At 39.0% G+C, this 144,179-nt stretch overlaps 5 protein-coding genes across 6 annotated transcripts in view; 3 read left to right on the top strand and 2 right to left on the bottom strand.

Moving 5' to 3' along the window:
• Nucleotides 1-2,773, top strand: part of LOC145772288 (uncharacterized) — a 13,909-nt gene extending 11,136 nt beyond the window's left edge. Inside the window, exons 3-4 of the mRNA XM_082584157.1 lie at nt 1,102-1,206; nt 1,591-2,773. Coding sequence (XP_082440283.1) covers nt 1,102-1,206; nt 1,591-1,827 — 342 coding nt within the window. The 3' untranslated portion in view covers nt 1,828-2,773. The remainder of the gene's footprint in view (nt 1-1,101; nt 1,207-1,590) is intronic.
• A 21,321-nt stretch (nt 2,774-24,094) lies between these two features.
• Nucleotides 24,095-34,417, top strand: LOC145772356 (RNA-binding motif, single-stranded-interacting protein 1-like). Its single transcript, XM_082584236.1, has 11 exons — nt 24,095-24,301; nt 24,997-25,134; nt 27,661-27,782; nt 30,776-30,834; nt 31,355-31,446; nt 31,851-32,008; nt 32,083-32,159; nt 32,681-32,819; nt 33,023-33,080; nt 33,190-33,252; nt 33,532-34,417. Exons 1-11 carry the CDS (start codon nt 24,146-24,148, stop codon nt 34,048-34,050), a joined length of 1,581 nt encoding a protein of 526 aa, XP_082440362.1. The 5' UTR covers nt 24,095-24,145; the 3' UTR covers nt 34,051-34,417.
• Nucleotides 34,418-59,415: 24,998 nt separating this feature from the next.
• LOC145771737 (kinesin-like protein KIF23) lies at nt 59,416-82,963 on the top strand. 2 transcript variants are annotated; one of them, XM_082583466.1, is made up of 26 exons: nt 59,416-59,516; nt 69,484-69,553; nt 70,508-70,609; nt 72,296-72,401; nt 72,605-72,741; nt 73,251-73,363; nt 73,887-74,051; nt 74,566-74,678; nt 75,234-75,355; nt 75,532-75,668; nt 76,180-76,345; nt 76,621-76,792; nt 77,177-77,248; nt 77,414-77,587; nt 77,785-77,930; nt 78,365-78,427; nt 78,515-78,625; nt 79,143-79,301; nt 79,586-79,744; nt 79,935-80,129; nt 80,231-80,321; nt 81,017-81,156; nt 81,253-81,353; nt 81,601-81,676; nt 82,072-82,109; nt 82,805-82,963. In XM_082583466.1, the coding sequence occupies exons 1-26, from the start codon at nt 59,506-59,508 to the stop codon at nt 82,815-82,817; spliced, it is 2,952 nt and encodes a 983-aa protein (XP_082439592.1). In that variant the 5' UTR covers nt 59,416-59,505; the 3' UTR covers nt 82,818-82,963. The 2 variants fall into 2 exon arrangements, with proteins under 2 accessions (XP_082439592.1, XP_082439593.1); XM_082583467.1 differs by lacking the exon at nt 79,935-80,129.
• LOC145771687 (uncharacterized) lies at nt 61,490-66,032 on the bottom strand. The gene is made up of 3 exons (XM_082583419.1): nt 65,815-66,032; nt 65,096-65,721; nt 61,490-61,548 (listed from the first exon to the last, which is right to left on the bottom strand). The coding sequence occupies exons 1-3, from the start codon at nt 66,030-66,032 to the stop codon at nt 61,490-61,492; spliced, it is 903 nt and encodes a 300-aa protein (XP_082439545.1).
• A 293-nt stretch (nt 82,964-83,256) lies between the features above and the next one.
• LOC145772163 (cilia- and flagella-associated protein 46-like) lies at nt 83,257-125,716 on the bottom strand. Its single transcript, XM_082584005.1, has 58 exons — nt 125,595-125,716; nt 125,197-125,327; nt 124,340-124,471; nt 123,672-123,901; nt 119,864-119,987; nt 119,648-119,742; nt 116,128-116,286; nt 113,567-113,666; nt 113,360-113,458; nt 112,894-113,016; nt 110,685-110,760; nt 110,129-110,239; nt 109,954-110,063; nt 109,445-109,565; nt 108,938-108,982; nt 108,461-108,590; nt 108,251-108,381; nt 107,956-108,128; nt 107,297-107,477; nt 106,347-106,503; nt 105,723-105,960; nt 104,777-104,926; nt 104,302-104,406; nt 103,386-103,573; nt 102,743-102,868; nt 102,177-102,363; nt 101,654-101,782; nt 101,377-101,523; nt 100,799-100,988; nt 100,375-100,586; nt 100,144-100,285; nt 98,803-98,899; nt 98,327-98,496; nt 97,965-98,122; nt 97,317-97,445; nt 96,921-97,025; nt 96,363-96,446; nt 93,862-93,986; nt 93,365-93,560; nt 93,127-93,274; nt 92,902-93,053; nt 92,236-92,354; nt 91,451-91,605; nt 90,943-91,102; nt 90,118-90,263; nt 89,785-89,896; nt 89,089-89,245; nt 88,830-88,919; nt 88,415-88,528; nt 87,667-87,887; nt 86,936-87,128; nt 86,550-86,657; nt 85,777-85,917; nt 85,316-85,512; nt 84,854-85,073; nt 84,625-84,777; nt 84,150-84,351; nt 83,257-83,757 (listed from the first exon to the last, which is right to left on the bottom strand). Exons 1-58 carry the CDS (start codon nt 125,644-125,646, stop codon nt 83,510-83,512), a joined length of 8,394 nt encoding a protein of 2,797 aa, XP_082440131.1. The 5' UTR covers nt 125,647-125,716; the 3' UTR covers nt 83,257-83,509.
• Between the last annotated feature and the right edge of the window lie 18,463 nt (nt 125,717-144,179).

The raw sequence follows: 144,179 nt of genomic DNA, 5'->3' as shown, positions 1-144,179 counted from the left end.
TAATCATTTGTGATCAAAGTCATGGCAAAACTGTGTGCTATTTGTGCTAATGGGCCTCTAACTAACGTTTGAATTTGTAAATTAAGCATTGCTAAACAATTTGCTGCCTCAAAAGGATTAAGTTGAATAGGCCTATACATAGCCTTATAAAAAGAATTCTCTTGTATCATCATCGGCCTTGCCTAAACAAGGCGTCGGCTACCGCGAGTCTCCACAACGATCGACCGTCCATTGTTCTTACGTAATTTACAAAATCCTAGTTTGTCAACGTTTAATTTTTTTTTTAATTTTCTAAACGCCCCCGGTGTCTGTGACCAGGAAGTCGCCCCATCTTTACCAAATTCTCAATTCCACTTTTTCGTAGATATGCCCGATAAGTGTCATTTGCCCTTTTTACACCCCGAGCGTCTCCACACTTTTTCGTTGGTGATCTTATCAATCCAGTTAATTCCCATCATTCTCCTCATGAACCAAATTTCAGCACTGTTAATCTTCTTATCTATCTGCGGGCATAGCCTATAGTCCAGGATCACAGCCATATAGCAGAACAGACCAAACTAACCGCTCTTGTATATAACATTGTTTTAATTAAAAAATATAACCTTTGTATGACGCTTTTTTGAAATTTCAGAAGCAGCACCAGGGTGTTGCGTCGCACAGTTTACACAATTTGAGAGTGGTAATACACAAACAAAGCACAACCAAATTTTAAATTCCGTAACTTATTGATTATGCTGGAAATTCGGAAAATTTCAAGGGCCTCATGAAAACGTTTCGCAGACCCCTTGGAGGTCCGTGGACCCCCGGTTGAGAACCGCTGAATTTTTATAGCGAACGGCATGAAAGCAACTTCTGGCAACACTGCATCGATCAGAACAGAAGCCAAACAGTTTAAGTGGTAACAATTGGCGGTGTTTGTTGCGCAGTTTCGCTCTAGTAATTTACATATTCGGAATCTTCGAAAATGATATGATATCAAATTGACCGAATTTACTTGCTTTACCGACCTCACACTTACAAACACCAGTAGTCGTTTGATTGAGACATGGGAACATAATAGCTTTTACAAAACTTTTATTGCCTACATTTTACACGTTGCAGGCGATTTTGGAATGTTTCACCTGTGACGAAACAAAAGAATGCGAGCAAGAGCAAAAAGTTGGAAATTCATCAGATAATACTTGTGAGGCGGGCCAACACTGCTGGGTGAGTTCATACCCTCAAGAATCTGGAGTTGTCTGAACAATGTTGTAGCTTGACCAGCTTATATAATAATAAGAGTGTTATCCAGTGACATAGCCGATAAACCTTATTTTACTGGAGTTAAGCTAATTTTTTTAAGCGAAAAATATTTAAAATGTCAAAAATATATCAAGTGAAGCTGAACTAGTATAAAAACTTTTTTCTTTGAAGTGAGATAAAACTTGGAAAATAAGTGTTCGTCGAAATCGTTCAACAGCAAAGAAATCACCAACTGGTTGGCACAAATACAACAATAACAAATTATTGTATTGACAACTGATGTTTTTTTGCTTCTTGCAATGATTTGCTTACTGGCCACTTGCACCAACGTTATGTGTGACGTCACAGACTTGGAAAAACGAAAACAATGGAACCGTGACATACAGACGAGGCTGTTCTTCTTCATGCACTAACGAAGAAGTGTATTGCAAAACGACAAACAATCAAACCGAGTGCTCTCTCTGCTGCACTGAGAGCCACTGCAACGCTGGTGAAGTGAACAGCGCCATCTCGTCAATCATTGGAACATCGATGTGGTTATGTCTCGTCTCAACTGTCGTGTCGGTCTATTTCGCTCACCATTAGAGCTCGCACCACTGCGATTGTTTAGAGACGTGTTGATCATAGCTTCACTACTGTTTCGTATTTGTTTACTCACTTTTAAATGATTTAGCTTACGTTGCAGTGATTAAATCTGATTGCATGGGAGACGATATGTTATGTGGCGAACTGCAAATATTACCGGTGTTGCTGTTAGTTACGGGACTTTCCTCTATTTTGCGCCACATATTGTATATTAGGGTTGTCATACGTCAGGATTTTCCTGACATGTGATTGGCGGTAACGTGCTTTGGAAGTATTCTAAATAAGTATTTTAATAAACGTGTTTGGCAGGCAAAAATTCGCCAACATAACTAAGACAAATTTGTCAGGGATTGTACATAATCAAATATGGTAACCCTTCTATAGTTGTTTCTGATTGCAACACATGGAGAGTTCCAACTTTTGCATATTTATCACGCAACGTCAACCACGCGGGTGTGAGGACAAGTAGATACCTTCGCCCTGCAATATTATCATTGCGAAAGCATAAAATTATTTCGTTTTGTCATCTGGAAAATTGAGCAAGAAATGATAAACTTTCAAGTTGTTTTGAAACTCGAAAATGGTTTTTACAAATCAACAAGCTGCTGGTGTATTCACTACTTTCTAATTATAAAAATATATTTCAATCCCTTCTTTACTTTGATAACTAAACTCAGGCATACTGCGCTCGCAAGAACAATTTGCAACGTTTCAACGTACTCATGTTGCGGTTTAATTTTATGCAACTTAAAAATACAAGGACATAATTATGTTAATTGTAGTAGACCTACAATATATTAGTGAGTAGATCATGTAGCCTACCGTGCTAAACGCAGGCTCTTATATCTGTTACAATATACCGTGGCGTGTATATATGTATCTGTTGTGAAACTAAAATAAGTTTTAACTGGAAAGTTTTGATCTCAAATAAAATCCAGAAAACACTGCGACAAGATAATTGTGAGATGTAACTTTGTTGTTGCAGCCTGTGGTAGCGATTGTAGCACACAAGTAGGCAAACAAGTGCTAGCTTATTGCGCATTGTAATCGGTTAATGCTGCGAACATTTCAGACGGTCAATTTTTTTTGTGGTCACCGCTCACATTGCGTAACAACATTATTTTTAGCGTAATTGTTCTTCCCTTCTGAAAACGAATCTCAATTTTTTTCCTCTCACACGCATTTAAATGGTATCGTTAAGTTTTGCCATTTGAAAACCATTGAATTAGCAGTGTATTTTTGACGAAGCATGGCTTGCCATAGCTTGCTTTTAATGTTTCAAACTGATTCATTTCATTAGAAAGCGGAACATAAATTAATGTGGAAAAGTTTAGCATTTCTTTGACAAAAAATGAATTTTATTCTTTTTGCAGACAACTTTACAAAAATGCAGTGCAAACAGTAACAAGAATCCAAGAGAAAGCTGCCAGTAAGAATAAAAAATGATTCCTTGTGACAAAGTTTATTTTGAAATTTCCGGTTGATTTGTCTTTCATTGTCTGAGTGGGGGCAGAAAAACTATAAAAATTCACCACACTGCAGTTTCGCAGTAAATTTGAGGAAAAGATTTCTCAATATATCAAAGCGCTGCACATTAGGATGGTTCCTTCTTTGTTGTTTCTTGAAATTGTGCGTTCTCCCTGGAACCGACAAGACAAAAACAAGAAAAAAAAACTTTGATTAATGCGAAAGTCATAGCACAGCAACCTAATAATAGTCAGTAGCCCTATTGTTGAAACTATGAAACAAAAATAGCTTTGACTATTTTTCATTCGATAGAGTCATAATTGATGCTATGATGTCCATGAAAGCGATTTGTGGCATCATACCATATTGTTATGACTACAAAGTGAATCCATTCAAAAAGGCAACCGGCACAAAACCGGCTTCAACAATTTGCGGACGCTGTGTCATACGCATCATGCGGAACCTCTAAGCGACAAACATGCAACAAGTAACACATTCTGCAATCAAATGACATTTGTGTAACAACAATTGAAATAAAACAACAACCTTTCAAGCTCAAACAGATCTTGATCCAATACGGTCACAGTTTGTGTTTGGTATTTAAAACAGGTTTGTGGGAACATCTTTGGGCAAGAAAGAATAAAATAATCGAAAAAGCATAAAAAACAAGCATACATCGAATTCGATCAGCGCTACCATGATCCTTTGCACTTACGCTTGTCAGTGGACCATTTTGAAATGAACTTTATACAAATTAAATAGATTCTTTACTAAGACATAGAATTCAGAACAAAGAGTACAGAATTGTGCACTAAAACAAAAGAAGGCTTTGTTTCAAATTGATATCTTTGTTACGAAAACCCTAATAAATAACAATTCTTCAAATGTATTTTGCGCCTTTTGTGTGATCCGCGTGCTTTTTGAGAGCATAAGACGAAGTTGCTTAGGATTCAAAATGAAACCAAAAAGAAAGTTTCGAGGAAATAGAAGTTTGCTTTGATGGATTGTCGAAATTTTTGTTTGTTGTTTTTGTTTGAAATCCTTGTTTTTGTTTGAATTGTTAGTGTTTTTGTTTGAAATCCCTTACTCGTTACCACTTACTTTGCAACACACCATTTTCTACAGAAATATCCTCACTATACATGAAACCAAATGAGTCCATTTTCGATCTCAATAAAATTGCTTCAGTATTGGGCTAAGAATTGTTGTTGACCAGTTTTTAACCAAGTGGCTCATAGGAAAAATGTGTGAAATCCCCATACTACTGCAACTTCTCCAATCCTGGTAAGAACGTTTATGGTTACAATTGAAACAGCAACGAAAACAGAGGTAGCTTATTTAAAAAAATATAAAACCTGCTCCAACATCAGCAAGTGGAAAGTTGAGACAAGCAGATAAGCTTGAGGCAGGAAATAAACTTTATTTTATATACCCACAGATTACCATTTACCGCGGTGGGTCCCTTCGGTCAGAGTATGTCCGTCCCCTTCCTGGTAGGTATTTTCCATGTAAGTATGGTGTGCCTGCTGAGGGTTTGGGTGTGTGGACGGCTCCCGGAGCGGACGCACTAATGATGAGACAGGGAACAATTCTATTTTATATGGAACATTGTAAACCTGTCTTTAACTTTTAGCGTTGCGCAATAAAAAAAAATCTGTATCAAATGCAATTACTCGTCTCTCAGACCCTTTACAGACTGTTTCACCCTTGTTTGGGATCATCAGAAAATTCTTATTCAAATAGAATTCAAATTCGGTCTGCTTGGCATTGAGCACTTTTTTGAAGTTTTAATATTTATATTCATCGTGAGTTGTGACAAATTGGAGGTAGGCTAAGCTACACCCTTCACTACTACGCATGACGTGGTTGGTGATGAAAAGGCAAACCACAATGCAATAACATCATGTACAATATGAAACGCGGCTGCAACGTTTCGGTGCTTGCAAAGTCGATGCTTCCTTGGGTGCTTATTACTTGAATCGACATTATTGTGTGATATAACGTCACTTTACTCGAAACTAAAGTGAGTGTTTTTCTATTTTAATAGTTGATGACATCATTTGGTTGTTTTCAACTTGCTTCCTGCGATTGTGTGAACCCAAACACTGACCACTCCGGCAACGCGTGAAAGGTTTCCAATAAGGAAAATGGGTTCCTTTTACATTAGTCAAACGTTTGTAGTTTAACTGTGTTGCCAGTGTTCTGTTTCAAGGCGATCTGTGTTGATAATATAAAAGTACCAATGATGTCCACGTAGGCTGAAGGTACTATTTCCTAATTATAATACATTATAAATTTATTTCAAACACGCAATGCAAAGGCTTATATAAACAACAAAAAATGCGATTGCGCCATAAACAATTAAGTGCAGCACGCCGTCGATGCGTGAAAAGCCATCTCTTGCAAAGGACACATCACGCAAGCCAGCCAATGAGAAGGGTTTCTATTAATGCGGAACTGAAACCATTGGATCTCAATGCCAACCAGGTACCGCCGCATTGCCAAGCAGGGCAGCGACTTGTAAACAATCACTTTCGTGTCTTTGGCAGTAATGACGTCATCGTGACATGTCATTTGCGATTGACATGAACAACGACATGACACTGGTTGTTTATAAATTTGTCGGAATCTTCTAAGAAGATAGGAAGCCTATTAATGAAACTTCCGTCGTCACCATGGAATGGTCGGTCATAAGTCTGAGTGAGGATTGCAAAGAAATTTGTGGAAGCCGCCTTCCCTTTATAACGTTTGGTGCAATTTGTAAACAATTTAATGCTTTTTATGGAGTTTCTTTTTGTCATCCACTAGTAATTAATTATTTCAACACGATTTGTGGATAATTGGCGACCGCAACTGGCGACCAACCAGCAACACAAGCAACATGGTGATTTGCATTTCACACAGACACATCTATTGTTATTAAATAACCAGGCGGTTTCAACTTTCAAATATTATGTGGACATGTAGAACTGGAAAAGTACAAGTGTCTTTCCTTACTTTTGACGATACGTAAAAGATTTTTACAGGGAATTTTAGAAAAATTATTTTGAAAACAAAAATTTTTGCAATTCCTTTCGTTGTTCTTCAACAAAACTCAACCGAAACGCTGGAAATAGTTACTCGGAATTATCGCGGCAAAATCTTTATTTTATTGCACAATCCATTTTTTGACTAATAGACTGCCCGCGGCAGTGTATAGATGACAATGAGGAAGGCCCTAACGCCTCACACCTACACCATTAAATGACTTCGCTACAGGTAAGCTATTTTTCACACTTTCATGTTTTTTTGCTACAATATTTTATAGATTTTATTTATTCAAAACCTTTTGCATCGTTGTCTTTCACTTTTTGTAATATCCTCAATGAAAAAATGGCCGAAACCTAAAAATAAACATGACGATTTCATGAAGTGAGAAACACTCGATTTCTATCCACACATTACGTCAAGAAGGAAGTTATGACGTGACGTACTGGCCACGCAAACGATTTACCCATGCAGCTAAATCCGCCAATTCCGCAGACCTTAAATCAATGTAAAAATGATGGATTTTACTGTCTGGATAACACCGAAGAATCTCTGCCAATGACATCTTCTCTTCTCGAGTACGCAGACCTAGCAACATCATGGGAATTTGTTACTCCCACATAAGACGCACAGCACAATGCCATCTCGTTTTTATTACTGGTAGGCTAAGGCTACACGCAGATGAGGCAAATACTTTAAAGGAAAACAAAGCTTTATTATTTATTTGTTTATATTTTGTTTCTGATTTAAATTTATTTTCAAATAAAATATGGATAAATAACGCTAGCATTTAAAAATAAAAACATATTTTAACAGCTCAATACCTTATGATGCCAATTGCGCTCATGCCCTTTTTTCCTGACAGGTGTTAATCGTACATTACTAACTTGCGATTCAAATAACTGAACATTTATCAGGATAGCAATCGATTTGCAAAATTATTGCGACACACTTAGCAACAGCACGCATGCTTCAGTATGTTCAGCATGATTGTCCATCGCAGTCAAAACATGACATTTGAGTAATTGAGCGAGAAAGTATGATATGCCATCACAATAAACGAAAAAATTTGTTGTAATTTGTTATCGGTTGTCATCAGTACTCGACCACATGATCACCGGCAATTGTGATGTCACAACTAGGTAAAGGCGACAGCATTTGGAACAGTATTGGGCAATCTCTTACCAATGACATTACAATGCGGAGGATAACTAGTGGTTGGATTACTGCAAGGAACTTGTCAGTTTCATTTAGACGTCATATTCAAGAAATCCGGAAAAAAAGATACCGAAGGGGGGAAGTGGATATAAGAGGCTGAGAAAGTCTTTATATAGAGAAACAAACTGAAAGTCGTTAGTTAAAACAATAATCAAAACCAGGCAGCATATCAAACGAGCAATATTTCCTTTGAAAAATAAAAAGCCTACACAGAAGCCGATTCGAATGCAGTTTTTGAAGGTATTTACGAACATGAATGTTGTTACTATTTTGAGTAGGTTATTTGTTAATGGAACTTTGTTTTTTTGTTTTTTTTTGCTTTTTTATCCGAACCCAGGTTTGCGCCACAACACTGCTTCCCAATTGTCATGTTGTTTGGCAACAGATAGTGACTGGGACAACGTGTTTTAGCGACTAGCTTTTCTGTTGGGTCGTGGAATGAATCTTCAATGACAGTAACAGAGAAAAGGTTTAAAGCGGCAACAAAGGCTATGCCTGGGGCTAGCAACGTTGTTTGTCATTGACATCTTTTTTAACAAAAAAATAAGAGTTGATTAGAGATGATCTTAGGGATGTATGAAACCTATCTTTGCATAACGCGGGTATATCAGGTGTTGCATATCAGATGTCTTGTTACGTAGTTTTCTATTTTGACTATTTTCTTTCCGGTTTTGCATTTTTGTGATTGTCAATTTGGACATTCCGTTACGCTTGTCACCACTTCCGGGTATGTGCTTTTATGCAAATGTTGTGATAACTTTTCATCGAGCAGCATATGTCGAAACTGCACATGCGGCCAGCAAAACCATTTAACAGGGCACGAGAGACAACTTTTGTATCCTATACTTAGACTATAATGCTATATGTTCTACTTTGCGCATTTGTTAACATTAAATGTTTTGTCAAATACAAATTTTTTCACTTTCGAGAGAATGTGATTATTTTCAATAACCGCTGTAAGGCGGCCAACAACACCAACAAAGATAAATCATTCTAAAGAACAAAATAACAATTGTTTCTCTCTTCAAGGTCACAGTTAAACTTTAATTAAAGCCCTACTAAAAATAACATTTCAAAACTAATAATGAGATTTATTAGTAATAGACTTAAACATTTTTCCACTAAAAAGGGGTATGTCTCTTCTCCGACTTCTTGAGGATTTGTTTCTTTTTTCTGTCTCTTGATGTAGCCTATGCGACGGTCTTTGATGGAACGTTGCAACAATGATGGCATTTTGATTGTTTAATTTTTGAAAAACCTGGAGGGCTACTTGTGTGTTGCGCAGGCCAGCCAAAAGCAAATAAGACTTATTCAAACAAATTTTCGATACACAAAGCTTACTTTGCAAATCGCAGGCCATGCATGGCACGCTGCCTACTTCATTTCCAGTTTGTTTGGGGAAAGTAAAATGTTATTGTTTTCCCTATAGTAATGTCACCATATTCAGCAAATGGCTTATCCACAAAGTATGAATGGTGCAATCAGAAAATCGCATCATAATCAGACTGAACATACGTCATGGAGCCAAATGCATGAAATATTTCTTTATCCAACATGGCAGTCTGCGATAGAAAGTAGTTTCGTATGTAAGGCCAGCCACCCGTAAATTACAAACCACTTTTAAATTGACCTTTTATAATAAGCTCAAAGCTAAAGTTTTTAATAATGAATTTACTTTATTTTCAGTACACCCTGGTCATCTTCTTCATGGTTGAAGTCACCAAGTCTTACCGTTTAACACCAATCACGACAGGCCCTCAAAGAGTCCAGCAGACTCAGCCCGTTAGGAGCCGCCCACTTTACAGGTTTGCAAAGTAAGCTGTTAACTCTTTGAGTGACAGCATTTTTTTTTCTACCTAACTTTCATTTTTGAGCAAAATTTTGAGACATTTGTCCGTCGCATACTGATGTTGCAAAAGAAACTAAAATCCTGAATGGTTTGATTTAACCTTTGCGTCGAATGTTAATTTTATTTTCAGTGTCCCTGGGTTTGGAGGAGGGAGTTACTGGCCGTTGTACTTTGGACAAACCATCCAAGTCCCTAGCAGACGTCCGGTAAGAGATTTAAATTGTCACATCTGAGAAGATAACAATATTAACTTTTTTAACGAAAACTAGGTGACGAAAGCAGACGCAAATCTTGTATCAGGCCCTCTGTTCCGATGAGTAAATTTATAATGTTGCACAAGCAAAGACAAATATTAATTAGAGTTTGTTTGCATTAATTATATTGGCTACATTCTCTGGGTAGTAATTTGGTGGATACGTTTTAGAAAGTGAAAAACTTTTTGCAAATAAAAATTTACAAGATGACATGATTTATTTTTGTATTAAATATAAACAACAAAAGCCAAGGCTAGAGCGGGTGAAAATAAAAATCTTAATACCTACTGAACTACGATTTCTTTTTTCTGCGTATTGTTCAAGCAAAAATAGTTTCGTTGCCATATCACCAGAAACTACGTTTTTTTATTCTTAGGTAAATAATGTAAATAGGTTGTGGACATAGTAATGAAAAAAGTATAAAATAATCTTTGTAAAGAAGCGTAATGTAATAAGAAAAACTTTAAAATGCTATTGGTTGCAACACAGCTGGTACATCTTTAGTAGAAACAAAACAACCTACAGCAGTAGGCCTGGAGCACAAAGAAAAGTTTGCTTTCAGCGATATTTCGATTATGTATTTTTTTTTTCAATGGAAGTCATCGATGTTGTTGTTCACAGAAAATTTGTAGCATGCGAAAGAGCAGCCAGACGTGTCCGTACCTCAACAACGATATTTTGTCTAGAATAAACCACAACTCTCTACATGAACGAAGCACTTCGCCTTGGTATTGGGTGTAAGTATCATTTTTGTTGTTTGAGTAACGTACAAGGGTGACATGAGCACCCAAGTTTACAAACCACAGAGAAGTAATTTGGAACAAGGATCTAGCCGCTGCTCAAAATAAAATTAACATCTCTCTTTTTTATTGCAGGAATTTTATTTTGTTAATGTAGCAACTTCTATTCCTGCATAAAAGCGCAACATAGCCTGTGTAGCCTATTTGCATATAGCACATTACAGCATTTCAATCAATTAGTAATTTGTGTGTGACAGCAAATAAGTGACTTTAAGTGGACAATTTCTGAACATAGACAATTTCATTTTTATCGTAGGAATCGCTTTTTTTAATGTAACAACTTTTATTTTTGTACCTTGTGCAAGCATCTGCAATATCATTAAAAGTGTAGCTTCTTCGTAGCTAGTCAATGTGCAGTGGAACCTAACCTAATTAACCTGACCTCCCGCAGAACTTACTTCATCAGATATTGGCCCCACTAGCGATTTTTTTAATAAGGAAAATATTGGATTCGCCTGATGTGGTTGTAATACTGAGGTGGTGGTTTTATTTGAGCACGATAGTCCCATCCATGATTGCACTGTAGTTTTTCCAAACTGCAAGGTTTTTTGATGTTTTCGACTAAACAAGCTCCCTCTCTCTCTCTCTTTGTAGTTCCACATTCGATTCATCGCGGCATCCAGCCACCATCTACCAAGCTTGCTGTTCCTGTCATTCATGTATAAACAACATGACTACGGAGGCTCATGGATTGTTTAGCAAAGAGGTGGTGGTGCAATTTCCAGTAAAGAGAAGGAACGCTGAAGGTCACTTTGGAGAAGGTTATGAAAATGTTTCGGTTGGTTGCACGTGCGCTCCTGCTCTCTTACTTGGATGAACATCGATCTGCTCTAACTGATAGCTTTTTGGCACTGACTGTTTACCTTTTAATCTATGCGAATGACATTTTCGAAACAATTAGAAGCTTTTGTTCATAAAATTGCCATGGCAGCAATAGGCTAATGAAAACGAATATCGTAAGAAGAATGTGACTAATGTGAGTATAACTTAACAAAGAAAAGGATGCTTCCATAACACCACTGTGCTCACCTTTTGTCAAAGATAAAACAAAGAAAGTTATTGCGACTTCCAAATATTTTTGCTCGATGAGATTGGCGTCTTGGGTTTGCGAAATTGTAGGCAAACTGATTGATTGCCTCATCAGTTTTGCAAATGGAGAGAGTGAAAAAATGATCGTATTTATTTTTATCCCTGTCATTTTTCTTTAGTTTCCAACGTTCCAAGTCTGCCCTGTAGCCTACGAAACTATCACATATTCACGAGGTGTCTGACTTACTGTATCACGTATATTTCGTCTTCGTTTCTACACCGTTATGATGGAATTTTATTTATTTTATATATTTTTGCTATATTTATTACTATTTAAAAAAGTAAAAACGGAGGGATGGCGCAACTGATAAGGCGTTTTCTTTCTAATAATACAAACCTGGTACGACTCCCGGCTTAAGCTGGTGTTGATAAACACCGTTCACCTCTACCCAGGGTGTAATAAATTGGAAAGGAGTATAGTTGTTGAAAGAAAAGTGGCCGAAAAAAGGAAACTGGCCACCATTGTGTTGAAGGCCGGTAGTGAAGAGAGCCTTATTTTTTCATTCTCCAAAGCTCAAACAGCTAGCTATGGGACTACCTTTACTTTTGAGAAAATTAAATTACTATTGTTGTAGAAACCTTCATAGCATGTTTTACTCCAAACTCAGATCATCAGAACGTTTATTACAAGAACCTTGTGCCGTACTCAGCACTCCACGTCAAGGGTGAAATAAGTTGTAAAGATTTCTTGAATAATAAGGATTTTACTTAATTTTCCTCTGCTTGGTTTCGTGGTTAACATTGAGCATATTTGGTAGTATTAATAATATTTATTACTTTATTAATTTATACATATTTTATTTAAATGATAGCGTACTGTAAGTATTGTTTGTTGTTTTGTTTTATTTTGCACCACTACGTACTATTTAGCTCTATCTATTTATAGAGTGTACTGTATATAAATACTGCGTTTCATCAAATATAGCCTAGTTATTACTCTCTAAAACTACAGCCTGTTTCACCCTATAAAAGGGGAATCATCAGAAGATCTTTATTCAAATAAAATTTGATTGAATAATGACCTTCTGATCATCCCCCTTTTAGGATGAAACAGGCTGTACAGGTTTTAGAGAGTATAATAACTATATTTGATGTAATTTGCTCTGCATGGCTTTTTGCTTGGCATTGAGCACTTTTTGTAGTATTAATAGTATTTATTATTTAAATATCGTATTCTCTGTACAAGTGTACATGTCAAATTTTTCATAAAAATTAGTAGGCTATAGAAGACTCACAGAGAAACTTATTCACCACCTAATTTTCTTTCTTAAACAATCGTGAGGTGTCAATTCAGGTGCAATTAGGATATTTTATTTAAACATAAGAAATGTTCTGTTTATTGTATTTGAATGAATTTGCGTTTAACGATTGTTTCGGTAAGAAGCCGTAAATAAATTGCATAAAATTTGGCAGTGCATAAATTTTTTTTGTCAGTTTTGCTGATTATGTCGTTGGCTCTGCCACAATACTTTAAGCGCATTTATTTGCAACTGCGGCTGACGCATATTTTCATTATGTACCAAATGTATTTGATTTTATGAGCATATTTTTATCAAAGAATTCTTTTTTTTTAATTCATAAAATATATTGATAAGTCTGTAACCTCTCTTAGTTTTGTAAAGTTTCTACTTTTTATTTCATGTTTTGACATGATGTTTCATCTTCTTTTTTTGAAATGTTATTACTTTAGCGTAGCTACAGAGGCTTGTGCCAAAGAAAGTAAAAGCAGATGAAATGAAGGACATACTTTTTATTTATATATCATAAAAGGTAAAGTATATTGTGCACTTACGTTGAGGAAGAACAATGTTGCATTTTACCACAAGGATGTCTATTAGTTTTTCTCTTGATGAAAATGCATTTCTGTGCTTTGTATTTCAAAACGAAATGTCTTTTTTTTCGTTACAATGTCTTATTAAAAATGTGATTTAATGATCAAAGGATCAATGCGAAAAGCGATTTAGTGCAATATTTCTGCGTGTAGAATTTGAAGAATGACAACTCAATGTTACATAGGCTATAAGCTTGGCAATGTAAAACTTGGAGGAGCAAGACGAAATCAAATTTAAAATGTTGCAAATTTGATGCATCTGCATCACTTAGTAAGCTTCTGCCATTGTTTATTAATTAAGTTTTTTTCCAAATTGAATGTCAAAAGGGAAGCCTACTGTGTTGTTGGTGTTTATAATTAAACCACAAATAACCTATAAAATCTGATTATGTACGGTACAGTATATATAATTGTGGTTTCATAAACAATAGCGACAAAGTAGGCTACAATAAACGACAAAGTGCATAATGTCGTCTCGCGATCAATGTTGGGTTAGAAACAGGCCCGTAACTAGGAGAGGCGCAGGGGAGCCAAGCCCCCCTACAAAAATGTTGGCACCCCCTGGAAAAAAATGATGTTAATTAGCTCTGTTCGCTGACTTTTCAGTTTTATATGCGATTTTCTTGTGTTGTTTAATTGTAAACATTGTGTGTTTAATGGTGTGGTCGAATGTTGTGTTAGACAGACTAGAGATTTAATGTTGGTTAGATCCAGAGTACACCAGTTTCCAACTGAGCAAAGCAGTGTGATAGCCGATAAGTCTCCAGAATACTGTGCAGAAAGTTGACTGCCAACTACACGCCTTACTGATTTGTGATTTCTTGGTGATGGAAGAGTTAGCCTAGCCTACTAGTTGCTGTAGGAATGGAAGAGGAAAGGGATCTGAGAAAGTTACTGATGTATGCTGTGATAGACGCAGTGCCGGATTAAGGGTCTGCTGGCCTGTAAGCACATTTTATAAGTGGCCCGAAAATCAGGGTTGCCAACTAAAAAAATAAAATTATCAGTGTTGCCAAAATCATTGTCACAAAGATCGTTGTTGCAACTATAACACAGGGTATCGTGCAAAAACTTGGTCATATGCCTAACTAAATAACAAGTTTGTGCGTTTTCGCCATTGAAAACGCGTTAACTAGTGTTTAGAGGTCAATCTTACGGAGTAGATCGCTTTCAATACACAAAAGTGCCAGTGTACCAAGATGTTGTTGACACATTGTTGATCGTTTAACGTCTTTAATTCGTTTCAGTTGTGAAAACGAGCGTTCCCGCGAGCAATTCGCAGCCATTAGAGACACGTACATTCTAAGTGCTACTTTAGTGTTCAGAAATGCATTATAAACATCAGTCGTGTGCAGCATTTTAAACATCTTCTGGACCCTTCCTGTTGCTGTTGTTTCATCTCGTCTTTGCTCTTTATAGTCTTTATACCAGCACATAAACTGACGAAATTCTAATGAGAAGTCCGAAGACAGGTCCTTTTACAGACATGGAGTCGTACTCCGTCAAAACCCCAAACCTCTGCAGCACCATGGAATATGCATCGATACGTTTCTGTAGTGCACTCTTCAGTTGGTCGATGATCACATAAAACGTGTTGATTTATCAATTTTTGCTGGCCCGACATTCCTTTCACTGCCCACATCATATGTAGCAGCTCTATCACTGACATGCTTCTGCCGCTTTGGTGCTCGCCGACTTTCAGATTTATGAAGCATAGATTATTTGAAGCATAAAACGTCCGATAAGAAACGGTTCACAAGTCACACTCACAGCTTCAATTGCACTATAAAACTAGTCTATGGAAAATTACAAATAGGATCTGCTATACAGTAGCCTAAATACAGTGTTGTACGCGTCAATGAAATAAATTGACGGCGTCAGCGTCAGCGCAAATTGCCTAAAAACTTTACGGCGTAAAGTACTGCGTCAGCTCTCAAAGAAATTGACGGCGTCAGCGTCAGCGCTAATTTCTAGCGCTATTTTAGCCAGGGTCTCACAAAACGGAAGTATTTCAACCAAGTTTAGGCTAACAATAGCTGTGATTAAAGAGCAGGTAGGCTATTATGTTTTGAGACTGTATTGTAATTAGCTGATTAGCCTATTAGTTATTTCCTTGTAGAAACACAAGCATTTCAAATGTTTGTCTGACAATCTGCTGCGTTTGGGACGCATAATGTCCTTTCCAAGTGAAAACATGTGTTCCACAGCAGCGCTGGATCGTATTGGTGTGTTGTATTTCAAAAACAAGCCTTGAAAACGTTCACTCGGATATGTATCACTGTTCCAAGCGTGCTGTGATGGTTTAGCATATATAGGCTACTGTAAATCTTTTAACGAGGTCCACTGCAACAAAATCGCTCTTTTTAGGGGCATAGAGCTCTTGAAATAAAGTATTTTCAACCTTCGCGATAACATTCATTGATTTTTCGCTTTCTCTCTCTGATCCCTCGTTCTCTATAGCCTAGGCTACTGCTCACAAATTCACGATATGAGTGATCACCATTTGGCGAACTTCTTCCGCTTGTATTCCAGGTAGCTATTCAAACCAACGCGAAAGCGGGTAATTCGGTTGTCGGGCTGGCCAAAATACATTGTGAAACGAGATAACAAAAAATGACGCATAGCGCTTGACGCTTAAAATCGACAAAATAGTTAACGGCGCTATCACTTCCGTCAATTAAAAAAAGAGTGACGGCGCTAGCCTCAGCGCCAACAAAAAGTTGACGCCGTCAACGTACAACACTGCCTTAATACACTCGAGACTCAATCTTGCACTACCTACGTCCAAATACTCAATCTGATCTGATTATCATTTTGCATCTGACTAAAGTTTGTTTCTAATTTCTTTTTTTTTTTTCTTTTTTTTTTAATAATCGTGTTTTTTGTTTTCATTTGCGCCCATTGCGATAACACACAGTACACTGCAATCACAGATGCGATACAACAGACGACAGGAAGCAGTGAAGTGACATAGAGTCTTCGAGTCAGCTGCTCCCCTTATTTTGGCTTGCCATTAAGTGTCTTTGCCGAGACACAGCCACGTGCTTCGGAGCGGTGTCGAACTCGCGTCCTTTTGAACGTCGCGCAGACGCTCTCACCACTCGGCAACGCAGCCGACATTTTTAATTTCTTACACAACAAACGCCACGTTTATTTCGTTGCGTCACCCAACGGAAATGCGAATTTTTAAAAACTTTAAAAAGAAAGTGGCAACATGTTTCAATTCGTCCTTTTATAACAATTTTTGCAACCTATAATTCATCTGGAAAAACAGAGCTATTAAGATAAATACTTATTAATTTAGAAAATAATTATTTTGAAAACATGACTAAGTTTCTACTGATTTTAAAGTGGCCTGGATTTTTGGCTGGCCTGTAGGCACGTGCCTACTTTGCCTAATGGTTAATCCGCACTGGATAGACGACATTGTTTTGGAGATAAAACTCAGATTTGCTGACAATTTATGGTTTTACACATCTGTTCGTGCCCTTTCAAGAAAAAATGAAAACTTCTTGGAGCGTGAATCTCTCATTCCATTAGGCCAGCGTTTCTTAACCAGGGGTGCTAGCACCCCTTGGGGGTGCTGGAATAGACTGTAGGGGGTGCTAAATGCATGTAGCATAATATCAAAAAATGCCATTTTACTTTTCTGCATTTTTTCGTCTTTCTGTCGGTATCAGCAGTTGTCATATTAATGATTGCTGTTTCGAAGTAGCCTACATGATTTGCTGTTATTGTAGTCATCTCCCAGTCAAGTACGCAAATTGATCCTGAGTAGATTGTGCGAACTTACCTGGTGGGTGCTTTGTTGTAATATTGTTGCTCACCTCTCGCTTCTAGAAACCACCATGGCAAAATGCTTTCCCACAAATCACTCATATCCAGAGTGGATAAAGCAGCCCTTCTTGGCAGACATGAGTGATCACAGGCTAATAGACAGACTGAAGGAGGAGCTATGATTGACATGCAGGATTGCAGGTGAATCAGAGTTGTCGGAGAAAATTTCGTCCTTCCGCTTGCTGATTTCTGGTGTGATCAGTTGACAGCATATCCTGCATTAGCACGAGCAGCATTGGAATTGATGGTTCCATTTCCGACTAATGTGTGAAAAGGCGTTCTCCACAATGCTCCAAATAAAAACAATTGGCCGGAAACGCCTTCAACATGGGTTGCTCCACGGTGTGAGAGTGGCTTTGACCAACACGAAGCCTCAAATAGAGAAATTGGTCACACATGAGCATGAACAATAGAACACACATTGATACATGTGTAACTAGTTACCTAGCTGGGTAACTTAAGTTTATCCATGTTCTTTCACTATTCTCGGGTTTTCCTATTTCTTTTATCACCAATGACGACAGTAGTTTTGAAGAATAAACAAAATGATCAATTTGTACTTCGCTTTCCTTTCAATAGTGCAGGCCAAAGTTTAATGGCGGCGCCGAAATTTTGACATGCTATTTGATCACTGGCGGTATATTTTGTATATTTTTGTCGCCCAACAAACGGTGCTGTTATTTTAAGAGAGTTGATTCACTTACATAATTATGGTTATAATTGAATTTCTGTTGGTGGAATGAAAGCCAAGTACCAAATCCTGAATCAACTTCGTTAAAACAACTGCACAGTTTGTGAAACAACAAGAGACTTCATTACAAAATATATCGCCAGCGATATGAAGGCATGTTAAAATTTCGGCCTCTACTAAACTTTTGGTCGACACAGTAGTAGTCGTATGTCAACGATGGTTAGGGGGTGCTAGACTGTTCAGGCCTGTTTACAGGGGTGCTAGAGTCAGAAAATGTTAAGAAACGCTGCATTAGGCCTATATACGCAACTGAAGATAGATATTCCATCAGAGGCGGAATTGTAAGTCGCAAAACAGTTCCTACATGACCATGTAGAAGTTGCAAATTCCAATATATTAGCCTACTGAAAGAACTGTACAATCAACGACTGGCATTCCCGAATGTATATAAACATATTATTATATAAACATCATATTTAATGTTACAAAATTACTGTTTTGTTTCAAACTGTTTTTGTGCTAGTTGTTGTTTTCGCACTTATTTGTGTATGCAAGCGGAAAGCTAATTCTATGTTGTGTCATACATGACGAAAAAGTTGAGATCTATAGAAGATTGCAGAGTGGACGTATAGGGATGAGGGTGCTGATGGTGCTAGTAGCAGGGCCGGATTAAGGGTGTATGGGGCCCTGGGCTGAGCTGAAAGTGGGGGCCCTTATCAAGTGACATTTTTCGCTAAAAATGAATGGTGGCCCAGTTGCATGTATCTGTGGCACCGAGCCCCAAACAGCGGACCAGTGGCGTAGCCAGAAAAAATTTTGGGGGAGCCAAATATTTGATGAATTGAAGAGAACAACAAAGTGTTTGATTTAAAGCCATCGCCACTTGATGTGCAGTGGCGTATCCTGGTGGGTTGAAGCAATAAAAGTGGTAGGGGGGTTAGAGCGTGCCGAAGGCACGCGTATTGTAGGGGGGTCCGGGGGCATGCTCCCCCGGAAAATTTTTGAAAAATTATACTCAAATAATGGATTAAAGTGCTTTCTGAAAACACTTTTAGAGTAATATTTGTATGAAATTTGTTAGCAGATAAACAGCTATTAACTTATTAAAGATAACTCTTACACACGAACGGGCAAAAGCTGCGGCTAAAATTAGAGAACACTAAAAACTCAGCTACACAAAAACTCAATAACTACACAAAAACCCAACAGAGTAAGCCATTCTGAAATTGCTTCCATAAATTAGTTCAAAGAAACGTAAATCGCTTAAATTTTGCGCGATTTACGATTTGCAAAATTTATTGGTGTCTTTCTGTGTGTCTAAAACAAGTCCTTGGTGGTGTTAATAGCCAGATGTCTTGGAAAACGATATAAATTTCTACAAACTTTATTAAATTTTCAACAAAGGGCTCAATTTTGGAATCCAAACTTGGAAAATTTGGTGGGAGGGCATGGCCCCTTTCGCCCTCCCTGGCTACGCCTATGCAAGGGATCACCTTCTTGTTTGCCCTCGGCTTTCAACACGGTGCAGTAGGTGGGACCTGTCAGTGTATAACTCCGTTGCGGAAGAATGTGTCAATCTGTGGTGTATCAACGAACTTGAGAAGACTCGATAGAAGAAGAACTGCATCATATCTAACTGACCATCTTGTATCAGATAATGTTTTCAAAACAGGCAAACCATCTAGGAATTTTCGATGGACTTGCCAACGATGAGTAGACGAGACGAGCCATGAATAAAGGCTTTGCAACAATTCAAAAAGCTCAGCGGCAGAACGGCATGTTTCTACAGGACATTTAAGCTGGCGATTAAATTAAGTGAATGTGCTGTGCAAGGGACATAATGAGCTACACTACATTTCTCGCGCAGAACAGCTTGAAGACCGTTATACTTGCCACTCATATTGGCAGCATTATCATAACTTTGACCCGTAATCCGTACCATTTTCGGATATGAAAGTATCAAATAAATATGTTTTTTGTTAAAAAAAAAAGAAGAAAAATTGAATAACTGGGGTTGGGCAGGGGTGCTGCAGCACCGCAGCACATTTGGGTGAGCCACCCTTGCTTGTTTGAGGTACGAATTAAAGCAGTAATCTCCAGCTGTGCAACTAAAAAAATTAGTATATATTTTTTCTTTGAGGTGGGGGCCCCCAAAAGTGGGGGCCCTAGGCTTCAGCCCAGTCCGCCCCCCCCTTAATCCGGCACTGGCTAGTAGCATGGAGTTCACTAGGCCAACTTCTAATTTGATTGAGAGAACGAATCCTGATGTATCAGCTGGTGGGATGTGGGCGGTGAGTGCATTTAAATATTAATCAAAGGAATGGGCATTGGCCTATTGTCACTGTCACTATTGTCACAAATCACTCGGCCAACATTTCTGAATTAGCCTCCCTCCTTAACTTTTTTTTTGGGTGCGCTACTGATGCACACCCCGAGAGTTGGAAATGTATTGCTGGGAGCATTACAATCACTATTCACGAACACGCAATGCCTACGGTGTTGCACAGATTACATAGATTCCAAAATTCTAAAGCGAAGCAAGAGTGAGTGACATAAGAGAAAGTTCGCAGGAGCTCTACATCTTAAATAATTTTAAGTCCTGTTTTGCGCAATTATTGATTGACTGCTTGAATCTTTATCCTCGGACTGGGAAAGCTTTTTGCAGAGCTTAATCCTGGCAGTTTCGCATAGGCCTACTTGTAGAGGCTTCGGATCACTGACGCAGGCCCGGTCACCGAGATTGACAGAGTGAAGTTTCCGATTGTTGAAGTCTTGTTGCCGGGGAACTATTCCATCCATTAGATGCCGCTGAATGGAGAGCAGTCCTTAACGTGCGTTGCTCAAGCGCACACCCCGAGAGTCGAACCAGCGCCGCTTGATCTTGAAGTTTCTTCGTTTGTTGATTATGTTTGTTTTTTTCTTATCTTTATCCTGCATTGCGGGAAAGCGGACTTGAGCGCTATGCATCGGTGTACACCTTCCGACGTACACCTGACCCACGCTGCAGCCGACGGCAATGTCTGTTTCCGGTTGTCTACTCTACTTGTGACTTCAATTTGGTACTACCCATTACTCGAAATCGATCACTGGATAGAGGCAATTATCGTAAAGTTTCTTGCCCAGAGAAACAACAGCAGGTGCGGGTGGCTGAAGTCGAACATGCAGGCTCTCGACTGCGAGCCTGCATGTTCGACTCCAGCCACCATGTTCGACCCAATGTTTTTAATTATGTTTGTTGTTACGGCATAGCGGCTGATTAGATGACCACTGGTTGCCTCCATCTTCATTGTTCTATGATACAACATTCTATTACTCAAAAGATTATTATGAGAGTTTTATTTATTCTTTTATACAGTGCTATCGAAACAAATAAATTGACTTGAGACTTTTTAACGTAATAGTCCCTGACTTGAATAAAAAGTTTATGCAGCTTTTTGTGTTCGAGTCTGGAAACACTCTGAGTATAAAAACAAAATCATGACGACAATGCACGCACCAAACCAGTTATGTCACAGTGTGATGGTTAGCGGTAGAAATGTAGGCCTAAATACAGGCCCAAAAAGCTTTTACTGAATGAAAATATATTAGGTTCGGCTACCAAATTTAAATTTCAGGCTTAAGACAAAAACATGAAATAGCCTAGTCATGCAATCAATCATTCCTTGCATTACTAAAAATAAATTGAATATTATCCTATTTCAGGAACTTTTTAAGCATTGGTCCAACAAATTGTTAGATTTCATTATGCGGTTTGGTAAAGTTGTGTTGACTACATATCTTTGTGGGCTATACTTCTTTAGCATAGCTTAATCTACAAACCGTCATGTGAGTAACCATGGAGCTTATCCTTCATTTTCCTAAAAAGTTTTTAAATGTGTAATGTACCGTAGTTTGTATTTATTTCTGATCATCATAGCAAAAGTTATAGCCTACAACCTACATGTCAATGTCATAGCAGAAGCTTAAAAAAGGTAGAGACAACAAAACGCATCTAGATGCATTGGCCTACCAATATTGCTTTAATCTGATAACATAATTTTTGGTATTGTTTTTGGTATCTTTTTATCTACTGTACCATATCCCCACTGATATTACATGGACGCAACCAATTTGTACCTTGAAAAGATCGAAAGAAAAAATAAAAAAAGCCGAAGTCGCAGTTTCCGCAAACATTTTAAAATTTTCCGCAAACAAACAAAAACTTTTAGGATCATTACCAGAAATTTTAAAATGTTTGTGGGAACTGCGGGAAAACGGAAACTGCGATCAGCGATGTTCTATTTTTTTCTCTCGATCTTTTCAGTTTGTTTGTTTGCGGAAACACCCTAACCGTTTTAAAATGTTTGCAGAAACTCTGGTCAACCCTAACCCTTTTGAAATGTTTGCGGAAACTGCAATCAGCGACTTCGGAAAACTCTTAGGATCATTACCGCAAGTTTTAAAATATTTGCGGGAACTGCGGAAAAATGGAAACTGCGATCAGCGATGTTCTATTTTTTTCTCGCGGTCTTTTCAGTTTGTTTGTTTGCAGATACCGATAGTCCGATACCTACCTAACCAATACTATAACCCTTTTAAAATATTTGCGGAAACTGCGATTAGCAACTTCGGCTTATTTTTAATTTTTTCTCTCGATCTTTTCAAGGTACGAACTGATAGTACAAATTGTTCAATGTTCATGGTACGAATTAGGTTGCACCCATATTACATAGCTGTTTACTTTTGTGTATGTACTACTGTTGATACCAACTGTTAACATCAATGTAGTTATTGTCTTTATTAGTTTGCTACTGTATATAATTGAAAGATGAGTAAGCACTCTACTTCGCAACATCTCATATGTTATTATTATTATTATTATAAAACTCTACCACACTAAACTGAACAAGATGATTGAATGTTTGTAGTTTAGTATTCATAAACAGATGGGCTACACCTAGTATACTGCGTTAATCAATCATTAGTTTATTTGTCAGGAACAGTACATGTTTGAAATATGCAAGTTGTATTTGCAATGCAAAAGTGGCACATATTCTTATACTGACAGGGAGACAACAAAACAACCACACAATCAACTAGTAACTACCGTAGTCAATTGCCAACCGGCAAAAACGATAATTTTGTTATTTTAAACGCAGAAAATGTAACAAAAAAATACAACCCCACGCTTAAAAATACACACTAAAAGGTAAACAAACATATGTTTAAGACAACGTTACCACGATATTATAGGAAGTAAGCAGGGATCAGGCCTACTCAGATTTCCGACTAAACATTTTTAATTGCATGTTAAACTGACATGTAAATTATCATAATATATAATTTACAATTCTTTATAGCTGCTTGGAACCTTTGACCAGACCATTGGTCCCAGTACATGCTTGGATTTTTTTCCAAATTATGTGTTGACCTATTTATGAAATAGTTGCCACTGGTCTGATATCTTGTATTTGTAATAAAGCAATTTTATGTCTTTTTCTGTGCCTTCAGGTTATTTTAAACTTAATTGAAGTGAAACATTTCAATTTAGGATATCATGCACTTTTTTGATATGTATTGTTTATACTTTGCTACACATGCGGTTTGGACATATAAACTGTAAATAAGATTAATCTAGTGCATGAACACATTTTTTCCAACATTTAAAATAGCAGGCGCAAGCAACAGAGTTTCAGTTATTATGAGCATGTGCACTGTGCGTTTGAGCAGCATATGTCAGTTATTAATTACCACTCATTAATGAATATGGGGTAAATAATTGATATACAACAAGACCTAGCTTATATGATGTGTGGTAACTTCACACTGTCTACCCTTATGATCTGGCCTGTAATAAACTTAGAAATTGTGTGCAGATCATGCAACTATACTATAACCTTTGATGGGATATGCTTGTTGATAAATTGTTAATCTATCTTGTATTAAAAAAATTTACTAATATTAACTAGAATACCAATGCATTGCATCTCTTCTAAAGCATTAGATGTACAGCTTGAATAGATATAAAATAATTCAAAGTTTAGATTTAGCCATGGTGGAGTGAAAAACATTCTATTACATAATTCTTATACTTATGCCCATTTTTTTCACAGTTTTAAATTATGTTGTGTTTAAGTAAATTAGCTTATTTATCTGAACGCAGATGATGTGTTACACCATATAATTCTCCTGTATAACAAATTTCTATTTTGGATTGTAGGCTTGGTCTTTGATTTATTTTATATAACATTGGTTCATCTTATATCTTCTGTAAAAATGCCCATTTTGCAAGCCTTCGGAGCAACAGGAATCGAGTCAACTCAGCCAGAACTCTATGCCTGTAGCAATCAGCCATGTTTGGCAAAACCTCAATACTTCTGTCCTACACCATCCTTGTCTGCACCAAGTTTCATCCATCAATTACCTGCACCTGTAAGTGAAAACAGTTAACTGGAAGCAATCGGCCATTTGAAAATTTAGGTCATAATCATTGACCTTAGTGACGGACGACTTTTGTTCACACTTTTAATTTTTTTAAATAGTAATCATAATTGTTTGTGCTTATTGTCACAATCTACGGTACACTGTGATCAAAATACAGTGCATTACAATCAATAGACAACTAGAAGCAGCAAAGGGTTATGTAGTCAGCTGCTGCTCCCTTGGTTTGACAAGCCAATAGGTGTCATCCAAGACTCAGCCATGTCTTCTGGAGCAGTTAATAAATTGATGTCATTTCAAGTATCAAACAAATGTCTGACAATTTTGACTTTGGAAGAGAACTCGTATGGATGCAAATAGCTCAGTGGTTAAAGCCATAAAACATTTTTTTTTTTAATTTTACGTTAAATAAGTAATTATAAAGAGAGTAGAGTTCCATTTCTTGCTGTACACTTGTATTCTTTGAAGAATTTTCTGAAACCACCAAACAGACATCAAACAGATTTATCCCACTAACTACATAAAGCTGTTTCATTTGAGCAAAGATGGTTGAATGTGCACTTGTAAGCGACATAGCCTACTGATGACAAAATGTATCCATTTGAAAAACTGTACAATAGTGTAGGCCTACATTGTGCACAGTCATAGTTATGAAAGTTGGTTTACTTCCCTTGATGATTTTTTAGGCCTTTGCTCACCCTGCTGCCTGCTCTCCACCTCACTTTAACCAGTCCCCATCTTACACCTCTTGGAGAAACACTCCATCCTGCAGTCCAGCTAGTCGTTCAGAAAGTCCTAACAGCATGATGAGGAATTCTCAGCAGGTTAGCAAACTTTGAAGAAAATAATGTAGTACCGTACTCTTTTGATTTGTTCAGCACCAGGCACTTTGAAATTTTTTTTGGTATTGACATTATTTGATATTGGTATTGGTATTGACTGTTTTTTCCGGAATGGCCCGTTTCGGCGAGTCCGATTCGGAGAGTCCGATTCAGAGAGTCCGATTCGGAGAGTTCCCTATTCGGAGACAGCCTTTTTCGGAGAGTTCCCTATTCGGAGATTTTTTGAATTTTTTTTGAAAATTATTGGGTGACGTAGCCTAATTATCATTGCCGTTTTTACATCGTTTTAACGTCGCTAAACCTTGAAATCGTGCAGAAAAAAATAGAAAATTATCGGGTATCGCAGCCTATTTATCATTGCCGTTTTTACATCGCTTCAACGTCGCTAAACATTGAAATCATGCAGAGAAACTAGAAATAAAATGTTTGAACAATTAAATGAAAATTCGTCATGTCAGTTCAGTTGAGTTGTTTTTATTTGTTACCATCATATTAAAAACAATACACGTCAACATAGCAAAGGTCGAGAAAAAGGTAGAAGCGACAAAACGCGAACGTTAAAACGTGCTTGTGACCGAAGTAAGTGATTGAGTTGAAAGAAATTTGGCACGGCCGCAACACCTTCAGAAAAATTTAAGATATGAAGGGAAAATAAAAAAAAGATGTTACAAAAAAAATCATGTTTATGTCTATAAGTTAGTACTTTTGAATAGTTAAAATGATTACCGGTAGTTTGGATCAACAAATGTGTAGTAACAGATAACCAAATGTGTGGCCTATCATTTTAACGTCGCTAAACGTTGAAATACCGTAGCCTAGTTATCCCGACCAGCAGAAATTGTCGTTTCTACATCGTTTTAACGTCGCTAAACGTTGAAATCGTGTAGAAAAGAGAACTTTAGCTGACTAGAATACGCATACTAGGATATTCCACAATATCGTTTCTTTTATATATAGTTGAAATTATCGAAGCTTTAGATGAGTGGGGTTTAGACCTAACCATTGAGATCTTAAAACTAAAAAGCGAATTAAATTTATTTTTGAACTATTAATGTTTGCTCAGATAAAATTGACATGTATCCTGCGTTGCCTTCTGCATGCAAACTTAGAATATATTAGAATCCTCAACTATTACAAAATTCTAAATCCAACGACGCTTTCTGTTTATTTACAGTAAATAATTTTGTATTTTATTCCACAATATCGTTTCTTTTATAGTTGAAATTCTCGAAGCTTTAGATGAGTGGGGTTCAGACCTAACCACTGAGATCTTAAATCATATTTATGACACCGGAAAGACCCTAGTGATATGGTACGTTCCATACTTCCATATTCATAACTTTACCAAAGAAAACCGGAGCAACAGAATGCTCACTCCACAGAACAATTAGCCTTGTGAATCACCTACGGTAACAAACATCTTACTCCGAATCATGATGATGAGATTGAGACCAAAACTACAACCGGAAATTTCAACAGCACAGTTTTTATTTGTTCCAGACAAAGGGACCACAAAAGGAAGTTTTACATTAAAAATAATAACAGAGAGATGTATGTCCGATTCTTCTGTTTATTTAGAGAATTTTGTATTTTATTCCACAATATCGTTTCTTTTGCATTCTTGCATTTTATCCAGTGTTTGCCTTTGAGTGCCTTCCCAGACGGCAAAATCCGTCATTTTTACATTGATTCAACGTCTGCAGACGTTCGAATCAATGTAAAAATGACGAATTTTGTTGTCTGGGTTCGTTCAAAATATGTGTTTTACATCAAAACAACAGTGTTTACGATTAACAATAGGAGTTAATGAGATAAAGTCTCAGCGAAAACGTGTCAACTAAAAAAAGACAGTTGCCTAATAGCGTTTGCCATAAAAGATGGAGTTAAAACCTAAGTGGCAGTTTAGAGTAAACCTATAATTTTTAAATAATTAATTTTTAAAATTAATAATAATTTAAAAAAAAAAATTCAAAAAATCTCCGAATAGGGAACTCTCCGAAAAAGGCTTTCTCCGAATAGGGAACTCTCCGAATCGAACTCTCCGAATCGGACTCTCCGAATAGTAGCAGACCCGTTTTTTCTTATCAATAACTTGAAGGTTGATCACTAGTTCAACTATCAAACGTTAAAATAGTCAGTAGCACCAATGAAATGCTGTTTTTGAGATGTGCTGATGAAAAACAATTATGGCCATAGACTTTACAGTCACTCACAGTCAGGCATTACCGACTGCAAAAGCACTGATGAAAAATGATGTTAAGATATTTTGTGTACAACCTTATTCAAACGAAACGCTATACTCAGCTTTAAGAAAAACTAATTACAACACAGTGTTATATATTTCACATCACATTGTAATTTTTGGCACTTTACTGCAACTTCAAGCTGATAGCATCTCAATAGTCATTGCATTGTGACCGCAAAATATATTCATTGTGAAGAGTTTTGACTTAACGGTGCACAAACGGAACATTCGTCACACCTTAAAAAATGTCGATTTGTCTTCAGGGTGGACATGAGTTTTCTGGAGCGGATGTGTCTGAGTTCGAGCAGCTGAGCAAAACCAACTTGTACATTCGCGGTTTGTCGGCAACAACGAGTGACGAGGACTTGCATAACCTCTGCAAGCAGTAAGCTATGCTGCTCTCTGATTTGGAATTGAAAACTAAATGGGCACAAATTAATGCGGTCTAACTCAGCTCTAAGCTTCCAACGCTTGCTGTCGAGTTTCAACTGTACAGTATGTGTCAGTTGTGTCACAAGCGATAGTACAAAAATCGAAAAAAAATTCCCGAGGCTAACTAGAAAGGTTCCCAGACAGCATAATACGGGGAGCAAGTCTTTTAGGCGCTGACAGTTAGGCGCTGGTCTGATAGACGCGCACACTGTGGCGTCTGGATATTTAGGTGCGGAGCACTGTGGCGCCCGTTCATTTAGGTGCTATTCCTAGTAAAGTCTGTAGATTGTATCAGCTTGCCAGAAAATTATATCCTGACTTCCGTGAGTGAAGCTGCTTAAACCGGCAATGCTTTTCACACAAAATGTTATATTGAACAAAAAAAGATATTGTTGTTTTATTGATTTATTACTGTTTTATTTGTTGTTAGTCCAGGTTTGCGTTGGTGAAAGCTTTATCAATAAATCATTCAAGCTTCCGAACATTATTGAGTTCATTTTTAGTTAACTCTTTCGCGACCACGGACGTATACACACGTCTTGGGATTTTTGCCATGATGACCAAGGAAGTATCCCTACGTCCAAGGTTGAAAGGTAGCCTATTTCAAGCAAAAAAAAATGTAAATGATGGTAAATGATGGCAGATAAAATTTTTCTCATATGCAGAATTGTTTTGGCATTCGATTAAACTACATATATTTTCATATTACTGTATCATGCTTGGGTAGTAAGGATTATAATGAAGTAGGCTACACTTTTCTGCCAATTTTTAATTTTTTTAGACATTAGAAAAAATACCGTGTGGAAAGTTGCTAGTTGTACATTGAATGTTTTAAATTTTATTGCAAAGATTTGCATCTTCGGATAGCTGAAGATGTATGCTTTCATTTGATGTCAAGATTGTGCGTCTATGTCGATCACATGAGATGTTTTTACGGCGTAAATACAACAGATTTGTGTGAAAAATGTCTGGTACTATTTAGATGAAACGTCTTGACCTCGTTGGTTGCGAAAGAGTCAAATAATAACTACACTAAACATCAATAAAAAAAATATCATACCGTGGCCTATATTGAAGCGGGTGGTTAAAATTTTATTACATGTAAACTAAAACATTACATGTAAACTAATAGGAAAATCTATCTAATAGTTTTTAATGTAGGCTACAGTTTTTCAGGCTATAGCTTAACCGCCTTGGACATCTCAAGTTTGTACACACTATAGCATCAATTAATCAAAGTTGTGCGCTTTTAAACATTTTGAAAGTCATTTAACAAACAAGCACTGGTTTACTATTGACCTAGTCAAGAAAAGCATTTATGTTGAAAAATAGCCTACCTGAATACACTATTACTCAGCGCTGCCACTCAGCAACTTCACTCAATGAAGCCATGACCAACAACGCACACGCATTAACAAAACAATTTTTTTCCTGTTCAATATAATGTTTTGTGTGAAAAGCATTGCCCTACGCCCCTACCTGCCAAGCTGATACAATCTACAGACTTTACTAGGAATAGCACCTAAATGACCGGGCGCCACAGTGCTCCGCACCTAAATATCCAGACGCCACAGTGTGCGCGCCTATTAGAGCAGCGCCTAAAAGACGTGGTCCCATAATACGTCAGGTTTAATACGTCAGTTTTACATAGACGTTGAATCAATGCAAAAAAGACAGATTTTGCTTTCTGGGTTAGCATTGAGCACTCTTTAATGGTTAATCAGGTAGGTTTTTAGGGTTGTAATCTTTTGTTTGTTATGATAAAGAACTATTTTTGCACATGTGCAAAGTAGAAGTTATGGTTTAACATCTGTCAAATCAGATCCAAGTGCAAGATACAGAGGCACTTATATCGGCCATCCATAAGATGCGATTTGTTTCGAATCAGGCAGCTAACTTTTTTGTAACAAATCATAGTGATTACGGATTTTTAGCTTAAATCCATCAAATTCGGTGGGGGAGGGTAAATAAAACGAAACATATTTGTGATATTATCCTGTCTCTCAAGGCTCGATCACAAGGTGATAAGACTCTTATCAATATGGGTAAAGGTTTATTAAATCGGAGAAAAAATACAATGTCACTGGATGTTTTTTGTCGGCGATCTCTGAAGCGGAAGGGAAGTGAGAAGGTTTTCTGAAACAACATACAAATCACAAAACACGTCTTTGCCTTGCATAAACTGACAAGACATTTAAAACAACAATAAGTCGTTAAAATAATTTACACGTTTATACCAGTTTTTTGTAAAGAAAGCTAGATGAATTTTGACAACAGCGTAAATTACTCGGCTTATTGGGTTGTTGGCTGTACTTGCATAGTCAGGCACTGAACAGTGAACACTGATATCAAACTGAAATTCACTTTGTAGGCCAACACAACGGGGAAAACTGTCGCATAATCAAGTATTTATGATAAATGGTTATTAATGTAATTTGACACAGGCACCTGACTGTCTGCACCTAAAAAACTAGGACCAGCAATTAGTACAGTGTCAACATCATACCTAACATTGTTTATATTCACACCTCCGCTTTATAAATTGAATAGCTCTGGGATAAAACACAACCCTGTCTTACCTCCTTCTTGATCGGTATTGGAATATTACTAGCCAATCAATTGTCATAAAGAAAAGTACTTTCCAACCAAAAGCGATTTGCTCTTCGCAAACAAGCAAGCTTCATATAGGGCTTCATAGACACCGATTTTATGGAGAAAGTATCTCACATATTTGAGGGAGTTTTTGAGGGCACTTACGTGACAAACAGCTAACGTGACACAGTTGGAGCGTTAATTCGATTAATGACGTCGATTATTTCCTCAGTCGCTTTGGAAATTTAAGTCATGCTCAGTGAAATACCATGTGTGTGATGTGACCGGTTATTATTTTCCATGAATGGCTGCTCTGCATTCTCCGTTTTTCGATTTAGCGATTACTATTTGCAGGTATGGAAATATCGTTTCAACGAAAGCTATCATCGACCCAACCACCAACTTTTGCAAAGGTTTGCTCGTTCCATCAAAATGTTCGACTGTTAGCTATTGATTAGCTTGCTCATTTCATCAGAAAATATCTTAATATCATCTGTTTTGTGCCATATAAGAAATTGATTAATGAAATCGCAATAAGATGTTCTAAAATCTAAATCGAGCAAGCGAACTTGTGGTGCGTTGGTTGCGCACAGCTGTGACAGTGTCACAGTGACACTGACAGAGCACCAAGAAAAATAGTAATCATTGAAAATTAGTTATTACGTTGTTGGCAGCAATATCACTTTCTGACGATCCCGCAAAGGGTGAAACAGGCTGTAAAGGCTACTTTGATAATAGTGATTCAATTTACTTGAACTAGCTCTGCTTCGCATTGAGCACTCTTTTGATATTAGTACCATTTATCGTAGGATAATGTAGTAGAAATATTTCCATCAAAAAAATGTTTGAATCAGGATTGTCGAGTTTTGGGTACTTTTTTATTTAGTTTTACCAAAACACACAATAAAGAAACAAAACTTTCGCTTTCCCCAGGGTATGGATTTGTTGATTTTGACCGCTGTGATTCTGCCCACATGGCGGCCCAACAGCTCAAACACAAAGGCATTCAGGCGCAGATGGCCAAGGTCAGTGCCTTTCGACTTTCATTTTTATTTATTATTTTCCCTGTATTTTGGCTATTATTGATGGAAATTTTATTGACTACAAAATTATCATTAAATATATGAGTTTGTAAACCGAAGACATTTTAATGAAAAGCTAACATTGCCTGGAAACTACAAAGTGTTGAGACAGGCTGTAGCCTACATTGTGAAACCTGTAAATGTTTACGCGAAAGATGGTAGATCTATGCGTTATGTGCCAGCATGCTTGAAAAGCATGAACAAAAGTTAATGAACTACACCAGTTTTGACTGATTGGAAACTTTAAAGCAAGTAAATTTGACTGCAGAATATTTTACATCGTCATTGATTCGATTTTTCGGAACATTTATGCTTAAAAAACGTCGTTGTACGGTGATTGTTTGCAGCAACAAGAGCAAGACCCGACAAACTTGTACATATCGAACTTGCCCAAGAACATCAACGAGCAAGAATTGGAGAGTTTGCTTTCCCCCTACGGTCAAGTTGTATCAACTCGAATTCTACGTGATGGCGCCGGCCAGAGTAAAGGAGTCGGCTTTGCCAGGTTTAGTGGAGACATTGAATGGTTTGTCATCTTTGTGAGCTTCATAAAAATTGCTAATCAAGTAAAATTTTCAGGATGGAATCGAATGAGAAATGCGAGCAAGTCATTTTGAATTTCAACGGAAAATACCTTCACAATATTGCCGGTGGAAGTAAGTTTGTGTGCATCGTGATTATTGATCGCTGAATCGACGCAACGCATCGCTCGCCTTCAATGGCACGCCGATAACTTTATGCTATCCGTTAAGCTCAGATATTGATGCTACTTTGCAAAAGTTTTCCCCGATAACTAAATTGATAAAAGAGACAAAACGATTCAAGCGACCGTGGTTCAAACACTCTGCGTGTGCGGTTGAGCATTTTAAGGAAAGTTTATTATTTAGCCACACCTTGTGAATAGAATAGTTTACAAGCAACTATACTGCTAGTGTAAACTTCAAACTCTCAACCTTGGTGTCTGCGCCTGTGTCAGTAGTTCAAACCCAATGCAAGTGAACGAAACTGTCAGGATTGCTTCTAGAAGAGGCTTTTAGTTTAAATAAAATATTTTCTTGATCGACTTCGTTACATGCGGTCTTCTCCATTTGGGACTCCATAATTTAATTTCTTGCTGACTTCTGTTACCAAGAAAACATTCGGTTAAATGCCTGATTTTGTTGTTGTTTTTTTTCAGGTCAAGTTATCGAACCTTTGCTGTGTAAGTTGGCCGACGGTGGGGCGAAAAAGAATAAGCAACAGAAGTTTCTAAGCAACGGACAAAACTGGAAGGACGATTTACGATACGCTTATGACCTTCCATCTACACATGGCGGGTAAGCTCCAACCGTTAATCCAATCTGAGTCAATCATTTTTTTCTGCCGAGGGCTACTAAGTTCAAAACACGGCATTGTATATTTTGTCGTGGAAGTGACGTTTATTTTGAAAGTGACTGTAAAGCAGCAATATCATAGCTGGGATTTTTGAGTGAAATGGAAGTGAAAGTAACCATGAGTTTGTTAAACGAACTTTGTTTAGAATTCCATCAAACCGCGTCATGATGCCGTCGCAGTTCATGAGCGCATCGGGATACCCGGTAAGTAGCTGTCAGGTTTCTCTAAGTGTGTTATGATTGCAATGGGACTTTTATCATCTGTCATCCCTAATTGTTATGTTACAACTTGCGATCAATTTCTATTGCGCAGGTGACAGCGCCACCTGTATGGATACAGCCACCTCTGTACGTTGTCAAGTCTCATATGGCACAGGTAGGAGGCGTCTAACATATCAGTGACTGTAACTTTTGAGACTTTTTTCGGTGACTTCATTCTTTGGCTAATGCCACGCTCTTGCCTGGATCAATCTGGATTTAACACAAGTCTGACTTTCAAGACAAACAAAAACTGTTTGTGAAAATGAGTCTGACTTTATTAACTTCGGTGCACAATTATTGTGCTGGTGTGTGTAGGCTGCAGCTCGACATTTTCAAATTGTTGCTTTCGGTTTGAGTTGCTGCATTATTCACCACAGAGAATGTCGTGTTTCAGGGTGGTGGAATGCAAACTTCGTTCGATCCCAATCTCCCTCAAGTTGGCGTCATTTCACAATTGCCCGCTCAAATGAATCAACTACAGCTGGCGCACACCTCTCCGGTAAACATGGCTGACACTTGCAATCAATATTCCGGTCTGCAAGACATGCCAGACCTCCCGCATGGTGGCGTGCTGATGAGAAGCCCCAGCTTGTATGAGCAGATTGAATCTTGCCCTGTAGAGAGAACTGCGAGTCAGGTTATCCAAGAAAGCGTTGACAGTGCGCCATATGGGGTGGTAGACAAGTACTCAGGGGCAGTGATTGCTTACACAGCTTTAGATAACAAGTCATTGTGTTGCTCAGTTTGCAACATGATAGCCACCCCACCCTTTGAGAACAGTGAACCAGGTGTTTACGATGGTCTGCGTTGTTCCAATCTCGTTGCAGCTTACAGGGGAAGTGGTAGCTTAGTTATCAACGCCCCTAACCCCCTGGAGGGCCAGTGCTGTTATACAGGCAGGTCAACTATCTGAAGAGTTCCAGCAATTTTTAAAATGAAATGAAACAGAATGAAATGAAGTTATCAGCAGGGGAGAGTGTTAAAGTTTTTTTTGTTTGTTTACGATAGTTTAGTTTTGTTTTTGTTTATGAAATGAGATCTTCAGTTTAATAGAGTTGTTTATCAAAAGTCAAGAATGGCGGTGTAGAAAATGGAGACTTTGCAGAAAGGTGAACAGAAAGATAAGGCAATATTTAATTTTAACACCCTGTGGGCTATATTTTGCTTGTAGCCTATAACAATTCAGGTACGGTAGGCCTATATGCTACTCCAGAAGCCCCTTGACGTGGAAATTCAGCCACAGGCAATTTTTGGTCTAAAACATTCTAACTTTTTCAATAAACGCATCTGTAATAAACCTTGGTCATTTTCCCTTTTCTATTTTAACCTATTTGTAATGATACTGGGTTATCCTACCTATGCAATTTTGCAATAGCCTATTTTATTTATGGTATTGAGATACAGTAGAATTCGCCTATAACGGCTTCGTTTATAACGTCAATTCGCCTGTTACGTCACATTTCGCTCGGTCCCGGCAGAATTCCTATCTTTTACATACATTGTAGTTCGGCTACAACAGCATCGCCTATAACGTCAATTCGCATGTAACAGCACCCTTTAGTGGTCCCCAGACGTCGTTTGTTCGTTTATAACGTCACTTTAAGCCATCACCTTCAACACGAACGGTCAGTCTTTTAATCCAGTTAGCGCTGCTGCTTGCAAAATGTCTTCCCTTTATTTCGCTACGTCGTTCTCAGCAGGGACTTTAACTGAATTAACTTTTTTCCGCGTGAAAAACTATTACGTGTAAAAAGCAGCTCTACAGCTGACCTTTAAACAGTGGCGTATCCTGGTTGGTTGAGCAAGGGAAGCAATAAAAGTCGTGGGGAATCAGAGGGTGCCGAAGGCACGTGTTTTCTAAGGGTGTCCGGGGCATGCCCCCCCCCGGAAATCTTTTTGCAAAATTACTCTCAAATAATGGATTAATGTGCTTTCTGGAAACACTTTTAGGGTAATGTTTGTATAAAATTTATAAGCAGATAAACAGCTATTAACTTATTAAAGGTAGCTCTTACACACAAACGGGCAAAAAATGCGGCTAAAATTGGAAAACACCAAAAATTCAGCTACAGCTAACTACTGCTGTAGTAGCTTAAGCCAGAATTTATTTCAGTCAAGTTTAGCCTAGACATCACATATCCTGTCTTATGCCAAAGTCTATCCAGCCAGGATAGCAGTGTAAAGCCAACATTTGGCTCAAACTTTTGCTTACAAGGCCGATATTATAACCATAACAGCGCTTTAAATTTTTTAATTTCAACCCACGGGCGCAATATCCAACAAAGCAGAGTTGCCAGATTATGATAAGGTCTAAAAACTAAAATAATACAAAAAAAGACCAAAAGTAAGGAAAACATTAGACAAAAAGGAAAAATGGATATATTTACCTGTTTCTATTAAAAATAATAAAATGCACATAGATTTTATGACTTTTAGTGGATTTCAATAAATTGAAACAAAAATAATTCTGCAAGTATAGCCCGAAACATAGCAAGTATAAAAGGACTGTAGTGGATGAGTTTTAATCCGCCACATTACAAGTATTAAACAAGTATAGAACATATATTGAACAATGGTGAACATGGTTTCATCTGGTAAGGTTACAATATTTGAGAAATATTCATTATTATTATGCATTTTGAAGAATTAATTTAACAAAACAGCCTAATTTGAGGAATTTGGCCAATCTGGTAACCCTGCGCCAGGGAAGCGATTGAAAAATTGCTTCCGTGGATTAGTTAAAAGAAACGTAACTCGCGCAAACTTTGCTCTGCTTTTTTTCCTTAGTCTCTCACTTGTTTCTTAGTATAGCAAAAACGAGAGCAAGAGAAGCGATACGAAACTTTGCTTCCGTAAGCTTCCAACTTTTTTAAAATTAAAACCGAGCTGAAATTACACGGGGACAGGAGTTAGAAACCGTTCTAATTTGTATTCAGGTCACGAAATTACGAAACCGTTTTATTGAAAAATATAATTTTCTCTTTTTTGAATTTTGACAGGGGAAGCAATGCTTCCCTTGCTTCCATTGAGGATACGCCCCTGCCTTTAAACAACTCAAAGCAACAGTTGTACAATGTACGTGCAGTACTGTATAAACTAATTAACTTTTTTTCCCGCGTGAAAAACTATCACATGTAAAAAGCAGCTCTACAGCTGTGTCAAAACCGAAACAGCTCAAGATCAATGCCTTTTTTGCTCATAAACAATGAACTTTTCTACTACTGTATGTAACGAGCTGTATTGCGCAAATTTCCTGTACCTTTCGCTGTAGGTTATTTTTTTTTAAACAATTTCTTTACTGAATTTTTTGCGTGCCTTTTGTCAGTTTGGTGGTACCGGTAGGCTACCCAGTAACCCTGATTGGATTATACACCTCTTTCTTTAATCAAAAGACAGTTGTGGAATAGTTTGCGGTAGTTCGTCTATAACGTCAATTCGGCTATAACGTCAGTTTTTGCAAATCCCCTAGAGGTGCCGTTATAGGCGAATTCTACTGTACCTACGCACAACATGAAAAGGTAGGTACTTTGACATAGGACAGTTTTCCTTGCGAATTAGCTGATTTCAGTCATGCGACTCAGCACGTGATATTCTGACCGATCTACTCGAAAGATTTTTGATATAAAGAAAATTAAGTGAATGTATCGCCACAAGCAGCGTGGCCTAATGGGTTAAGGCAAGGGAATAAACATTTCAATTGTGTGGGTTCGATTCCAACCTTCTGCTAATGTTCTTTTTTCTTTTGCAACTGAACTGAGTGCAAGAAGGATCTTAATGACTGTAATCAATTGAGGGCCTCCCCCAGAAATTTTTTAAAAACACTTCCAATTTGGTGCGCTTTGAGAGCATTTCCAAAACAAATCAAAAATAAAAATCTGTCAAATTGTGCTTCGCCTATGTCGTAATCATACATCCATTTATTGTTTAGAAGTCATGAACAATCTCAATTTTAACGTTGCAGGACCAAAATCCAGTGTTAGACATGGAATAATAGTTGTCTAAATATTTAATTTATCATGAATGTTAATTCTCGGATATTCAGTTAGGCCTACACTACAAAAGCTAACACTTAGGCCTAAACATTACAACCGCAAGCAATTTGTAGAAAAAGCTGGATAAGTTTGCCTCCTGCGTAGGCCTATAGAAGCTTAACGAACTAAATATTGCACCCGCACCTGAACGTTCATTGGCGAAGTAACGTTATATCAACGCTGTAAAAAGGGCAAAGGCATGACTATGAAAGCTAGTACAGTAGGCTAAAGTACATGGCAAGGAGACATTAAAAAATCTTTTCGGCATTGTGATGCTGTGCTGTGCAGTGGCGGCTCGTGCATAGAAACTGCACAACTGCAGCACCCCCTGCACATTTCAGCATTTTCTTTTTTTTTATTAATTTCACGTTTTTTTCTCACTGTCTCTATATATACTACCGACAAGAAGTTTCATAATTTCTGGATTTTAGAAAATATTATGATTTTTCAAGTTTTATATTTGGAAGCTCTGAACTGCAAGCTCTGCAGTTGCGATCTTATAAAAAAAGAACAAGGATAAATTGTGACGTCATTTTTGGCTGAGGTTGCTTTAAAATCCCACAATTCCGAACTGCAAATTTTGCAGTTGCTGGTGAGGCTAGTTACTGTAGCAACTAAGTATTCTTCATCGTTTTCAAGCACGATATTGGGTGGCTGCGACTTATGCTGTTACATGGTTAGACTAATGTGCTTTGCTTTCTGCACAAAAACATAAAGCTTAGACTAGGTTTGGTCGCTGTACAACTTTAAGATAGTGGTAGTTTAGCTAGTACCGGTAGCCTACTGTTTTATCGATGTATATTTTAAACTTTTGGGTTTTGCCATCTTTCCCTTTTGTTGGTGTCAAATTCGTATGTTTACTTTGCCGTTCTGTACATATTTGCGCCAGCAGCAAAAGATAAAATTGAATTAAATTATCGTTATTGTTGTTACACCTAGGTTCATTGCTAACTTACGATAATAAGTTAAGGCCAAAGTTCACATGCTAAAACAGCTTATTTAAACTTGTTGAACATCAGGAGTAACCCTTCAGCTGCCACGAGCTCTTTAAAGGGCCCAAGCCCTAAACATTACGCACTGTTTGCAATCACCATAACTCTGGTTTTTGTTTGCCAAACTACATGGGTCTTACTTTTTTAGAAAGAAGTTCAGTTCAGTTCAGTTGTTTTTATTTCTGACCATCATATCAAAACAATACACGTCAACATAGCAAAGGTCGAGAAAAAGGTAGAAGCGACAAAACGCGAACGTTAAAAACGTGCTTGTGACCGAAGTAAGTTATTGAGTTGAAAAAAAAATTTGGCACGGTCGCAACACCTTCAGAAAAATTTAAGATATAAGAAAATAAAAAAAAGAAAATGTTAATAAACAAAAAAAAACAAATAAATTTAGGCTATAGCTTTATTAGCCCACATAGCTTTAGCTGATATATTTAAGATTTGTATGGACAGTTGCTATGAAGATCGGCCATGGTGCGTTATCAAGAGTGCTGATGGTCTTAAGGGGAACACGTCTTGATGCGTTTAGCTCATAGCAAGAAGAGCAAGGCAGGCAAAGAAAACCCCACAAAGAAATCCTACCACGGGCAAAGCCATTTCAAGCGCAACGCACCATAGGCCTTGCACGACTCACCAAATAGATAGGCTATAACTTGACGACACTAAAAACAATGACGAAAACAAATAAAACAAACTAGCAAAACAACATCATCATCTTTCGGAAATTCAATTATACCCAGGGAAGTTATGTCTTGAAGATATCAAGCGTGCTTTGATAAAAGTTGCGTTGATAAAGCGATAATTTTAAACCCCAGTCAGCTAAACTCGTCACTTCCACACTGATCCAACGTTAGCAAACGTTGAATTAATGCAAAAACGACAGGCATCGCTAGCTGGGAAGTAGTAGTGGCATGTCACAGTAATATGATAAATTTGGGTTACCGTGTATATGTTTTACACGTTAAACCATAACAAAAGTGATAAAGAAATCCAATTTGGCATGTTAGAAAAATAGATAAATAATCAGACAATAGCATGACGATCCAGTCCAAGATATTGATATAAAAAACAACTGGTTGGAGCACATGGCCACCGCTTCACCGAAAGATGGCGATTGGTCGAAGAGGATGGAGAAACTTCTGAAGACTCTGTAGAACTTCTGTGGACAAAAAACACAAGAACCAGAAGGCCAGTAGGAGTACTTACTATTTTGCTAATGAATCTACACACATTGGCCTATCATTTCTGGGCAAAAAAAATAATATTAGTATGTTTGGTGCATGTAATACTTAGATAGGATCATTTTAAGAAAGATTTAGCTTGTTCATTTTTAATTTAAAGAAGTCTTGTATTGTCTAAAAGTTGAAAAAATTATTAGGTTAGTGTTTGAATTTTTTCTGCTGTTTTTAATCATTTATAGAGAATTTTTTTTGTGCAAAGTGAAGTTTATGTGGTTCTTTCTTCGCGTATAAGGTATCGGTAACGCTTAAATATCACCGTGACAACGTAGAAAGCTTAACACTTGCCTGACATCTAGCGGTAACGTTTACCGCAGTTTAAAGGGTTTTTTCAGACATCTAAACCGAAACAAAGAAATAAAAGAAAACACACAACATTTTTGTAGTTTGTCAGAAATTTTAGTCATTTTCACAAAAAAAATACACAAAATTTGTAAACATATTGTAAAAGACTGTTGAAAATGCAACAAATTTCATGTTTTGATTTTTTTTCTGGCAGTTAGGCCTAGCCTACCGTTCGCAAAACACTGCAGTTCAAAATCAAAGCCTTGCTCAAGCTAGTTTCTGAAAAATGCATAAAAAAACGTGGCAGTTTTAACTGCTCAAATAGCCTCAGAATGCACGAAATACCACTAAAATAAGGTCAAATTTTATGGGGCGCATGCCCCATACCCCCTAGCTTGGCATCGCAGATTTTGCGCTCGTTCTTTCACGTATACCTCCGGTTGCAGCACCCCCTGTTATAAATACCACGAGCCGCCACTGGTGCTGTGTACCGTGACGAGAGACCATTCTGACGAGATAGTCTAGCAAATGTACGCATTGACGTCACTGGGAAAGCAAGTCTGACCATAACACATCTGATTGGCTAAGCAGCTGGTGACGTTTTGCAAAACGAGTGAGGATTGGATAAAACGAAGGTGTTTTTTGACATTTTTGAACCTGGGAAAAGTAACTTTGATAATTGCTTCCCTGGAGCGTCAGTGGTTGTTTCTGACAGGAGCGTTTGCGTTAATTGGCATTTATAGGCAAGACATGCGGTTTGGTGAGGACTTAGACTACTCACAAGCGTTACGAGTAATTCTAGTCACGAATACCGTAATTTTCAAGTTAAAATAGACGTGATAGAAATAATAAGTTAAACCTAGAATTCAGTCATTATATTTTGCATAGTTTTCGCTCAGGTAAGCACTGCTTTCCCTCACCGATTGTCACTGAATTAGATATTTATTTGACAGCGCCTATTGAATGAGACTTAATAATATCAAACATTTAAGTTGCATTTCTAAAGTCACATACTTCAATTTTTATTTTCGACCATCAAAACGAACAATATTAGCCTACTTGCCGTAAGGGAACGTTCATATATTACGTAACGCTTTTTTTCCGAATTTTTGACCCCCCCTCCCCCATGTAACGCCAACGTAACGCTTTTTTCAATCCTCCCCTTCCCCATGTAACGCTTTTTCACTACAAATTCAGCACAAAAAACTACCATTCCGTACTCGAAAGCGTTACGTAACGTTTTGCTTGAACCCCCTCCCCCCGATGTGACGCTAACGTAACGCTTTGCATAACCCCCCCCCTCGAAGGCATTAAGTAATATTTGAACGTTCCCTGACACAGCAGGAGTATGAAAAAACGCGAAAGTTAAAGCGTGCTCGAGATGGAAATGATTTACTGCATACAAGGATTAGGCACGGTCGCAACAAACATAGGCAATAATTAATGTGAAACAAACCAGGAGACACAGAAAGCGACTTTGAGTCAGCTGGCACCTGCTATATAATTAAGGTGTTTCAGCAATAAGGTACAATACCAGTAACATACAAACACTCTAATTACAAAACGATTAGATGTGTTGTTTTAGAATGCTGCATCAATGATATTGGCTGTTGCCATAAGCTTTGTTGCAGATTCAGACAAGCTAGTCCTAATTTACTGGCACTTGGTGCATAAAAAACATTTTATCTTATCTTGTTTCCAACTCTGATCACCTCAAACTCTAATCCAACAAGCTAAAACTTGCTATTGCTTGGGATTCCCCCAATGACGCGCCAAGGTGTTCAGATCAGCGAGTGAACAGCCTTGGCTGAACTAAAACCATTGCTGTTTTCGCTGCCTTGTGACGTCATTTTTTTAATTGTTCATTTTAAATAGCACTCGCCAAGCTGTCAGTGCACACCCAGCTTAAAGGTAGCCTAATGACCGAAAAAAATTAAAGGCAATGACCTCAAACGTTGGAGTATCAAAATTAGAAGGGGACGAGTTTTGCAATTGAAAAAAAAGCAATCAGCACACAGCAAGATGTTAGAATATCATGAAAGTAAAGAACATCGACAACCGATGAAAATTTTCTTTTTTTCTGGATTTCTTGGGGTGTTCAGTGAACACCCTGAATATACGCCACTGAATGCAACAAGCAGTGTAGGCTAGAGATGCAGCAAACGCAAAACATTTAGCCGCACACCGCACCGCAACTGAATCACCTATCCGCACAACGCAATAGACCTTTTGCACATTCAAAATCACCAGAGCGTGACGTTTGAGTTACGCGGAGTCTGAGGGTTGAGAATCGCTTGTTTACTACGGTTTATGAAGGCGTTTCTTGTTATTGCAAGCAAGCGTGAGGTCGGTGGCAGGTGAAAGTAAATTTTTTGTGTTTATGAATTGTTGTACATTATCGGCACACTTCAATTCTTGTTCGTTTTAATCATAGTGTTGGCTAACAGACTAGGAAAGGCAATTTAGGACGCCATTGTGAAGCGTGTGCATTTTGACCAGGAATTATGGACCACGATAGTGGCACCTTGTCTTGCAACATTTTATTTTCATTCTGCATAACATAATATGCAACGAACCAACCACATTTCATTGATGATACCAAGCATAGTCACTGGTATTTTCCTGTCGAAGATGTGAAATTGACAAATTTTTTTATGGTCCTCTCTAGCCTACATGAATGCGATGGCGTGCAATACTTCGTTTATTCAACACTTTGTCCTCACTCATTTGAGGCCTTTTGCCTAGGAACGGTGAGATATTCAAATGTAGACCAATACCATGTAGGCTAAGTCTTTTTCTATAAGAAACCCTTTATCGGCCATAACAGCATCATGACGTGCAGTTCATTAGCAGCTATTTTCTGCTTCAAAAGGTGAAAAAATCCACTCCTCTGATATATTTCTTTGTCACTCACATTACCAGTGTACAACTGAAATACAAACATATTACCCCCATTTGGATCAACTCCCACTAATGACTAATGCCTTTGCAGTGTTCGTACTTTTATAGTTCGAGTACGTTTGCGACTGACGGTGAAGTGAGGACAGTGTTTCGAGACGTAGGCCTACTTCAGTGCAGTCGATGATGATCATGGTGCTTGGGTAGTCCTTTTAGAAGTCTGGCTTCATGGTTGCTATGATAACGTCACGATGAGGGAATATGTTCAAACTAATCAACCTTAAATACATGAGGTGCATTCATGAATGAAAAATACGATGTACAGTACAGTACGAATGCAGAACTAATACCAAACCTTGTGCTTTAAGTCTGTATAAAACAAACCCAGGCGAAGCTTCAACACCAGCAAAAATTCAATCTTCCACCGCTAATCTATGTAGATGCAGTGCTCCTGTAGCATTTTGAGGTATTTCGAAAGTAGCCTCGTCATTAAGTTCTGCATCAATATTTTGATTTGCATGCTTAGCTTTTGAAGCTGTATAATACAAGAAATTCTTCCTATCTTTGCCTGGCAAGATCGCTTCCAATACAGCAAAGAACTGGTCGAAGGTTTACGCTTCTGTAGCCTAAGTTTCCAACTTAAAAGAGTTTTATTTTCTGGCAAATTATACTGAAACACTGATACACGCCTGTAAAGACCACAAAACAACAGCTAAAGCAAACGTTAAACAATTTATTCGCCTGCAAACTACGCCACTAACCCTATCGCACAGCATTGTGAACAGCGGCTAGTCGTTCACGACTCCAACGTCACGCTCTGTTGGTTTGTTATGCAAAAGGTCTATTTATCTGGAACTTCGACACAGCACATTGCAAATTACAAAATTTTCAAAAAATGTTATTTTTTAGAAAGTCAATTGTTATTTATTATTTTTTAGAAAGTCAATTGTGGCAAAAAGCAGCCAAGGCATATAACTAGTAACTGGTCACAGCGGTAAACCATAATCTCTTCGTGGGAAAATTGTAACATAAGATATCCAGATCCGTTCGTCTGTATGTAATGACCGAAAAAGAAACACTCCTTTGAAACGTCTATTCAAAATTGTATTTCTGTAAAATTAGCCACCTGGCTGTCGAAAATGGAATGCAACGCCGTACACCACTAAAACTTGTCACTACAGAACAGATTACTTGGATAAAAGACGGAAATTTTCGTCCAACTGACAAGCACTAAGCAAAACAGTTAAATGTGCGACTAACTCTCAAGCAACCATTTCACGAATGACCAGAATAGATGTCAATTAGGGTTGCCAGAGGTTAATATAAAAAAGAGCCCAAGCTTATGCAAAAAGTAGCCCAAAAGTAGCCCAATTTTTTGAGGGGTTCTAAAATAGAGCCTAAAATGGAGCCCAAGCAAAGAGATAGGCTAATATACAAAATTATTCCGGAGCGCTTGATCATCAGTCCCAAATTTTAAGTGTTTTTTCAGTTCTTCACATCTTTTAAACAGATTGGCAACCATGCATTCACCCGATAGCTCAGTTGATACTTGGTTAGCGCATAGCGCGTGACTTCAAGAACGAAGAAGCTTCAAGATCAAGCGGCACTGATTCGACTCTCGAGGTGTGCGCTTGAGCAACTTATTTTCAGGACTGCTCTCCATTCAGTGGCACCTAATGGATGGGATAATTACCCGGCGACAACACTTCAACAATCGACAATTTCACTCTGTCAATCTCGGTAACCGGGCCTGCGTCAGTAATTTAAAGCCTCTACAAGTATGCGAAACTGCCAGGATTAAGCTATTCAAGAAGCTTTCCCAGTCGGAGGATAAAGATTCAATCAATCAATCAATCAACTGTTTGTTAAAATAACTACAAACAGGCACCGGTACCTAAACACAAAAATTGCCTTCACTAGCCTTCTTTTTCTCATCTTTCTACTGTACATTTTGTAAAAACTTTAATAAGGTGTTGCGACCATGCCATAACTGATTGTCCTGCTTTGGCATCATGTACGTTATAGCGTCCGTGTTTTGTCGCTTCTACCTTTTTCTAGACCCCTGCTATGTTTGACATACATTGTTTTTCGTTGCGATGGTCAGAAACAAAAACAAATCTGAACTGATGCCCACTCACTGCATTTTCATGAAAATTGGATCACTTTAAGTTGCCAGGATTGCCAGATATTAAAGCCTAAACATGCACATTTTTGAAAATTGGCATCTGTATAGCCTATCAAATTGGTAACCCTGCCTGACCGAGGCCTCCAAAAATGCTCCTCCTCAATGAAATAACTACGAATTGGGAAAAAATCTTAAACATGACACAATTTTTACATAAAAAGTTATATTATACTTTTAAAAAAAGTAGCCCAATTGAGCGCCATCCAAAAAAACGCGCTCAACGCGAATTTTTGGCGCCTGGAGAAATCAAAAGTAGCCCAATTGGGCGTAAAAGCGCCCAATCTGGCAACCCTAATATCAATATCTCAAACTCACGTACGCAGTACTGTGACGTAATAGTGAAAGACATTGTCACGCAATTCAAACAGGTGTTCAAAGGTGGTGATGCCATGTTTCATGTATAAACAGGTTTGATACAAGTCTTACGAACGATGGTGCAATTTTGGCTCATTTTTAGGAAAAATTCCATGATGTAATACGCTAAAATTCAGTAGACCTGAACGGTTTTTATATGACGTTTGATTAGGTGAACAATTGTCTGGAACAGTAACCTACCGGTAGGCTACGGTTGTGCACTAATTGACTAGGCTACAATTGAACTGAAAAGCTTTATTCGTCACATTTGAAGTTATTAGCCATTAAATATGGACTATAAGGCGGAATCCACCATTAGGCTTTAGCATGATGGATTTTTGTGAGGAGTGATATGCAATGAATTATTCTATGGTTAAACCAGAGCTTACGAAAAAACATAGGCCCTACAATTTTCCATTACCGTAACCTATAACTTAGCCTACTGTATAAACAACAACAATTCTCCATAAAACAGGAAAATTAAATCCAATTGTAGAAATTCAAAAGTTGCCAAATAAATAATTTTTGGAATATTTTATCCTGAATTAGCCTACGGTCCCAAACCAATATTGACATATTGTGAGGAGTGATATGCAATGAATTATTCCATGGTTAAACCAGAGCTTACAAAAAAGCATATAATTTTCCATTAAACTTATACCGGTACTGTATAAACAGCAACAACAAGTCTCCATAAAAGAGGAAAATTAAATCCAATTGTAAAAAATCAAAAGTTGCTAAATCTATAATTTTCGGAATATTTTATCCTGAATTAGCCTACGGTACTCCCAAACCAATATTGACATATTTTTGACATTAAAATACACCACACTGAAAAAATATTGACCAGTAGGCCTAAATTGTAGAAATTGTGTCAACAAAATTTAAAACTCAAGATGCGATTCCGGATCAGAGTTTCCAGGCGATATCTTAAAAGGACCAATAGCAAAGCAGGCGGCGGTGAAGCGAAGTAGGTTGCCTCCAGCTTTTTTCACTCTATGATGAATTACACAAATAAAAAGCGTAAGCAACCTTCAAAGACATTCAAGTCAAAAAAAGCAATAAGAGAAATATATTTTTCTGTAATCAATGTGGAATAGAGATAGGCTAGTCCTATCCCATCACAAGATCACATAGGGTTAGGGTTCTTACGTAGGCTCTTGACAACAATACCGCTTTAACAGAAGGAAAAGATTCGACTACCATTAGTCGTCGGAATTTTGGACTCCATTTGGAAGTTTTATTTCAAAACCGTTAGGTTATTTAGGCCTACTGAGTGGTTTCAATATGAAATTAGGCCTAATTTTGTTTTAAGCATGCTTTTAATTTGATGGCAGCTGGCAACTCAACGTTGAACACTGTCATAAAAGAAGCAGCCTACCCTATCTCTGTTTATTCGATAAGTGAAATTATGTTCGGCTGTCATAGGCCTACAAAAGCATTGCAAGTTTTAAATGCAAAGTATCCGATTTGTCGTAGGAAGGTCTAGTTAGTTGAGCCAGAAATCGATGTTTCTGCAATAAAGATTTAACGACAAACTTTATCAAAAATCCGAATCCATCATGATAAATTTCAGTCTTTAGCAGTTCTTGTGAGTGTGTTTGTGTTTGCGACTGACCCCGATTCATATCATTTATCGGCATTTTGAAATTGGCTCAAATGATAGGCTCAGCCGGCTCAAATGATACCCTAAATTTCACGGTTGAGCCACCCATTGTTCACGATTGATCCACTATTATTTCACTTCCAAAAGATATCCCAAAAGAGAGCTCAATCTGTATCAAACACAATAAACTCTTCGCTTAAACATCTAGCAAATAAACAATCAAAAAATGTTTAAACTATGTATTGTGTCTAGTGTCTTAAAATGAAATAACAATGAAAACTGAACAAACAGAAATTTATACTACTGAAAACACTGAGAATCATTCAATAGGAAACTTTGCATGAAGGTGCTTTTACCTTTCTGAAAGGATTTCGCGAGGTTTGTGAAGAAAACGAACATTAGCAACCAGTGGCGTTGCTATCGAAAAATATAAGGGGGAAGTGCTAAAAAAATTACCCTCAAACTGGCGCATTACAGAAAAAAATTAATTTTATGGAAGTTTAAGGGGGGCAGTGGACCGCCCCTCGGCTACGCCACCAGTTCTACGTATCAATTACAGTACGGTACGGTACAACAAAACTAGGGCAGTACGTAAGGACCATCGGCTCATAAACTACATTCCTTATGACAAAGACATGGCTCAACTGTGAACATTGCAAGTGGCTCAACTGTTAACATCGCCGCCATTTTCAAAATTCATGAAAAGTTGCCAATAACCAACTGGCTAATCAAGCAACAAAAAGTACTAAAACAAAGAGTAGGTTGCCCTTACCTATCCCAGAATTTCGATTAAGACAACGATGAAACATCGTCGGAAAAAATAACACATTTCTTATTTCTATCAAAACTACTTTTACCTACCATTTTACATTTAACCGCTTCACAAATTTTCTGCTTGTAGAAAATCCCTAAAACTACATGTGCTGATGGACTTCAAGTTTTTCCATATTTTCGTTATAAAACGGTTGACTAATCATGCACGACGTTGCGATAAAACCGGATGGATCAACCGTTACCCGGCTCAACTAACCAAACCTTCCCCTATAGTACCGTAACTTATAGCCTAAAATGTTTAGTACCGTATTCCACGTGGACTTCAACTCATGAGAATATTTTCATAGGCGGTAGGCCAGATGTCAAAACGTGTTGTGAGAGGGTTTGTCAAAATACATCATGTAATGGTGCTTCCAATCAAAGCCCATTTCATTTTGAACATTTCAATCATAATTTTTTATCCTTGTAAACTTATTTGAATGGAGAGCAGGTTTCTTCAAAGCGCTAACTCCAAAACTCTCTGATCCACCGCAGTATGTTCGTGCGTACAGCATCCTTTGTACTGAAACAGGATCTTTTTTAAAGATTTAGGCAACTGTATTAACTGCTCTGATTATGCCAACGGGTGGTTATTCTTTATATAGCCAAGGTAAGACAAAAACGTCAAGTAATAAACGAAAATGCTGCGCGAAAAGACTAACATAGCCTATAGGCTTAGTGTAGATTCTAAATGAAATAGTAGCCCACTTTAACCTAGTTGTTAACTGAAATGTTTTGAAATAAAATTTATCAATGCGAGGTCCTTTCGTTCAGTGACCCCGTGCAGATGGCTATAGAGCTGTGCAGGCGGTAGTTAGGCCCATGGGCTACGGCCCTGGAGTAAAGTAAATTTTTTTCTTCTGAAAATAGATAACTTAATTGTAGCCTAATACTCAGTCAAAGAACTAACTTAGGCCTACTTTAAGTACAAAATCTACGACTGAAATGCGCGATTGTTCCATCAAAACAACAACCAAAACGTTCAAAAACTGTAGGCTACATCACTACAACGATTTCAGTTCGTAAAGTGGTTTGTTTTCCACGTCACGATTTATTGGTTGGCTGCGAGAAAGGTCTATAGCAGTGGTTCCCAACCTTTTTTTGTCTGTTACCCTAATCTCCACCCTGAAGTGAGCCAATTACCCCCACGACCAATTTTTAAAAACAAAAGTGTTTATTGCTATGTATTTCAAAGGGCTAACTATGACAATGAAAATGCAATATAGTACTGAATACAAGATAACAATGCGTGGTAAACATTCAATGCGAAGGTTGGGCCTGGATTTCAGCCGCCAGCTTTGTGATCCTGGGCTTTGTGGTACTGAGGGCGATTCTTGTGTCGCTTTCGACATTCAGGCGATTGCGCTTCTTTGTCTTCATTTCCATGATAGGTGAAAATCCTTGTTCACAGCGATACAGTAGGCTACCGAGTACCGGTACGTTGTTGAAAAATATTTCAGAATATTTAATGCCCGTGTCGTTAATGTTGGTGCGTCCTGGATTCTGCCAAACCAAAAGGGTTCCAAGCCTTTCCCCTTGAAATCAAGTTTAAACGCTTTCGTTCATTCGGAGAGTGATAAATTCTTCTTTAGCCGGAAAGTCGTCATCATTCACCTGGCTGCAGTGATGTACGCGCATACAAAAAATATTGACGCCGTCAGCGCAAACGCAAACGTTCGAAAAACTATACGCCGCATGCGTTAACGCAACTTGTAAAAAAAGTTGGCGGCGTCAGCGTTAGCGCATACTGTAGCGCAAACTCATTTTGTTTGCTAGGTGCCAAACATTCACACGGTATAAACCACTCGAAACAACACACTTTTCAAGCCACTTCGCGATTTCTCGTTACAAGAAATTATTTTTTTGGCCGGAAAGCACATCGATCTGGCATTGAAAATATAAGTTTTTGCCTTTCGAAGAAGAGAGCTTAAAATACTTTTCCATGTAAGGCCATGGATTTGTATTATCATGCTCCATTTCACTTGGAGATTAGTATTACCGTAATTTATTCCCTGAATACAATAGTGTAGTGTAAGAAACTGTACCATATGCCTATCAAGAAAATTCTAGTATTATACTGACTGTCGCTCCTAGTAATATACTAACTGTCGCTCCCTAAAAATCCATTATAAAAAACACTATTTTTAAAATGATTCCGTTTGAATAAGACTAATGTTGCTTTTAATGTCATAATTCTCTCAGTAAGCTCTAGGCTATGCTTTTTTTTGATAAGATTTTTAAAAAGTGGGTTAATGGAAGACAAAACTGCCAGACACAAGCAAGTTCAGATTCTGAACTGCACAACTCTTTGTTATTAGCATTCAGGGATAGTTAGCATTACTAGTGTTATTAGCAGTAGGCTACTCAAAAGCCTCTCACAATTGGCCCCTGGATGCATGTTTTGCTAAACTGCTCATCAAGTTACAAAACATATATAATTACATACTTACGCATCAGAATGCATAAATTGTCAAGTAAAAATTACCTTAGCTTGATAGCCTACTGTATGTAGGCCTACACATTACTACGCTACATAGCCTACAACAAGAATAACCGGCAAAGGCAAAGTAATGTACTACACATAACATACAGAGTAGGCTACAACATCATGCAAGCAATCACGGTCGGAGACCAAATATTTGAGTTTGTTTAGATACATAGGCTGCACTGCTCATTGCCTGAGAAGTTTCTGATTTGCCCCAAAATGCAAGACTTAACTAATATAAATTAAAGTGTTCACAATTGCTTACAAACGCCTTCAACACTGCTTGACTAAAAAAACTTCACACTACGAAGCCAAGTCATTGTTTACATTTTACATGGAGCAACATTACCTACCTACTTGCTTGCTTACATTACATTCCTGTTCTGACCCGTAATTTCTCAATAGGCCTAAGTTGTTTTAACTAATTCTTTCTTTTTTTCTGCAAGACTTCAGTCTCCACGTGGGACTCTAGCGTCAAAGGCAGTAATGCGATATACAAACAAACTCCAGCTGACTGAACAATAGATGACACTGTGACACAACACTAGAACAATGGGCAAATGCAAGACGTCAACATTTCGCACTTTGACAAAAAGAAATTGCAAACAACAACTAAGACATTAAAAAGTATGCGTTGACGCTATGCGCTAAAAAACCGCGAAAACTTTACAGCGCATCCTCAAGCGCAAACTATCCAAAAAAGTGTGGCCGCAAGCGTTAGCGCAAACAAAAAGTCTACGCCGCATGTATGCGGCGTAGAATTTGCGGCACATACGTAGGCCTACATCTCTGCCTGGCTGTCATCACATGTGAAGGGCTCAGTGCAACATTAGAGACTAGCCGTGTCCAAATTCGGAAAGTAGTTGTCCATCTTCTCGGCTAGCTGACCTAAGTGGCCAGCTATGTCCTCCTTCAACGACGCTGTCAACTCAAGTCTATTGCCTTGAGGTAGCCTACATGTCAAGCGTCTAAAACTGCGCCACTGTGCCTCTTTCAACTCGCTTGTTCCACAATTTAACCTTCGCGATAAATGCTGCTATGGCTACGTTAGTGTCGATCACAGTTACATTCTTGCCTTGAATTAGAAGATTGCCTTTGTTCAATTCACCAAAGATATCAGCCAGGTAGCACAGCTGGGAAATCCACTGTTGGTTAGGGAAGTATTCAGCCAAGTCCTACTTCTTTTCTATCAGAAAAACATGTAGGCCTACACAGCCTCACGAAGTTCGACCAGGCGGGTTATCACTTTGCCACGAGACAGCCATTGTATAGCCTACTTCTGTGTAGTACAGTAATGCTTCGTATCCTTCTCCCATCTTCTTGCACAGTTCCTTGAAAAGACAGGTCTTCAATTACTTCGCTTTTATAAAGTTCACAACCTTCACTGTTTCCAAATCGGGTATCCTTACCCCCAAAAATAAGCAAATTACCCCCCAGGGGTAATTTACCCCCAGGTTGGGAACCACTGGTCTATAGCCTATACGCTACGAATGACATCCAAACTTCTACCGATACTTGTTCTAAACGTTACCATCTTTTCCTTTTGATGTCCAAATAGCGTCCAATAATGATAAGCTCGGGCATGATGTGACCTTTTGTGGTAGGCTAGTAACTTTTTTTTCAATGTTTGGAAAAATTGCTAGGTTGGCGATTGGCTCTTTTTGACTTTTAATGCGTTTTATTTTTCGGTTTGGCTGGTGGCGATGTTTTAGGCTTCTTTTGAATGTGTTAGGCTATTTCTTTGGCATTGATGTTGCATTTTAATTTTCGGAGACCTATCAAAATCTTCCCTTTTATGTGTTACAAACCATCGTTCCTCAAATGAAACGTCACATAACTTACGTCATCGAAATTGCTAAAAAATGAGCCGAGATTGCAACATACTTCGTAAGACCTCTAAAACATTGCACAATCCTTTTCAACAGCTGTGCGAATTGGTTTAGCCTACAATGTTTATCACTGTTACGTCACAGAAGCTGGTTACGTGCATTGAAATATCTCAAGTCAGTTTCGTCATTTTAGAATCGTCGTTGGAAAGGTTGGTCCGTTTTGCTTGTGCTTACCAACTAGACGAATTTTCCGTCTTTTATCCAAGTAATTTGTATTGTGGTGACAGGTTTTAGTGGTGTAGGCCTATCGCGTTGCACTCCATTTTCGACAGCCTGTTGGCTATTTTTTGCTGAAATACAATTCTTGAAAGACGTTTTCAAAAGAGTATTTTTTCCGTGTCATTGCATACAAACGAAAGGATCCGGGAATTTTATGTTACAACTTCCCCACGAAGATATTATGGTTTACCGCTGTGACCATTATGTCCAAGGTAAAGTCGAGTAAAGTTTAATTTAAATGTGTTTGAATCACTGCTTTTGCCGGTGAAATATTGAGCGCTGAGGATGAATACTGATACAATATACGATAATCAGACTGTGAGGCATTAGTAGTCAATATTTTAGACCACAGCTGGGTGAGTGCAATGATCACTGGTTTTCCGAGCTGTAAACGACAAGTAGGCCTTATTGAATAAAATGTAAGTTTCGCAGGCTACCATGATTTTTGATAAAAATATTACATTTGTTTATGAAAAATTATTGATATTTTATGAACGAAACCTGTTTTGCTTAGCGTTTTAGTTATGTCAAGTGTACTAAAAATTTGGTTTGGTAATGAGCTGGTTTGAAACCTGATTTTGTCTGGAATTGTTTTTAGGGTCTGGCAACCCTGATCAGTGGTCACATGACGCACAGCTGCTTAGTGGCGCGGACAAATCAAAATGCCTTTGATTGATTTTTGTTGGTTGATTGATGGCTCCGACTGAGAAAGCTTCTTTGAGAGCTTGATCCTGGCGGTTCCGCTTACTTGTCGAGGCTTTATTTAAACTACTGACTTTTTTTAACAAATTATTATTTCCAGTAACCTTGTGCTCAATTCATTGTAATTCAGGCAGTGATGAGTTTCAGTTCAAAGATCAAAACGGGGTAGCCTATTATTGCAACCTGCATAGAGTACGGCAGCTTCTTATAAAAGTGATAGAAAAATCTTCTTCACTGGAGCAGCTGCTATAAAAGCAGTGCAGATATAATTTTTTGCATGGATCAACTATCACTGTAAGTCAGAGATGTTGCCGTTTTCGCATCCATTAGCCTCTTCCACGTCCATAGGAGCATCTCAACCATCCAAGATGGTTGAGATGCTCCTTGGTCCAACCAAGACAAACCACCAGCAATTCCACACCTGAGTAACTGCGACATCTAAAAAATCAGAGAAGAAAAGCTCATTATGCCCATGCCACCCATGCCACAATTAAGCTGTGGAGCGCCACATGAAGCTTGTAACCAAAGCTTCATCAGCAGTAGCTGGCTTCAACAGACGTGACAGTCTGTTCAGGCTAAAGATTCGGTCACGAAAACTGATGAAGCAATACAATACGAAAAAGCAATTTCAATCTTAGGTCTTCCTGCCCATACTTCAAGAGCCGAGACTTCAAGGGCCGAGACTTCAAGTTCATTTTCACAGCAAGCGATTCACTGCCGCGACAATTCTCTGTAGAGGTTTCGACTTTCGAAAGCGACATCGAGTCTGTTTGCAAGCTCATTAAGCTAAACGCACGCTGCGTCTACGTAGCAAATTATGTTGTTTTTGGGTGCATTCCACATTAGGGTGGAGTGAAAAAAATAAACATCACTAATTCAAAAAACGTCCCCTCTCAATAGTTGCCTTTGGTCCCAAAACTAAGTTTAAAAGTGTTTTTGGGATGTTGCCTTGAATACTCAGGTGACAACCTTGACGCAAAGGTCATGAGGGGGTCAAATCCCATAAAAATGCCATAACTCTGTGAGCGGTGATGTTAGAGAGCTAATTTTGATGCCAAAAGAAGCAGAATGTGCACTTTCCTATCTGTCCCAAAAGAACGTTTTTTCGAAATTTTGCTAGAAATATGGTTATTTTCACAAAATGTAATTTTCAGGTCAAATATGAATAACATATAGCATTATGCACAGTTAACATCACCATAATGAGTATGATATATCTCTAACCAATGAAACACACATTTGAGTGGTTTTAGAGCAAGCACAAGCACAGGATGGTAACAACAAACAAATATAAAATTGGGTTTCATAATATTACAATAGCCTAGACGACAGACGTTAAATGCCAGTTTTATGCAGGGGGGAATGGTATGGGCAGGAAGACTTAAGATTGAAATTGCTTTTTGGTATTGTATTGCTTCATCAGTTTTCGTGACCAAATCTTTAGCCTGATCAGACCGTCACGTCTGTTGAAGCCAGCTATTACTGATGAAGCTTCGATTACAAGCTTTATGTGGCGCTCCACAGCTTAATTGTGGCATGGGTGGCGAATAATGAGCTTTTCTTCTCTGATTTTTTCGATGTTGCAGTTACTCAGGTGTGGAATTGCTGGTGGTTCGTTGGTTTGGTCAGAATTTAAGTTCACAAGTTTGTAGTAAGATTTAGCATGATTGAATTTTTTCACATGGACAGAAGCTACGGATTCTTCCCCATCGGATGGCTCGTTTTGGACTGGTGCTGCTTCGCTTTCAGGCACTTCATTTTCGATTGAAAATTGTTCGATGGCTCCCCTCAAACTAAGGATTTTGTTCACAGCTAAATGACGAAAATTATGGGTACAGAATCTGTATGGTCGTAATGTTGGGCACTGTTGATGAAGATCTCAAGCTTCACGAAGTTGGAGGACTTTCCCATGCAAGGTGGCTGACCTTGGCCTGTCGCATACCCCGTTTGTATGTTTCTATACAACAACCAACCACAACATTGACAACAATCGCAAAATTTTGCATTAGAGTTTACTTTCCGGCATAGTTTGAAATCAAGCACTACCACACGATCACAGATGGACCGAAAAACTTCTTCAATATGCTACAAAGAGTCGTCAAATTTCCGAACAATAAAGTCAAGAAGATTGCACTGGATGTCCTTACGCGAAATGCATTCTTTGCGCAACAAGAAAACATTTTCTTGGGGATGTTGGCAGATAAAACAGTTCGTCATTTAGGTGTGAACAAAATCCTTAGTTTGAGAGGGGTCATTGAACAATTTTCAATCGAAAATAAAGTGCCTGAAAGCGAAGCAGCACCAGTCCAAAACGAGCCATCCGATGGGGAAGAATCCGTAGCTTCTGTCCATGTGAAAAAATTCAATGTTCCAGCAATCAACGTTCATGCTAAATCTTACTACAAACTTGTGAACTTAAATTCTGACCATACCAACAAACCACCAGCAATTCCACACCTGAGTAACTGCGACATCGAAAAAACCAGAGAAGAAAAGCTCATTATGCGCCGCCCATTAGGGTGGCCAAAAAAAATGGAAATTTTTTATTTTTGTTTGCACACCCTCTCATTTGAGGAGGATTCATGAAAAAATGACACTGTGAAAATTTGAAGTGAATCCGACAAGAGGAAGTGCTCTCCCACCGACCTCTAAATTTGCTTTCTTTGGCATAATTCATCAAAATTCCTTGAATATGTGACGTAATTCTTTTTTGACTTATCTACATTGCAGTTGCAGCATTTTTGTGTTAACCATTGTTTTACTCTGAATTTATGATATAATAAGTGTTTCCACATGCAGAAAAACAGAAATAATGCACAAAATAGATCACATTAACAAGCGTTTGGAATGAAATTACATGCACTGAACTTTAGCGAAAACCGTATAAAAGTACGTTCACCAGTCACAATCGCAACGCTTCAGGTGATAACACATTGCCCAGAAAAAGCAAAAGAAATGTTTGTAAAGAGTCAAGCCATTGATTTTATTTAATGGAGCTGTTGGCATGTTGGCGTTTACTTGCACTTGTTGGAAGCAGCTTTCTGTGGTGCTCGATCACCTGATAGAGGAGCTGGCGCTGTTGTTCATTTTCCGTAAGGACTTCATTGAAGTCAGTAGCTAATTTGACTGCCCAGTGCCCGCTCTGCACAATCATTGACGACTTTGAGATCATGGCATGCAAGAACTAGCAGCCTTCGATTAAATGCCTGCTGCATGACAGTGATAGCTCCAGTGTGGATTCCCGTATTGCTTGATGTCGTGTCAAAACAAAGTGCAGCTAAGTGCTCTGCTACAACTCGTGTATGAATTCCACTACTTTTTGGCCCATTAGTGATCCCGTTCCAACAGGCAGCTTCGGAATGCCAAGCAGTATCTCAACATGCATACCAGAAACTACAATGGCCAAAGATTCGCACTTTGTGCCATTGGCATTAGTCAAATATTTACCATGAAAATGAACAACAAGTGGAACTGTAACTGTTGGTTTAAATTTTTGCAGCACTGCAGCTGCCAGGCTTTCACATGAGGTGTTTCGAGCATTCATGACAGAGGAATGTGACATTGTCAATTCATTTATATCAATTCCAGCTGCAGCAAGAGCAGGAGTGACGATCATCATTGCTTGACGACTTGATGTTATAGTTCTGTTCAGTGCTGCATTAAACAGTGGATTATCGATAATGCAGCGTTTTGGTAATGGCTGCTCCTACTGGGTTTTTTTTTGTTTTGGTGTTATTTGGATTTACGGTGCAAACAGTGGGTCACTGGAAGAATCTTCATCATTTGCTAATCATTTTCAGATGAGAAAGCAGCAGCACTTGATGGTACTGGATCAATGCGATTTCCGTTGCGTCTCTGTTCATCATCTTTGCGCTTTCTATACTTTGCAGCAGCTTGCCGATGCATTGGGTCCTCTGTTGTCATCAGTATCTGTCATGCACCACCTTGGTCTATCAAAAACTGGCAATCTTCTGGTATTGTTATGCGGCATTCCCAGTTAGCATGTGCAATATCAAATAATGCACTTAAGCTCTGGGTGAAGTCAGCTTCTGAGGTCAGCTGGGAAGCTGAATTTCGCCTCCCTTTGTGCTTTGATTCTCTTATATGCTCTTGACGGATGCGTTTTAGTTTGGTAACAACGTGAGTCTTTGCAGTGGTAGCGATATTAGCTTTCACTCACAAGAACTGTACTGCAAGCAAGTGGCAGTGTAACCTTATTGATCTTCATCTCGTAGAACCACACCCCATACAGGCAGCTGACATAGCCCCTCAAGGGAGTCAACACAAGAGAGTGGGTGTCCATTTGTTGACTCTCTTGAGGGCCATGTCAGCTGCCTGTATGGGGTGTGGTTCTTCGCCGTCTACTACGAGATGAAGGTCAATAAGATTACACTGCCACTTGCATGCAGTACAGTTGCAGATGAAGTAATATTAACTACTACCATCTATGCCACTTTTTGGTTTGCAGCACCTTCATCAATATCTGCCCCTACAAATGACCTAGCAATGTTACAGCTCACAGAGGATTAGAAAGAGGTTGACAATGCAATTTCTCAAGTGGCAAAAAAAAGTTGAGGTTGCGCTTGTGGTACATCAGTGAGGATCTTGCTGCACTGCCTTTATTCAGTGATAATAACACAGATGATGAAAAGAAGGCAATCGTTAATGCTCTTAAGAAAGACCCATTTCCCGAAGATGTTCGTCGTGTTGCCCCAAACAAAATTGTCAAGTTTTAACGTCTTTCTTTGGCACAGTTTGTAACATAGCGTTCACTTAACCTTTTCGAGTCACTGCTTCTGTTGACACATGGCGTGATCGTGATGATTATAAAGAAGCATGCAAAGTTTGGCGTCATCTCAAAGCCGTCAATGATTGTGCAGAGCGGGCAGTCAAATTAGCTACTGACTTCAATGAAGTCCATACAAAAAATGAACAACAGCGCCAGCTCCTCTATCAAGTGGTCAAGCACCACAGAAAGCTGCTTCCAACAAGTGCAATAAAGTCAACCAATGGCTTGACTCTTTACAAACATTTCTCTTGCAATTTCTGGGCAATGTGTTGTCACATGAAGTGTTGCGATCGTGACTGGTGAACGTACTTTTATGCGGTTTTAGCTAAAGTTTAGTGCATTTTATTTCATACCAAACGCTTGTTAATGTGATCTATTTTGTGTATTATTTCTGTTTTTCTGCATGTGGAAACACTTATTATATCATAAATTCAGAGTAAAACAATGGTTAACACAAAAATGCTGCAACTGCAATGTAAATAAGTCAAAAAAGAATTACGTCACATATTCAAGGAATTTTGACGAATTATGCCAAAGAAAGCAAACTTTGAGGTCGGTGGGAGAGCACTTCCTCTTGTCGGATTCACTTCAAATTTTCACAGTGTCATTTTTTCATGAATCCTCCTCAAATGAGAGGGTGTGCAAACAAAAATAAAAAATTTCCATTTTTTTTGGCCACCCTACCGCCCATACCACAATTAAGCTGTGGAGCGCCACATAAAGCTTGTAACCGAAGCTTCATCAGCAGTAGCTGGCTTCAACAGACGTGACGGTCTGATCAGGCTAAAGATTCGGTCACGAAAACTGATGAAGCAATACAATACCAAAAAGCAATTTCAATCTTAAGTCTTCCTGCCCATACCATTCCCCCCTGCATAAAACTGACATTTAACGTCTGTCGTCTAGGCTATTGTAATATTATGAAACCCAATTTCATATTTGTTTGTTGTTACCATGCTGTGCTTGTGCTTGCTCTAAGACCACTCAAATGTGTGTTTCATTGGTTAGAGATATATCATACTCATTGTGCTGATTTCTTGTGGAGTGATTATGTTATGGTGATGTTAAACTGTGCATAATGCTATGTGTTATTCATATTTGACCTGAAAATTACATTTTGTGAAAATAACCATATATCTAGCGAAATTTCGAAAAAAAGTTCTTTTGGGACAGATAGGAAAGTGCACATTCTGCTTCTTTTGGCATCAAAATTAGCTCTCTAACATCACCGCTCACAGAGTTATGGCATTTTTATGAGATTTGACCCCCGCATGACCTTTGCGTCAAGGTTGTCACCTGAGTATTCGAGGCAACACCCCAAAACCACTTTTAAACTTAGTTTTGGGACCAAAGGCAACTATTGAGAGGGGACGTTTTTTGAATTAGTGATTTTTATTTTTTTCACTCCACCCTATTCTATATTTACGAAGTCACGCGCTAACCCATTGTGCTATTGAGGTGGACTAAGGTGACTGTACAAATGGTGTAAATAATTTCACTTTCATAAATAACAAGCAAAAGACAAAAGTAATCTTCATGAAAAAGATAGCCTACTGCAATATTTAATTTTACTGATAACTTTAAGATTCAAATCCACCAGCCTTCACCATTCTTTGTTGCTCATGTTCATTTTAATCATTCTAATGCCAATTACATGATTTTAAAAGGTGAATACTTGAGACACATAATAGATTTCGTAATAATATTCTTAAAGTAGCCTACCATATATGCTTATGCAGAATTGTTTTTTTTGTTGTTGTTAATATTGTATACACACGTTACACAGATCTACAGTACTAGTTTTGTTAAGATAAATATCATAATTGTAAATGACCTAATTTTGTTTGAATTTTAGCAGTGATTTGATAGACAAGCCATGCGGCCTCAGTAAGTACGGTATTGATTTTGCTTAATAAAATATGCTGATCCTTGGGTAGACTTAATGGAGCTGGTATATAGAGCTCGACCGATATATCGGTCAGCTGATATGTATCGGCCGATATCAGGTGTAGCCGATATATTGTATCGGCTATTTTTCGCCGATAAACATCGGCCAGCAAAAGCACACTCAAAACCAGCCATACATGCCTTTAGAAGAAACAAAAGTTGCTCAAACGTGCTTGCATAGCACGAACAATTGTTGCGAGAATATAATTTCCCGCCCATTCTAGTGCGCGCATCTAGAAAATGTTAATACTGTATCCCTTAGCTTCCATTCAAGCAGGAAAACGTTTGAGTTTTACATTGCTTCAACGATTGATGACATTGAATCATTGTAACAATGGTAAATTTTTCGCTAAGAATCGATGGGAGTACCAGTACTTCTACACTAGCCAGTAACCACGCGCAACTTATTTCAAGTCTTACGTCACAATGTCTGGCTTTGATCTCCCAGTGATATTGATAAGGCAAGATTCGTTACAAAATTAGATCATACGAGTAGGCTATCACAGCAAGATGCAGCAAAATTTGTCAAGGTTTGGTATTACAGTAAGAAAGAAAAAGCCCAGGAAAAATTAACTTTCGCTCACATGACATGCAAAAATGAACCCAAAGAAAAAAGCCTAGTGAAACTTTGCACAGAAGAAAATAGTAGCGTCATTGTAAAAGTTTTCCGATTCGTGCCCAGAGCATTATGACGCAATGAGCCACATGACCTCGTTCGGTGGAAGTTAATCAGTTATGCGGCATATTAAGCAGCTACACGACTATATATATATAAAATCATATCGGTATCGGCCTAAAAATTTCATAAATATTGTTATCGGCCTGAAAAAGTGATATCGGTTGAGCTCTACTGGTATACAAGTCCCCCCCCCTAGTAACTCATGACAAAGACAGCACTCAACCAACATATAGATAGAGTGAAACTACTTTACCTTTGCTTTACTGTTCACACACTTCAATCCACATGTTTTGGCCAATTCCTCTTTGTCATGAGTTGCCAAGGGGGGGGGGGGAGGTCTTGTATACCAGCTTCGACTTAGTTTCATTTTAAATTGGTGGTATGCTAACTCTAACGGTGAAAGTACATTAAACTGCAATGAAAAACATGAGTTTGGTATATTTCTTCAAACTGCTAGTGGTCTTATCTAGCTTGTTGACTTCATGATGGTGCCTAAATAATATGCATCTGGTGTTATTGGTCATTGGGTGTTTTGTTTTTCAATAAAATTGAATCATTGTTTTGTTTGCAACCTCTCATTGTACTCGTATCAACAGCAAATAACTGTTTGTTAACTAACTATGGTATGAATAAGTGTGGAATTGAAAGCCACAGCTGAGTGTGCATACATGGCCATACCACTGTCATTTTTGTCCTATAAAAGCTATATGTCATATACGGTAGTCCACGGGGTCTGCTACTATTGGGAGAAGCCAATTCAGAGAAATCCCTAAATCGGAGACAGCCTTTTTCGAAGAATTGTAAAATCACAGCGGCATGTGTATGATTCATTGAAAGGAATTTGCTTACAATAGAGAAATGAATGATCACCCAATTTAAAAGTTAGTTTTAACAACAGACCTCGAAATTCGTTTTTGTTGACGGCGGACAAACGTGTCCAGTTTGAGCAGCTATCTCGGCGGACAACAAATTTAGCGTCGATCGTCGTGCTTAATCACTTTATCTGAAGGTGGACATGAAGATTGGCTTCCTTGCCTTCTCGTCCACTTAATCTAAATTTTCAACCACCAGGTGTAAGTCTGGATACGACAAACAAAAACTTTATCTCAATAATTCTTTGCCATTTGAGAACTATAGCTACGGTTTAGAAGGCTTTTATAAAATTTCACTCAAAAGAGTGACTCTGACGAGTGACTGCATAAGAGTGACGAGTGACTGCTTTTTGTCACGTCACTCAAAAGCAGTCACTCGTCACAGTCACTCGAAAAGGCTTCATCAGACCAACGGCGTGCACTTGAAGAGTCAAATTGTCGTGTAGCTGCTTAATTCGCCGTTTAACTGGTTAACTTCCAACAAACGAGGTCACGTGGCTTCTTGCGTCACAATGCTCTGGGCACAAGTCGGAAAAACTTTACACTAACGCCACTATTTTCTATTGTGCATTCCTGTTCTAGATGGTACTTCCTGTGGACATCACATGCTGTGACGGCGGACATGACCGCCGTGAATTTCGAAGCCTGTAACAATCTTGCTTTCTGTTGCTTAAGATTATGGTGTTTTTATAGCCTACCCGATATTAGCATATACGATACGGTGATAGCCGGCCATAGTCCGCCAAGAAAGTTGAAAAAATATAAAGATGCTGATGACTGCATCAAGAAACTTGTCGTTCGCTTTGTTGGGCATAGCAATGTTCTACCTCAGTTTATGTGGGGCTTCCTATGTGGTATCAGCCATAATTTCCAAATGCAGGCCTTAAAACTCGTGCTTTTTTTCCGGCAGCCATCGTGGCCTACCGAGAGCTCCTTCTCGGTGGCCAAATCTGCGTGCTTGGAGGCCAAAATACAATAACAATAGCACAAGTAAATAGCATTAAACTTGCAACAATGTTAAAATGATCACTTAGCGTTGTTAAAGTCTGGGCGACGTCCTGCAATAGAATTGTTGCACCACGCATTAAATGCTTTATTGGAATTATAATCCGGTATTGCGAGACCATCTAACGACCCTAAATTGTTTCAACTGCATACCGCCTTTCATAAAACCTGACCATTTATTCCGTTATGATGTCACCATTGAGGGTGTGAAGTCACTAACCCACCGGTACACGACAACTGGGCGAGACAAAGTGGGCGATGCCACCTTGGGCGAGACCAGGTGGGCGACGAGTCAAGTGGGCGACGGCCAAGGTGGGCGACGAGACAAGTGGGCGACGGCCAAAGTGGGCGACGTGTCAAGTGGACGACGGCCAAAGTGGGCGACGGCAGCGAAAGTTTAGCCGGTCGGAATGGTGGTGACATATATAATTTATGTAGTTGCTTTTCAAACAGCTCCTGTAGACATTGAAATTTGATAATTTGTGGAAGAGAGGGGATGGGAGTTTCACGAAGCATGCTGTAATAGCGCTTGCTGTTTGATGTTAATTTGCATTGTGACATCATCTTGACACATTATTTTGCAACACACAAACTAGTCTCTGAGGAGTTTTTTGTTAGTTGTTCGAGTGTGTTATTGTTCAAAATACTCCCTAACCGTTATCGAAAGATGTAACTAAAAGTCTTTAAAGTCATATTTTTAAGTGGTGAAGAAAGTTGTCAAACCGATAACAGTGAAACAACGACGTTGCTACGGGGTCAATTTAAGAAGTTATAAAGTCATATTTTCTGTTTTAGTTCATAAAATATGACTTCTCATTTTAAATTTAAAATACAATGATTGAACCCTAGTAACTTCGTAAATGTAGTTCAAACAGCTCCTGTAGACATTGAACTTTGATAATTTGAGGGAGGCAATGAGAGTTCTCACGCTGAAGCTGAGTTTCACGAAGCATTGGAAGCAACATTTTCATTATTTTTTGTAGCCTAGTAATAGCGCTTGCTGTTTGATGTTAATTTGCATTGTGACATCATCTTGACACATTATTTTGCAACACACAAACCAGTCTCTGAATATTATAAACACTTGCGTTAGGTCACTAGGTCAGCCAGTGCTGAGATCTTAACTACTAAGTAGCTGGTTACGTGCATTAGACATTTGAATTTTGGCAGTGATTTTCAAACGAAACCGAAGTTTTTAGTTAGTTGTTCGAGTGTGTTATTGTTCAAAATAGGCCTACATGTAAAAACTTACATAAGATTCATTAACTACGGAGATTAGCATAAATTTGATGCTCTAAAAATAAAGTCATATTTTTCAATTTTTAGGTCATAAAAAAATTGCCCTAGTGAATAGTAATGACTTATTAACTTAACAATGACTGTTGACTTAACAAAGCAGACCAACAAACAATTTTTTAAAAGTTGTTTAGATTTTTCACTGCATTATTTTATATTGATTCAACGTCTTTGTTTGCAGTACAACGTTTAAACATAAGATTATGGTCTGGGATTACAGACATTTGTCTTTGTTTTGATCGCATGCGTCTGTCCCACAATCATCTGATTGGTGACCTATATATATGTAGGCCACGACATTCTGAAGAAGGTGCTCACAAATTGAAATACTTCGTATAACACTGGTCTACACAAAATTTCAGGTTTGGGTTTTGACAACTCATTTTAGCTAACTTTGGGGCGCTGAATCCGAAAATGAACTCAGATTTTCTCTATCACATCACGTTTTTGAGATATGAAATATCCCTCATTTTTGAAAAAAATCAATTTTTGCCCCCCCTCTGTTGTCAAAACAAAGAATTCTGATGCAATAAACACTGTTTTACCTGCAATAATCTAGCTTTAATTAGCAACAAGCATTCTATATTATATTCACACAAATTTGTGTTGTCTTTATTAAAATTTCATGCCTTGAAATAAAAAATAGGCATGCAAAAGAGCAACCATAATAACATCAAACGCTATGCTGACGAACATGTCGATAGGACAGTGACAAGGTATTATCTGAATTATAGCCTACAGTTCACACAATATGCACATAGACATTCCAATGGAGTGCAGAAATTCTGAAGACACACACAGAAATAGCAAAGTGCCAAAATAAAGATTGACTCAAAGGGACTTGGGCAGGGCGAGCTCAGAAACAGTCAAAAAAAGAGCTTTCATAAAATATGAACTCTTCACTTATAAGCTTAAAAATGCTCTTTTGAGGGACTTTCTTTTATGAGCAGCATCTGGAATTTCTCTTTTAAAACTCCAGCAATAGTCGGCCATCATATGACAATCCCACCGACCTTGATAACGTTCCTCCATAATTTTAATATCCTGGTGGAAACGTTCACCCTGTTCTTCACTAACTTTCCCAAGGTTTTCTGGAAACTCATCCGCATGGCTCTTCAAATAGTGAACTTTGATGCTCATCCTGCATCCCAAATCTTCAAAACTAAGCAGTAGCTCTCTTGAGAGATCTTTATAATTTTCTGCTTTTCTGTTTCCCAAAAAAGTCTCACAGCAGCACCGAAAGCATTCCAAGCTCTAGCCTCGAATGGCAACATTGATTTTACAAAATTGTCATCCTTTAACAATTGCCTGATTTGTGGTCCATTGAAAATCCCAGCTCTTTTTTTCTCTTCACTGAGACCAGGAAAAGCATAACATATATACTTAAAACACTCTCCTTCATGATCCAAAGCTTTTACATATTGCTTCATGAGACCAAGTTTGATGTGAAGAGGAGGCAAGAGGATCTTTTTGATATCAACTAACTGATCACGTATGATATTTTTGTCTCCAGGTGTCAAGGTGAGCCTTGGAGGCCACTCTTCTTTGTTCCAGTGCTGATCCTTGGCCCTGCTGTCCCAGTAGCATAGGAAACATGGGTATTTGGTGTAGCCACTTTGTTGCCCCAGCAAAAAGTTTACGATTTTTAAATCTACAGATGAGCCAACCATGCTCATGGTACTTTAACTTTTCAAGAACGGTTTTGATGTTCTGATACTCTTCTTTCATTGTCACCGAATGTCCTATCGGAATAGAACCGTACACGTTACCATTGTGAAGTAGAACACACTTCAAACTTCGTTTGGAGCTATCAATGAAAAGTCTCCATTCGTCTGCATCATACTGTGGTAATCCCATTTCTAGAAGAAGCCCTTCTATATTGTTGCAATAAACGAAATTATTGTGGGAAGCAAAATATGGAAGCAGTTCTTCTTCTCGTTTGCGATAAAATGTCACGCTTGTATCAGCTTTGAGAAGTTTCCTTTCCTGTAGCCTTGATGCCAATAACTCCGCAGATTGCTTAGGCAAATACAAATCTCTCACTAAATCATTTAATTCCATCTGATTAAACTGGGAAGGCTTGTCTGACAGATCCTCGGGTGCTGGTTGAAAAATTTCACTTTCTCCTTCACTAAACGATGCTTCTGAAGAAGAAATAACCTCTTCGTGTAGTTCTGGAAGTGATGTAAATACTGGCAGTGGCTTTTCACCACTGTGAGGAACTGGCCGCAATGCCGAATCCAGATTTGGATATTTCAAACGATGTTTACTCTTTTTGTTATACCCTTTCACACTAACAAGACAAAAATAACAATCGTCAACATGATTTTGTTGCTCTCGCCAAATCATGGGTATTCCATATTTCACTTGTGAACTTTTTCCTTGCGACCAACTTCTCAGACATTCAACGCAGGTCTTGCACACTTTATGAGGAGCCCAGCTTTTGTCCTGGTCTCCCAACTTGACTTTAAAGTAAGCAAGATATGCCCTTTTTACAAACGTGGTAATATTGCATTGTTGAGACTTCAACATGAAGCATCCACAAATGTAACAAAATATATCCGGATCATTACAACATTTTCTTCTTTTGCTGGAAGCAGACATAGCTTGAGATCGAATATAACCTTTCTTTGTTAGTAGTTTTCTAAGAGCAAGTTTTTCCACAGAAACACCACTTTACCAAAAACTCTAACCGACTTGAACTCAAACTTATAAAGTATGAAAATACCTTTTCCTTCTACAAACCACTTTTCAGCTTGAACTCTGATTTTAGTCTGTACAATGTACATGTGCTTTATGAAACTTCTAAATAAATCTTCTTTACTAAGCAAGAATTTATTACTAAGTCAAATCTACTCCCACCAGCTGTCTTCCTACGATATTCAATCTGCACAGAGATAGCAGCTGACCCACAGATAACGCCTGAGAAGCCAAGACAGGGAGTTCAAGCCAGCATGGAAAAACTCAACGCTACCAACCTCCACTATGTCCTATTACGATAATCATAACAGGAATTTTTTTTTTAGAGGAAATTTGAACCAATTTATGAATTTAGTGTAAAAATATCTCTAGGTTTGAAAGTTTATAGCTGTCAGAAAATAATAATATTTGACATTTTACTGCACTAAAAAGGGTAAAATTGGTCAATTTCATAAAATAATGGCAACGATATAAAGAAAACTTGATGTGATAGAGAAAATCTGAGTTCATTTTCGGATTCAGCGCCCCAAAATTAGCCATAATCAGTTGTCAAAACCCAAACCTGAAAAAAAAAGTTGAAATTTGTAGACCAGTGTAATACATGCAAGGCAAGTCGTAGTTGTCATCACAATCGAAAGCGTCTTTCGGGTTTCGAACGATACTCAGCTACCGGTTCAAACAAGTCAGAAAAATACTTCGGTACGAACTGTCAACTGATATTTTTTAATCCGAATGTTCTAGTCTAGACGCTGCGTAGCCGCATCAGCAGTTTACGGAACACATTGTGACTGACAGTTCTTACTAGGGCCATTTTTTATGACCTAAAAATTGAAAAATATGACTTTATCTTTAGGGCATCAAATTTATGCTAATCTCCGTAGTTAATGAATCGTATGTAAGTTTTTACATGTAGGCCTATTTTGAACAATAACACACTCGAACAACTAACAAAAAACTTCGGTTTCGCTTGAAAATCACTACAAAAATTGAAATGTCTAATCGATTGTGAATTGTGATGACAACTACGACTTGCCTTGCATGTTTTATACGAAGTATTCAGGTCATTTCAATTTGTGAGCACGCTTCTCCAGAATGTCGTGGCCTACATATATATAGGTCACCAATCGAATGATTGTGGGACAGACGCATGCGATCAAAACAAAGACAAATGTCTGTAATCCCAGACCATAATCTTATGTTTAAACGTTGTACTGCAAACAAAGACGTTGAATCAATATAAAATAATGCAATGAAAAATCTAAACAACTTTTAAAAAATTGTTTGTTGGTCTGCTTTGTTAAGTCAACAGTCATTGTTAAGTTAATAAGTCATTACTATTCACTAGGGCAATTTTTTTATGACCTAAAAATTGAAAAATATGACTTTATTTTTAGAGCATCAAATTTATGCTAATCTCCGTAGTTAATGATTCGTATGTAAGTTTTTACATGTAGGCCTATTTTGAACAATAACACACTCGAACAACTAACAAAAAACTTCGGTTTCGCTTGAAAATCACTGCCAAAATTCAAATGTCTAATGCACGTAACCAGATTAACATCGTGAAACTCCCATCGCCTCTCTTCCACAAATTATCAAATTTCAATGTCTACAGGAGCTGTTTGAACTGCATTTTAAAGTAAAAATAAAAAGTCATATTTTATGATCTAAAACAGAAAATATGACTTTATTCTCTTAAGCTTCACCGTGACGCCACAAAGCAACTACATAAATTATATATGTCACCACCATTCCGACCGGCTAAACTTTCGCTGCCGTCGCCCACTTTGGCCGTCGTCCACTTGACACGTCGCCCACTTTGGCCGTCGCCCACTTGTCTCGTCGCCCACTTGTCTCGTCGCCCACCTTGGCCGTCGCCCACTTGACTCGTCGCCCACCTGGTCTCGCCCAAGGTGGCATCGCCCACTTTGTCTCGCCCAGTTGTCGTGTACCGCTAACCCACAGCGTTCTCAACTATGAAGAAACGTGTTTTAGCCAGGGATGTCAACTAACTTAGTTCTCCTTTTTAACAACAATTCAATGTCCGACAACATTGAATCGATATAAAAACGACAATATTGCCAGCCGATGTAAATTAGCACTTCGGATTAACACTTTGTTAAAATAAACATCGGGAATTGCAAACAAGACTTACAGCGCTGGTGATTGCAGCTGGATATATTCAATACAACAGTAGTGACTATGATGCGCTGACCTAATTCTGCGTCACTCTTTGATACTACATATTTTCGACATTTAATCCACGATCATTGTATTGCGAAATTAAATAATTGGCTAGAAGAAACCGGCGGCCAAACTTGGCCGACGAAGAAGGTAGCACAGGCGGTCATTCAAGCACTACTTAGCGGCCATGGCCGCAGGCTGCTTTAAGGCTTGAAATGGATGCATGAACTGTTATTTTTTGTTTGTTTTGTTATTTGACATCGATTGAATCATCTCCGGCGTTTTTGTATTGACTCGATATACTAGGGATTGGAATTTTCTAATAGTTCAGGATTCAAATATATTCTCAGTTTGCAAACAGACGGCGACGCAGGATGTATGTCAATTTTATGTGAGCAAACATTTTAATTTATTAGTTTAAAAATAAATTTAATTCGCTTTTTATTTTTCGCTAAATTTCAATTCAATTTATTTTTCTTTGTTGGAATGCAAAAAAAATGATATCATATATATTAATTATTATGAAATAAAATACAAGATTCTCTAAATAAACAGAAGGCGTCGTTGAAATTTTCAAAAAATCTCAGAACAGAGTTTTCTCTGAAAAAGGCTGTCCCCAAATCGGGGTTTCTTCGAAACGGGCCATTCCGAGCCCATGTGCTTATTTGCAGTCATATTTTTTAAGCACCTTTGAAAATCGTATTTGTCAACTTAAACAAAACTTACTCTTTTTTATCACAAAGATATTTTCATACTCAAATATGTAATAATTTTGTACCGTAGTATTTTTTGTGTGTATTAAAATTACAACTGTGCATTTTGTTATTGATGTTTTAATTCCAAAATGTGTCTAAACACCACTGTCATTCTGGTAGAATAGTTCAGCGTAATCCGCATAATAAAATAATTTGTGAAAATACATGATAAATAATGTGATGACAGCAACAACATGCGGACCCTATTAAAAGCACTTCTCAATGGCATATTTATTTTTAAGCTGCTTGAAAGTCAGGATGCCATTTTTTGTTTTTCAAAGCACTATGACTCTATTTAGTTTTGACTCTTTTAAATGTGGTTATGCATGATTGAATACTTGTGTAATTCAACATAACTTGACTTGTCTTAGATGCATAAGTTTAAAATTAAATCTTACTTGTGGCATTTTTCACAGACGGACTCCAATGAAACCTCCCAGAAAAGGGTGTCTGCGTAATCCCAATGCCCCCACAGATCCTGTTGAGGTGAGAGTTTTCAGCCTGGTTTAAAAGCAATTTGTTAAGTAAATACATCATAAAAATACGTTTTATAGTATACAAAGATTGATGATAGTCAAAACATCATAGTTCAGTTGATTACCCATGCCACTGGTTTTCAACCTTTTTTAATGTATTCCTTAATCTGCTTATTCTGGAATTTTCCATTCTTCTATTACAGTATATTAAGTAGGCATTACTTCACTAAATGAATTAGTGTATTTTTTTATCATTTCTTGCATAATCAGTGTTAAAGTGCAATTGCAGTCAAGTTGTTGTGTTTGCCACTGTAGTTCTAGCATAATTTTTTTTTACAAAGGTTTTTGAACTGGAGTTGTGAAGCCAAGAATTTTTTTGGAGCCAGAGCTCTGTTTTTTTTTAAATGTTTTTGTAGAGCTGAAGCTGCTCTAGCACCAGTGTTGGGAAGCCTACGGCAAGCCAATAACTTTTTGCTTTGGCTTCAAGTAGCAATACTGATAAGATGATGTCACAAAGCGGTAAATTATTACTTTGGTGTGCTTGTCCCTTTACCAAATTATATATTATAACATTGTTTTGCCCACTAGGTCCTACCTTCTTTTGGCTACTCCACCATGTGCTCTTGAATGATTCATACAGGTCAAAAGCGTGCTAATTAGTTTGCTGAACAACTTTAAAAAAAATTACAGCACTTTAGCCAGTGCCATTTCTTTTAAATGAACATTTTCTCCTATACATCATTTTTTTACATTTTCTGAACTTTGCATCCACTGCTTCCACTTATTTAATAACCTAGATGAAAGAAAGTCTGTCACTGTTTTAATGGCATTAGCAGAAACTTTTGTCGTGACCCACTGACCCTCCTCTATTTTTTTCCTTTATTTTAACTCCCACAAGTAATATATATAGTATTACAATTCCGATTTCATGGTTGTAATCACATTTCTAATATTTTTTATATAGGTTTGTGCACGGATTCGAAATTTAACCAACAAATCTGACTCTGGGTGTATAAAGATCATGAACGACACAACATTGCAGCTTCATTCAAATGAAGGCAGAGTGGTAAGCTTTATTTTTCTATGTACATATATCATATTTTTTTGTGAATCTTATAATGATCTCTCGCAGATGTTTCTTACCTGTGAGAAACTGTTACTGTGCAAGGAATAGTGTACACGGTCCTGCAGCTAAATTGGACTTTTGCATTTTTTTGTAATTTCCCGATTTTAAAATGATGAGAAAGGTGAAGTTATTTTAATTTCATTACTGTAATCCTTACAGTCTTTTTAACACAACTATTCAATATGATTGCTCTTTGCTTCGATAATTTTGGATATTCTCTGGCAAAACCGTGGATAACCTCACTTCAGCGGTATCAAGATTCCGGAATGCTGTTAGAATGGCTGCTTTAAGAGAGTTGAGGTTAGGTTGTGGAATTGCGTTAGACTGTCCTTCAATCATGCTAAATAGCCAATAGTTGCAAACGTTCAGATCTGTAGAGCTACTAGGCCAAATGTCTTTCAGGACAAGCATGGAAAGATTCTCCTTCACATAAGTCTGGATTTTTTGGTGTACTCTGTACAGTGTACACTACAGTCTTGAACAAGCATAACTTTGGTAGCATTGTAGTTTCCATGAATCATTCAGAGTCTTTAAATACTTTGTTGGGTTGATTCTAAGTCCAGCTTTTATGAAATGAGGGAGGCATCACCTTGCCATCGCTTGCCACAGCTACAAGTATCATCATAGAAGCAGGATTTTTGCTTTGCATCAGATGAAGAACTTTTGAAGGGTCACGACTCACCAGCAATAACTCATATGTTCTGACGATTTGTAACCTCGTCCATAACAAACTTTTTCTCATCAACAAAAAAGCAAGCATGTCATCCTTTGTTTTTGAGATGATTGAGAAGCTTTGGACATCTTTCAATTCTGATTGATCTTGAGCTGGCACTTGGCAGCGAGGAAGTCGCAACATGTTTTCACATAAGATTTCAGATGTCCTAAGGTCTTCATTGACTGCTTTATTGATGGTTCTGTGACTGAGATGGCATCTTCTGGCCAGTTTTGAAAAAAGCATTTTGTGTACTGGAGTATGCTAGAACACAGTCGAATAAGACTGTGCAAAGTGCATTTGCACAGAGTTTTGGAAGAAAAGGGCCAGATGGAAAGCAGATTTGGACAATGGACATTGCATCAAAATTTCAAACAATAAGGTTGCTTGTTTGTGCAGAGGAAAAGGATCTGGCCTTTTTCCAAATTGTTGTGCAAATGCACACTGCACAGTCTTATTTGACTGTGTTCTAGCATACTTCAGAACACAAAATGCTTTTTCTACACTATGGCATTTCCCCATCTGAAAAAAAAAAGCCTGAAAATTAAAAAAGTTAAATTTTTATGTTGTATCGGTACATACTGTTAAAATTTGAGATTGTATAAACGACAATTGGCAAAGTTACAGCACTGTACAAGTGTACATTGTAAAATTTGACATCATCATTGTACAATGTACATTATTGTACAGTGTACAACTGTACAATGATGTCAAATTTTTTTTAAACACCCTGTATTACAAAATTGTCGCAATGAAATAGAAAACTTGAATAAACTTTCGCTGCCTGTTGAAAATGCCTTCAACTATTTCAATTTCATGATTCTTGCAGATATTTTCTGTGATTGTGTTTTGGCGTTGTGTCTTTACATGTTGCCTGGGGTAGATGGTAAATAATTAGATTCAACTATTTGCAGACGGAGTGCCAGTTCTATCGATTGTTCAATAAGCATGTTGGTCAGAAGGAACTGTTTTCTCACGTCGCAGAGCCAATGGTTGAGGATCTTGTAAAAGGGAAAAGTGGTAAGGAATTTTCACTGAAAACTGTGTTATCCTCCAGTGATTTTTCCATACATGAATTTGAACATTCTGATAGGAAAGGCAAAACCACAAAAAGATTGCCAATATTTAAATTTTGATTCCTCACATGTTATGGTCATTAACGCTCAGGACTCATCACATTGATGGCCGATCCACATATTTTTCGATGTTGTGTTTTATTTCAGGTTTGTTGTTCACTTATGGCGTGACAAGCTCAGGGAAGACTTACACAATGACTGGTACTGTGGATGAACCAGGATTTTTGCCACGATCTCTAGATATGATCTTTAACTCCATTTCCCACCTGCAAGCTTCTAAATATGTAAGCTTTATAGTTGTCTTTATCGAAAAGATCGTCAAGCTAAAATTACAGTTTATTGTCTTTGTTGGCATACTCAATACAAGTAAGAAGAATTATTGTCGATTTGTTTCTTAACAAATCTGCAAAGATGTTCAAAGTAGGGATCTATCCAAGGTATGATTGCTACAAAGGAAGCCATGTTACATTTTACTTTTGTGCTGCATCTAACGTTTTTGTATCGTTTTTTCTTGTTGTAATATTCCACATCCTACATTTTCTGTAAAAAGAAACTCATTGAACTTGTCGTTTTTAAAAGTGTTTCATTACACTATTTTGTGGTTATCCCGAATCGACAATAAAAAAAATCATGCATAAAATTTTAGCTTTGGGAATACAACTCTAAATTGTTGATGTGCACGGCTGCACGCGCTGAGTCATGACTTTATCGCCAGACGAATTAGCGAATGGCGTCTGAGTGGAGGCGCCGTATAAATGCCACTTGTTGCTTGTTAATCACCTCCTGCTTCCAGGTGTTTGTGCCGGATGGGATGAATGGATTCTCCGTGCAGTCGGAGGCCGATGCTATGCTGGATAAGCAGGAACGTGATTTTTTACCTCAACTCACCCCGCGGACTCCGAGCAAGTAAGCTAAGTAGCTTCCAGTGATTAGTATCAGTTTATGGTCAGTCATGTTATTGTTAAACAAATTTTTAAAAGATGTTCTTTTGATTGTTTTTACTACAAAGTTGTAATCAGCTCCCGTCATATCATGTTCTTTAATCAAATTAAGATAAAGCTTCCCAGCTAAGAAACTTAAATTTCCCCTCAGTCGGTCTTTCTGTAAACAAAGACTGAAAGTGAAATGTTGGGTGGTCTGCTTCAATCTGTCAGATAGGAAATAAAAAAGCAATTTTCGAAATATGGAAATTTTGGAGATCGGAGTATTTTCTTACTATTCTCCAAAACCGTGGACGAAGTAACACCACATGTGCAGGGAGACTTCAATCCGCTTATTTCAGATCGTGACATTTTAACAAAAGCTGATTGCAGTTAATTAGAGAGAGACCAGACCACGCTGTTTTTGATGCAAATAATGTAAATCAATACCACTCTCAGTTTAACTTTTGTATTAACCTTTACAAAGTCGCTGATCAATTTTATTTCAGGCGACAGAAACACACAGAGGTTCGTTATGATGTTGATCACTGCTTGTCCGAGAACGTCAACCCGGACTGTCGCTATGCTGTGTTTGTATCTTACGTTGAAATATACAACGATTACATCTATGACTTGCTTGGAGACACCCAACTGGATATGTTCAACAGGCCAAAGTAAGTGAATTAGGTTTAAATTTGGGCATCTTTCACCGCATCGCTGTTCATAAACTTTTGTATTACTGTCTTTTAACCAAGCGGTACAGTACTACTACTTTAGAGAAATGATGGAGCATATCTGTACTGTTTACTTCAAAAATGTAGATACAAACGATCTGTTTTAGCCTGATGCTACCGGTTCGCTGTGGTAGTAGCGGTTGGCACTAAGCTTTCAGAACACAGTTCCCTAGTCAGTAGTCATGTGCTATGACGAAGAGAAACTCAATCTATTGTACCTGTACTGTATCTGATATGTGGCGCATTCTCAAGCAGCTAAATGTAAATTTTCGAGCAATTTACTGACTAAAAAGTTTGACATGAAGGTTAACTTAAAGTTTATTATTGAACATCGTTCATGAATCATGTGTATAACAATGTAGCCTCTTCGGCCACACAACCACATGACTTGTCTCCAGCTGGTCTACACGTAGCGATATTGCGCGGTGGTTGATTCTTGCTTTATTGGTTGCAGGCCTCCGCAGTCGAAACGTCTACGAGAGGACAGGAACAAAAACATGTTTGTCTATGGAGTGTCCCAAGTGGAAGTCAAGACAACTCAGGAAGCGTTCGCAGCATTTCAACAGGGTCTGTTTCACTCAATTGAGATGTTGAGGGGTTTTCTTCCAGTTTCATGCTGCAGCAATGGTTTTTTTTTTCTCCGATACTTTTCGGTCATTTGTCCGAAATGACTTGAAAAAATTCGGTCATTTTTTATTTATTTCGGTCATTTTTGGTCATATATAGTCAATTGACTATATATTTTTTCGGACATTTTGACCGAATTGACTATATTTTTTTCGGACATTTTGACCGAATTGACTATATTTTTTTCGGACATTTTGCTAAAAAAATCGGTCAATGACCGATAAATGGGCGAAAAAAAAAACAGTCTGCACGGGAATTGATTGCCTATTGTAAAAAAGCAACGGAACTCAAACAGAATCAATATAACAGTGTAAACATTATGAACAGGATTTTGCTTCATCAACATAGTCATAGTGTAACGCAGTTGTAATGACAAAGCAAATGACCCTTCTTTTATACTGACAGTTCGAGGTCGACATTTGCGTGATGCACCAAGGCTACTGCATCTAAACAAAATTTTGATTTTTTTGACTACAACGGTTCTGTGTTGGTCAGGCCAGGAAAGACGACGCATCGCGCACACACAGCTCAATGCCGAGTCCAGTCGATCACACAGCATCTTCAATATCAGACTCGTGCAGGCTCCTCTTGATCCGCTTGGAGAAGATTTGCTGCAGGTGGAAAAATCACTGTTTTTAACTGGCAGTTGACTCGTTGGAGTTGTTTTAATGTTAAAAATGCCAATTCAATGTTGATTCCAACTGAAAGCAGAAAAACGCTAAATGCTGGACTTCTTTTTGTGGAGAAATTTTAAATTGAGTAAGTTATACCAACAATGCGTCTTCGTTTTCAGGAGCGTAGTTTGATCGGTATCAGCCAGTTGTCATTGGTGGATTTGGCAGGGAGCGAACGGATGGGAAGAACAGGGGCCGGGGGGGAGCGGTTGAGAGAGGCCGGAAACATCAACAGCTCTTTGATGACTTTAAGAAGGTTTGTTCCACCATTGTGAGGACCGAACCTTGGTTTCTTAATCATGCTGACTTCATGTCGCAGAAGAATGTTGCGAGGTTTCAAGAGATCTGGTTTCTCTTTTTGTCGGAAAGAAATTTAATAATATTATTTAAAATTCTTTGAGCAGGTGTGTGTGAGCAAGAATGCCATTAAGAGATAATAGTAAATTTGAAACATAAACAAAAGTCCACTTCCCTCGCTTGTATCTGTGTGTGTGATCATGTTTGTTCATTTGTTAAGCAAAAAAAGTTTATATGTCTAATTGTCTATGTTGTTTAAAAATGTTAGGTTTTTAATTTTTTTGATTACCTTTTTAACTCGAACCTTGCAGCGGTTGTGTGCATATTCAACTGATTTGTACAAGTAGGTTTACAATTGTGATGGTCCTTGAGCTAATAGAATGCACTATGACTGTTTTGAAACAAAGTTTTAGGCATATGTTCTAATCATAGCGATGTATTAAGGTCGCCATGATTGTAATATTGCGCAGGTGTCTGGAGCAGCTTCGAGAAAACCAACGCAATGGCACTTGTGAAATGGTCAAGTACAGAAACTCGAAGCTCACTCATCTGTTTAAAAACTATTTTGAGGGTCGAGGAAAGGTCAAGATGGTTGTATGTCTCAATCCAAACTCTCAAGAGTACGAAGAAAACATGGTTCGTTTTCTTCTGCTGACTACATTGTTCTCTTTCAGCATATTATTCAATATTCATGTCCTCACTGGCAAGGGTGGTCAATTCTTTCTTTGCAGCGATTGTCTTTCATCTCTTTCGTCTGATTGTCTTCGAGCATGATTTTTAATTTGCTACGTTCATTTTTAGCTTTTTTTGCATTGAAAACGATGGAAAATATCATACTTGTGATGTGATATTGAGTATCTTCTCTACATTTTTTTACACTTTTAGCCAACTGCTGACTCTCTTTGTTCCAGCATGTGATCCAATTCGCTGAGGTGGCTCAACAGGTCGAGGTCTTCCGCTCGGAAGAATACAAAGTGGATCGCGAAAGCATCCGCAAGAAGGCTGTGGAGATGAAGATGCGACAAGAAGAGGAGCGAAAGAAGCAACAAACAGCCATGCGCCAACTCAACAGCGAGGCCACAGGTCGCTATAACTTCTACTTAGCTTAGACTGACTGATTTGTTGTTGCTGCTGTTTCTAACAACGTCTTTTGCTTCTGTGTCATTTTTTAAATTGGTTCTAATACGTTTCACGATTGCAGTAGCTGCTTCATGTTAAACTCTCATGTGGGCATGTCAAAGCTTGCACACTTTTGCCATGTTTGTTGTGTTCATTTAATTGAGGGATATTTAAACTTTAAATTCTGTTTACCTTTTAATTTCTTGAAGCCACTCGCTACCCTTTACTTTAGTTGATACGTTTACTCGAGTGTTGTCTAGACTCTAGAATATTATGCTAGAATGTTCTAGAATATTATGCAGCTATAATTGTATAAAAACAACATTTCCATCAAAGTTCTTTGACCAGGTCATCGGCTGTTCAAGCGCAGTCGGAGTCGTCAAATTGCTACTTCCAGCGAATCTGAATCTCCTCTTACAGGTTGTTGCATGTTATTTGTCATAATGCTTGTGTTTGTTTCATTGGTTAACACGGTCCAATGGCAAAGGGTAAAACTTGTGTGCTGACTTATTTGGCATTGCTGTTCGTTAAGTTTTTCTTGGGCTTCGTGTCTTTCCAGCTCGATAACAATTTAGTTTGTTGCAGATATGGAAACAGACTATGAGGGCCTGGAGATCAACCTTGGAAATCTTGGAAGTAGCTTTCCAAGCTTAAAGGTTGCCGATGCGATGGATGAAGAGACGCTACCAGCTCTCATCGCATTCCTGGAAAGCCGCATCAGCGCCGTGCATTCCGTAAAGAAGACCACAGAGTCTTTAGGTGAAAATGCAAAATAAACTTCAACGTTGTTTCCTGGGTCACACAGAAGCGTATTACTTGTCATTCATTGATTTAACAGTATAATTTTTTTAATGCTTGTCGTGTTTTGTATAGCGCGTTATTATTTATGAAATGAAATTGAGCCCTTCAAAAAAAAAACACCAACTAACAATCGTGAGACTGCTGTCAATTTTTAGGAACCTTGTTCCGGGGCAACTTGTTGAACCAGACCTCAAGCGATCGAGATCTTCAGAGCCGCATGAAGGAATGTCAAGAGGAACTTTCCAACAAGACCAAGGACTTGGTGAAGATCGAGAGGCAAGTCAAGAAACTCGAATCAAAGGTACGGACAACGTCACTGATTTCTAGAAAACTAGACATGTACCGATACCTATATTTAGATTATTTCTTTTTATATTAACTCATTAAATGTTGTGTAAATAAAGTTTTAGTGCGTGGCACGCCATGCCTAAATCAAAATACGTAGATAAAAAACACTTAATGCAAATGTTTATGCAAATTTAATTTTGATAAACGTTTTTAATCGGTGTTAGTATTTGGCCAGTACCGTTACTCCAAAATTTCCCTATACGGATATATTAGCTCATCTTTATGAAAAAACATTCTCACCGGTGGTTTCAACACAGTTTACCAGTGCGCAAACATATTTAAAAACTGGCTAAAAGACAATAAGCTTCAAGTGTGAAAACGTCAAACGAAACATCTTTCATTCTCATCATCTCTTTTGTTTGTTATCAAAATTTGTTTGTTCTACAGAATCAGGTGCTGACCAGAACAACTCAAGTTTATGAAAAGGACAAGAAGAACTTGCAGGATCAGGTAAGATTACGATGATTGCTATCACCCCTTTGTGACGTCATCACATACCCTGGCAGCATTTTTCTCACTCGGTTTTGCTTTTTTCAGCTGAATGATGCGGAGATGCAGACTAAGAGTTTATCGATGGCCAATCGAAAGATAGAGTCAAAGCTGCGTGGTGCTGTGGAGAATACAAAGGCGCAATTGGAAAGAGAATGTGTATGCTCTTTGTTTATATTGCTTGTTAATAGACAGCATTTGATCAATACTTTATTTTCACAAAAACTTCTCTTGTTGCATTGTTAATATGAGGTTTTTGGGGATTTTTCTTGATCGGAGATTCCCTACTTGTGTGTTTAAATTTGTTTATTCTATCTTCAACTATTTTTATGTCTTTGATTGCATCCATAAATCTTCCCCAATTTCTCTTCTACCCAATGGATGTAATTTAGCAAGTTTGTATTGTTGTAGTGGGTATTTCACTTATTCATATCCCCCCGCCATCTTAATTCACTTTATTTTTTTTCTAAATCTACCCACCATTGTAGTCCCGCATTCATTTTACGCAGTTGTTTCACTGCCAATAGTCTTTCCGCTCTCCTTCATCCCCTGGACCGTTCCCACATCAAGTATCAGACAAAAGACGCTTTCGCACATCTTGTTGGTCAGACGATTTTGAGCTGCCCGTTCTCAACTGATTTGGTTCGTTTTGTCAATTTTAGTTGTCTTCTTCCAGGAGAAACGTGTCCGAAGCGTGCAGACAGAAATGCAGGAGAAGATGTGGGTCAAGGATGAATGCCTCCGACAAGCGAGGAACATTCTAGTCCGTACAGACGGAAGAGAAGGAAGAACCACCACTCGTCAACTTACTCCATCTACGTCATCTTCGACTTCAGTGAGTGACCTGATGTCATGACGCCATAGCACTTGACGTCGTCTTTTCGCGGCTGAAGCTTTAACTCGAAATAATGACATGAGTGCCGAGATATTGAAGGGCGGGTGAGGTGCAAAATTGCTCAGGAATTTCTAAGGATAGCGGTTAATCACGATGCAACCGGAGGTATATTGAGGATGACTTGACCACGTTTAAAATTAAGCCTGATCTTTTGTGATGCGGACCATGTCAGCATCATCAATCATGATTCGCAGCTTCATCAGTGACTGGGATTGTGTTGACAGGTTTCCACTACTCCACACACAAGGCTGAAGCAGCGCCGCTCCAAATCGGCCGAGAACATTCTGAGCGAGCGCAAGTCGCTCAGTAAGAGCCGCAACAAGTCCACATCCGATCACGACTTGCGTTCTAACAAGACGAAGAAGGCGGCCGTTGTCGCTGAAGTAAGTGACCGCTTTTTACTTCGGCTTTATATTCAAACCCGAACTTTTATGATGTCAAACTGCAACCGTTTAAGGTTTAGCTTCGAGTTATTTGAGGTTCTTGGGACAGTTGTGAGCTCATTGACGTGTTGTGTGACGTCATCACTTGAAGGTTAGACCAGTCAGATTTTGAATAGGATGCGTTTGCCAGGAGACAGAGTGTGATGAGGAGAGAAATAGTCAGAAAGATGATGGAGACAGGGGTGTGATGACGAGGAGCAGGAGGAAGAGGTTGTACAGCAACGAGGGTGGTGACAACAATAGCTTACTTGACGATCAGGAGAATGAACGAAATCTCGGATGCAGATACGTGAACAGGAGAGACGAGTTGAAGTTTCGACGGCGGGTAGGTTTTTTATCCATCGCTAGCAAGTCGCTATATTTTTAATGAATAAGCTGCCTTGTTATTATTGTTTTTTCCACTGTGTTAATATTTTACTGTTACAGCCCGTTATCGTTGCACCGAAACATCGTCGATCACAATCTGCAAACACTCGCAATTGGCTGGCACATTACCCCGACTCCACCGTTCAACCAGGTGAGCTCCGTGCACCACCGCTAGCCGACAGAAGACTCTTCTGTGACCTGTTTCATAAAAATACAAACTGTTTTTCAAGATACTTTTAGTGATTTTAACAATGGATCTGTTCTGAGAAATATTACTCGGTTGCTGCGTGTCTTTACATTATTCTAGACCTCGATTAATGGCAAGGTGAGATCAGGGCCTTTTTTAGCGGATGTATACTTAGGAGGCAAATGTTTGTGTGGGTATTCTAACTGGTTGGGGCCTTAGGTGTTTGCCCTCCGGACTCTTGCACATCAACGTTTAATCTATATTATATTTATATCGATACACAACCACAAACGCTATATAATTTTTGATCGAACGTCAATTTGATGAACATCGATTTTGAAGTTGGTTTACAAAAATTTTCTTAAAAGTAATGAAACATTTCTGGTGAAAAATTGTGTGCTCATAAGTGTGATCGGATAACCTTTCATAAGCGAATCGGCACCATTTCTTATATCATGCTGTAGATGCTCAAGTTGGATTCGTCCCGGTTCATTGTACAGCAAATAATAATAAACAGGTTCATCTTGCCAAGTCCTAGCCAAAGGAATGCCAACTGTGTCTTTATCCACAAGTGACCGGTTAGGAACCACTGGTCCTCATATGCTGATTGTTACTACTGATTGGCATGATCACGTGACTCATGAATTGGCTGCTTGCAGAAACCATCCTCCAACCGTGCATCAAGCCAAGCCGGGTGGTGAGCGTGCCCTCTCCGAAGGATGTTGCAGGAGCGAACAAGTACATCCTGACTCATCAACACGAGGACAAGGACGGGGAGATTGAAACTCAACTGGTCAAGGTGGGTTCCTCCGATCTGCTAATGTGATATGGTAAGTCATCTTATTGAGTGCGATAGTGTTAGCGTGAACTAACTGCATCTTTGGTTAATCTTCAGGGTGAGGTGTTTCACACGCGCACTGGAGGGCAGCAGGTGCAGTTCGTCGACATCGAGACGCTGAAGCAGAGCGATCCACAAAAGAAGACGTCGCCCAATAAGTTAGTGATTCTTGGTGTTAGTGTTAAAGTCAGTGCTTGTTATTCATCTGCCAACGCTGGATGTGCGGACCTTTCTGTAAACTTGGTTCAAAGCATACCACATGGAGTATAGACCAGGCTTTCCCATGGAGTATAGACCGGGCAATTTTTATTGCAGGCTTTACAATGCACGCTTTTTGTTGGTAATGTTTGTAATCTCCTCAGAAAGTTGTCATATTACCAGTTTGACAATGATGTCATTTTTCAGGAAGAGAAAGTCAGCTACGTCGATGGATGAGCTGTCATCCGAGGAACAATCAAGCTGGACAGATGTGGAAACGAGGGTGAGTTTATTGAGTGGCGGGTGTTATGTCTAAAATTTTCCATCTCTTGTATTTCGAAGTCAGAAGAACGTCAAGAAATAGCTTGACAAGCACATGCAGTGCATGTCTCACTGATACTTCTGGTGCCGTTATCATAGATGTGGTAAGTTACCAGTTTGTTTCAGGTCAGGTTAAGCAATACACGATTTGTAAAGCCCAATATCCTGCTGGAAAAACCTAAGTTTTATTTTAAAACACTCATAAATATGTGCACGTGAAATGAAAGGCGTATGTACCATGTAGTGTGTTGACAATTTATTGAAATATACTTTTACTTATACCACACACATGCAGTAAGCACTTGCCGACCATATTGTGAACTGTGCTGTGAACTAATTCCTTTTTTGTTCTTTCAGTGCGCGTTTGGTGTCGGTGTGATGAACAGCGCTGCCAAGTGAGTATTAAATATATAGTTTTATATTTGCCGTGTAGGTTGGCAACCATGGTTAATGAACTGTATCACAACAAAATGCACAGCAGATCAAGTTGTGACAGCTATTTTGATCCCGTCAATGTCTGGCTCAGCTGTGCGCACTCATCCTTGCACCTATAAGTGGTGATGTCACATGAACGCGTCACTGTGGTTCCTTTAGCGTAGCGGTTGATTGTTTTCTTTCCACATAAGGCGCAAGTTTGCAACCATGTTGTTAGAGTAAGAGGCATGGAAGAGATCCAATAAGTCGAAGCAGCTGTCGCCACCTCGTTCTTCTTACAGTCGGTTGTCGGCATGCAAACCCAAGCATGTCGTTATTCGTGAATACTCCGCTGTGTGAACAAGTAACTCTCGGCTCTTCGGTCGGTTAGAAAGCGCACGTCATATATCGAACCTCGTCTTGTCAGTCCGGGTAACCAGCCCTGCACCAGTGGTTCAAAGCCTCTACAAGCGGACGAAACTGTCAAGATTATACTTCGAAGAAGCGTTTTTAGTCCAAACACGATTGAATAGTGAATACTCTCTCAGTGCTACTTTGACCAACCAGCTTTCTGATAGAGGAATTCCACATCATTGATGTAACGTTGCTGTTCTTACGTCATCATTTACCCAAATGTATTCGGACTTCCGACTGAACCGAATCTATTTTTGTGCAGGAGGAAGAAGTGAAAGACTACGCTCTGAGGATTTGTTATTGCATAGAGAGTTTTATGACGTCAACGGATGCGCTCTTTCACTTGCTTGATGACGTCATTTCGCTGTATAGTTTTTGTAACTTTAACTTCTGCTAATAAATTTGTTTTGCAATGTCGAAAGCTTTTGTCACAACCACCCATGCATTGTCGGCAGGACTGCATTGAAATTTCCTTGTAGGCCCAACTCTAAGTTTTGTCTAGCAAATGGCGCTGAAGAAAAATAAAGGAAGGAAGTGCTGATGAAGAAGGGTTATGCTGTAAATATAATCGATGAGCATATGACCTTGCGAATATTAAATTCACATTTGCGCGCTATCGTCGTCTGGGAAGCATCGGGGGTCACAATATTAACAAACTCGCTAGCTGGGCGGCGGAATGTTGACTCGATCTTGTAACGCATGCAGAAGCAGAAATAACAAAATATATTTTATTGAATATAATTTGTTTTGAACATAACAATTTTACAACAAAACAACCAACCTGATGTGCAATTTCAAAGAATTCTCCCAGGACGTCGAAGGAGTTTTGTTTAAAATCTTGACAAGTTCCATGGAAACCGCGATGGTCTAGCAACGAGGCGATAAAAAAGAACACCGCTATCCAGTGTGACGATTATGCGACTGACCACAAAAGCTAACACAAAACTTTCGAGAAAAAAATGGAAGTCTAGACGACGGTGAGGTTAGGTAGACCGAACAAGACCATGTTGCATAGCGACGCATCCGGGGTTTTTGCTTCCATCATGTCCGGTTTACTTTCTTTGTGCGATCCGGCGCTGACGGGCCGCCCAATCGCGCTACGCGGAGACGCCAAGTGATCTCTATTCCGACTGGCTGAGCGGCTTTCTCGCTTCTCGGGAGTGACGTCACGGCTTCGGGGCGAGTGTTTGTGTTTCTTGTCCTTCCCTTTCGCGGCTGGAGGAAATACGAAATAAGTTCGGTTTTATCTCCATGCTTAATAATCTCGCGATACTACTATTACACCAGTTACGTAGTTAGCCTATAAGGTACAAATAACAACGCTACAAAAATTTAATAAATTCCTTAGTTATCTATGCTTGTTGATTCCGAAGAAACTAAACTTAGTGGCAATTGGGTTTACAGAGCACTGACTTCAGATAATTTGCAGGGGAATCGAGAGGCGCATCAATGTATTTGGTCAGTTCTCTAGGCTTGAAATACTTTCAAGAAAATATCTAGTTACTGGCAATGAAATAACTTCGCTTTAAATGCCAGCAATAACTGACACGCACCAACAATACAGCCTCCCAGGAGGAGCAAATAAGAAACTAATATATGCAAATCACCTGTCTGGGGGCGGTCAGCTACGAGTGGTTTGATCGTGAGATCCGGAAAAGTTATTTTTCGAATGGCTTGCCCGGTCGCCTTGCCTTCCTCCATCAGGCTGCCCATAAACGATCGCAACTTCGTCGCGTTGTCCTGGCTCGCCGAGTGCCATTGATTTAAACAAACACAGTTCGCCCCACGCAGACTGAGCAACATAGCGGTCTGCAGCAACAAAGCATTTCATTATTGTTGTGTTGGTCACCCGCAATCAACAGGCGCTGGTTCATCTCAATCTCCTTCAAAAGGTTCATTAATTATTGGAATAGTTAGGTTATAAGAAATTACCAATCCAAAAAGGAGTTATATTGTATACGCAAAATGTTTACTTAAGAGAATGATACTTAAAGAGTGGCGGCTCGACTTCGTTAGGTAGATGATAGCTTGCTCGAAGTTGACGTCAGACACAAAAACGTGACGTTTAAAATATATTGCGACCTCCAGCGGCTTCTCGATTGACAGAAGATTGTTGGTCTTGTCCACATCTATCTTGCTCTGGTGACGGAAGCTGTGATGGGTCTGTGCCTTATCCAGAAGAAGAAACAACTCGCATCTATCCAAGTCCAAGGATGACAGCTTCGACGGAGGGAACTGATAAAAAAAAAGAGAAAAAAATGGTGTATGGAAAAAATTAAGTCTGTCAACACACTGCCATCTAGCAACTAACCTGGGCGATAAATCTTTCCATTCCATAATACATGAAAGCTGAGCATCCGTGAGAGGTCTCCTCCCATTGGCCGACACTGGGGAGGGCATCTGGGCCGTAACGGCCAGTCCATCGGGAGGTAAAGTTCGGGTACATTTGCATGACATGCTTGAAGGTTTGGTCGGGACGATGCTCCTCCGTCTCAGAGCAGTCGTTGTGAGGGTCGACTATGAAGTGTACGCTGCACCAAAGTACAAACGTACGTTTGGTTGAATTAACGTAAAAATAACAGATTTAGCTGTCTGGGTAAAAACCAAACACTGTTAAAAGCGTGCAGGAGTCACGGGATTAACGTTTTGATCGAACTCGGAAAGCATCGAGTCAGTCTAGTATTGCAAACAACCGATCAGTAAAACAATTAACTAATCACGACTTGCTAATAAAGTTAAAAGCCAGACATTCGCAGTATATTGAAGCATTTACTTTTGCATGTCCATGACGCGGCAACCATTCGTGGCATTATTGGCCTGGGGAGTCTTCCCTGCTGCGGGGGCGGCTGCCCTCTTTGCGCTCTTCGCGCTATCTCGGCCACCCTTTGGTGTCTTTGAACCAGGTCTTCTATCTTTCTTCTTATCCACTGCAATGTCGTCAGCGTCAGGAATCCAGCGACGATGCAGCATCTGCACCATAAGTTTAAATCAATAACCAGTTTTTGTGGTTATCTCTATGGCTGCAGATGCGATTGCAATCATAGCGTAGGCAATCATAGCTACATGACGCGTTTTTTTATTTATGCACTTGCAGCGGCAATGAGCAGTTAAAAGAACTAAGTTAAAATAAGCTTAGCATCAGCTAGATACCTATGCAGGAAAGCAGCCGCTTTTTACATTGTAGACCAATGTAAAAAAACGGATGATTTGCTGTCTGGAAAAGACTCGCTGTACCTGCAGAGAGAAGTCCCGGCATACCGAGCTCACGTGACATGATTTGAAACAACGCAGCGCCTCCAGCGGCAAGTGCATAAGTGAAGGATCGGCGAGTATGATGACGTGGTCAGGGTTACTCGGGTTCAAGCCACTCTCGTACTGTAGAAATAAAACAATGAAGCAAACACGTGTTGGTGTCCAATCAACCACATAGCTTGAGATCAAAAGTCTGGCTGTTTTCAAGACTTAAAATGTCCCTGTACAATTCCATAACGAAAATACAAGATTAGTGTCCACGTAAAACAAGATCATTAGCAAATTGTCTTGTTCCTCCCCTCTACCACAGCATACCGGTCGCCTAATTCACGACCAAAAAATCGTAAACAGCTAATGAGCTAAATGAGACGATGTGGCTTTGTAGCCTACTTGAGAAGCCAAAAACAAAGCAACTTTTTCGAAAACGATCGACGCACTTCACAGTCGAAGAAATAATAATGGCTTAATGAGCTTTCATCGCCTCGTCTTGGTCAATTTGTAGAAACGGCACAAAAACAAGTATCTTTTGCGCTAAATAAACAATCATCTGGTGTCGACTGGCTGCTGTGCCATTGGTATGACTTCAGTGCATTCGTGCAACCCAAGCTTTCCCATAGCGACACCAACTTCGTGTAAGAAAGTGGGTGAGAAGAAAACGTTCTCAGCAAAATAACCATACCAGAGAAAATCAGATCAAAAACGATGTACAAAATGAAGAGTTTCATACAAAGCTTGCATCCTTCCTTAGTCCTTACCATGGATTCGGCTTGTTCTGCGATCTGTTTCACTAGCTTGTCGCTGATGTGTTGCGTCACTGAACTCAAATAACTTTCCATCCCGTCAAGAATCTCATTGAATTCTTCCTGCACATAAACCAATGACGTTGAGAGTCTGTAGCGGCGAAAGAAACCATTCGTGTAGCTTGAAATCAAGTCGAGGTAATACGAAATGATGCAACATACATTACGCTCGCGGCGACTACAAGATGGCAAGCAGTGAAATCCGTTACAAGCGGTTCGGGCCGTAAGAGGAGCAACCGACAACAACACTGAAGTTCTGCGCATCGTACAAATGCGCAGAACTTGACGAACACAGATTCTTTGCATGGCAAGAGTTCATTATAATTCGCATGGATGATCACCTTCAATTTCATCTCCTCCTGTGCCTGCTCCTCCAGGGTGGTGTCGGAGATGACAGCTTCTGCGGGACTTTTCGACAACTGTTGCAACATCTTTTTCCGCATACCGAGCTGAAAGATTTGATACTCACTCTGGAGGAGAAAGCTCATCAGTCTCAGCTGAAAGTCAGCCGAAACATCCTCGATCTTTTTGAAACTAAAGAAATTTTAGTGAATTCATTAGAGCTTAAACATGTCTTCAATGCACAAATAACCGCGGCATTCCTTGCAGTAGAGAATGAAAAATATTGACTTCAACAAAATGTTGTGAAAAGATACTCGGAATTAAGAAAGTATTTCAACGTTTGTGGGGTTCACGACTGATCCACTGCACCCACCGACATTTGTGGGATTACCAGCAGAGCATTGAAGAAAAAACATTGCTGCGACGTATCTTGTTGCCAGTGCAAGACGATGAGAGGACCAGACACGACTTTTTAAAGTCTTTAGCTTTGAACGTTTTATATGTGCAGCACAGTTTAAGGGTACCGTTGTTTTCGGAATCCACTATGTCATTAATTTTACAAGGATAATAAAAATAATAATTTTGTAGTTGGCAAACAATGGTTGAGAAAAGGGGGGTCACCGATGCTTTAAGGGCGCGTTTAAGATGAGTAGCCTACATTTCTTGAGAAGCGATGTCTTAGTGAGATATATTTTGAGTTGAAATACAAAATACTTGTCAAAACCCTTACAATTCGTTGTTGACTGGTACACGCGCTATGAAGGCACGAGATGGCGGAGGTGGCGCTGCGACTTTGTCCTTTCCTTTCCCCTTCCCGTCCGCGTGAGCTGGCTGTTGCTTGGCTTTGTCGAGCATGGCGCAGTAGAGCAACTCTTGCTCAGGGCAATGTTGGAGGATGATGACGTTGAACGACGAGGGAAGTTCCTTCAGCAGCATGTGGTAGTTCGGCGCCTGTTCATGTAGCCACCATTACAACAAGGCTCACAGCCGAGTCAACACGTCAGTACTTTTTACATCGATTCATCGTCGAAAGACGTGAAAAAGACTAACATACTGCCTGGGCGTACAAGCTCTTTTTGCAGCAATCTGAAGTATGCACGATACGCATTTGTTGTTCGAGAACATCGTAAATCTGGGGTTGTAAAAAGATAGACCCTCAGCCCCAGAGGCTCACACGACGAAGGCGAGGCCTACAAGTCACAACGTTGAGTTTTTTCAAAGAATTATTTGACGTTAAATGACAATTACAATGCTCCCGATGAAAGTTATTCACACAGACTTGTATTTCGTCGGCCAAAAAACTGCGATACATACTCCACCCAATGCTGGGGGAGTGCATATTCATAGTCAATTTCGGTGTTTGGGCATGCGCCAGTGGTTCAAAGCCTTTCACACGAATATGTGTCACTGCGGAATTAGGGTCTCAAAGAAGCTTTCTAGGTCTGAGGGTAAAGATTTTTACAATAAATCACACTGACCAGCTTGAGTCGTCTCCAGGCCATGTAATTTTCTTCCAGTGTCTTGAGTATGTCTCTCCGCACTGTACTGGCGTGCAAACCCGTACTCACATATCCCTTGAAGAGCCATTTCTCCTGTAAAGTAAAGCACTGTATGAGCAAAACAGAAGAGAAGCATGCAAGAATGACGACCTGGCATTGACGGAAAGAAAGAGAAGATTTTAAATTGTCTGTATCTTAAACACTCATTGGCTGTTCCTCCCACTTGACAACAGATCAGAGAACCCATCTCTACATTGATGGCAGCAATCGATGTAAATCTGCAGCAAAGAAAAGATAAGACTGAGAGAAAGTGCTTTTGGGTTAATGAGAGTAATGAGAAGCTTTGAAAATTTCTGAAGTCTCAAAAACTTCTTCACAACAATTGCCCGATTACCTGGTGCAGCAGGGATGCCAGCTGGGATATGTTGGGATCAGGAAGCGATTTCATCAGCAGGTTCTTTAACGCTATCGATGTTTTGGCACTCTGGCAACATAATTAGGTTTAATTACAAAAGTTAAAGCAAAGAACTGGTTTTGGTACAACAAAAGCAACTCTGAATTATCACCAATGAATGAAAAAATCTCCCTATTGATTAAGCGATTAAAAGAAAGATTTGATAACGAACAGCAATTATGACGCGGACCAACATTACCTGGTACAACGCAAGGTGTGTGGACGCTGCTGTTGCATCACATTGCGCTGTGCATTCAACCATGTCCAGAGCTGCTTCGCTGACAACGGACCAGGCTTGGAGTTGTAGGGCCAGGTTGATGGACTGACCGAGGACCTCAGTGGCTTGCATCAACAACCTGTGGAGCATCACGTGACAGTAACTGCTGTTAATTGAGTTACCAAGTGGTAAGAACACATGACTGACGCACTAAAAGTTGTCACTTCGACGCCTATTGAAAAAGTACTGTATGTAATAGTTTCGAAAAAACGCTTGAAATTCGTCTTTTCTAATCCATTTACTCGATAATTATTAATATTAATGAAAATTACTAATAATTAATATAATAACTATTCATCGTCGCTACAACCAGGTATAAAATTAGACTAGTTTTTATAAGAGAATACCATATCACTTCAACTATAAACGAACTGGGATATAGCCGTGGTTCAAAAGCTCCAGTATACATGGGTTAACAGCACGCAAACCTGTAAGCTTCAAAAAGATACCATTCGATTTACGTCGGTCATATGGTTAACAAATCTAGCATACACGAGTAGTAGATCTGCCCAAGATGATTAACATTAGCAGACAAATACTCAGCCTACTTAATTTTTTAAAGTACAAATACTCAGCCATGGAGCAGTCCATGACTCAGCCTACTTAGGTTTCACAAACCTGTGGCTTAATTCAGAATTGTTCAATACTTGAGCTCCTTCTTGTGTCAAGGGTTCGACTTTGGCAGGAGGATCATCCTCTTCGCAGTCCGGACTTGGTTCCACGTCAGGTTCTGCGGTAGAACATGCTTTATCACTAGCTTTAGTCGGTCGTTAGCCAACCATCTAACTTTACGGCAGCACCGGCAGTTCTAGCAAACAAAACCCGCAAATACAGAACAAAGTTCTTTCTTGGAGTATTTGTTAGTTGAGGAAACTAGGTCACAATCGTAACAAGAAAAGAAAGTCAAGAAACATGTGCCAATGCAACAAGCATGAGCCATATTGTTGTAACCTTTCACGTTGATGTCAACACTTTCTCCACGCAGCACGTGATCATCGACGTATTTTGAAATCTCCCATTGGTTGGTTGGAGGGACAGGATATAAGCTTTCAGCAAGAAGACGAAGACAACGACCGATCAGGTGCAGCCAAACCGCACTGTGGGCAAACAAGAAACACGCGTGAAAGACACAAACTGAAGACATGATAACATAACGTGCTTTCATGTCATATTGCACGGTGATGTTTCAAAGAGTGGATTTTGTTGGAATATAATGCGGCACCTAATGGAATAATTCCCCGACAACAACACTTCAAAAAACGGAAACTTCACTCTGTCAATCTCGGTGACCGGGACTGTCAGCGATTCAAAGCCTCTACAAGTATGCGAAACTGCCAGGATTAAGCTTTCAAAGAAGCTTTTCCAGTCCAAGGATAAAGATTCAATCAATTAATACTGTGGAGCAACGTTGTCAATTGGCTTGACATCGCATATACGGGTTGCAGCACTGTTCAAAGAAAGGGTCCCCAGATGGAGACTTCTTCAAAACCTTTTATATGTTTCATTTCTCACGAACATTGTGTACGTTAAAAAATAAAAATCCTGCGTCAAAAACTTCCTTCCTTAAACTTGCGTATTGACAGAAATATCTTTAACCATAACAAACTTTAACAAATGCTCTGCACTGTGAAGACAATACGATTTGTCATAGCAGAAACTAATCTCAAAAGTTTTTCTTCATCACACACCGGCAGCATAATTTTTAGTCATCCGAAAAGGAACAGCAATTTGACTGGCGGCTAAATCAAAGTGTCATCCTCATCCCAGCTCACTCACCGTAAGATATGATGCTTGGGTAGAGAGCTGTGGAGAGTGTTGAGGATGGTGAAAGACTGGTGAAGGAATGTCGTCCTCTCAGCATCCCACCTCCTGCTCACTTCGTCAGCCTCCTCCTCTTTTTTACCGACAAAATTTTCAACTTTTCTTTGAATCTCTCCTGGAAGATAAAGTGGATGTTAATCTATCACACAGTCTGAGCAAGTGGAGCAAACGTCATTGCGTAAAAGCTTGAAACAAAACCTGTATTCAATGTTACTAAGCTGCGCCTCTATACGACTGCACTGACACTACATGCTTTGTAAAGCGATGAGGAGCACGCATATGTGATGGATGCAGCGCTACGCAAAAATACACATCGTAAAACCGTACATACATTTTGTGAAAATAAAAACTGGTGTAAATCTTAACTGGTTCTTTGAAATTAAATAAGGGAAGAACAACATCAAGTTCAGTAACAGCTGGACTTGGAAGATATTCAAATACAACACTGCGGTAGAAGACAAACCTTTTGCTTCCTCCTCCTTCTTGGCCATCAGATCACCCTCCGCGGATATGACGGCAGCGTGCAGCATCAGGGATACCAGACGGAGTTGAACTTCCATCAGCTCTCGGTGTGTAGGAAGACTTATGTCTCTGTCGCCCTCTGACGGAAGCACCGAACTGAAATAACAAGCTGTTGATAATAATTGATTCCTTCCAACAAACTTCTTTATGAATCTACATTTTGCAACCACGTCTGACGCCATGATGCGAAGAAATAAGCTTCAACAGGATTTCGTAAAAAACATATTTTTGTGCCATCACGTCTGTGGTTTCGTGAAAGATTGCTCATCTTCGAAGTCGTTAGACAAGGGTTCGATACCTTGGCACCAGAAGTTGTCTCAGCAGAGTTTCAATCGGCTTCAAAACAAAAAGGTTGCGTGACAAACTCTATTTCAAAACATAGGTGACTTTTCTCTCTCAGTGGAACCTGAATGCAGATCCTAAACGCTCTCGTGTCTCATCTGGGAGGACATGCTGCAGAAAATGTAGTTATTTCACCAATATTCAGTGGAACAATGAACTCCTTTCATGGACAGCTCTCCATTTACGAGCACCTAGTGGATGTTGTACTTCACAGACAACAACACTTCAACAACTATCGGAAACTTCGCTCTGTAAATCTCGGTAACCAGCCCTGCGTCAGTGGTTCAGAGCCTCTACAAGTATGCAAAACTGCCAGGAATAACCTGTCAGAGGCTTTCCCAGGTCGAGGGTAAAGTTTTAAACCAACCAAAATATAAAACTGACTTGCAAATCGAAGTTAGATTGTCGACGCTTTTCCTGAGAAGATGGATGGCGGTGAGAAGATGACTGATCCTCTTCTCGTGGTCCGATTTTGAGAGCTTCAACAGAACATCGGAATGTTCCTAAAACAAATCTATGGTCACGTTACAGTTGGATAACGATGGTCATGCGTCACCCCTCGACGCCTCAACATCTACGCAATCGATTGCTCACTATAAGTTCTATCCACTCTGTTTCCATGCCGTCTGCTGGTGGTGAGAAGGGGTACTGAGACGTTGATGGAAGATGCCGCAAAAGTTGCCGACGTTAATACGTGGTAAAAAGTTTTGCATTCAAGATTGTAACCTCACAATGAAATGACCAACTTACATCAAAATGTGATGTTATTGCCATTGCAGCAACTTTGTTGTGCACAAACATTTCTACAGAATAATAATGAACATCTAAGACAAAGTCAAATTCAAAAATGTTTGTCTTTATGACATAGGTCGACACACGCTTACTATATCGTGTCTGGACGGCCGGTTAAATTTTGGCTTGATTGATGTAAGATTTTAACAGTGTTACACAATCTATGACTACACCACACACCCCAAACTAAGCAACAAGTGAACACATTTTCTTGGGTTTGTTACTCCACTATGGTAATACTATGACCGCTGTAGTTACCAAGTGAGTAGAAGCAAGATCTCGGAAAAATCCAAGTTCTTGTAAGCTCTCCTCAATTAAATCCAACTTCTTCAGTTGGTCAAGCACCTTGCAGTTCTGACGCGACAGTTTGAAAAAGCAAGCACGCGCGCCAAGCATTGCTTTCATGTGACCTGTCACATAACAAAAAAAATCAGACATGAGCGAGCCGAGTTTTACAAGAAGAGATAACGAACATTCAACTACCAATGGTCGCTGTCTTGGTTGGTCTTTGCTCCTGCAGCTTGTTGAGGCAAGCTAAAGATACGCGAATCACTGCCAGAACTTTGTGAATGTCATCAACTGAAGGGTCTTGATTCCGGGTGATTGCGTCAATCAGCAAATCAATGTTATCCTTCAATGGAAAATAAAACAACCATCAACAAAGCCAATCTGGCGAAGCTATTAGAGTTTACAAGTCAAAAGCAAGAAGCGGGTGTTGTACCTTCCAAAAGGCCTCGTCACCACTAATAAGTTGTGCCTTCCGTAGCAGCTGCATCGCCTGGCCAGTATTCGCCTCCTGAATGGCGAGGGCGGCCAGTCCGTGGTAGATATCAGCTTTCAACTCGACATCTGCGTTGTCGTCAGCCACTGTGAGTGCTTCACTGAGAAGAATTCGACAGTCCTGCCAGTAACCCAATCTGAAATAAACAATTGCCTCAAGAAAAAGCACAAGTTGTCAGACTACTGTTTGAAAATATTGGGCGTTTAGGTTTGAGACTGTGTAGTGTGTAACGCATTTCTTGCTGAATAAGAAAAGCTACACAAATCAAAATATTTCCCACATAAAACGTAGTAGCGTTAACTTCGACCATGCAACGTTCTACAAAAACATGCTGCGTACTACAATCCACGATCGATCACAGAAGACAACAGGTCTAATCTTCTACCCCTGAAAATATTCGACAAACTTGTAACTTTGAGCATCATCACATGTCTCACTTGAGGAGCAACCTTGCTTTCTTCGTCCAAATCTCGCTCCTGTTAATTCCTCCGATCCTCCTCCCTGTCAGAGTATTCGCTCCGGATTCAACTTCCTTTGTTTTCGGCACGCTGTCCCCACGATCCTGCAACGAACCACCGGGATGTTGCAAAAACGCAAAATATCAAGAAACAAACCGTTGTTAAGAAATCGAAAAATAAATTCCATTCTTTAAAAGGGTTATAGGTGAATTGTTCGCAAACAGTTTTTCGTAAAATTAATTCTTCGTAAAACAATTCTTCGTAAAACAATTCTTCGTATCCATCAATTGTTCGTATAGGTGAATTGTTCGTAAATAGGTGATAGGTCAATTGTTTGTGAACAATTTTTCAGTTGTTAGTCAGGGGCGCCGAAAGCGGGGGGTAGGGGGGGCATCATGGAGGGACAGGGGGCAATGCTGCCCTTTTAAAGTCATGTAAGCTACTGCACATTTTGCAATAAGTTATAACAATTTCTGCTTTTAACCTAATTATAACACAGGCCAACAAAAAAATTTTGGCATAAAAGGTGGGTCATTTTAAAGTATTTCAAGGCCCATGATTCCGAAAATACACTTAGTTTTTTCGAATTGGCTCTAGTTTTCGATATTCGACAATGAAAATATTTTTGAAATCGTTAATCAAAAGCTTTCAATCAAAAGCTCAAAATAATATTCACAGCACAAATTCTGCAACACAGTAGGTTACATCATTATAACATAGCATGATGTCCTTCTTTGTATACCGGACACTTGTATCATTACTCGATAGTGAGCTGATAGATGAGCATTATCGCTATATCATATTCTAAAAGTTTTAAAAAAATTGGCCTTTCAGCAACAAAAGTTCCCTTTTTCATAGTCCTGCGCCCTCCCCAGTCAAAAATTGTTTCGGCGCCCCTGTTGTTACTCGTGCAGGACATTTTCTTTGAAAATGCTCAAATTTCTAATAACTAGTTTCTTGCCCTTGTGCGTTAAGTGCACTATAATCTTTGTAATAAAGCTGGCCACCATACAAAAGTTTTGGCTTTCCTTTTTCGCTGCCATTCTGAATCAGGGACTCTACACTTTGTCTGCTCGTCTACAGCACGTCACATCAGTGCCGGTCTTAGGGTATTTCGGGCCCTGTGCGGAATATGCTTGGCGGGCCCCAATGACAATGGTCCAATTCAGTAGCGTAGCTTGGTATTTTGAAAGGGGAGGGGGTGGTTTGACGGTCGGTGGGCGAAGTCTGACGGCGTGATCTCCGAAGGCGACACCCAGCAGCGGGGGGTCTGGGGGGCTTCCCCTAGAAAATTTTGAAAAATTATTATGAATTTGGGCCATTCTGAGAACATGTTCAACAAAAATTTGGGTATAAATATTACTGTAAAATGGTGCTGTCCGGTGGCATAGCAAAAGGATAAGATCATGCTTTCTTTGGCATTTTTCAGAAATAAAGCTATGTCTCTATGTTGAGTATGGATGCAACCTATTTCGTCCCCTGAAAAATTCGTAGGCTACCCCGATTTCGTACCCTGAAATCGTGTAATAAAAAAAAATTTGACCTATTTCGTCCCCTGAAAAGATCGAGAAATTTTGAAATGTTTGCGGCAACTCCGATCAGCGACTTCGGCTCTGTTGTTTTTTTTTCTTGATCTTTTCAGGGTACGAAATAGGTTGCACCCGTTGAGTCTCTATGTTCTTTTGTTGCTAATTCCTTATTTGTTGAACTCACTTGTTGAATTTTTTCCATTGGAAATGACAAAATTACTGCAGTTTCTGAGTAAATTGCGGGCCCCCTAATTTGCGGGCCCTGTGCGATCGCACGGTTTGCACACCCTAAAGACCGGCACTGGTCACATCTAGCACATCTCTAGCAGATACGCTACCCTCATTAATTGTTCATAAAGAATTGTAACTGTTTTACGAACAATTAGTATTACGGTCAATTGCATGCACGAAGAAATGCTTTACGAAGAATTGTGTTACGAACAATTGTTTACGAACAACTGTTTACGAAAAAACGTCGGACACCCTGTAAAAGTTTACCTGGAACTTTGTTTCATAAATTTTCAATTGATTTGAAGTTCTATTAACATTTCCCATAGAAACGGTCAAAAAACATACGTTACATCCAAACCAACTTTTTCTTACCCACCTGCTGGATAATAGAAAAAAGCAACGAAAACTTTGAACCAATACGCGAGTCGCTTTGAAAAGCCACAATGTCTTGCTGGTTTAACATCAATTCGATTAACAGTTAGGTACTTCCATGAGTTAAAAAATGAATGAATAACAGTAAAACTTGAAGACAAAATACTTTAATGGTCAAAAATAAAGAGTAATTGAGCTCTGATTTTTTGTGTTTTAGTGCTTTGAACTGTGTGTTATATTATGGTATTAAATACAATATATTTTTCGGCTTTTCTAACTGGTTTATTTCAAATCGGCATTTGGACTCGCATAGCTGGTCAACACATGGAGTTTATGAATGTATCTCACCTTCCGTGCATCGCCTTGTGCTTCCCGGATCCTTGCCTCCTCCTGCCTGGCAAGCTCTTTATGGATTCTCTTCATTTCGAGATCCTAAAAAAATTACCATTAACCTCTAGTGCTTCGCAACATATGTGTCGCGAGGCGATACTAGGAGTGCCGCGTAATGACTTTCATAGATCAGGATACTTATTTTTAAGTAAAGGAGTCACAATAAGTAGGCAAAATAGTAATTTAAAACTTAGGCTGTTTGGTGTGTTTTCAAAAATCGGTTTAAATTATATACGTCAGAATCGCTATAAAGTTGTTCATATTTATTTTATTTCAAATTCACGGAAGGCTGCCTTGAAGTGCGTTGCTCAAGCGCAGACCTCAAACAGTAGAACCCTCGTTGTTGCTTGATCTTGCAGTTTTTTTGTTCGCCAAGTTGGAAGTTTTTCCATTAAACATACTGACAAATGTTTTCATCATTAACTCTAAACAAGACGATCGGGCCATGTATTTGCGGTTAATGTTGAACTGCCAAGGCAAGAATGGCGGAAAACACAAGAAACTGTTGAAACCTACAAGACGGGATGCGTTGTGTTCGGTCTCCGGCAGGAAGTTGCCGCTGAACAGCGCCTCCCAGTGGTGGGCACTTGTCCCTAGGTGGAGCTCGTAACAAACCATCACCTGCAAAACAAGAACTCGGTTCACTTGATCAAGAGTTGCCTTTATTCTCTACTACCAAAGTACAAGAATGCAATTTCGTGGAGCGCAAACTTTGTCCATGTATTCAGCGCCGACCCGACAGCAAAACCTGTCATTTTTACATTGATTTAACGTCTGCAGACGTTGAATTAATGTAAAAAAGGCGGATTTTTCTGTCTGGGATGCCAGGGCAAAATTATTTACAACTATTTGTGTTAAAACATACTTTTTAATAACTTCCGTAATGTTGTATTCACGACAAAAACGGCAAACCTGGCGGATGTTGATAAGTTGGGTCCAGGAGGAGCTGTTGAGAATGATTTGAGTAATGACAGCAGCCAGACAGAGAACGGGAAAAGAGAGATGGTTCAACGAACATCCGCGGAGGTAGTCAGATAGTCTCTGTGACGAACAAACAACGCAATAACTTTCATCCGGTTCAATTGAACTGAGCTTCAAATAATAATGACCAATCTTATTATGCTCAGTTGCCACAACTTAAGTAGGCTACTTTTTTATATATTCATTCCCAATACACACATAGTATGCAACGCAACAGACAGCTGGAACCAGTAAAAGGCTATAAGTGTGCAGTCATCGAGCAAGCTGCTCCCACTTTTGCATGCCATTATGTGTCGTGGTAAGACACAGCCGTGTGCTTTTGACGGGAGTCGAACCAGCAAACTTTGAAGCATCAGTCATAGGTCTTTACTCTTCCACGCACTCAAAATGCCTTAATTTTATATTGACAGTACGGCAGCGTTAATGTAAAACCTCCTAATGAAAGAAGTTCAATATATCCACGTCAACCAAAAAATATGCATTGGTTTGGTTTGTACGCGCGTCTTGTCGTGAAGCGTTGGCCGCTTGTCACGTGATTGTTACATGAAAATTGATGAGAAGTGAAAAGTGCATGCCCACCAGAAGATGGTAGACGGTCATCCCAGCACAAGTGATCGTCTTCTTGTTGATCCCACATTCACTGCTGTCGTATAGGAAAGCTTGGAGGATCTCATCAGGGACTTCGTAAGTCGACCACTCCACCACGCTCCCGGGGAGGGCCTCCGGGGGTCCTGCCGCTACACATTGTATGTTTGATAATTCCGCTGTCTCACCAAATAAGAACTGCTCACATGGAACCACAGATTATGTATTCATAGTTTCGTTTAAGATACACGAAAGTCATCACCTACAGTGCAGCTCGATACAAAGATGTCGAAAGAAATTATTAAAAAAACATTCTAAAGTTAGTTTTGTTCATTAATAAAAACAAAAGAACTAACTTTTCCTCTTTGTCCTCTCGGTTGTACCGGGTTTAGGAGTACTCTTGATCCTTTTCTTCCCTGCAGACTTCACTCCAGACTTCTTCCCCCCTTCGCTGTCACTGTTTGCGTCAGTTTTCGGCATCCGCTTTGACACCACCCCAGCAGAAGCAAGCGCTATCTTCCAGAGCCTAAGCACAGCTTGTGACGTCAACACAAACAACAAGCAGCGACACCAAGTGGATATCAAATAAAAAAATTATCAATGAAAAAGAACGCAGCTCTATGGTGATATGATGGTTTTTCAATTCCGGTACTATGCTAACATAAACATAACGTTACTTCTTGCTTATGAGACATGAATGAATAAGTTCAGCGTAGCATTTTCCTTTTGCAAAGATTTACAGTAGTTTAGATTTTTGTTTAATTTGTAAAACTCCACTTCATGAATCTTCATGTTTTAATTCATACAAGTTTTAATTTTTTTTTACACAAACCTCATAACAAAACCATGGGCGAGCTGGCAGTAGGCGAGGTGATCTTTGCTGCCTTCCCCGCTTATGGTGGCGAGCATCACGTGACCGCGGATCAGACCTGGCAAACGACAGAAGTTAAACCTGGAGGTCAACGAGAAGAAAATCTTGACAATTCAAATAAAAGGAACATGTGTAACATGTGAGTTGGGTCTGTGACATGTTAGCCCTTGTTTTGAAACACAACCAAGTGAAAGGCAATAATGAGGGTCCAATCAAATACCAAACACAAAGATAGCTGCACAACACGAACACCAAGATTGAACCTAACAAAACACCTCTCGCATTATTGGTCAAGCAATATGTTACATCTGCAAATGGCATTTTTCAAGCACTGCATCCGAGAAATGGTAGAGAGTGCTTGCGTAAGGATGCATGCCATAATAATAATTTATCAAGGAGTAGGGATAGATAAATGTGAATCATTTTTTTGCACTCGTTCTTTTTTTAAAGAAAACATGATTTGTTTTAAAAAAAAAAAATCGAAATTAAAAGAGACGATCGTTTTTTGTTTTTTTTGCACCAACAATCTGTCTAAAATTCAAATGCTGGAACAAACTTTGCACTTTTGCTTCTCTGAAATAATCAAGACATCGATAAGTTTCCAAAATAAAACTTCGTCACTAAACTCTTCATTAAAATCTTTTTTACTTCACCAATGATCCAAAAGGATGCGCAGTAGTGTGTGATAAAATCATAAAAAAAGGATAAAGTACCCAACTAAATTGGCAAATTCAAGTGTATTAAATTTAAATTGAAAGAACTTGAATTTTCCGATTTAGTATGGTACTCTTTACTTTTTTTTATCGATAAGTTAACGTGTATAAGTCGACGAGATTGCAGATTCACCAGTTAGACATTAAAGAACACAAAAATACTCTTCATAATAGGCTATATGCAATGAAAGAATTGACAGGAATAAAATATATAAACTAATAAAAGAAATTAAGACAAGTAACAAATGAGATTGAAAGTTAACATGGTCAGCACTGGGACCGAACAGACCCCACCCTCATCATTGATAGCACTTCAAGTTGGTTGGTTCATTGGTACCTCTTGCTGAGCATGCGACTACACTTCTGACTTACATTACAGTCAAACCTGCAGCAAACTAATTTATAATAACTTATTCAGCAACTATTACTACACTTTCTTTTGCAGTTTTTTGCTATGATAAATGAAAACAGTTGTTACTTGAAACAATGTATGAAACGATTGAAGATTGTATAAAAAAAGAAGAAACAAAGAAAACGTAAAAAAAAGATTAACAAAAAGTTTTTAACCAACCCTAAACAGGGCTTTCACCTTCTAATTGCCGCGTGCTTTCCAGTTCATTAAGTTTAAGACCAAGATCAGTTGGTCTGATCCCCAGCACTTGATCTTGTTCATGAACAACTGGAACATCTTCCTTTGTTTCCTTTTCTTCCTTCACCTCCGCGACGACTTTCTGCTTTGTGAAAAAGAAACATTTTTAAATGAGATCCACGTCGCATTATTCCAATGTCACAAAAACTGCAACAAGCATGAACTGCAAACCTGAAGCGAGCTATCAATCACCGCCAGCTTGTTCTGCTTCAATGAAACATCCGCATGATGGGAATGTGAGCCCGGGACGCCACGAGAGGCGGACTTTGTCACTTTGCTCCTCCTTGCTTTCGTTTTATCATGCTTATCTTCCTTAATCTTCGCATGTTCAAACTTCATGGAGAAGAGGATGTCGCAAGCCCACTCCACCACTTTCACTATGTCTGCAACACGTACACTCGTACAGTCGTACACATCACGCGTCTTGTGCGTGATCATTATTACGGCAAATCAACCATGTAGAACACAACTATGATAGCGAAACCCGTCATTTTTACATTGATTCAACGTTTGCAGACGTTGAAACAATGTAAAAAGACGGATGAGGTAAAAGAGTGAGCTTTAAATGTATAACATTTTCTTGATTTTGGCCAACCTTGCATCAGGAATTCGTTCGAATACATCCAAGTTGAGAGTTCAAGAAGATACTCGAACTTTTGCCAGCGAGTTTTTTCTGAATGGAGAGCTTCAATGGCTTGCTGGAACGCTGACAATTGCTCCAAACTGCTGCGTGAACACAACGCCACCCGGTGCCACATGTGGGACACATAGTCTTCTGATTCGTCCTGTGAAGAAATACCACGCTTTTGATGGAGCTGCAACTACATTGGCACGTAGGTCTATCAACTTAATGAAGATTAAACAATTTACTAACTGGATTCTTTCGAGTTGGTAAGCCCTGATCTTTCACCAGATGCATCTTACAAAAACTCTTTGAATCTATTCTTTTCACAAGCTGAAATTTGCTCTTTCAAAGCGCTAACTTTTGAGCCCAACAATGCATTCAATTCATACACTAGGATAGTGGAATCTTTGGCGCATTGGTCAGTAAATAAACTGAGAATGGAAATCGATATTGTGAAGAAGGAGTCTATCGCTGTCAATTCTTGCTACAATCGGCTGCCGGGAAACATGGATATCAATAGGTACAAATATGATCATTGTGTTATCTACCTTGAACTTGGCGATGTCCATTTGGACGTTTTTTCCAAGCTTCGCCTTGACAATGACGCGATGTTTGAAGAGAAGCAACCTGTGTTTTGTCCTCGGCATGTGATGAAGTGCCTTGTCCATGACGGCAAGCCCTTCCTCCCACTCACCCTGCGGCAACATCACCCTGATCAGACTACATCAGGAATCTCAGAAGAATTTAAAATTGTTTTTCTCTATTAGAGGAAAGTTAAACACAGAATAGTTTCAGTTCATAGCCGCATTGTGATGCTTGCAGTACCTTGTCCGCGTAAGTCTGAAAGAGCAGGCCGTACATGGCAGCCCTGAGCGCGTTGTCGTCCTGCGGGTCAGTCATCGATCTCACCCCGCTCTCTTCCTCTTTGTCATCATGTGCATGCTCTGCCGTGTTCTGGAGGGAACAAATCGGAAGATTCAACAAATCGTAACAACCAACAAACGTGATAGTTCAAAAGCACAACTTTCAATAAAGAACATTAGCCTATAAGAAAGTCACTACGCATCTAAGAAGATTTTTAATAAGAAGTTAAGTGACGATGTTTTATCGAGGAAAATCATTATTTCTGGTTCCAAGATAAACACACACTGCTAAGGCAGAAGAAATACCCCATTTTTTTCCGTCCGTTATAGAAAACATCTAGTAACACCTTGGTCATCATTGCCAGGCTGATCACAAAGTCTATAATGTGAGCAATCGATGTGTTATATTGTACATTAACATTGCTAGCAAGCATCACAATGATATCAATAAGGAATGGGCTACGTAAGTTCTCTGCCAACATTACCTTGACAGCATGGGTGCTATGCACGTTGCGTGAAGAATGGAGGACGCATTTCAACAGCGCATCCAGTGGTTGACGCAATAACTCACGTTCTAAGGGCGTGGGCATGAGCGGAAGTGACGCATTCCACCATCGCCTGCATGCCGTCATCACTACCGTGGGGTTATCGGCCTGTTCTGCGTAGTGGGCGCTAGAGCACAAAATATGCATTGTTGAAAGCAACAATAAACTTTAGTGGAAACAACCACATTCAGGAAGAAAACAAGTTTAATAAAAAAAAGAGCCCAAAAGGCAGATATGTTTCAAAAACTAAACTGTTTTCATCTTCATTTCATTGGCGACTGAGATTAAAACAGCCTAGTTTTCAAAACGTTCGCTGAACTACAGTTAGCTTATAAATTAACATAAAAGCTCAGTTTGCATATCAATAATAAATATTCTCATTTCTACTCATCAATTCTTATTGCTGGTTCGTATGAATTGAAATCTCTGTGAAAACTTTAATTCCAAATTTTACGTGAGCTTTTGTTTTTGTACTGATCTGCTCGGCACCATCGCTAGCAGTTCACCTGTTGATGAAACTTTGCATAGCCTGCCGTCTAGCGGAAGGATGAGAAGAAGAAATTTCCATGAAACTCTCCCCGAGTACACACGAAGTGTAGGCCAGCATCTCCAGCGCCATTTTGCGTTTATGTCTGCAAAACAAGCATTTGATTAATGGTGGTTCGCACCGTTGCAATGTTGTCGTGGCGATAAACTGACAAAACTGAACACACGTTCCAAATTATTACCATCAGTAACTTATGGAGCTAAAAACAGGATCACCTACAAAATGACAAAAAAAAACTGTCAGCAGCGTTAACGTGGCATAACAGACAAAATGTGAACAGAAATTGAATGGCCACAAAAAAAAAAAAAAAACAGTCGGAAAAAAAACAACAGAAATGTTACTAAAATAACAAAAATAAAGTGGCTATGGGCTGGCCATGTCGCAAGATTGAAGAGCAACAGATGGGGCAAAATAACCCAAAAGTGGACTGCTGAGAGAAGTGAAAATAACCAAAAAATCAAAGAAAAGATAGCAAGATGATGTTGAAGAAAAGATTGGTGTGTTTTAAATGAGATCAGCACAAAATAGTTTGACGTGGAAAAATATGCAAATGCAACCAAAATCAAGCAAACACGCGTAAAGTCAAAGTAACATAAACATACTGGTAAGGTTTCTTGGCTTTCGAGTCCTTCTTGAGTACAGCAGCTGTCTCAAGACCGAGCGCCGCTTTGCAACATCGCGTCACCAGTGAGTGGTTCTTCTGCAAGCTTGATAGCTTAGCCAGACGCGACCAAACCTCCAGCTCCACGCAAGGATCGTCCCATGAACAACTTTCCGCCATGTCGCACACCTGACAATCCAACACGTCTTAATGTGGTTGAACTACTTGTTTGCTCGCATTAGCAAGTTGTACTGGACACTCGCTGTTATTGTTACTTAGCTAGCAAAAGTTCCAACTTTTTACATTTTTTCAACATCTCAATTCTCAAAGGCAACTTTGATCGCTGGAAATCGCAACGCGTCATTTTGCACAAACTGTAAACTCTTTTAAATCATTTTTCAACATGCAGAAGACAAGGTATTTCGGTGTTAAATGTTAATGACGATACAGAAGCATGATGATGTAGTGGGAAAGAGTCAAGAAGTAAAAGAATTATGGGTAAAAAAGTAAAAGTATAGTTGATTACAAATGTCGGGGATGAGAAGATAAGGTTCTCATTGTACTGAGCTCTCGGCACTAAGGAGAATAGTTCCTTTAGTTCCTTTTTCTTGGCCACCTTTCCTCGACAATTATGCCCACCCAATTTATTACATCCCAGGTAGAGGTGAGCGGTGTTTTCAACAACCAGCTTAAGCCGAGAGTCGGCAAAGAATTATGGGTAAAGAGGTGAAAATGCGCAATCCGCAGACACTACATTCTTCCCTCATTGTAACAGCACACAGTAGTTGTCCGAAATAACTAGTTTAACGATTCACAGCAAAGCATTGTTACCACAACACAGAGCCCTTTTCACAAATTAAGCGATTATTGCAGCCACGAGAAAAGAAGAGCTTGATGCAAAGATTTTCAACACAAACCTCCAGAAGATCCGGCACGACGAAATCCATCATCTGGTTACGGTTGAGCGTCAACATCTCTAGGATGACCAACACCTTGGACATGTCCTGCTGCCTCTCCACTTTCTGGTCAGGAAAATTATTTACATACCGTTACATCATCTCGGCAACAATGTACGCGACATCACAGAACAGTTTGCAGTCAGCAATAAACTGTAAGTCATATATACAAGTAAAAAATTTCTTCTCCATTAATGAAACTTATCCGAAACCTTGCCTTTTAACAAAAGCTTAGAGTTGTATGCAACCCAGAAACGTTTAAAATTTCGATTATTACCTAAACAGATCTTTTTTTTTATAAAAATTAACTATTTTTCATTAATTATTTCATTAATTAATTATTCAGTTGCGCGTTAAAAAAACAAACCAAAACTTGGTTTTCTGAAAGAGCTAATAAAAAAATAATACCAAGCAAAACAACTTTTAATGTTCCCACCTCAAACTCAGCGCCAAAGCCGGGGGAGACTTGTTGCTGAAGCATCTGTTTCACACGGACCCAAGTGGCAAGAAGCTCATGACGTACCTGCGTCGGGATGACGTCACTCGGCGCGTTGCCGTTCGTGACCTGGAGGCCGTACTCGCAAACCTGAAAGGAGAGGGTCTTGTGACACTAATTAACAGAATGTGTATTACGATAACAAAACGTAATGTAGGGTGTAGTATACAACCGGCTTGGTCGTTGTGATTTTCTGCTTCTTTGCATGAATATTTGAGAAGTTGCCACATTCATGTTGGATATTATACCAAATGGTGCAAAACACCAAATAGAGTTGAAAATGCGTCTGAATGCATCAGTGATAGCTGGACAAGAAAATCACGCAATGCTGTTTACATAAACTAGCTCAAAGCTTGTAAAATGCATCACAGGCAGTCGATGGGGCGATGTTAAGATTTACTCGAAGCACTACCTTGAGTACAGTAATATGCGGTAACAAGAGTTATCATCAAGAAACTATGTCACGAGCAGCTGGATTAAAAAAAATTAAAAAATAGATTTTACAATCACATTGCGTTTGTATTCGACATTCTAGCTTTCAAAGACAGAACCACAAACCACGCAAATATGCTTGGGGAAAATTTTCCACCATGATGGCTTTTGATTTTATTGATTTCCTTGTGTGATAGTTCCTAATTCTCGTCAGTTGTCAGATGGGTGATGGTTTGGATCATATGGGCCAAACACCAAAGGACTTATGTGAAACAAAACAACCCCCGGTCGGCGGATGAATATTCTCACTTCAATATAATGGTCTTCGGATAGAAAATTGTACAGCAAACTTTAGAAAAGTGCATTTTGATACTTGTACTATCGTCTGAAGCAGATCGAAACATGATACCTCGGTTGATGTGTTCATGCAGTGATGCGTGACCGCAATACTTACCGATAGCGCCCTCTTCAGGTCATCTGCACTTTCCGGGTCCACACTCAAAATGGTGGTAACAGGAGCAGCGTGGGCTCCTCCTTTGTTCCCGGTCTTCTTTCTGCGCTTTTCATCCTTCGTGGTCGTAGGAGGGACGTGAAGAGCGCCAGGCCCCTCCACCACAGGCTTCTTCGGTAACCAAGGCGTCAACAATCCCTTTGCTATGACGTCACAAATCCGAACCAAAAGTGTCGCTTCACTGAAAAGAAATTTTTAGCTGAAAGTGAAGCAAATGGTTGGTAATGAACTGTTGATTAAGTTGGATAACGAAAAAATTGCAATACCCGTGTCAGCTAAGAATGAGATAACTAAGCTTGTTGCCAATGCTTTGTCATGTACCACGGCTGGTATTATCAACAACTTTAATAAAACAAGTAATATCTATATGTCGAGCATGAAACGGGAGAACAAAAAAAATGAGAAAAGTAAAATGAAAAATTTAAAAAATGCAAAAGCATCGAGTTACTGACTTCTCTTCATCGTATGACCAATTGGGAGTCGTTGGAAAGTTAATCGGATAGGATAATAAGCGAATATTTCAGCGTCACTATGCGCTCTAGTTCAATATATACACTATCTACTTACCTTGAATGGCCGATTTGCTGCAATCCAAACAGAACCTTCTCGAAGGTTGCGACCAGTCGATGGTAATGGCCGTCAATCATCAAGTGGTTGTTATAGTTCCACAGGTACACGGCCCCACTGCAGGCTATCCAAGTTTCCTGCAGTTCTATCCCGAGCTCTAAAACACGATTGCACTAAATAAAATGAAAACTGAAACAACGGTCACAACAAAGGAAAAAAGAAACCAAACTCCAGTTTGTAATTTTGTCAGTTAATGGAACGATTCTTAAACAGGTCCAAAAATTCAAATATTTCGTGCTATGATGAACTGGGATGCAAGAAACGAAGTTGAACTCGGCAAAGAACAGATCAAGCAATAACAAGCTTTTAACAAATGAAACCTAATCTTTGCAATAAAAATATTTCATTTGAAATAAGGTTCAAAGGTTTTAGCCGCTATATAGGCCTAATATATAGGCCTAATGTAATAGGCCTATATTATATATACATCCTGCTTTTCGATGCAGCTCCAAGCCAGGGACATCTCAACCAAAACGGTTGGAAAAATTAGTGCTTTTGAAACGTAGTGTTTTCGAAGAATGTAACTTGTTTCATGGCTGGCAAGGAAGGCAAATTAAGAAGTTTTTTACAAAAGAAATTAAACCAGATCTCTAATGAAAAATATCAAAACCAAATAACACTAATTTATCTGCCACGTCATAAGCAAAAACTGGAATAGCCTATCTCTATTTAACTGGTAATTTTGTTTGAAAGCGGGAACCTGACATGCAAAGACAAACTTGTATGAAACGATTTAACGACAAAGCAGAAACTATTATAAGGAAACCTAAAAACTTAAAAAAAAAATTGGACTGAATATTCATCTGAGGCCGTCGATGCCTGGTTCAGGCAAGGCAACTGAAGACGTTTTTAGATGAACTTCAATGCTCATGGCCAATAAGATTACTTACCAATGGCTCTCAAAAAGCCGTTAGTCGCTTCTGAGTTGAGATGATGGATCCAGTCGCAATATTCAGCCCAGGCCGGTGCATCGGCGGCTTTAACGGCGTTCTGCGTCACTGCCGCTTCGGTTGGATGCGTGGGATCTTCGTTCAGTTTCAAACCTTCACCACGAAGCAGATGAATAAAAGCCTGGCAAGCAAAACGAACCATTGTAAGATCTCAACAAATCTGTTGGAAATTTTAAGATTATTTTGACATGCGCAGGCCCCGGTAAAATCACTGTTGAAGTTGGGTAACTAATAATACTTTTCACAATAAATTTAACCAAAAGTGATGATTACAAAGTTATGCAACCGAGCTTACTATACAAGCTCGAGAAAAGGGTTTCCGGAGGTTAAGAATAAGTACTTCACAATAACCTTGGACATACAAAACAAAGAAACAACTTTTATCGTGGTACAAAAGAAAAACCAACTGCAAAGGTGTTAGGTTATACAATATCCAGCAATCTACGGGCATTTAAGAGTGATTTTGCATACATAGAATCATTCTTTCAAATAGCTACAATACTTCCGAATGCATTCGTTACGTACAACGGTATCAACAACCCAGCAAGAACGTCATAGTTCAAAACAATTGTTTAAAAATTGATCATAACAGCCCCTGCCTCTCCACTAATGAATCGAACTTCTGCGAGCGTTCTGAGAAGATCCGCATCATGAAGATTGTTTTCCGGAAGTGGCTCCTCTTCTTCCACGGGTGTCTTCGACTTGGAGCTTGCACTGCGGTCTCCTCTCTTGCTGGTCGCCGGGTTTCGATCTTTGCCGACTTCACTCATCTCTGAAATGCAATGAAGTAAACGTCAACAACAAAAACGTTGATGGATTGTCAGTCAATCACAACGGAGGTACACGGCACGCATGACAAGCTTAAACTTACGTCACTCTGACACTGGACAAAACGCATCTCACCTTTCTTTGGCATTTTCCATCGTCCATCGTCGTACAACAAACAGAACATTGAAGCGACTCGACACACGTCCCAAACCTGCTGCTGTCTGGCAGCTTTCGTAAGGTCTGCCCACAAGCGAACTCTGAAGAAAATAATGCAATTTCCAGGTGGTTTCCATCAAGTGAATTCATCACAGATAATCTGTAAGTAGTAAATCGTACCTTTCTCTGTCGTTTTCATTGCCAAGCCTCTTCAAATGGCCTGGAGCTTTTCGTACACATTTCTGCCACTGAGCGGCTCGCGCACCCAGCATTTGCGCAGGAGACGGAATTCCTTTCATCCCACCTTTTGCTACACAAAAGTTCAAGCATTATGTGCCTGGGTCATCCATCCAAGCGAAAACCGGAGTAAAATCTTGATCCAAGCCAGTAAAAGTTATCGTTTTTTAGACCATTTCAATGTCTAACGACATTGAAAATTTGTAAAAACAATAACTCGTGTTGAGTGAGATACGTAGAAGATGACCAAACCATCGTTTGTAACTTGGGCGCTTCCAGGCATCGGTAAAAGCTGCTTGTCGTGTTTTGAAAATCAATTGCATAGAATGTTTGGGAACAAGGTTAAATACAAGGCGATTATAAATTATAAATATAGGGTACACTTTCTTAAGTACTATCTTTGTAAGCAATGCCTCTAACCTTCGCATGTTTCCTCCTCTCGTGGACTACTGAAACTGTCATCAACTGAAAACAAGCATTTAACTGAAAATGAGCAACTGCTGACCATCATAAGCGAACTACTCTCGGAACATGATAAAAAGTAAACACTTTCCTGCATAAAATCGGACTCTTGCATCTGACTGAAGTCTATTTTACAACAACTGATTGCATCTGCTTCACTGAAACTGCAATGAAGCCTATACAAAGGTAAACTGCAATTTGGTTGTAGCTTTTGTTACTAGCTGATCGTCTGTGAAGTTTTTATTTATGCAAACTGTCAATGCTCATTCTAACCCGAATCTTCTGAGATCTTGTTAGCCTACCTCTAATGATTCACGAAAGTCAAACATAATATAAACTATATTCAACAGTAAAAACACCAACCTCATACCAATGTTTGTACTTTTACAAATAAACTCTCACGTAGTAAGTTAAGACTCTGAGATGTAACACTTCTTTTTATCGACACACGGCACCAAGACTAACCTTTCATTTCATTCTCGCTGTCCAGGACGTACTGGAAAGCGTCCGGGGCCAACGACAGACCTGCTTTGACTAAAAGAGATCGCTTCATGAGACCGCTTCCTGAGTTGTCGCTTTTGCGAGCCTGAAATAATAAATGACGATGCTCAAGTTCACAATCCAGCGACTGTCTTGATGAAACTAAAACGTATCTAACGTTTAATACAGTGCATACAAATACAATCTGGAATGATGGTCTGCGCGTCTTGGAAGAAGAAACTAAAGACTGGCTGCTCTCCAGCAGGCATCCGGTGCAGTTTGGGAACATCGCAAATCTGGGTTGGTAAAAGGAAAGACCCTCAACCCTAGAGGGTCACACGACAAAGAAGAAGAAGAAACATTTCACGAAGTCGTTTGGTGCCAGGATTTGTATGACGTTTAGTTTGTCTAGCCTAACAAATATCAAATAGTGTCGATGTTTGTTTCTTCGGTTGAGCGTTACCAACCAAATAGATAAACAAGTGACCAGGTACCTGCTCGATGATGATGGCAGCGATGTCTTCGGCTCGGTCGGGCGCACGATAGAGCTGGGTGCTGAGCTGCAGACGACGTTGCATCGCATGGAGCCGCTCGTGGTAGAAGCCTGCCGCATGAACAATTGTTACCATTTGCTTCTTTTAGAACAGGTCGCAAACTTTCAAAGCTTACCAAGGTCGTCCAGTTGCATGGCCTTGTCAAGATGCTTGACCGCTGCTTCAATCTGCTCAACGGATTCCTCGCATTTGGCAAGCTCCGTGTGAACCTGGCAGCGTAGTTTTACTGTGAAGACAAATGTAACATTAATCCACTGAAACACACTTGAAGAAGGCAACTGCTGTAGCAATACAAGATGAAAAAAACACAAGCTACATTTACGATTTTGTATGCTAAATAATGAATTCTTTGTCATATCAATTGAACACAAACAGCTCACCGTTTTTATCATAAAACAGGTAATTTTGAAAAAAACTTGGAAAGTTTATCTAAAACTTGACCTAAAAAGAACTGTACACTTGTAGGGGGATAGATCTACAAACACAGGCATTTGAAGTTAGTTACATTGTTGACAAAAAAGTAAATGTCATGAGATGGGATCACATATTCATCTTATCTCAAACAGCAAAATTCGTCATTTGTATATTGATTCAACATCTGCAGACGTTGAATCAATGTAAAAATGACGGATTTTTCTGTCTGGATTGTTATGAGTTGATTTAAAACACACCGAGTAGGGACGATATGTCCTCCAGGGCCTGGGCAACTCTGGTCAGAGGGCGACGAACATGGTGGCGCAGGTTCCTCTGCAACATATCGAATGTACGTTTTTTAGCATAGATTCTACATAATTTTTGCATAATGCCTCAAACAATTACTCCTTCCTTATAAGGTAGTTCATTTCGTCGAAACCTTTACCGAGGTCACAGTCGTGTAGCGAAGGCTCTGCTGAATATAAATTCATTAACTCGGGCGTGCTATTTCATTTTGTTGATTTTAAAACCATATGAATCTTGTATTAGAAACATGTATCTTGTGCTTGCACTTTTCATATCACCGGTTTACAATATTGGCAACAAAGGTAAACTGGATAAAGATTGAAATAGTTGAAGTTAATCATCCACCAAACCATGTTAATGTAATCTTTGGCACCATTGCAAGCATTTTAAACGTTACAGCTGCTAGGCTAGAGGCTGCGTGGCTGAATAGTAGGAACATTTGCGCCATGTTCAATAGGCCGTGGGTTCCACACACGTCGAGAACGAGTGTCTTTTACGCTTGCAGTTAGATCACTAAGATCGTCCTTGATCTGCAGCATTTTTGGTCATGTCCAGCTAACAACCGGCAATTAAAAAATTACGTTAAGTGGACGGGAAGGCAGGAAACCCAATCATCGTGTCCACTTTCGCCCTAAAGTGTTCTGTCAAAACACAGCCACATGCTCTTGCGCGGTGTCGAACTGACGTCATTTCGAGCGTCGTGGCAGGGTTCTTCTAACTCAGCTATAGAGCTTTCAACATAAATTAAATAGAAATTGATTTTGCTTTTGCCATGATATCTCCAGCTTATTTTAATAAAACAAATCAGATGCTCAAATCAGATGCTGTTTCGTCGACTTAGTAAAGGCATTTGACAGAGTACCAAGGAAAGTGATGGAGTGGGCAATGAGGAAAAGAGGTATACCAGAGGTATTAGTGAGAGCTGTGATGTCTATGTATGAGGATGCAAGAACAAAGGTGAGAATTGGATCAAATTATTCAAACGAGTTTTTTGTGAAGGTTGGTGTACACCAAGGATCAGTTTTGTCACCTCTGATATTTGCTATTGTGGTTGACGTTGTAACTGAAGGAGTGAGGGAGGGCTTATTGAGTGAAATTTTGTATGCAGACGACCTGGTCTTGACAAGTAATAGTATGGAGGGAATGGAGAGAAAGTTTGAGAAATGGAAAGAAGCATTTGAAACCAAGGGTATGAAGGTGAATCTTGAAAAAACAAAAGTGATGGTGAGTGGAGCAGAAGGAACAGTTGTTGAGAGCAAAGTAGATCCCTGTGGAATATGTGGCAAGAGAGTGATGAGAAATTCAATGCAATGCAAGGAATGTGGAAAGTGGGTACATGCAAGATGTGCTAATGTCAAGAGAGCCGCAACAAGATTGGCGAAGTGTTTTGTTTGTGGGAAATGCAGTAAAGGAAGGAATGAAGTAGAAGGCCATGATGATGAGTTCTGCCATGGCATCGAAACAGTGACAGACTTCTGTTATCTGGGTGATCGGATAGATGGAAGTGGTGGATGTGAAGCAGCGGTGACAACAAGGGCAAGATTGGGCTGGGCAAAGTTCAGGGAATGTGGGGAAATGTTGTATGGTAGAAAATTTTCACTAAGGATGAAAGGAAAAGTATATCGGAGCTGTGTGCGGCCTGCATATATGCTATATGGTAGCGAGACATGGGTATTGAGAGAGAGTGAACTGGCAATCCTGACAAGAACGGAAAGGTCAATGGTGAGAGCAATGTGTGGGGTGAAAACGAGAAGGGAAAAAAGGACTGAAGAATTGTTGGATATGCTAGAGATGAGAGAGACCATAGACCAAATGGCAAGGGCAAATGGAGTAAGATGGTATGGACATGTGATAAGGAGGGAGGAAGGAAGTTTTCTTATAAAGGCACTAGATCTAAAGGTGGATGGGAAGAGGAAACGCGGACGTCCAAGAAGAACGTGGAAACAACAAGTGAAGGATGAATTTAAAAAAGTCGGACTGAAGGAGGAAGATGCAAGGGACAGGGTAAAATGGAGAAAAGGGATAAAAACAATTGTTGCGCGGAAACAATCGGCCACCCCCACTAGTGGGGAACAAACCGACGATGGATTATGATGATGATGATGACACCTTTCCTTCAAGAAAGCAAGATTATGCTGTTGTTTCAAGCTATCACTGAACCTGTAGCAGCGGCAAACACAAGTTCCACTGGCTTGCACAGGCTCCTTGCACCAGGCTGGGGCTTCCCGACCGCATAGTGTTCTGCACGACCTGATCCGTACGCTTGATTGCCGCGAGGCGAACCTACAAAAAGTTATGCAATTAGGATGGAGAGGTTACTTTTTTCAAACATAAACAGACAAAACTAAGCAACAAAACAACATTTATCATTATAAAAACAAAATAGCAAACATTTTCGGCTATGCATCTAGCTCATCAAGCCTTTAAAGCCCCTATATGCATGTAACCCTGCAGCCTCATATTTGTTAATACTGCATGTTGTCTAGCATTTCGTATTCAATTTAAAATTAGTTTGTTTATGAAGGATTGATAATGTGATAACTTCCGAGCGATTCCTGGACTACGGCAGGCCAACCGAATGGTACTTAACATCACAATGCGGCGATCGCAGCAAGAAAGTTGCTACCTCAACAGATGATCTTGTGTAGGCCTCCTGCTGGTCGCCAAGATTCTTCACCATCATCTCACTTTCAATCAGTTCGCATTCCATCATGAGGTTTGGCTCCTAATAAAAAAGAAAATCTTAATTCAAGCGGTTGTACAGAGAGAACCAAACGCATTGGATTACTGTTGAACGCTACACGACAAAGTCTATGAGCAAACAATGTCTCACAGCGGTTTCGATTTCCTTCAACGCAGACAAGCAAGTTCTGGCAAGGTCTACTTGGTCGGCGTCCACGCATAGTCTTGCCACGTCGACAAGCAACTGGGGCCTGAAACAAACACGAAGCGAGAGGTTATGCAGAGCAGCAACAAAAAACCAACGACTTTTGCGTAAAACAGCGCATGGCCACAGTAAGCATTCTTATATATCGTCCAAGAATAATTAATATTATTAGTCGTGCAGCAATTAAGAAAATATACTGAACTTTCCATCACAGCATGAAAATAACGAGCGTATCAAAAGACCGATGTTCAAGGATGAGAACTTTAGGCAGAGTATAAATTCCAAAACAAACCACATCAAAACAACCCGTGTGATATTGGGTTAGAAAATCAACAATCTGTTAGTATTGTCTTAACGTAGATTTGATTCAAGAAATATTGCCAAACTTATAACAGGCCTCTGAGCTCCCGGAGGCTATGGCCGCCAAAAAGCTGTTAAATGACCTCCAAAATTACTGCATCGGTAGGCCATGTTTGGTCGCCTGCTTCCACGAGCCCACATTTCTTCACTCCGGTATATGAAACTTTTTCTCCACTTGAGCTTGTATGTTAAAATTTTTTTCTCTTTGAACACTTGCATTCACAACTCTTTTTTATAAACAAGGCAAAGTCTCTCACATGCCAACGAGAAACATTGCTTCGTAAAAGTTTCGCAAAAAGGCTGAGCAAAGTGAGCAACTGAGCATCGACCTATAATCTGGAAGACTAGCTCTATATCTGCTTGGAAAGCAATGCGTTTAAATAAAACTTGCAAATATGTTTCAGGGCCTTGTTCTTACTTGAATGAACGCAAAAACACGATATTAATGAACGGTCTAACGGATTTTTAAAAACACGAATTTTCAGTCGATTTTTATTGTGGCTGCCGAGCGTGAGAATTTGGCCGCCGAAAAGGAAGCTCCGGTAGGTAGCCACTTTAACAAGCAGATTTCTAATAAACCACGAACCATTAACCAATCAGAAGCTACGCTGTTCATGACGTCATCAAGGTTGCGTTTAGGAAGAACAAAGGAAAAACGCAAATTCTAGCTAAATTAAATCATCGCTTTGCCATCAGTTGACTTGGCGCAGAGGGTTAGGGCGGTGGTAGTCATTTCATTAACGTGGGTTTGACTCCCACCCCTGCTATAACTCTTTTTTCTTCTGTAATTACCAAACCAGTTCAAAGTAATAATCAATTCTCTGGCTGAATGCAGGAATGGTCACAATTGGACAGACAACGTAGCATCTGATTGGTTCGTGGTTTATTAGAAATCTGCTTGTTAAAGTGGCTACCGCTCCGGTAGGGGTAGGCTTGGTCGCCGGAAAAATAAAGGAGCTTAGAGACCTGCATAATCCCCAATTTCTACAGTTTATACAATCGCAGGGTGATGCATGATTGATGTATCTTTAAGATGAAAACATTTCTGTGATGTGTACTAATGTAGTCCAGCTTGATTGGAAACGCGGACCGCTACAACATGAACAAGGAAATCTGAGTGGTCGCAATCATAGTGAAACTAATTCGTCAAAGAATAAGTCGATATAGCCTAATCACAGCTCAGATGAGTTATAATCAGTGGCGAGGCTTGTCTTTCCATAATTAAGCAACAACTACCTGATGAGCCTTTCAAGCACTTGCTGATCATGCAAAGACATTTGCAGAGCTGTGCTGTCCTGTTGCTCTTTACCAGCTGCCGCCTTCGAAGACGCCTTGCTGGACGTAGGAGAACGGATGTTATGTTGTTAAAGACAAGCAGGTTGGTTGGTTAGCTCAACAAAATATGCACAAACATTTATTAATAAAACCTCTTCATGAGCCAGCGATAAAAAAAAAACTGAATATCACACGCGCTAACAGAGTTAGTTTGGTTTTAACATAACTTCGTTTGGTTGAAGAGACAGTCGAATCAAATCAGATCGTTCAACAGGTAAGGTTTGGAATATAAAATTACCATATCTCAAGATTTTGATCCTAAAAAGGAAGCTTTACTTTCAAGCAATTCTCAAAAAATTCATTTAAAAAATACATAAGTATTTAAAAACGCTTTAAAACTGAACTGCAAGATCAATGGGTCAAACACTGACCAAATATATCAACTACGGTACTACTAGTCAACTAATTTAATTTTTGAAGCGACAAGTATGGTTAGCCATTTGTTTGACGTATTAAACTTGCAACTCAGTTTTGAGGCATTCCTCATAAAATATTACGTACTCTATATACATTGTGAAAATAATGTAACAATCACTCATTCATAATCAGAAAGTTGAGATATTGATTTCATATTTTTAACCTTGTGTATTGAAAAGATTAATTTAACTCGGCTAGGCTCTCTATCTAACCAGAAATTTAAGCAACAACATAATTTAAAACAAAACACGAAGGAGCAAGCACTCCAAAACGACACCACATTGAAACGCCATGCAAATATTATAGATCAAAACCATTGTTGAAGAAAAACCACTCGTAAGAAATCATTGTTTAAGAACAATCAGCCATCAAAAGAACATGAACTGGTCACTGACCTGTCCTCAGCGAGAACGACCATTTGCATGCTCCCTCGATGGCCACGGCCTTCCCGAGATACCGGCTTGGGGGTGGAAACAGGGCCTCCAGCGCACACCACGGCTGCTAACTTGTTTAATTCGGCCGGCAAGTCCATCTTCAGCTTTCCTTGCATTGCACTAAATGGAAAAGACAACTTAGATCGGAAATTGATACGATAGTATAGCAAAAAGCTTCCTAGTAATGGAAAATCTTTTACTACGCGTACTAGTCAACCTTCTTCAGTAGAAAGAAGAATCAGTAACAGTGTCAATGACCTGAGCTGTTTACCAATTAAACCAGTGATTAATTAATTACACAGTGTGTACACCAAAATGTCACTGGGGAGAGAAGCACCGTTTCTAGCTAATTTGGGGTCGCTGATCACGAATATGGCCATTAAAAGATGCTCCTGTGTACAGTTTTTTTTCGAAAAATTGAATTTTCGTTTGCACTGCACTGCAAATGCGGAAAAGTTTAGGGGGTACCTAAAACTTTAAAGCATCATATTTCCGAAACTATATATTGAGCTAAAATTTGTAATGCATGCCTATATCATGCTAAATAACATATTGACCTAGTTTGAGAAAAATCGAAGTGGGTCAAACAGAGAACTTTATGATTTTCAGGACGTTTGGCATGGAATGACTCAAATACCCAAAAAAATGCATTTTTTGAATTATTTCAAAAACTAATGCATTTAGAGAAAAGGTTCCTTTTATGACGTATAAAAACATAGATATTCTGCATCTTTTGACACCAAAACTGACTTTCCACTGTGAGTAGTTAGAGAGTTAAAGGATTTTTTAATAAATTTGACCTTTCGTGACCTTTATTGGGGGCTAGGTGGCTGGGTTTTGGGGCCTACCAAAAAAAAGTTCTGTAAATGTTATTTTTTAAAGGTTTGTAGAACCCCCCATGTTGAAATTGCAAAAAAATATTTTTCAAACTACCCTATTGTATTGGACATGTACCGGTATCTAAATACATATGTGTATTGTGTATGTCTACTAGGCCTACATCATATTACAAATTTATCATGAAACCCTCTACATCTGACTCTTGAAAGTGATCCTGTGTTAACCATCCAGATAGATTCTGTTACATATGTGCCTATGCGGCTTATACATTGTAGTGGGCAATAGACGACCAGTGACGCCACACATTTCCGAATTGTATGCGAAATATTTTGAGACCAAGACGAAGCCGGAATGGCCCGTTTCGGTGAGTCCATTCGGTGAGTCCGATCCCTTAACGGGGATTTTTTCAATTTTTTTTTTAAATTATTGGGTGCCAAAGCCTAATTATCATTGCCGTTTTAGGGTTAGGGGTTAGGAGTTAGGGTTAGGGGTTAGAGCAGTGGTTCTCAACGGGGGCGGTACCCCCCGAGGGGCGTTTTGATTTTGCAGGGGGGCGATATGATTACCTCGGCTTAAGGGGGGCGTTTTGATTATTAGGGGGCGTTCTGGTTTAAACTATCTACCGCCCAGCGTAACGATTTCGTCAAAGAGCTCGTATCTTCGTGGTAGCATTTCCTATCTCATACCTGGTGGAAAAGGGATTCAGCTGTGTTGTTCTGCTACATAGCCTACCAAACAGGGAAACCCACTTGACATACGGTATCCAAAAGAGGTGATCTTCGAATGTTTCTCACTGGCTTTACACCGGATGTGAAGAAACTGGCACTTTCTCACCAAGCCCAAGGTTCACACTGACTACCAGTAGGCCTATACTGTTTTCATGCTCGCAAATATATATTTGCTTTTCATCAAATATGGTTACTAGTCTCTAAAACCCTTACAGCCTGTTTCACCCTAAAAGGGGGATCATCAATCATTTGAATAACTTAAGGACTTTCTGATGATCCCCCTTTTAGGGTAAAACAAGCTGTAAGGGTTTTAGAGACTGGTAACTAGTCTATATTTGATGTAATTTACTCTGCTTGGCTTTGAGCACTTTTTGTAGTATTAATAGTATTTTTTTTCGCTTTTCGTAATTAATCGTTTTTGTTGGGGGGCGGTAACATTTTGCCAGTTCATGAAGGGGGCGTTGAGCCAAAAAAGGTTGAGAAACACTGGGTTAGAGGTTAGGAACTCACCGAATCGAACTCACCGAATCGGACTCACCGAATAGTAGCAGACCCGACAGAAGCTGGGCTCCTCACATCGTTTGTGCAGATTGTTCATCAAAGCTAGCTGCGTGTAAAGCAGGACAGAAGAGAAGCTTGTTTGCCGTCCCCATGGTGTGGCGTGAACCCTTTAATCATGCATCTGACTGATACATTTTTTGCCTCACGAAACTGCCCCAAGTATTGCATAATGCAAATCGGGCTGCCATCGAGTATCCTCATTCCTCATGGTCCCACTGCAATACGACTTGTGCAGCATTATGCTGATGACCCTGACTTACCCATTCCTGTATATCCAATGACTGAACAAAGTGATAGTGACAAGCACTGTATCAGATTCTCATGCTTCCTCATCTGACTGCTATGAACCCAGACCACGATGCAACCACCACGAAATCTTATTACCAGAGTTCAACGATTTGGTCAGAGCACTGGAGTTGTCAATGAGACATACAGAGTTACTTGCTTCACGGTTGCAACAGTGGAAACTTACAGATAAAGCTGTCACTGTTCGGGGTGTTCGTGAACGAGGAAAGGAGTTCATTGACTTTTTTCTAGCAAGGTGATTGATGATGGGTCCAGCTGACATTTTGCAAAGATGTTGTGGGACTGATGGGTGATCTGGAAGGTCATCATGATCCAGAGGACTGGGGACTCTTCATCAACTCTTCTAAGGAAAATCTCAAAGCAGTACCACTGCATAATGGGAGTAGAAAGCCATCAGTCCCTGTTGCATATTCTACAACAATGAATGAGTCAAGAGAAAGTATGAAAGCTATCTTGGAAGCCATCAAATAGGATACATTCCAATGGTACCAGTGTGGAGACTTCAAAGTGTTGAACATGCTGATGGGAATGCAATTGGGGTATCGTACACAAAGTATTGTTGTTTCTCATGTCTATGGGACAGTCGGTCCGGACAATACCACTACATTCAACAAGAATGGCCGGCTAGGACATCATACAACTCTGGAGAGCACAATGTGGCCAACAATATAGAGAGGAGATACAAGAGTCAGGATAGCCGGATTCTGCTGGTCGAGGAAGAGAGACTTTACTGGTGAATACAAGCGCAAACCTTCAGAACAACACTTCTGAGTCTTGCCTCAACTGGATTTAGTCACAGGCGCTATTAGCTCTGATTTTACCACATTTATTTAACACAGTGCACCCTAACTCTGGTTATATATTATATAGAATAATACAACTTATCAAATAGTTTAAAATCTCTTTTTCTCAAAAATGGTACACAGGAGCTCATTTTAATGGTGAAATTCGCGTTCAGCATCGTCGATTTGACCATAAAACATGTATCTATTGCCAGTGACAATTTTTTTAGTCAAAATGTACACACTGTGTTATAAGCAACTTACGATTTTAACTTTTGAAGCTTGAGGAAGGCGATGAATTGCGGCATGGAGCCAACATCCTTTGTTAGTTTGGCGATGTCGGCTAGTCTGTGCTTGATCTGAATGAAATTTAATCGTGTCATGTTTCGTATAACAGTTTAGCAATTGCAATTTCAAAACTTTATACGCGACAAGAAATATATCGATCACGGATTACCTGCTGACTACAGCCGGCCATACCTGCAGAACAATGACGTCTTTATACCTTGCAGGAGTTTTCTTCAATGCCAACTGCGCAGCGGATTGTGATGCATGAGACGCTTCCTTTGTGCATCCTGCATCTACGTAGCTCTCAATCAGAGCGCTTTAAATAAATATTTTAGATTTACACATAAATTCTACGGATTGTATAAGCCGTGTATTCACTTAACAAATAATATACCAGCCTTATTTTTTAATCATCATCATCATCATAATCCATCGTCGGTTTGTTCCCCACTAGTGGGGGTGGTCGATTGTTTCCGCGCAGCAATTGTTTTAATCCCTTTTCTCCATTTCACCCTGTCCCTTGCATCTTCCTCCTTCAGTCCGACATTTTTAAATTCATTCTTCACTTGTTGTTTCCACGTTCTTCTTGGACGACCGCGTTTCCTCTTCCCATCCACCTTTAGATCTAGTGCCTTTCTAAGAAAACTTCCTTCCTCCCTCCTTATCACATGTCCATACCATCTTACTCCATTTGCCCTTGCCAGTTGGTCTATGGTCTCTCTCATCTCTAGCATATCCAACAATTCTTCAGTCCTTTTTTCCCTTCTCGTTTTCACCCCACACATTGCTCTCACCATTGACCTTTCCGTTCTTCTCAGGATTGCCAGTTCACTCTCTCTCAATATCCATGTCTCGCTACCATATAGCATTGCAGGCCGCACACAGCTCCGATATACTTTCCCTTTCATCCTTAGTGAGAATTTTCTGCCATACAACATTTCCCCACATTCCGTGAACTTTGCCCAGCCCAATCTTGCCCTTGTTGTCACCGCTGCTTCACATCCACCACTTCCATTTATCCGATCACCCAGATAACAGAAGTCTGTCACTGTTTCTATGCCATGGCAGAACTCATCATCATGGCCTTCCACTTCATTCCTTCCTTTACTGCATTTCCCACAAACAAAACACTTCGCCAATCTTGTTGCGGCTCTCTTGACATTAGCACATCTTGCATGTACCCACTTTCCACATTCCTTGCATTGCATTGAATTTCTCATCACTCTCTTGCCACATATTCCACAGGGATCTACTTTGCTCTCAACAACTGTTCCTTCTGCTCCACTCACCATCACTTTTGTTTTTTCAAGATTCACCTTCATACCCTTGGTTTCAAATGCTTCTTTCCATTTCTCAAACTTTCTCTCCAGTCCCTCCATACTATTACTTGTCAAGACCAGGTCGTCTGCATACAAAATTTCACTCAATAAGCCCTCCCTCACTCCTTCAGTTACAACGTCAACCACAATAGCAAATATCAGAGGTGACAAAACTGATCCTTGGTGTACACCAACCTTCACAAAAAACTCGTTTGAATAATTTGATCCAACTCTCACTTTTGTTCTTGCATCCTCATACATAGACATCACAGCTCTCACTAATACCTCCGGTATACCTCTTTTCCTCATTGCCCACTCCATCACTTTCCTTGGTACTCTGTCAAATGCCTTTTCTAAGTCGACGAAACACATATATAGTTTTCTCTGCTTCTCTCGGTATTCCTCCTGCATTCTTCTCAATATAAACAGAGCATCCACTGTACCTTTTCCTGGCATAAATCCAAACTGCATATCATTTAATTTCACTAATGTTCTCAACCTCTTTTCTAGTATTCGCTCCACAATTTTCATTCCATGCTCTAGTAGTTTTACACCTCTATATGCACTGCAACTTCTCACATCCCCTTTTCTCTTGAACAAGAGTACTATGCTTCCACTCCTCCGGCATTCCCTCTCCATCTAATACCCTTTGGCTAAGTTGTAGCATTACTTCAATTCCCAACTCTCCACTTGCTTTTATCATCTCTACGCTCACTTCTGATGGACCGGCTGCTTTATGCAGTTTCATTTGCCCTATTGCCTCCACCACTTCATCACGAGTAACCTTTCCCACTGGACCCTCCACCAGATCAACCTCTGTCATATGATCCCATACATTCTCCTTATTCATAACATTTTCCATATGTTCCTTCCACACTTCTCCTCTGCTTTCCGGGCTGAAATGCAACTTCCCATCTCCACTCCTTATACATCTTCCCCCTACAATATCATTCCCATCCTTTTTCATTTGCTTTATGAGTCTGAATACTTTGTTTTGGCTTTCCCCCATTTTATTAAGTTCCTCCTCAGCACCATTCTTCATAGCTCTTGCAACAACCCTCTTTGCCTTCTTTTTCATACTCTTATACTTCTTTTTATTCTCTTCTGACCCATTTTTGCGCCACTGCTTGTATGCATCTCTTTTCTGTGAAATCGCATGCTTCACCTCTTCATCCCACCACCATGTGTCTCCACGATCCCTCCTTACTTTCTTTTTCCCACATACTTCATCACATGCTGCTAGGACACCTTTCTGAAATGAAGCCCACAAGTCCTGCGCACTCATGTTTACCAGCTCTTTTGCTCTTTTCACAAACTTAATTCTCGTTTCTTTTTCCTCCAGTTTACACACATTTCTCACAAAAACTCGTTCTTTCTTCACAATTTTCTTCACTTTTTTCATATTTAAGTCTCCTACTACTAGTCTATGCTGCAACTCCCACGGAATTAATTTCACATTCTTCAAGTACTTTCTCTGTTCCTGCCCAACCACAATAAAATCAATTTCCGACTCATGTCCTCCTGAGCTGTAAGTCACTTTCCTTTTCTCTTTCTTTTTAAACCATGTGTTGGCAATACAAAGTTTCCTTTCATCACAAAATTCAAGTAGCATTCTTCCTTCCATGTTTCTCTCCCCAAAACCATACCCTCCATGAATGCCCTCGAACCCATTTGCTTGTTTTCCAACATGTCCATTAAAATCTCCTAATCCAAACACCAACTCTTTTGAACTCCATAAATCCCATTCCTCTGCCAAAACATCATAAAAACTTTCCTTTTCTAAGTAATCCCTACCACTTTGAGGTGCATATGCACAGATTAGCCTCACTACCTCCTCTTCAAAAGCAAGTACCATTGTCATCACTCTGTCACTCCTTCTTCTAACTTCTATTACTTTCTCACACAATTCCTCTTTTACCAAGAAACCAACCCCACCGATTAATCACAAGTTGATTTCGCCATGTTGTTTTGGCTTGAAATGAAGTGAAACAAGTCGATAAACTCAACTCCTTTTCCTTCATCTTCAGTAAAAATATTTCTAATTTTAGTTTTATATCCAAGAGATAAATGCTTCGATCAGGTGCAACTGTATGTTTTCTGTGTTTTTTCTATGGATTGGGTGTAAAATAGGGGCTACCTGAGGAGACGCTGTTACAAAAATGCACAAAACATGTCATCTACAAAAAAAACTGACAGAGGGATAGACCATCATCATCAATATAATAATAATCAACATGTATTTAGGGACATGTGTCAGCTTCTTCCATTTTTTTGACATTGGTGCAAAAAAATTTAAAAAGCAAGGAGTGACCAATAAACTTGCAATACTGTGTCTTTGTAAAACTTGACATAACAAGTTTTAAGAAAGAAGAAATTCGGCTTGTTTTAGGAAAAAATATGTGACGAAATATACTCAACAAATAACCGTTGGAAGTATTACACATGACTACAATTTGTAATGAAAAGTTGTGGAATAGCACGCACTGCGATTTTGCGTAAAGCTGGTACAAAATAGCTTAGCTGTGAAAGTAAACAAATTTTTGTAGGATTATATCCTAGTATGGTTACGCTCAACAAGTAGAAAATGAAGGTGACAGAATATTAGATCTTTGCATAGCCTACATTTGTGCTATGCATGGTGGATTTAGCTAGTGATGTTTGTTATGAAGATACGGACTCACATTGTTAATTGGATTCGCCAATCATAGTCCGCATCATCAATCTTCTCAAGTGCTGCGACTACTTGACGTAGAGTGGGGTGGAGGATGCTTTTGTGGCCTTCTCTCAAAAACGGCCGAGCCATTTGCCAATACAACACTGAAGCATTGTAGACAATGAAATGATAGCGAGCTTTGTCTTTGGCAAAGTTCACTGCCTTCAGAAGGTAGACAACAGCTGTTTCAAATTCAACCTAGAGAAAAATCGACTGTTCAAACAATTATATTTTAATAGTGTCAAACAATGCAAAATAATTAATGTGTTTTTATGTATGTTATTCAAACCTAGGTCACGTCAGGATTCCAGAGTCCTAAAACTCTAAGAGCAGCACTAGCAAATGGCCTGTGCTAGTCAAAAATGACCTCAAAATAAGCTAGATACCTTGTAAATATTACTATGAAAGAATTGATGCTTGGTTCACCATGTAGTTATGGTTATTACCAAATAGCAAGTTTAAGAACAACATTTACAGCACACTAAAGTTGCATCACCTAAAGCCAAAACACGGGAAAATAGAAGTATATATCAAAAATATGCATTTACATAGCGATTACAAAATACAGTGTATATTCTTAATAATCCATATTCAAGTTACAAGATGAAGCTGATCGCAAAGTCTCATCATACTAACCACATCTTCAGCAGATTTAGGTGAAAGCAGTTTGGCTTGGCACAGATAGGCTCGACAGAGGAACTGGTTGGTAAGAGGTGTGCCATTAAAGTACATTTGCAAACATTCCTGGCTGATCTTTACTTGCATCAGCTTTGAACATAAGGGTAAGATCAATTAGATTTATTAAAGTCGGCTATTTAGTTACTTAGGAAGCCTATAACATTTAGTTACTATTGTTAACATGTTACTAGATGTAGAAATAGTGGATAAAATGATACACCATTAGAATTTGTGTATACCGTTAATGGGGCATTTTGTCAGTCTTAAAGAGATGTGTAACCAACTCTGAGATCAGCACAATGGTCAGGTCCAAAGCACGCATGTGAAATGCCTTTTACAATGACATACCCTTTCTTGTGAGCCATGCTTAAGCAGACCAATCAAACTGAAAATCAAGGAAACGTTTTGCAGGTAGAAAAATTAAAACATAAGTTAAAAAATGCTGCATTTGGTAAATTTCCGTTCTGGTTCTCAAACGCCAGTCTATTTATCAGACTATTGCAATTTCTATGCCAAGGGAAAGTACAACTTTCATATTACATCATCACACATTTAGCATGGTAAAGAAATGCAAGCACACAATTGAAAGCTTTCAATGTTGTGCACCATAACTGCCACAAAAAATATAGCCTATATAAGCGTGAGAAGGAAAATACATTAAACATGGTAGGGTACTGTTTTACTCCTCAAGGTTTTAAAAAGAGATTTGATAATGTAATTTCTGCACTGAATCAGTAAATTGTTAGTGCTTGAAAAAATTTATGCAAACATGAAACAACAAAAGTATTCACTGGAAGCAGTGGTCACCATCGTACCTTGAACGCCACCTCAGCACATTGCACATAAAGATCTGAACCGCAAGTGTCCAAGCCATCACCGTTCTTAGATTTCAAAAAAGCTTGTTGTAGACTTTTGAAAGCCTGAATTACCAATTTTACTCCAGTAACTGTGATAAAGAAATTAACAAGTTGAAAACTTATAAATAAGATTCGAAAAAATACAAAATAACACATGATCATACAATTGTAGTCAAATTAATCAACAGTGAAAAAAATCTTACATAATAGTCATGATAGAGTGACGTGTGTGCCCACAAATAATGCATTATGATTGTGTAGGCTGAAAATTCGCAATCTTACAAAATTGTATTCAAAAATTTTTCCCTGGAATTAGCTTACTTTATATATCAAAAAATTGAAATAAATACTAGTACCTTCATCAACTGTGTTTGCATACACAATCAGCTGTCTTATGCTTCCATCCATAATAATTATAAGCTTTCACTAAGAGATGACATATTAAAAAAATATTGACATACCGTACATAAATATTGACACCTGATAATTTTTTTAAATAATACCATAATAATAAAGTACATATAATGCATGCAACGACATCATGGAAAATGTGATCATCTGGTTGATATGCAAGAGAGAAAAAAAATTTATGGATAAAACTTTAACATAATATGACCAAATGTTTAAGTACCGGTATGCATTTTTTGTAAATACTATAACCACAGACCAGTCAGTCGATATTATATAAACCTGCATTCCAAACTTGATGAGAGAAACAAAAAATTTCTGTACTAGCACTGTTTAAATATGAAAAATCATCAAAAACTTGTGATTGTATGGCCATGTAGCCTACTATCAGAGATGGGTGCCTCTAAATACCCATTGTCAGTATCGCCAGATGTTTTTAAGTACAAATAGTGTTTATTCTATTAAAGCAAATTTGAATTAATAGAAAATCGAAGTATTCAATGATATAACTCTCCACAACTGCTAAAATTTTTCCTCATCTGGAAAGTAAGAGTAGTCAGGGTTTTGCAAGCAAAACTTCTGGATCTGAAAACCTTTAAAAATTGTCAGGCCCTGTCAAGCATTGCCAGGCATTGTCAACATTTTCAGGGATTGACAGACATTCTAAAGCAGGAGTGTGCAACGTGCGGCCCATGAAGAAAAATTGTGCGGCCCGCGAAGATGTGCCAATGTTGAATTGTGTGCCGCCCGCGAAACATCTTTATAATTTAGTTTAGTCTGGTACGTGCGAACAATTCATTGTAGAGTCGATTATTGTTCATTTCGCACCTTCTGTTAACCATTTTAGAAATCTCCCACCGGCCACCGCTAATCCGATTGCATTTAATTATTTGGAACGCCAGTAGATCAGAGGCACAGAATTGCACAGAGAATAGCTGAACTATGAAACTGTATTTTGACGGTAATTTTGTGAAGCAGTGTTTTATCGATGTCGCAGAAGAAATGTGCCCTAAAACTGAAGAGTGAGTTCGAGAAAATAAGTCTGTCACGGTGGATGATAGCAAAGCGTATCGATGATCTTGCTTGTGATATTAGTGACACTCTCAGGGATAAGGTGAAGAACTTTGTTTCATGGAGTTTTGCGATCGATGAAAGTACGGGCCAGAAGGACACAACCCAGTTGGCCATATTTGTAAATAGAGTACACAAAAACTTGAACGAAACGGAAAAGCTTCTGTCACTGCAGTCAATGAAGGGCACAACAACTGGTGCTGACATTTTTACTGAAGTAATTGGTGCTTTTGACAAGTTCGCACTGGACTTGTCCAGCATATGCGGAATCGCAACTGATGGTGCTCGATCCATGTCTGGAACTGATATTGGGGATTCATAAGTTTCTTGAAGTCTGCCTTGAGAGAAAAATCGATGATGACATAGCAATTTTTCATTGTATCATTCACCAGCAAAACATGTGCGCAAAATCCCTGAAGTTCAAACATGTCATGATCTCAACACGACACATAAAGATCTACTGTACTTTTCCGAGGTGCATTGATTAAGCAAGGGTTGCATGTTGCGACGATATTACAAACTGCAGAAAGAAGTCGTGAATTTTTGAAACTTAAAGGGCACCCAATAACTGAAATGGAAGACAAAAATTGGATATGTGATCTAGCTTTCTTGGCTGATACACCTACGCACCTCAATGATCTCAATACAAGATTGCAGGGAAAAAATCAGTATGCGAATAAAATGAATGGTCACACAAAAGGCTTTATGAACAAATTACGACTTTGGAAAACCCACATACAGACAGGAAATATTTTCCACTTTCCAACTTTGAAAGACTATGGAATGCATCTTGAGAAGAAAACTGAATTTGCAGACCAACTTGAAAAATTGTTATATGATTTTTTGGCTCGTTTAAAAGACTTCAAATCTCATGAACAAATGAACATTTGTTTGATATATTCTCTTAGCCATTCAACATAGACATGGACAAAGCACCAGTTGATATCCAACTTGAACTGATTGATCTTTAAGAGAAAACGGGCTTGAAAGCAAAGTATTTAGAAATGAATCTTGGCGACTTTTACCAAAAACGTTTCAACCAAGATGACTTTCTACATCTGAAAAAATTCATGGCTTCAAAAATGGCTCTTTTTGGCTCAACGTATTTGTGCCAACATTTTTTTTTCTAAAATGGGCGTCGTAAAATCTCAATATTGATCGGTTCTGACAGACAAACACTTGGAACATGGACTTCGAATTGCGAGCACTTCCATTAAAGGAAATTTGGAAAAGTCGTCAGGAAAAGAAGCCAGCTGTAATTTTCTCACTGAACTCGGTGTGACAATAAATTTGAATAGCAGTTTTCTTCAGAAATGTGTTTATGCGTGTTAACTTATTAGTTTTGGAAGGAGATAACCCCTAATAATAACATAAGAATAACATGAATAACAAAAAAACTACTTTTTTGTGCCTGTGCAACTACTACTAAAGCATATTTTAAATAAACGTGCGGCCTGCGGTTTCACCCAGATATCTATATCTGGCCCTCCTGTAATAAAGGTTGCACACCTCTGTTCTAAAGGGTTGTCGAACCATAAACCTAATCTTGATCCCCAATTATGATCCATTCTGTAATTCGAAAAACTAGTCCGATTGGAACTGGTAACCCTGACAATACGATAGGTATTTAGAGGTACTGTCAGCAATGGGCAACTTCAAGAGCCTAATATGTGAAGCACATGTGATTCTGAAGACCAAGATCAGATCACTAAAACAATGTAATCTTGAAGATCTAGATCACTTTCAAGATGAGTTTTTGTGTACTTGAAAAAATGAAGTTTTTAATCAAGGATGTTGCAAAAAGAACTAATATTACTACAAACAACCTGGTTAAAGGTAGTACCTATGTATCACTAACTGCTGCTTCTAACTACACGATTGCAGGCCTAAGAATTGTAATGAGTTAGTGACTGTTGTTATTGGGCCTATCAATTGTTGATGCAGTTTGCGTAGAATTACAATGTCACACTCAAGGTCGAAGGTAATTACAGTAGGCTACTGAAACAGTCACAAAATTTGCAATTAGTTTTATCCTTATTTATCCAAAATTTGTAATATGCTTTATATAAAAACACCTTTGAACTACACCTGACATAGATGACCTTACAGGTCTTTCGTTGACATCCTGTAGTGCTGATTGACACTCAATTTGTATGTACTTTTTGTTTGCTTATCGCCAGCAAAACAATAAACTGAACTGCATCATTTTTAACCAAATTTTTATCTGATTCATATGGAAAGCTTTTGTGTTACTAAGTAGTTTTAACTTTCACTGGATTATATCAATGTTTATTGCACCATTTACCTATCTGGCACCCGGCTGCGTAGTCGAGTGGTAAAAAGGTCTGCGCGACATTCGAAAGGACATGGGTTAGACACCGCTCCAGAGCACGTGGCTGTGTCTCAACAAAGACACTTAATGGCAAGCCAAAATAAGGGGAGCAGCGGACTCGAAGACTATATGTCACTTTGCTGCTTCCTGTTGTATCGCATCTGTGATCGCAATGTTCTGTATATTATCGCAATGGGTGCAAATAAAAACACGAATATTATTATTATTATGGCAACCTTGATACTGTTGCCCGCTATCAAAAACGTCCTATGGTCAGCGATCAGATAAACTGCTCCAAACAAAAATACAAATCTATACAAAAAAAAAGGTTAATATAATTGCTTATACGTACATCGACCTTAAACAATTACTGGTCTAGTTGATTTGCTGTAATTAACCACTTTACATGACCAAAGTTGGCTATAGCGACTAATTTTTGTTTAACACCGCCATTCTAAGCATTATAAACATCTAAAATGTTGTCAAAGAAATCAAACATCTTTAAGAATTCCCGATGGAGTAAGGTGGTATGGGCATGTTTTGAGAAGGGGTAAAGAAGATGTTTTGAGAAGAGCACTGGAGTTGCAAGTGGAAGGTCGTAGAAAACAAGGAAGACCCAAGAAAATGTGGAAAGGGCAATCTTAAAATCAAAAAGTTGGAGATAAGGCTAAATATTTTTGCTAAGCTGGTGGAAATAACAGCTACTTAATTATAATTATCAATTACTAACTTATGAACTTGCTTGGGTTGAATGAGAATGTTGACAAGTTAGCGAAAGCGAATGGAGTGAGGTGGTATGGGCAATGAGCATGCTTTGAGAAGGGATGGAGGTGATGTTTTGAGAAGAGCACTGGAGTTGCAAGTGGAGGGTCATAGAAAACAAGAAAGATCCAAGAAAATGTGGAAAGGGCAAGTTAAGAAGGAAAGCAGAAAAGTGGGCTTGACAAGAGAGGACGCGTTAGACAGATCGATGTGGAGGCAGGGAGTGAAGGCGATATTAGCAAGACTTGGAGGTAAATTTGGCCACCCTCGATAACGGGGACATCACCGGATTAAAACAGGACTACTACTACTACCAAAACAGAATAGTGAACTAAGTTGAATCAATTTTTATGGATGCAACCTAGTTCGTACCCTGAACAGTTTGTACCCTCAGTTCGTACCTTGAAAAGATCGAGAGAAAAAATTTAAAAAAGCGGAAGTCGCTGATCGCAGTTTCCACAAACATTTTAAAATTTTCCCCTTGAAAAGATCGAGAGAAAGATAAGCACAAAGCCGAAGTCGCTGATTGCAGTTTCCGCTAACCCTAACCGTTACCCTACACTAACCCTCGCTCATCACAGTTTCCGCAAACATTTTTCCGTAGTTTTCGCTAACCACAGTTTCTGCTAACCTTTACCCTAACCATAGAGTAATCTATGCTCTAACCCTAACCCTCTCTGATCGCAGTTTCCGCAAACATTTTTCCGCAGTTTCCGCTAACCTTTACCCTAACTCTAACCATAGAGTAATCTATGCTCTAACCCTAACGCTTTCTGATCGAAATTTCCGCAAACATTTTTCCGCAGTTTCCGCTAACCTTTACCCTAACTCTAACCATAGAGCAATCTATGCTCTAACCACAGACATTTATAATAAGATGTCTATGGCTCTAACCCTCATTGATCGCAGTTTCCACAAACATTTTTCTGCAGTTTCCGCTAACCGCAGTTTCCGCTTACCCTAACTCTAATCATCGTGTAATCTATGCTCTCTAACCCTAACCCTTGCTGATCTCAGTTTCCCCAAATATTTTTCCACAGTTTCGCAGTTTCCGCTAACCCTAACCCTCGAGTTTGTTTGCGGAAACTCCGATTAGCGACTTCGGCTTTATGCTATTAAACTGCGATCAGCGACTTCGGCTTTTTTTTTATTTTTTCTTTTGATCTTTTCAGGGTATGAACTGAGGGTACAAACTGTTCAGGGTACAAACTAGGTTGCACCAAATTTTTATTATACGATAACATAAAGTATATACAAAAGTTCGCTTATTTATTATAACCAACACAGAATTTTTTTTAAATGGCAACACTGACCACATTAGATTGAAACTTCAGATCGACTTTTCTTGGACACATATCATATTAACAATGACCTAATGTTAGTAATGGTCACTAATTATTTTGTACAGTACGAGTTTTAAAAAATGTCTCTATCTAGGTACCGTACATAAGTAAACTTCAATTTTAAACTGATCTTGATCTTATTGTTTTTCAATATCAAGATCACACAAAAATGTGATCTTAGATCAAGATCACTTTGTATATAATCTTCAAGATCATGCTCATCTCTGCCTTCCATGCGGTACCTCTAAATACCCATTGTCAGGCATTGTCAGGCATTGTCAGGCATTGTCGGGCATTGTCAGGCATTGTCAGGCATTGTCGGGCATTGTCGGGCATTGTCAGGCATTGTCGGGCATTGTCAGGCATTGTCGGCTTTTCGGGGGGTTGTGGAGCATTTCTAGGGGTTGTCGAGCATATTCAGGGGTTGTCAGGCAATGTAGAGTAACTACCTTCAGGCATTGTTGGGAATTTCCAGGCATTGTCGAGGATTGCCAGGCATTATCGATCATTATCAGTGGTTGACTGGTTTGTTAGTCATTGCCGAACATTTTCAGGGGTAGTCGAGCATTTTCAGGGGTTGTTAGGCTTGGTAGAGTAGGCCTAGCTACTTTCAGGCATTGTCCATAATTTCCAGGCATTGTCTAGGATTTCCAGGCATTGTCGATCATTATCAGTGGTTGACGGGTTTGTTAGGCATTATAGAATATTTTCAGGCATTGTCGAACATTTTCAGGGGTCGTCGAGCAGTTTCAGGGGTTGTCAGGCATTGTAGAGTAGCTACTTTCAGGCATTGTAGAGTAGCTACTTCCAGGCATTGTCTAGGATTTCCAGGCATGTCGATCGATCATTATCAGTGGTTGATGGGTTTGTTTGGCATTATACAACATTTTCGGGCATTGTCGCACATACGCAGGGGTTGTCGAGCATTTTCAGGGTTTGTCAGGCATTGTAGAGTAGCTACTTTCAGGCATTGTTGGGAATTTCCAGGCATTGTCGATCATTATCAATGGTTAACAGGCTTGTTAGGCATTGTCGGAAATTTTCAAGCATTGTCGAACATATTCAGGGGTTGTCGAGCATTTTCAGGTGTCAGGGGTTCTCAGGCATTGTAAAGTACTTTAGATTCTTTCTGGCAGGCATTGTCGGACATCTTCAGGCATTGTCTAGGATTTCCAGGCATTGTCGAACATATTCAGTGGTTGATAAGTTTGTTAGGCGTTGTCGAACGTTTTCTTGGGTTGTCGATCATTACCAAGTTTTGACAGGTTTGTCAGGCATTGTCGATGTTACACACTATCCACAATATACAGCAAAAAACAAACATTAACACATGTTTTTGATAACAAATAGTCATACAAGGAAGAAAAACATTCCTAAAAAGCATGTTTTTCATTAATATTCGGGAGAGAAAAATTCTCGATCGACTCACATAATTTGCTTGGTAGATAAATCCAGTCAGAGCTTTAGTAAGTATAGAAACAAAATATCTATTGCTGAATGGTTTTTTGATGATTTTGAATTTCGATTTAGTGTTTTTCATGAAATCGAAGAAATAGTCGACTACGTTATACCCGTTCAAGTCGGATTTAAATGTATCTACTCTCTACTAATTTCTCTCAAAATAAATGAAATATTTTGGTTGGAAACAGGTACGTAGGTACGATTGAAGTGGAAATGTACACATTGAAGGTTCGAGCATCCGAAGATGATTTCTGGTGGTTGTTGATGCAAAATAGAGCAATATCACAAGATGTGCGGAACACATCCATTCTTGTTTTGGTTCAACTTATTTATGTCAATCTGCATTTTCATTTGTGAACGTAATCAAAACAAAGCAACGTGCTGTGCTAACCGCCCGCCACCTGGACGATTGCTTTAGACACCTAATGTCCTGATAACGGCAAGCTGAAGTACCTACAACATGATGACTCTAATATCTCACTGACTCATTAGAAGAAATTTAAAGTACATTTAGTTGTAGAACATAATTATTCTTTTTGTGTTTTATTGTAAAGAACCAAATTAACTGAAACATGAATAGACTGCTCTGTGCTGACGATGGTGAATGTGTGATAAATGTAAATGCATTTACAGTAAAGGTGTCACTGGAAAAAAATTGTTTAGTGACTGTATCACCGACCGGTCGATCGCTAGTGATTAAGAAATTTTCTAGTCGATCACAAAAGTTGGCCATCCCTGGCCTAGTGTATAACAGGAGCAGAATTGCAATAACAGCTTTCGAAGTTTGCTTTTATCTTCTTCAACAGGAATTCAAAAACAGTCAAATGGTATAGCGTATTGAAACAACTTTAATCCTTGAGTTCCGTCAGTTCAACAAAGATAATCACTGGTCTACACAAAATTTCAGGTTTGGGTTTTGACAACTGATTTTAGCTAATTTTGGGGCGCTGAATCCGAAAATGAACTCAGATTTTCTCTATCACATCACGTTTTTGAGATATGAAATATCCCTAATTTTTGAAAAAAATCAATTTTTGCCCCCCCTCTGTTGTCAAAACAAGGAATTCTGATGCAATAAACAGTGTTTTACCTGCAATAATCTAGCTTTGATTAACAAACAAGCATTCTATATTATATTCACACAAATTTGCGTTGTCTTTATTAAAATTTCATGCCTTGGAATAAAAAATAGGCATGCAAAAGAGCAACCATAATAACATCAAACGCTACATTATGCTGACGAACATGTCGATAGGACAGTGACAAGGTATTTTCTGAATTATAGCCTACAGTTCACACAATATGCACATAGACATTCTAATGGAGTGCAGAAATTCTGAAGACACACACAGAAATAGCAAAGTGCCAAAATAAAGATTGACTCAAAGAGACTTGGGCAGGGCGAGTTCAGAAACAGTCAAAAAAAGAGCTTTCATAAATATGAACTCTTCACTTATAAGCTTAAAAAGGCTCTTTTGAGGGACTTTCTTTTATGAGCAGCATCTGGAATTTCTCTTTTAAAACTACAACAATAGTCGGCCATCATGACAATCCCACCGACCTTGATAACGTTCCTGCATAATTTTAATATCCTGGTGGAAACGTTCACCCTGTTCTTCACTAACTTTCTCAAGGTTTTCTGGAAACTCATCCGCATGGCTTTTCAAATAGTGAACTTTGATGCTCATCCTGCATCCCAAATCTTCAAAACTAAGCAGTAGCTCCCTTAAAAGATCTTTATAATTTTCTGCTTTTCTGTTTCCCAAAAAATTTCTCACAACAGCACCGAAAGCATTCCAAGCTCTAGCCTCGAATGGCAACATTGATTTTACAAAATTTTCATCCTTTAACAATTGCCTGATTTGTGGTCCATTGAAAATCCCAGCTCTTTTTTTCTCTTCACTGAGACCAGGAAAAGCATAACATATATACTTAAAACACTCTCCTTCATGATCCAAAGCTTTTACATATTGTTTCATGAGACCAAATTTGATGTGAAGAGGAGGCAAGAGGATCTTTTTGATATCAACTAACTGATCACGTATGATATTTTTGTCTCCAGGTGTCAAGGTGAGCCTTGGAGCCCACTCTTCTTTGTTCCAGTGCTGATCCTTGGCCCTGCTGTCCCAGTAGCATAGGAAACATGGGTATTTGGTGTAGCCACTTTGTTGCCCCAGCAAAAAGTTCACCATTTTTAAATCTACACAGATGAGCCAACCATGCTCATGGTACTTTAACTTTTCAAGAACGGTTTTGATGTTCTGATACTCTTCTTTCATTGTCACCGAATGTCCTATCGGAATAGAACCGTACACGTTACCATTGTGAAGTAGAACACACTTCAAACTTCGTTTGGAGCTATCAATGAAAAGTCTCCATTCGTCTGCATCATACTGTGGTAATCCCATTTCTAGAAGAAGCCCTTCTATATTGTTGCAATAAACGAAATTGGCCCCTTGTTTAAAAAGTTGGCTCTTTTTTGGCCTTTTTTGAACGTGCAGTTGGCTCCTTGCCAAATTTACATCTGGTAACCCTGCTGCACAGAGATAGCAGCTGACCCACAGATAACGCCTGAGAAGCCAAGACAGGGAGTTCAAGCCAGCATGGAAAAACTCAACGCTACCAATCTCCACTATGTCCTATTACGATTATTATCATAACAGGAATTTTTTTTATTTTAAAGGAAATCTGAACCAATTTATGAATTTAGTGTAAAAATATCTCTATGTTTGAAAGTTTATAGCTGTCAGAAAATAATTATATTTGACATTTTACTGCACTAAAAAGGGTAAAAATTGGTCAATTTCATTAATAATGGCAACGATAGAAAGAAAACTTGATGTGATAGAGAAAATCTGAGTTCATTTTCGGATTCAGCGCCCCAAAGTTAGCCAAAATCAGTTGTCAAAACCCAAACCTGAAAAAAAAAGTTGAAATTTGTAGACCAGTGAACCTGACAAACCTTGCCTCGGAATTTTAGTATAAGGCTCAAATGGAACTTAAGCCTAATCTTTTTGTTCTTCAATAATGGTGAAAACGTCTGCTCCGAATGGTCTGTGGATAAATATCATACTTTAGTAAAATAAACAAAAAAACAGCAAGATCAAACAAAAGTATTTTTTTAATTTTTAGAGTAGGCTATGTAACTATATGTGCTTGAGCAATGTAGGCTACTTCAAGGCAGTTCTCCATATTCAAATCTGCAAAACAAACAGTAGGCCCATAAAGAACTAACTTCATAGGACCTCCGACCGACAATTTATGCTGACGTCTGAAAATCAAATCATCCTCTCAAATCACTAGTCTGCCTTCAAATTGGGAGTCGCTTTTATAAAAGTATGTTCAGATTGCGGTCCGTCCCGATAGCTCAGTTGGTTAAGCGCCCCCTCCCCCCTTTATGCACGAGAGAAACCGCAAGGTTCTCTGATTCAGCTCACGAGATGTACGTACGAGCAACGCATTTTAAGGACGGTTTGTTTTTATTTCTGACCATCACAGCGAATAACAATATATGCTAAACTTAACAGAGGTCTAGAAAAAGTAGAAGCGACAAAACGCGAAAGTTATAACGTGCTTGACACCAAAATAGAATAATCAAATTAAAATATGACACAAAGGTAAGCAACACCTTCGAAGAATTTCAAAATTTAGAAAAACGAGGAAGAAAAAAGAGCAAGGAAAATTTTTTAAATTTATATTGGTAAAAACAAAAAATAATAAACAGTTGCTATGTTGATCGGCCTTGGTGCGTTATCAAGAGTGCTGATGGTCTGGAGGTGTGCGTTATAGTCATGGGGTGGATGTCTCATCATGGAGGAGAGCAAGCTATTGAAGGTATTGTATCATGAAGAAGAGCTCCATTCAGCTACACTTACTGGATGGAATAATAACAACACTTCAGCAAACGGAAACTTCACTTTGCCAATCTAGGTGACCGGGCCAGCGGCGGTGGTTCAAAGCCTCTACAAGTATGCCATGGGAAACTACAAGATTTAACCTTTCAAAAAAGGTTTTTTAGTCCAAGAATAGAAACATCTCAAAATCAATTTATCATTCTGTTGGCTGCACCTAGTGCTGCCACTCGGCACACTACTGTGCCACGGCATGCTGGTTACAAAGTAGCCCACTGGGCTATAATGATGTTTCTGAAGAAAGGAATTTGAAAACCATTTTTTTGTAGTTGGTGCATATAGAGCCTAGGCTTTATGTGCCGCACTCGCATTCTGATGGAGGAACCAGGCCCCACTTGGGCATGTCCAAACGAAAGTGGCCGACGCCAGTTCGCAGGCGGTTAAGCCTGACCCACGCGAGGGACATCCTCGGTGGACGGGGATCGGCGTCGGGTATGAAGTCACGGAGCGTGGAGGTATGGTTTTGCCACTCCGTGTTTCACATGTGGTTCGTCCAGTGTTCCCCACTTAACCCAAGTTCTTCTTCGTTCTTAAGTAGTTGTTGTGCAGGCATTGTTGTGCAGACGCAGGCATCCAGTCACAGTACGCAGCGCATCGTTGATGGCGGTATTAATATGGTGGGTGTGAGAACTACGGCACCAGACTGATGCGCACTACTCAGCAGTGGAATGAACAAGGGCTAGGGTAGTTGTACGAAGAGTTTTGGCATCAGCTCCCCAGCCGGAACCCGCCAATCGCCTCAAAAGTGCGACGTGTGTAGATATTTTTTGCGCAGTGACTCCAAGTGTCGGCCGTACGTAAGTGACCTGTCCAGGGTTATGCTGAGATATGTAGGTTCTGCAAGTATATAGGGAAGGCGTTCCCCGTCAATGTTGATGTTTATCTCGCGCTGTGCTTCCCGGTTGTTAAGGTGGAAGGCCGCCGACACTGTCTTAGCCTTGCTGAGCTGTAGCTTCCATTTCTGGAGGTATGGTGATAGTGTTTGCATGTCTTGGCTGAGGTTCCTCTCCACTGACTGCCAATTTTCCGCTGAGTGCAGGAGTGCCAGGTTGTCTGCGTAAGCATATTTCGTGGAGATGGTGGGGGCATGTCGTAGGTGTAGGCTATGTGTTGAACAGAACAGGAGCCAAGACTGAGCCCTGTCGGACGTCGATTTTGAGTTGACATAGGCTAGTCTGCTTAGACGACCGCTACCGGTTGTGAGGGTAAAACTGCGGTTTTGCACAAGTTCCATTATCATATGAACCATGCGTTTGTCAGGGAACAGATGGAGTAACTTGCAAGTAAGGCCGCTATGCCATACGGTATCATAGGCATTAGGCAGCCGTGAGATCGACAAACACGGCGCCAGCTTTCTTCTTAGTCTAACTTTTATAAGCTAATGTCTTTCTCATTCCAATTTTTCAGTTCGCAATTTGAAAAATCGCACCTCGAGTTGGCCCATGTTTAGTCAAAACACCAAGTAAAATGCAGAGCTTTTTATGATTATATGACGATTCAAGATAATGGAAATAAAAAACACGATAATCGTGGATGCGCAGTGTGAAACATGGCTTTGGAGTCGGAATCTGGCGTATTCAGGAAAGGAGTGGGCTACGTCTCTTCAAAATTTGCAACTGCATAGCTAAGAAGTGTTTTTGGTCTAGGTTTGTGAATCCGTTCGTATAAGATTGTAGAGTTCAAGCAGTAGCGGATCAGGAACAAAAATTGACAAAAGTTTCAGATCACCAAAGGACAATTTTTTCAAAGGAAATTTTGGAATACAAAATAGACAATTGTCGGTTTTAACAACATAACCTATTATCGCAAGCGTCTTATCACAATAAGCAAATTCACGCCGCTATTTTCTTTTCAAGTCGGGGCACTTAGCGAAAGTTCGTCAATAAAACTCAATCAAACATACTACAGTTAACTTTATAATGATTTTTAAACACAAACTGCTAAGTTTACGCATACGAATGCTGATTTTTTATCTTTCAAAAGTAGCATTATTTTTGGCTAACTTTACTCTCTCTTGCGTCAAGTATGCTACTGATTCAGAATACGCGTGGGTTACGCTAATGCAAGCTCAATGTAATGGAGCGAGCGAAGCGAGCTAGAAAGTTCGGAAAAAGTGAAAAAAAATGTACTGTATCGGTTTTTGAAGTGATGGGACCAACTGCCCCTTAGGCCTACTGTAGGACAAGATACAGTGATAGAAAGTTATGGTGGAATTGGGTGAAATTGTAAAAGACAAATCTTCTATCCCATTATCTAATTCTAAATCTTCCATACTTGACTTTTTCCATCCCACACCCTACGGCCAGTAGACTTGGCTGGTTGGTATTGAATCTTTATCCTCGGACTGACAAAGTCTTTGATAGGTTATTCCTGGCAGTTTCACATACTTGCAGAAACTTTGAACCACTGGCGGAGGGTCATTTACCGAGATTGACAGAGTGAAGTTTCCGATTGTTGAAGTGTTGTTGTGGGGAATTGTACCATCCACTAGGTGCCGCTGAATGGAGAGCAGTCCTGAAATACGTTGCTCAAGTGCGTACCCCGAGAACCGAACCAGCGCGCGAGAATTTGAGTCGGACGCTTAACCACTGAGCTAACCAGGCGGACTGCGGACTTATGTGCTGAAAAAGCATAGCTACTTGTCTTACGGCGTGCAAAAAAATATGTAGCCTACTTTGTCTGATAAGTAAAATACAATTTAATAAAATTATAAGTCCATGTGCAAATAATGTCAGAATTAATGTATTCTGAAGCTCTTTTCAATGGTGGTACGCTACTGCTATTTTGCATTCATCGAATACTGGCATTTGCACAACAATGTTGGGGAAACCAGGGTAATTTGCACCACTTAGCCTAAGGTAAAAACTGTAGTCTATAACTCCAAAGCGACATGTTCAATCATTTCTTTTTTTGGTATTTATGACAATAGGCCTATAACATAGCAAACAGCCCACACAGGAATTTTTTTTTTAAATAATCAAAATGTTCAAGAATTTATTTATCAAATTTAGCTAAATGAGGTTCAAATTACACATGCTGTGTGTGTAAAATAAATAAAATAGTTGCTACCCGTTAAAATCTGTTTCATTGTAGGAGGGATCCTCAAGAGATTCTTATTCAGATATTCAATTCAAACAAAGCAGTAAAAAAATAATATGTATTTTAAACCAATTAAAACAAAATTTAGGACACGGCGTCTCCATATAACTTTTGAGCAGCTTATAATTAGCCCAGGGTAGTCCAAGACTGCGAGTATGAAAGAAGGGCCACAGTGAGGTTTGAGGAAAATTTTGCGGGCCGTAAAAACAAAAATTTCAGCTAGTAAAGAAGATACAATACGTAACATATCAACACAATAGCAAGCCAAAACAATTTTTTGTTTCTTGCATGGCCACCTAAAGATACGGCCTTATTTGTCACATTTTGCAGAAATTTCCCGGTTTTTCTAACTTTGGGCGAACGTTTAAATAAATTTTTCTAAAAATTAGATTTTTACGCTTTTTTTTCTCTTTTCCCAAGAAGACACAATAGGTTTTAACATCCTCACATGTTGAAAAACAAAGAAAATTTGATTTCGAAGATTTAGTCAGACTGTTAATTTTTCAATAACAGTCTGATTTAGCGTTTTTCAACTTACTTTTTCTCATTTGCTGCTGCTTCCCCAAAGCAACAAAAAAGTTTTATGTCATTAGGAAACCGCAAAAAGTAAAAACATCTCAAAAAATATCAGTCAAGCACTAGTAGTAGCTGTAATCAAAATCTGCAAAATGTGACAAATCAGGCCGGATCTCCAGGTGGCCATGTTTCTTGCTTTTAGATATTGTTTCAATCTGTGCTTTCAATTCGGTGGTCGACAGACGTAAGCAGGCATCCAGGGTTTCATCAGCCATTCTGTTTAATGTGTGTCTTTTCAATCGCTTCATAATTGAGAAAGTGCTTTCGCAAATGTATGTGATACCGAACATTGAGCACATCTTCAGTGCAAAGTCTTTCAAATTAAACTCCCTGGGAACGAATATTCCTGGCAAGCACACCAGACACTGTGGTTTACCATTGTTATTGGCAAAAAAATACCTATTCTGTCAAGCAGAATAAAACTCTCCGTTTTCCTCTGCCACTTTTCTTTTGACACTCATTTTATTAATAAATTACTTCACTTGACTAAATAGATAAGTAAGCAGCCAACGTACGATTGAATTGGTGAGTCTGTGCTAACGATACAGAGTAAAAATCAACGCAAGTCTGCGTCGTCCCAAACCGTAAAAAAGACATTGTTACCCCATCATAATTACAGTACCTAATGACCTGCACTTCGATGACGTGCGACTTATTTAGGGCTGTGGCTAATGCAATGCATTTACAGTATGTAAAATATATTTTATATTTTAATAGGTGTTAAATATACAAATATATTTTAACACCTGTAGATCTTGCACTAGAAAATCCAGCATGCAGGAAGTGATCGCGGGCCGCATGTGGCCCGCATGTGTCCCGCATGGTGAATCTTGTTTCTGCCCAACACACGTACAGGGATATAAAACTTCGGCATTTTTTTAAAGTAAATTGAGATGATAAGAAAGAACGACTGAAAGATATTAATGACATAAAGAGTTGTAAAATTAGATAAGCGGTTGCAATACCATTAGACTAACTTTTTTCCAGACGTTCAAAATAAATCTATCAGAGCTAGACTTTAAACATTAAAGGGAAGCCGCTCCTGGCGGATAGCCTTTCATTACACTTGTAAAGCAACACAACAAACAACCTTGTGTTGTGTATCATGAAGATAACTGGATAGGCTACATAAAAGCTACCAACAGCATATAAAAACTGATTCGGTCAAACACATACTTCTATTCTTAGAACTCCTTCGCTCTGTTCATTATTTTAGGTGGAGTTATCGTCATTACTGTAGCAAAATCTTCACCTAGTTTAATGAGCAATGTTTAGGGTTTTATTACAGTGCAAATTGTGCATCTAGATTTTAGAAGCAAAGTGAGGAATGCAGATCAGCAGTGGCCTACCTCTTTTAATAATTTTGATTATATAATGTTTGTAATTATGTTTTATTTCTCTGAACGACGTAAACTTTTCATAATAGTGAAGTTGTTCTTTCTAGGTTTTAGATCAAAAAACTTTTCCTAAAGTGCGTATCATGTTGAAGAGGAACAAATTCTGGCCTTGTGGCTTATGCAATAAAAGTTGTACTGATCGGTGTATTTACTGTGAATTATGCAATAGCTGGTTCCACTGGAAGTGTGAAAATATCGATGATCAGCAATGGAAAAAGATTGAAGAGGAGGATTTTTTATGTACGAAGTGCTGCTCAACAGCTGTAGGAGTGTTTAACTTCAAACAATCGCTTCAGCGATTAGAAAATGTAAGTATCCGCTTGGCGCTTGTTATGATATAGACCAGTGGTTCTTAACCGCGGCTACTTTTGGTTTGGTCAGCCAACAAGTTGGCTTTATCTGTTCAGTTTGATCGATGAATCACCTTTCGTTTTTTGTTTCGGCATTTCTCTTATTTAGGTACAATTCGATACTATTTTTAATGTTTTCCTGTGAGACTAGCTAGGCTTATTTCTAGAAGTGGTGTTGTTCAAATTGATCGTACAAACAATAGCGGTCCAGCAAGGGGTGGGGTGCTTGGTCACGTGGAAAACCTTAGTCAAAGATACGCTATTAAAATGATGTTGCCATGAAAAAATTGATTTGAAACATAATTTCAATTTTAAACCAAACTTTGTGGCTCTAATTCTATACAAATCTAGTTTTTAGTTGGATGAGTTTAGTCAACTAGGCTACTACAAAGAGTGAGTCTTAGGCAAAAAGACAGAATATCGGAGCATAAAATAGCCTACACAAAAAGTATTTTGCTGGCGCCAGGAAGATCGCTCCTTCTAAACAAAACAATTAAGGTAAACATTTGGATTTCGAAAGTTACATTGTTCATTTCTCTAAAAATTTTTGGGTCATTTAAATTCTGGTTAAATTCATTTAATTTCCCAAACTTTTCTTTCTGGATTCGCTGTTGCGCACAAACCAGCACTTTGAATTTTAATCTCAAAAGTATTTTATTATCCTGTTTTATACAAGCAAGCTTAAAGTGATTTCGGTCCCAGCACGCACTAAAATATTTCAGTACCTTACACTGCATATTTGGGCATAGTTTTGTGTAAGTTTGTTTTATAATTCCGCAAAAGGATTTTTATATTTTTACCCTCCGGCATTGTTGAAAGGTTAAGAACCACTGATATAGACTATACAGTAGTATCGGATCGTTTGTATATCTTTGTTTATACGCCTATAGGCCAACCGATAGAGGCAATACAGTTACCTATTGAAATACTATTATAAGCGGAAACTTTGCATGGTCAGAGGCAAATTCTTCTTCCGGTGAGTGTCGCACTGAAAACAAATCATAACTTGTCCCATTGGTCATGTATGTAAGCAACCTATGGGACAGTTGAGTGACACTTTTTAATGATAACAAAACAAAAAAAAAACAATAAAGAATGTTACATTCGTCACTGTTTTGATTTCATGTTATGAAACAATGACTAAACTTTACAATAAAATTGCTCAAGTTCATAATTTGCTTTAAAATAGCGTTTTATTAGAAATAATGTCATTTTTGTCCCATAGGCGGCACATCTCCCCTACTACAACGAGTATTTAAAATACTCTTTTGCTACGAGATGCAATCTTAACGTAACTTGCATGAAAAACGTCTTCGTACTCGATAGAAAAGACCGCCAAATATCGAGTGCAATGTTTGTGGACAGATGATCACATTCATAATTTTGCATTGGCCACTTGAGACTTAGCTTAACTAACAAATGTACAAATTTGTAACGAAAAAACAGATGCTAATGAAGCTTGCTCGGCCATCTTGTAGCCCTCATCATTAGCACAACTACAAGCCTACGTTTTGTGACCTATCATGAATCTATTTTTGTTGCTACCGTGAAGTAAATGTAAGCTACCATAGCTTAATATGGTCTCATACAAATGTTTACCTCTCTCCCCCATAAAAACTTTCTGCGTACGCCACTGTGTACAATAGTAAAAAAAAATAAGAAGACAACAGTAGCCAACTGGACTTGATTCTTCGAATAGATGCTCATATATGACGATCATTCCACCGAAAATACCTTACAAATCCTCGTATTGCAAAAAGAAATGAGAATATCTTGAAATGTGTATGCCTTTACATCTTATTTTTAAAACGAAACAACATTAGGGTAAGAAAATGCGCAGCATTCGACCGAAATTGCTTATAGAAAATTTTCTCAAGAGCAACCGCTTCGTTTCCTCTTACCTAAATATTCTTTTTCTTTCGGGCTCACTTTTTTTTTGTATTTCCCATCATTTTCAAGATTGAAAATATGGATTAAAGGTCGTTATTTACTGCTTGTTTAGTATCCAAAGTTTGAACGTACTGCCTTTAATATAAATATTGAATGCTTGTACCTGCTTCTTTATTTTCAGGTTGAATCGTTTTTGAAATAATTGATAATTTAAAAAAGGTTATGTCTTGGACGTTTGACAACTCTTCTGTGAATTAGTTCCAACAAACGTTGATAAAACACTCACCCGAGTAAAAAATTCTTGTAGCTTTCGGGGAAATATTTCGTTTTAAAGTAGACTA

Source organism: Aplidium turbinatum, chromosome 6, assembly GCF_918807975.1.
Source record: "Aplidium turbinatum chromosome 6, kaAplTurb1.1, whole genome shotgun sequence".
NCBI lineage: Eukaryota > Metazoa > Chordata > Ascidiacea > Aplousobranchia > Polyclinidae > Aplidium > Aplidium turbinatum.
This window is presented reverse-complemented; position numbering and strand designations above follow the sequence as displayed.

Excerpts from the sequence above, each read along its gene's own strand:
- LOC145772356 (XM_082584236.1), top strand. The coding sequence starts at position 24,146 with ATGCCCATTTTGCAAGCCTTCGGAGCAACAGGAATCGAGTCAACTCAG. Across the intron at positions 32,009-32,082 it reads AAAGGAGTCGGCTTTGCCAG|GATGGAATCGAATGAGAAAT; the intron begins GTTTAGTGGAGA and ends TAAAATTTTCAG. Across the intron at positions 32,820-33,022 it reads CTTCCATCTACACATGGCGG|AATTCCATCAAACCGCGTCA; the intron begins GTAAGCTCCAAC and ends AACTTTGTTTAG.
- LOC145771737 (XM_082583466.1), top strand. Across the intron at positions 70,610-72,295 it reads ATTCAAATGAAGGCAGAGTG|ACGGAGTGCCAGTTCTATCG; the intron begins GTAAGCTTTATT and ends AACTATTTGCAG. Across the intron at positions 81,354-81,600 it reads AAGAAGACGTCGCCCAATAA|GAAGAGAAAGTCAGCTACGT; the intron begins GTTAGTGATTCT and ends GTCATTTTTCAG.
- LOC145771687 (XM_082583419.1), bottom strand. The coding sequence starts at position 66,032 with ATGTCTGCTTCCAGCAAAAGAAGAAAATGTTGTAATGATCCGGATATA. Across the intron at positions 65,722-65,814 it reads GAATGTCTGAGAAGTTGGTC|TGTGAAAGGGTATAACAAAA; the intron begins GCAAGGAAAAAG and ends TTGTCTTGTTAG. Across the intron at positions 61,549-65,095 it reads GTTAAAGTACCATGAGCATG|TGCACGCCGTTGGTCTGATG; the intron begins GTTGGCTCATCT and ends TGACTCTTCAAG.
- LOC145772163 (XM_082584005.1), bottom strand. The coding sequence starts at position 125,646 with ATGGATGGAAGCATAAGACAGCTGATTGTGTATGCAAACACAGTTGAT. Across the intron at positions 110,064-110,128 it reads CATGCAACTGGACGACCTTG|GCTTCTACCACGAGCGGCTC; the intron begins GTAAGCTTTGAA and ends TTCATGCGGCAG. Across the intron at positions 93,987-96,362 it reads CACAAGGCGATGCACGGAAG|GATCGTGGGGACAGCGTGCC; the intron begins GTGAGATACATT and ends GGTTCGTTGCAG.